Raw genomic sequence first — 130,744 nt, 5'->3', positions numbered from 1 at the left:
TTGGTCTTTGGAAAAGCTTGTCACTTGCCGGTAGAACTGGAGCATAAAGCTTATTGGGCTTTGCAAAAGCTCAACTTAGATTATGATGCTGCAGCCGAGAAGAGAATGTTTGACATGAACGAAATGGACGAGTTTAGGCTTCATGCTTATGAGAGCGTTGATCTCTACAAGGAGCGTGCGAAGAAGATTCAAGATGCAGCCATCAAGCCTCGTCATTTCCATGAAGGACAACTGGTCCTTTTATATAATTCTCGGCTCAAATTGTTTCCGGGCAAGCTTAAGTCAAGGTGGTGGGGTCCTTATGTGGTGCACAAGGTGTACCCCTATGGTGCTGTGGACATTCGAGATTAGAAGAGTGATTCTATTTGGAAGGTGAATGGCCAACGCTTGAAGGCCTATGTTGGAGTTGAGAGTGGCATGGAGGCAAGAGAACTGGCTACACTAGTGGATCCCAAAGTGTAGAGCAAGGAAGAGGAAGGTCGATCCAACGACTATAAACAAAGGCGCTGGTTGGGAGGCAACCCAAGTTTTTTTTTTCTTCTTTTATTTTTGTTTTCTTATGTTGGAGGTTTTGTTTGCTCAATTCTTTCCTTTAACATTTATTTTGAATTGAGTGTTTCTTTTTGTAGGTTTTGTTTCTTTTTGTAGGAGCAACATGGAGATGTGACATATGTTGGAGCTTAGGAGGAACCACACCCACAAAGGAACTTACACCCGCCCTCCCACCCGAATGCACTAGGGACTTCATGCCAAGTTTGGGGGAGTTATCTTTCCATTTACTTTATAATTGTTCTTCTATGCATGCATTGAGGACAATGACGCATTCAAGTTTGGGGGGGTTGTCAATGATTTTTATGCTTGATGCATGTTTATTGGGTGTATTATTTGATAAAGGTGTTTTGAATCAATGTATTTGACGGGTGCATGCTTCATCTTCGGCTTTCTGGTTGGGAATTCGTGCTTGTTTTTACTTGATCTTTGAAGCTTAGGATGAATGGAATGGGTGCATGAATCTATTTGAAAAAGCATGTCGTGATTACATCCGATTTCTTGAGTTGAGGAGAGTGTGAAAATCGCATGACTTGTGGAAATTATGTTGGATTGATTTGCTTTATCGAGTGAAGTGCTTGCGTTCGTTTGTGTTTACGATTTGGGAGGATAAGGCACTAGGATGAACTCTATGGCCAAATGATCACATGCCTAGTCCATCAAATGATCCCCTAGAAGCCACCTTGAGCTTAATTCCCTATTCTTTGTGTAAACACTTAGCCAAACACTTAGCTACTTAAATAAGCCTAATTTTAGCCTCATCAATAGACCTTGCTACTATTTGAGTGCTAAATACAAGTTGAGCTTTGTGTTTTGAGTTGTGAGTGTGAGGTGGTGGATTGTAAAGAATAGACATTTTTAGACTTGATGTAATGCATAGATGAAAAGAATGAAGTTCTTAGAGAAAGAAAAAAAGAAAAGAAAAAGACGACCTCCAAATTTGCAAAAGTCGAGGTCTTATATTAAAAAAAAGAAAAAAAAAAGGTTCGAAGAAATAAAGTTAGAGCTCCATTTTTTTAAGATGTAATCTAGTCTAGAATGATCTCAAGTTGGGGGAGTGAAAGTTTGGTTGTAATTTGTAAATCTTGTTGTTTGATCCTTGGAAGGAAGTTGTAGGAGGAAAGAATTTGGCACTCAAATGTGTAGCCTTTGAGCTCACTATCCATATTTATCTTACCTCATCCCTAGCCCCATTACAACCTTGAATTAAGACCTTGGACCTTTTTGTTGATGCTTGTGGATGCTTTGTAAATAACTTGGTAGAGTTAATGAAGTTTGATTTGAAATCCGCGAGTCTATGTGGTAAGTAATGCTTGACGAGTCAATGACGATGGTTTGAGTTGTATGATCTTATGCTTGGACTTACTTTGAAATGCACCTTGACTTGAAGTTCTAGGGGGATGAGTGATCGTTCTTGAGAGTGGGAAATCTCGATTGGAAATGTTGGGGGTTTAGATTTTGTCATTCACGTCCCTACATGATTCTTTGTGTTGAAAACTCTTTGTGGGTTAGACTTGTGTTGAGTTATTGTGCTTAAAATAAACCTTGCTCGAGGGCGAGCAAGAGGTCAAGTTTGGGGGTATTTGATGCGTAGCATATTTCTTATACTTTTCTCCCTAAACTACACACTTTTATGTTAATTATAACTCATCAAGTGGTATTTGTATTGAAGTTTAGGAGGTTTGGAAGCTGGAAGTTCGCCGGGTGAACTTGGTAAAGCATGCAGAGATCAGAAATTTCGCCCGGTCGGGCGATTATGAGCTTCAAAACGCCCGGTCGGGCGATACGCGTAAAAGCATGAGGAGAGTCCAGAAAGTTCGCCCGGTCGGGCGATTCTTGTCTCTAATTTCGCCCGGTCGGCCGTTTGTTTCTTTTAACTGCAATATTGCAGTTTTGTGCGGCGGTTTTCTTTTCCCAAGGAGAAGGCTGCAAAAAGGGGGAGACTGATGGGACACTGGAGGTGATTGAAAAAAATTGAAAATTGGAGAGAGAAAGATTGAGAGAGAAGTTTGACTTGGGAAGAAATCAATTGGAAAAAAATAAGTGACGATTGATGCTTGGGAGATTATTCAAGCAATTCATCATCATATTCTATATGGTTTCAAATCTCTTATTCATACTTCCTAGCTTAATTATGCTTGGCTAAAAATCTTGTGTTACTCCAAACATGTAAACGGATAAATTGTTGGTGTGATTTATTCTATGTTCTTCTTTATCTTATGATCGTCGTTATCACAATTTTATTGTTTAAATCTATTATTTTTGGTGCATCATTTGTAGTAGGTACTTATTCTTATTCAAATGTCTCTTTAACTTTGAATAAAATGGATCATTGTGGTAATGAATTATCGATTAGATTTGTTCAAATGATAATTTGACAATGGATTTCTTGAGCTTATAGCAGTTGATCTTTGAGTCTCGCGCTTCCGTAGGATCCTTAGATTAATGAAAATTAGTTTATAGAATATGTGTTCAACTATTCTTAAACTATTGTTTGTCAAGCATGTTCAGTGCTAGCATCGAGAATTGATTTCATAGTCCCGTGATTCATAAGATAGAGTTTGATATTAGAATAAATCATCGTTTTATCCATGAGTGTTTGGAGTAACATGTTCTTCTCTTCATTCGTCTTACTTGTTTTAGTTTGTCTATTTGTTTTTGCATAATCTAGAAATCAAAATCTTCAAATTAAAATCCTCTTTAGTATGTGTTTTCTTTGTTTTAGAGTTAAGTAATCTTTCCTTCCCTGTGGATCGACACCTTAAATTACTACAAACGAAGCTGTAATCTTGCAGCGAAGTGGTAATATTTGGGTTAATTAATTGAACTTGAGTGCTATATTATCTTATTATAATGCATCGTCATCTTCATCTTCATCGAAATTTCGATCGACAACCTCGTGTTTGACGTGAGGATTTTGATTTTTCCTCTGATAATTCCTCAGCAGATCTCTCGCCACCTCCTCGACTCGGCGGTTTTGATCCATGACGGGCTCCATGAGCTCTTCTTTGATCACGCTTCTGATGCTGTTCATGTTGTTGTGATTCTTCGTGGAAACGTCGCGATTTGGTGATGATTTGTTGCTGATTTCTGATTGTAGTGATTTGTGGCGGCGATCGTCGTCGACAATCACGCTGACCGGAGATAATCTCACGGATCTCTTTGCGCCGGCGGAGTGGTTGCCTCTAGACGACGGCGTTTTGCTGAGGCAGGATCGGGAGAACGACGAAGCGGAGGAGCACGTCGATGCGTTTGTGGATTTCAGCGACGGCGACACGTCACCGCCGATTTTGCTCTTCTTCATGTTTCCGCCGGCGAAGAGCGAGTTCAGGAATTCGGCGAGTTTGCCGCCGGGGGAAATCGGCTGCTTCACCTTCTTCAATTAAACCCGGACGAATGGAGTAACAATTCAACGAAATCTGCATAAAATATTTTGCTAAACTGCTGGAATACTCTACCGCATGGAGCATTTCATAACTAACTCCAAATGCTAATGTCTATTAAGCCCTTTACACGTTAAATATTAAGAGAATTAACTAATTTCAGCCAAATATTTTAACCATCCGATCACTACAAATCCATGGATGAGATTAAGAAGGAGATTGGATTAATAAGGGGAAAAGGATTTGAATACAATCCTCTATATATATATATATATATATATATATAGCTTTATACACATTCAAATGTAATCAAATGCTATCTCCAAATATTATACAAACCACAATATGAGTTGGACCATAAAATTTTAAGGACAAAATAACACAACAAAAAATGTCAACGGTTGACATTTTTTGTTACTGTTATTTTATCATCTGTTAATAATTTTATAACAGTCAGAGATTATAGTTGGAGTTTATATAATATATAAAGTTTGCAAACTCGTGCCATCTCCAAATAGCTTAATTCTATTGGACGGAGAGAGTAACATTCAATGAATTTGAATGCTCATTGCGTTTAACCTTTATCTACATCACTACATGTGTATATAGTGACGGATTAAGGAAATGAACCCGTGCAAATGAAGCATTGCAAATCCCTCAAGCTTTGGACATTTTATGTGGATTTGGAGGAAAGCTTTGGGACCTTGGAGTCAACTCGTGCCATCTACGAGAGAATAATCGATCTAAGACTAGCTACTCCCCAAATCATCATAAACTATGGAATGCTTCTTCAAGTAAGTAGTAACCCTCTTTTTTGCCAATTTATTTGCTAACTACACCTAAACCTAACCAACTCTCTTGCTGAACACTACTACTTTGAAGAGTCATTTCAAATTTATGAGAGAGGTGTGAAAATATTCAACATGTGAAGGACATTTGGGTCACCTATCTCTCCAAATTTGCCGAGAGAAGCTCGAACGAGCCCGTGAGTTATTTGAGAAGGCGGTCGAAGAGTCTCCTGCAGAGTCAGTGAAGCCTCTGTATCTTCAATATTGAGAAATTGGGAGTGTATGAAATGTATATCATGAAGGCAGTTCATATGTTTGGTTTGGCGAAGGCTAGGGAGATTTACGAGCAAGCCATTGGCGGACGAGGATGCGAAGGTCATGTGTTTGAGATATGCGGAGCTCGAGGTGAGGCTCGGGGAGATTGATCATGCACGTGCATTGTACGAGCATGCGTAGCAGTTTGGTGATTCGAGATTTGATGGTGAGGTGTGGGAAAAGTGGGGTGAGTTTGAAGTGCGGCATGGGAATGAGGATATGGGCCGGGTCAAGAGAAGTGTTTCCTGTTGCTATAGCCGGGGAAGTGATATTGAAAGCAATGGTGCTTTGGAGAGAATCAAGAGAATGAGAAGCAATTGATATAGGAAACAATGTTTTTGATTGGACATTGGTTGCTTGTGTTGAAGTTTGTTCATGTATGTATAACATTGGTTGCTTGTGTTGAAGTTTGTTCATGTATGTATATTTCTACTGGCTTGTTGATTATGTTAGTGTTACCTACTGTTGATTCTCCTTTGTATAAATGAAAAATGGAAGTTTTAACCCATGTTTGTGGATTGGATAACACAACTAGAGTTGCTATTTATAGCAGGGGATTTGATTGAGGGCTTCGAGTTATTTGATACTCTTAAAGATGGTAATCGAGAGAAATATTGAAAGATTGGTAAAGCATTTTAGTAGTAGGAGGTAGAAAGATAAGTTTATTGTATGTTTTTCTTGTATATTTGAAATGCTCATCTCCCTAGTATTTATAGGAAGATTTGAGTCCCTTGGAGTACATCAATAAATGGATATTGGAACTCTACCACAACTAGGAACTCTACACACATAAATATATTCTAGGAACTCCACTGTAATGAATGATGGGCGGCTAATGAATGATGGGCGGCTAATTTATGATTTCTTTTTCCAACACTCCCCCTCAAGTTGAGCAACGGTATCTCCGATACTCAACTTGCCCAGAAATTCTTTGAAGACTTTCGGACTCAATGCCTTGGTTAGTATGTCTGCAAGTTGTTCCTCAGATCGGACGAAGGGAAATTCGATGATGCCGTTTTCAAGTTTCTCTTTGATAAAGTGACGATCGACCTCAACGTGTTTGGTCCTGTCATGCTGTACGGGATTTTCTGAAATGCTAATTGCAGCTTTATTGTCACAAAAAAGCTGACTCTTCCGAGTGGGTGGAAAGCCAATTTCTGTTAACAATCTCCTAAGCCAAAGTATCTCCATTAGGCCACTTCTGATTCCTCGAAATTCGGCTTCTGCACTTGATAAAGCTACAACTTTTTGCTTCTTGCTTCTCCAAGTGACAAGGTTGCCCCCAACAAAGGTAAAATATCCTCCGGTAGATTTTCTATCCACCGGATTGCTTGCCCAATCGGCATCAGTGTATCCATCAATTTCCAAATCTTTCATCTTCTCTAAGAATACCCCATAGCTGGTTGTTCCCTTTAAGTATCTCACAATTCTCATGACAGCATCCATATGATCTTCCTGGGGCTGGTGCATGAATTGACTGACAACTCCGACTGCATATGTGATGTCGGGTCTAGTATGAGAAAGATAGATAAGTTTACCTACTAATCGTTGATATCTTCCCTGGTCTGTAGGTTTAGCTCCATCCACAATCTTCAATCCATGGTTGGGTACCATTGGCGTTTCGGCAGGCTTGCAGTCCAGTAGGCCCGTTTCTGCTAACATGTCAAGAACATACTTCTTCTGTCTTAGGAATATTCCGTGCTTGGATCTCAACACTTCAATTCCTAGGAAGTACTTTAAGGCTCCCAAGTCCTTCATTTCAAACTCCTTGAAAAGATTCTCTTTTAGATTTTGGATCTCCTCGGCATCATCTCCTGTTATGATCATGTCGTCAACATAGATTATTAGACATGTCATTTTACCGTTCCTCTTCTTTAGGAATAGCGTGTGATCTGAATGGCTCTGTTTGAAGCCATGCTTGAACATTGCCTGGCAGAATCTTCCAAACCACACTCTGGGGGATTGCTTTAACCCATAGAGGGTCTTCCTCAGTCTGCACACCTGTCCTTTTCCAAATTCTTCACAAAAACCTGGGGGGACCTCCATGTAGACTTCTTTGTCTTTCTCAAGTTCTCCATGAAGGAAGGCATTTGTAACATCAAACTGGTATAATGGCCATTCTTTACATGCAGCTACAGATAGAAGTGCTCTTACTGTATTTAGTTTGGCCACAGGGGAGAAAGTTTCTTCGTAGTCTACTCCATACACCTGAGTATATCCCTTAGCAACCAATCTTGCCTTGTATCTCTCGATTGAACCATCTGCACGCCTTTTTATGGTGAAGATCCACCGACATCCTACTGGTTTCTTTCTCGGAGGTAGAGTACACTTTTCCCACGTTTCATTTTTTATCAAGGCATCAATCTCCTTCTTCATGGCTTCCCTCCAGTGCTTGTGTTTCCTTGCCTCTTCGAAGGACTGCGGAATCTCTTCTTCTTCATAAAGTGCAACTTCGAACGCCCTAGCCATTTCGGTAAGGTGTCCCTGGGTGAGATTGGCAATACTGTATCTGGATTTGTGCCCTTTCCAGTCTGGCGAATATCTCCGAGGGGGGATGCCCCTTGTACTTCTTTGGGGCAATCTGCCGTGCCCTGTTCCTTGTTCCGTTGGTGGCTCATTTATATCACTTCTGTTTTCCCTGCCACTGTCAGTGGTTTCAAGTAGGGTACCAATATTGGGATCAGAAGCGTTTACCTCAGGATTCAAGGACTGGTCAGATAGCTTGGCAGCGTCCTGAAGCGGCATGTTATGTTCCTGTGGATTTGATTGCCCGGCGGTACTGCTAACTTCCTCTGTTGGACCGATATCTATGACAGGATTTTGGCCTGATATGGTAGTTTGGCTGTTTTCCCCATGAATATCCTCCCCCTGAATGGTTTCTCCCCACAGAGGTAGCCAATTTAGGGCGTCACTGCTTGGATTTTCTGTCTCACTCTCCCCCTGACCACTAGATTGGCTATAGAAGTACTCACTCTCAACAAAGTCGCAGTTCATAGTTACGTACATGCGATCTGTTGACGGGTCATAACATCTATACCCTTTCTGATTTTTTCCATAACCCAAGAAGACACATTTTACTGCACATGGCGAGAATTTGTCACGATCATGTTTGGGTATGTGAACAAATACGGAGCAGCCGAAAATTTTGGGTTCGAGGTTGAGAGATGAAGGTGTCGAGTGTAGGGAAGAGAAGACCTCTAGGGGGGTTTTGAAGTTTAGGATTCCTGTTGGAAGACGATTGAGGAGGTAAACGGCTGTTGCAATAGCTTCTGGCCAAAAGGATTTAGGAATGTGGGATTCGATTAGGAGTGCACGGGTGATCTCCAGAATGTATCGGTTTTTTCGCTCGGCTACCCCATTTTGTTCTGGTGTATATGCACACGATGTTTGGTGGACAAGGCCTTTTTCGATGAAGAAGGTTTTCATTCTAGAGTTCACATATTCCCTCCCATTATCGGACCTAAGGATTTGGATTTTGGAGTTGTACTGGGTTTGAACAAGACTATAGAACTCTGTGAACTTCTCAAAAACTTCTGATTTTGTTTTCAAAAAATAAATCCAGGACATACGAGAAAAATCATCAATAAATAGCAAAAAATATCGAAAACCTTGTCCCCCAGTAACCGGGGCTGGACCCCACACATCAGAGTGGACCAAGGCAAACGGTGATTTTTCTCTAGTATTGTTCAATCTGAAGGAATGTCTATGACTTTTTGCCAAAACACAAGTTTCACAATTCAAAACATGTGAAGAAGAAACTAACTCGGGAAAGAGTAGATGGAGATATCCTATAGATGGGTGCCCTAACCGGCGATGCAAGAGCCAAATCTGTCTGTCTTTCAGTCCGTGAGTTAGCATCGCAGTACTCTGTTGGGCTATCTCATCCACGTAGTACAGTCCATGTCGCTCAGTGCCACGCCCAACTATCATCCCCGTCTTGATATCCTGTAACACACAAAAACGAGGCTGCATCAGTAATTTGCAGTTAAGATCTTTTGTGACATGACTTACAGACAAAAGTTTGTGGGACAAAGACGGAACATAAAGACAGTTTGAGAGGCGAAGGGTTGGTGAGATAGTGATAGTTCCCGCCCCCTCAACTTGTGCTAATTCCCCACTAGCGGTTTGAACAAAATTCTTTGTGGATTGGGAAATATCTAGGAAATCGGACGCATCAAAAGACATTGTGTCGGTTGCCCCACAATCAAAAATCCAGTGGTAGTCTTTAGGTCCTATGTTTGAGGATGATGAGCACGCTAGAGCTTGGTATGAGTTTGAACATGGGATGGAAGGCTGAAATTCGAAATTCAGGGGTGTATTTCTGGAATTTTGAACAGTTTGGGGTATCTTTTGAAATTTCTTGGTCAAATGGGGCATATTTCGAAATCTCGGGTTTGACTGGGGTGGGTTTTGGTAGGCATTTTTAGGATGGGGTTGTATTTGGGATAAGAACAGACTGGAGGGTTTTTTTTGCAAAATGGGTAAATAATTAAAACAACCCCTCCCCCATTCAACCCTAGCCGTCCCCATTTTGATTTCCGCCTCCCTTCCAACCCTAGCCACCTCCTGTGAGGCGGCTCCTTCGGCCGGAGCTCTACTCCCTCCCCGGTCACCTGCGTCGCCTACCTTTGGAGCCCTCATTTTACCTTCTGTCCAATTCTTGGTGGTAGCAATCGAGGCCTTGGCTGTATTGTTTGGGAACGGGTTCCCGGTGGGATTTTTATTGGTTCCGCCGCCGCCGCTGTTGAGGTGTAGGTGGTTCTGTTGGAACGGTGGTGGAGGGGTTGGCGTGGAGGTGTAGGTGGCTCTGTCGCAGATGTTGCCCGTCGATCCGTCGGTGTAGGTGGCTCTGTCATCACCGCCTACTGCCGTCGCTGCCCTTCCTCCGCTATTGCCGCCGCCGCGCTTCCCACCTTGCTTTGTCCGCTTGATCTCTTGCCACCAATCGGGGTAACCGTGGATGTGGAAGCATGTCTCCAATGTATGTCGTTTTCCTCCACAGTGTGTGCAGGTTAACTTGCTCTTATCCTCCTCTGATTTCCGATTTGCACTAAATTTGGTTGTTGGCTGGTGTGTTCGGCTTCGGTCGAAGGCGCCAAGTCCAGTGGCGATTCCGGATTGGTCAGCTTCTCGTTTGAGAACTTTGTCATTGACCGCTTCTCTTCTCACCATTCCGTAAGCTTTTCGGACTGTGGGTAAGGGTTCTTGATTTAGAATTTCTCGTCTGATTTTGTCATACCTTTCATCCAGTGCCCAAACGAATTGATAGAGTCTGTGCCTTTGAATGTGCTTGTTGTATTTGTCGATGCTTTTAGGGCTGTCCATGGGGTTGGGATCTCTTGCATCAATTGAAATCCATAAATCTTGAAATTTATTCCAAAGGGCTTCCAGGGTCATATCTCCTTGCTTCATTGACATGGCTTGTCTGTGTAGGTCATGGACTTGGAATGGATCTGCTCCACTCCCATATGTGACAGCCAGACCTTCCCACAGGTCTTTGGCTGTCTTGTATTGGGATACTTCATTTACAAGGCTGGTTTCCAGATTGCTGATAATCCAATTGAAGCAGCAGTGATCCCGTTGCTGCCATTTTGAGTAGCCGGGGTCGTCGGGTGGGGGAGGATCTGAACCTCCAGAGATGTGAGATGTCAGTCCCTTCCCCCTTATTGCTCTCTCCATCAGATTGGCCCAAAGGGGATAATTATCCCCATTAAGTTTGGTCTTCAGGTTGATCTCTCCTAAGGACTCCAGCTGCAGTTGTGGTTGTTTTGTGGAGTTTTCGGACTTGTTTCCAGATTTATTCATGAATTTCATGAATTCAGCAAATTGTGCTGCAAAATCTGCCATGGTTTCTGTTGGGATTGGTTTTGAGGTTTCTGTGTCAGAATCTGACATTTTGAATTTGTGTTGGTTTTGCAGGTTTTTAGAAAGGGCCGAGAAGGGTATGATCGGGACTATGATGACATTGTTCTGAGTCCCAAACTGATATATCCCGCTCTGATACCATCTTAAAGATGGTAATCGAGAGAAATATTGAAAGATTGGTAAAGCATTTTAGTAGTAGGAGGTAGAAAGATAAGTTTATTGTATGTTTTTCTTGTATATTTGAAATGATCATCTCCCTAGTATTTATAGGGAGATTTGAGTCCCTTGGAGTACATCAATAAATGGATATTGGAACTCTACCACAACTAGGAACTCTACACACATAAATATATTCTAGGAACTCCACTGTAATGAATGATGGGCGGCTAATGAATGATGGGCGGCTAATTTATGATTTCTTTTTCCAACAGATACTAGTACTAGTATTTTGTTTGTTGGTTTTTCACCCTTTGTTTTTGCAGTAAGCAACAAGATTGAAACATAGACCACTCTTTCTTGTTTGTAAAACTCTAGATATGATAATATGTAAATGATGTAAATAAATTTTAACTACAAATCAAGGCTTCAATGAAAACGTGGGAAATTTGTGTCTGTTTTTTTTTGTTTATGACCTTTTGTCTTTACTATCAGCAACAATTGATCTTTGGAAAGTAAAAAAAAAAGAACAAAAATAATTTTTAAAAATGGAGATGCGGGGGATCGAACCCCGTGCCTCTCGCATGCAAAGCGAGCGCTCTACCATTTGAGCTACATCCCCAATTGTTAATGTACCACTGATTTATGTAAATATATCATAATTTTTCATAACTATATTACATCCATAGTTCCATTCCCGCATAAAAAAGCTTTGGTGGGTATATGTTTTTTTAAAAGAATTAGGTGAGACATGAGTAGTAATATTGTGAATAAGATGATAAACTAAGATACTAATTTTTAAGTTGGTGGTGGAATAATATCTAAAATAAGAAATGAAGATTGTTGTGAGATATACAAAAATATTGAAAAATTAGGCCATCCGCATCCTTGTCTCAATACCGTATCTTAACCGTCTCATCCCTTCACTATTCATGGGTCTCATTGCACTTTTTACCCCATCTGTAAGAGATAACACCTGTATCTATCAATCTCTTAACCATCTCATCCCTTAACTAAGAGACAACACATGTATCCATCAATCTTTTAACCATCTCATCTCTTAACTATTCATTCAATTTTATTTTTTATTTTTATTTCCAACAAATTCAATTAATAAAAACACACTTTATTAAATAAAAGAAAATTACAATTTAAAATCCTAAAAAACCAAAAAAAAAACATAATTAAAATCTAAAAAAATAAAAAAGACATAATTTAAAATATTAGAAATTAAAAATTGCACACTTAAATTCAAAATCTCAAAACTCAAATCATAAAAAAATGGAGGCAAAGAAGCAGAAGAAGGAGTTCTCTAGTGACGATCATGTACGTCTACTGAAAATTACAACATCCGAAAATACGAAAAATACATAATTGAAATCCTAATATTACAATTTATTGAAATCCGCATAATCACGAAAAATACATAATTGAAATCCTAATATTTCTGGGGTCACTTTTGATGCGCCGTGGCTTCCTTCTCCCTACGTCGATCTTCTTCTAGCGATTCTTCCATTATTCGACGCATTTGCTCAAATGGATCCATGAATGGATTAAATTTAGGAGAAGAATTGGAGAGGAAAGAGAGATGATATTATAGTGATGAGAAGAAAAAAAGATGAGAGATGGTGTGTTTGTGTTTAAAATGAAAGAGGTTAATAGGAATATTTATAGAATTAAAAAAAATTACCGTTGAAACAGTAATATTACCGTTAAAATTTTTGTATTTTTTTAGAAAATAGATTTTTTTAAAAAAAATTATTTATTGCGTCAACATGACGACGCCCACTCGCGGGCCAGCGAGTGGGCGTCACGCCGCACGCCAGAGCTCGCCAAGTGGCGCTGGCGCGTGGCGGGCTGTCTCGCTACCCCCCTTCCCCCGAGCTAAGCGACGAGAAGGAGCATCCGCAGTGGCGTCTCGCTGCGGACTCGTCTCACCGGGACGAGACCGAGCCCGCAGCGAGACGCCGCTGCTGATGCTCTTATGTTTTTTCTAGCACGAAGTGAGTATTGTTTTCGAAAACTTAGAATGATTTGTGCAAATTGAAAATGTTTTCTTCATGGTTTCATTATTAATTACTAAATTACCAGTTTTGAGTTGCTTGCATTTGCAAATTAGAAATAAATATTTCTATGGAAAATAAAATCTATTAAAATGTAATTACTGTATTTGATATATCAAAAAAAAAGTTTTATAAAAAAATTTAAGTAGATCAATGATAACAATATTTAAGAGTCGAATGAGAATATTATACTATGAGGGTTTGCTAGTTTTCAGCAGAACAATAATAACAATATACTACTAATGTTCAACTAATGAGAATATTATAATACGAGGGGTCACCTGGTAGCATTGCTCGATTAAAACAAAGATTAATTGTAGATATTAAAATGAAGATTGAATTACAATTAGTTTGAGAGCATTCATATCCATGCTCTTTGACAAGCATAGAGTGGGTCCAGACTCACTTTTATTAATTTTTTACTCCTTATTCTTTGGCAAAAGCACAACATCTACATTCATGCTCTTCTACAAGAGCATGCTCAAAGGTTCCACCATTCTATTATTCAATTTAAATACTTCAATTATTGAAACATTTCCACAATATTAAAATATATTAAAAATACCCAAAATACGATTACAAATTACTAAAAAAATAAAAAGTACATAATTAAAATCCTAAAAATTAAAAATTACATAATTAAATTCATAAAATTAAAAAAACCACTAATCGTGGCTAAATTTCTTCCAAATGTGTTGGATTAGGTCTTCTTGTAGCTCAATGTGTGTTTTGGTATCGCGCATTGTATGTCTTCTTTCGATCCTCTCGCGCACCGTCGTATGCACACCTCGGCGTGTGGGAAAGCTTGCGGTTGAGCTTCCGGCTTCATCCTCGTCGGAAAAGTTAGCCGTCCTTGGTCCTTCGTCAGCTATAATCATATTGTGCAAGATAATACACGTGCACATGATGTCGGAAATATTTTTAACGTACCATAGCCGAGTCGGGGTCTTCATAATGTTGAATCGGGCTTGAAGGACCCCAAAAGCTCTTTCGACGTCTTTCTGAGCGGCATTTTGACGTTGCGCATAAAGAACCCTTTTCGGGTCTTGCGGTATGTTGAGCGTCTTCACGAAAGTCGGTCACTTTGGGTAAATACCATCAGCGAGATAGTATCCCGTGCGATATGGATTTCCGTTGACAGTAAAGTCTATCACCGGTGCTACTCCATTCAAAATATCATTGAAGAGGGGTGAAAAATAGAGCACGTTGAAGTCGTTGTTGGATCCGGCCACACCGAAATATGCATGCCAAATCCATAGACGGTAGTCGGCGCCGTTCAAGGATAAGCGTTGGGCCGCCGCCTTTGTGGCCGCTTAAGTGTTGCCCCCTACAAGCATTCGGGCAACTCTTCCACCTCCAATGCATGCAGTCAATGTTGTCAAGCATACTGGGGATCCGTGGACTGTTTCGTGAAGATGAAGCAACCGTTGACAGTCTTCGGTGGTGGGTGCCCAAAGGAATTCCTCACCGAAAGCAGAACAAACGCCAGTGCAAAAAATTTTGAGGCATTGGATTCCAGTTGACTCACCCACATGCAAATATTCGTCGAAGAGGTCAGCCGTTTGCTCGGTAGCAAGTTGTCGGAGGGCATAAGTACACTTCTGCAATGCCGAGAGACTTTGCTGACCGGTTGCATCTCTACGTGATTGGAAGTATTCAACATGGGAGGACAATGTGTTGACAATACGCATAAACAAGCATTTTGACATGCGGAAACAGCGCCGGAAGTAATCTGCCGGAAACCGCGGCTCGTCGAAAAAATAGTCGGCCACTAGCCTTTCGTGTGCTCCCTCCCGGTCACGAGGGATGTAGCGGCGATTTGATCTCGGTGGTCGAGGAGGAGGAGCGGGGGCAGCAACGGCAACATAGGCTTCATAGCCGGCACGATATTGTTGATAGTATTCTTGTTCTTTGCGCTCCGCTTCCGCAATGATATCGTTCATATCCATTTTTGAATTTAGAGAGTGTTTGAGTGAGAGAGGAAGATGTAGGTGAGTTGTATGAAAAAAATATGAGTGAAATATGAGTGAGAGATAATTTTATGTGAAAAATGGATGATGAATGTGTGTATTTATAGATGATTTTGGGATTAAATTTTTTTTTAATAAAAAATTTCAAAAAAACGGTAATAAAACGGCTATATTTTTGGGAATCCGAAAATAATTTTTTTATTTTTTGTATTATTTTTTATTTTCTTGAAAAAAATTCCAACGAAAATGTTGTTGGCCAATCAGAAGCCGCTAAGTCAGCGTGCTCTTCGGCACGGCGGTGCTCGATGCATCGAGCAGGGCCGTGCTGTCGGCAAGGGCACATCGACGAGCAGCTCTTTGCCGCGCCGTCGGCACGGCGGCCCGCCGATGCAACGAGCACCGTTGCCGCTTATACATTATTGTTTGGTATACAGTATAATATTATTACAACCTAGATAAAATTGTTGCAAGTTATACTAGTAGATTAAGTTGTCAAATTATTTTCTTGTCTTTATAAATATATTTATCTCATTTATATGCACAAATAAATTTCATTTTAATTAACTAAATATTGATTAAAACACACTCACACTGTCACACACTCATTGTCTCATCCTTAGCCGCGGACCGCCATGGCCCATGACCACCGAACACACACAAATATCGAAGTCACCCACTGTCCATTCCCACGCAGTTGTTGTGAGAGCACCATCATCATCGCCACATTCCCCTATCGGTTTGCTTAACAACACAAATGGAACACATACACAAAAGTTATTGAACACCAAACTTATTGAAAACTCAATCGAATAAAAGTTTATTGTAACAATACCTTTTACAATAGTAAAAATATAGTATTTATTGCCACAATAAATTTAAATAGAAAGTTATTTTGTGTAGCATCATACTATATGGGATTGAAGAAAAAAAGAACTTAAAAGTTGAGTAATTTATCAAACGGTAATTCTAAGTGCTCTGTCACAACGGCTAGTAAATTTAGTGCGGATGAAAACCGTACGATCATAAGAGATCCAACGGATCCTATTCGAAGCTGAACAATATATGACCGTTGTTGCGAAGTCTCATTTCTCCATTGACACTCTTCCATCACCAGATTTCTACAGAGAGAATCTCGATTGTGGTTTGTGCATTGTGGCGACGACAGATAAACCCGAAGGAGGAGAGACGCGCAGCGGCCGTCTCGGAGTGCTTCTGTCATCATTTTGGGCCAGTCTTGGAGAGGTTTTCGGTGGCCGTGAAGAAGAAATCGAAAGCGAAGAAGAAGAGGAAGAATTAGATTTGGAGATGGCTTCAAGAGTTGTCGTTGCTCCTGAGCAACCCATCGGTATGTCATATACAACTGGCGCTGATCGTTCTTTTTTTTTTATTCTTTTGAGTCAATTTGTTTCCACTTATTTGACGTGTGTTTCTTCTCAAAGCCCTTCTGAAATTAGGTTTTAGAATTATTTATTCATCCATCAATTTACTTTTCAATCTGATTGGAGATTTGATGATAGGTTATTGCACCCCGTTTTCAGTCTTCTACGGAGGAAATTCGTACTTATCTATACCTGGCCTAAAATTTATGATTGTTGAGTTAGATAGGATCTCCTACACTAGAACTGAGTGTTTGTTTAATGTTGGACAAGTATAACAATTTACTATACTTACTAGTACATTTTAAGAATGCCTTTTCTTTAATATGACGAGTAATCTCACAAGCAATACTCTTGATTTGGTTATCAGTTGGAGGAGGGAAGCAGAAGAATCCTCAGCCAGAAGTGAGGAATCGGAGGGTTTTGAGAGACATCGGAAACTTGGTTCCGGCACCAGTAGCTGAAGGCAAGCCGCAGAATCAGATCAGTCGTCCTATAACAAGGAGATTTGGTGCTCAGCTATTGGCAAATGGTCAAGTTCAAGACAAGAACAACTGCAAGGCAAGACCTTAAAAAAAAATTCTGCTCAATTCACTTCTTTGGTGTTTTGATTGTTTTGTTTTCTCTGTTTTTCCCACAGCTGATTCTTGTTATCATCTGCAGAAACAGCAGCCTGAAAACCCCAACATTCTAGTGGCAAAAAATGGTGCAGTGATAGCCAAGAAATCTGCTAAAAGTCTCACTGCAATCCTCACTGCTCGAAGCAAAGTGAGACTTAGTTAGCTACTTCTACTTGAGATTATTTTCAACATCATATTGAGAACTTGTTCTGACGGTATCGGTTTGTTCTCTTAGGCTGCTTCTGGTGTGACTAAGAAGCTGAAGAATCTGATAGACATCGATGCAGTTGATGCCGATAACGAATTGGCAGCAGTGGAGTATGTTGAGGATATGTACAATTTCTATAAGCAAACAGAGGTGTGCAGTAATGTTTAATTGCATCCTCATCCTCATCATCATCATCATCTATTTCCTTGTTTGTTTGTGTAACATGTTTCAATCCTTTGACTCAATCAGCAAGATGGCAGAGTTCATGATTACATTGACTCACAGCCAGAGGTGAACTCTAAAATGAGAGGCATTCTGGTCGATTGGTTGATTGAAGTTCACAAAAAGTTTGAACTGGTGCCTGAGAGCCTCTACCTAACCATCAACATAGTGGACCGGTTTCTTGCAGTGAAGACTGTCCCGAGAAGGGAGCTTCAGTTGGTGGGCATGAGCTCGATGCTGATTGCTTGCAAGTACGAGGAGATATGGGCACCGGAGGTGAGCGACTTCATAGCCATATCGGATAATGCTTATGTGAGGGAGCAAGTGCTTTTCATGGAGAAGGCTATTCTTGGGAAGCTGGAGTGGTACCTGACTGTTCCAACAGCTTACGTGTTTCTGGTTCGATACATCAAAGCATCTGTCCCATCTGATAAGGAGGTAGATTGAGATTTATTCATCCAAACAAATTTCCACATATTTTTGCATTTGAAGAATGTGAAAATTAATGCTTGCTTATTTGTTGTTGTAGATGGAGAACATGGTGTTCTTCTATGCTGAACTTGGCTTGATGAGCTACGCGACGATCATAGAGCACAGTCCTTCGAAGATTGCAGCTTCTGCTGTATATGCTGCACGCTGTGCACTTAACAGAAGCCCCTTGTGGACTGAGACACTCCAGCATCACACTGGCTACTCTGAGGGTCACTTGATGTATGCAAAACTATACTCTCCTTTTTTCCATTTCCGACTTTAGATAATACGTGTGTATTAATTGATTCTCGGTGTATCTGATTGATATATATCAGGGAGTGCGCGAAGATGCTGGTCAGTTTCCACTTCGGAGCAGCAGGGAACAAGCTCAAGGCTGTGTATCGAAAATACACAAATCCAGAGAGAGGAGCTGTTGCACTCATTCCTCCTGCCTGTGCTCTCATTCCAGTTCCATTTTGAATTTGCTGCTACTGTTAGTAAATACTACAACCGTTTACTATATTAGTAATTTCAAGTCAAATTAGAGATCATTTGACTATACTGATGAATGAATTAATTCAATTTATGTGTAAATTGTGTTTATTAATCTTGCTTTCAATGTTTCCAAAGATACTACAAGTTTACACAAGTAAAATGTTAAAAACAATCCTTGTATTACAACAACAAAAGGCCTCTCTTTTCATCACTGCACATCATCATGCCTCTGGCGGCATCTTCACCTTTCCTCCGCAGCAACCCTTTCTCTCTGGTCCATCCCCTCTACAACATTTTTCCGGCAACTTGAATTCCCGAGCTCGTCCCGCCTCTCGAGGAACTCAGAGTTCTCTTTCCAAACCTCGCCATTGGTACAAACTTCCTTCTTCCATATTGGAACCGATGCCTTAACCTCATCGATGATGAACTTGCAAGCATTCAAGGCATCACCACGATGAACGGCTGAGGTTGCTATGAAAACACTTGTTTCACCAACAGGAACGGGGCCTAAGCGATGGGCCACTGCAATTGAATTCAGGTTCCATGATGATCTTGCAGAAGTGCATATCGTCTTGATGCATCGTACAGCCATGGGGACGTACGCTTCGTACCTCAGCTCCAAGACAGTCTTGCCCTCGAAGGTGTCGCGAGTGGTGCCACCAAATGTTGCTATGGCGCCACAGCTGGGAGACTGGACATAGCTCATGTATTTGCTCATGTCAATAGCCACATTTTCCTCCAATATCTCTATTAGATTCATGCCTTCTTCCTCTGCGGCCATTATTACTCAGATATGGAGAAAAAATCCACAAGAATAGCTAGCTCAATGCTTTAGAACATTCTGCAGAAAAGCAAAGGAATTCTCAACCAATTTAGCATTTGCTTTGTCCTAACCACAAAGATACTAGTAAAACAAACTTCAAACTTGTAGCAAGTTTTGGCTCCATTCATCCTAACTCAGCAATTTGTAACCCTAAAATGCATAAAATTGTAAGTGCTAAAAGTTAGTAGTACTATTACAATTTTTTCAACCCCTCCCTTCCAAATTTTGTCCAACAAAACACATTATCCACATAGAATAGAATTTCTATCAACAACCATAAAAATTTAATTAAGATTAGCAATTTTATAGGGGATAAAAACACGACGGAAAGTTGCAATTTTAGAAATTAAATTAAACAAATAAAAGATGGATTGCAGCCACTAATAGGATACTCTGCTAAAATCTCAAAACTCAGCAAAATCCAGAGACGAAGCATCAGAAGAACCAGCTATTCAATTTTAATCACAATTCATCAATCAAATGATTAATTCCAAAAGAATTTACTAATCCTTCAACTGGAAACGCCTAAGGCAAAAGCAAATAAGAAAACACGTTCACGATATGGACAACAACCCAAAGCAGGGACAAAATAAAGTGAAGTGAAAAAAAATGAAAGAAGAAGAAAGAAGCAAGCTCATAGAATCAATTCGGAGTTCTGACCTCAACTTCAACGTGAACGGGATGAGAGAGCAGCCAATTGAAACTTCTCTCGTGAGATTAGATATCTGTGTATCTGTGTCTGTATCTGTAGTAATTAAATCGATAATCCCCAATACTTAAAAAATTCTTGAATGGAGGTAAAGTGTGTTGGGCCTTCTAAAATGGCCTTTTTTCGATTTAGAGTTTAATTTTCAACATTTTAGTCGAAAAAGTTTCTACTTTCTACAGAAGCTTCGTATAAATTGATTGATTTCTTATTAATAATAGGGATATTGGTCCTAAAACTACAAACTTTGGCGTATTTCCTACACAATATTAAAATTGATTTAAATCATCAATAATTTTATGTTTCGTGTGTTATGTCCCACGACGGCTCAATAACTATTTCCGACCACATATGTGGCTTTTTTATTTTACTTCACACAATTAAATCGATGGAACTTTTTATCCTATTTGCTACGAATTTTAAAAGTGAATAAGAATATAATCAACGTTTCACAATCGCCTACATAAAATAAGTTTTCGTCAAAAATATCTTATTTCAATAAGTTTGTAAAACGGTAACATACAAAATGTAAAGTTTGTGCAAAATTAGACTAATATTAAAGTTAATAAAAATACAAGAAATAAGCTAAAGTTTTTAGTTTTACTAATATTATTATTACTAATACTTGTCTAATTTTTAAAAGGATATTAAAATTTGAGACCAAAAACATTAGATCAATCTCACAAAAATATCCAAATATTTAAATAATAAATCTATCTGTCACCCTTTATATAAGTTCGTTTAAGCTTTGATGTATCTAAGAATTGAAAATCGTTATACTTTAAACAATGTCAAAAGGAGTGTAGAAGCACAAAACAGTATAGTACTATATAGTAATGTGCTTTGGATAAAAATGGATGAGCAATATAGCATTATTACAAAAAACATCTTTACAACATAAGCTTACACATGAAGCATAAAGTGTGTGGTGATTATCTATATCGACTCTGATTATTTTGCTACAACAACAAAAACAACTTCACGTTTCTACTGACACTTGCGCTCCATTCATTATTGGTTGCTAATCTCAATCCAGAAGAGGGAGAAGAAGCCCTCACAAGTGAGTGTGTTAATGGGAACAAGAGCAGCCAGTTTCTTGAGCAGCAGCAGCAGACTTGTGGCTACGTTCCCAGGTATCGACTGGGGCAGCTTCTGCGTGGGGCACATGGCGAGGGTGTTTCTCTCTTTTGTCGCCCCTCACTTGTCTCAGCGCGTGCTTAAGAACGGGCAGTATAGTGCCCATACATTCCGCCACAGCATTGGGATTTCCCGGCATGTTTATGATCTGATGATACACACGAATTTCAGAGAAAACGGCTGAGTAACTGCAGCTTCGTACAGCAGTGAAAATGCATATTTTTACTCTTGTACAATGACTAGATGGGATGTAAAGGGAACTTTTAAGTATATCATATTTTCAACTAACCAGTACAGCAGTGAAAATGCATATTTTTACTCTTGTGCAATGACTAGATGGGATGTAAAGGGAACTTTTAAGTATATCATATTTTCAACTAACCAGTGTTGATCCTCGTATTCCAGCTGCGGAGCGTGATAGAACTGCAAATGGCGTCACCTGCGCACACAAAAATCAATAACAAGAATTTCATCTTTTCTTTTATTACAATGATGAATTTTTTTAAAAGAGTTTCATTGTTTTGTGTTATGAATTGACTTCATATTTATAGGACATCAACATTGGCTCACCACCAGTAACTAGATGCAGGAAAGGAAATAACAACGTGTACAGGATGAAGCCAGAAAAAACTCGGAAAGTAGAGAGACATTTTAAAATTGAAAGTAGCCAAAGATGAAGAAAATTAGAAATTTAGGTACCTTTAGGCTCTCTTGCATCATGACATAAAGTAGACCGGGTGCCTCCTTGTGTATCACTTCTTTGGTCGCTTCGGGAGTTACATCTCTCGGGGTGAATCCAGTACCACCTATTTCATTTTACAATTTACGTTACTGCAGAAGAGTGGAAAGTAAACTAGATGCAATGGAAGAATAGAGGAACCAATTAAGAATAAGATGTTTTTTCATACACATATATACTATCTCATCGAAGATGGTATCGACATACTCACCAAGAGTAAGAATGAGATCCATTTTATCGATATCACTCCACCTCTCCAGTGATTCTTTGATTTTTGGGATTTCATCTGGAACAACTGCTGTAGCAACAACACTTACCCCACCCAATTGTTCCGACACTGAATTCACAAAGGATACTGCCCTTGGGCCACTGCAAAGTTATATACATCTTATAAGCCAGAAAATAGGTATTCAAAGCTCGATGTTTATCAGCAACACCAAGAGATTGTGGAACAAGAGTCCAGCAGAACACGTTAATACATTGCAATCATACTTGACTGCTCTACTTGTGACCAAGCTTTACTTTTTGATCGAAATGAAGCCCTCACACCTAATTACTTATGTTCTAGGATAAAAAAATTCCATAGTATGTGATTGTTAAGATTGAATGCGAATGAAGAAGGAAAATAAAAATAAAAACAATGCCTTTATGAGGCTTGTTGATATTATAGCTACAGTTAAGATCAACTGGGAAGAAAGCTCTAAGTCTCCAAAGCAGTCCCATTACCGTGAACACAACCACATAAATGCGATAAAATTCAAATGGGATTATGTTGCATAGTCTTCAGAAAGTCCATGTTGATCTCTCACATGGATTAATATCAGTGCTGCGCTTGTTTTAGCATCACTATAGTGACCTTTCAGGAATTATGATCCTGAAAGATGTATCAAGATGCAATGTATTCGATTTCAGATTTTCACCGCCAAATGCAACAAAGGATCCACTAATCTACACCGACATGACCAACATCTTATATGTTCTAAGATCTCATTTTATGCTAAGATTTAAACAACTTATATTGAATCAAGTAAGCACTAGAAACATCTTATAATATCTGTTATCCCACTCCCCTCCCCTCGAAGGGAAAGCAGATTCCATGTCTCAGATAGCAACCATAATCCACATAAGATCAATGCAGTAAGAGAGCGTAACGCATTCGCGAGGCCGGTTACATTACAAATGCATAAGCAGATAATAAACAAATAAACAAATTGAATAAAGTGAAAGATTCTAACCTTCTGTCTGGCCCCTCCCCTGATGCAACAGTGTCGCTCACAGTGAGAATAGCCACTTTATACTCAGAAGCTTCAGACTTGACAATATTTACGTGGCTAGGGTTACTTTGAGGTGATATAGATTCTGGAGTTAATGATGGCAAACTAGTAGCATCAGAAAAACCGATTATATCGGATATAATAATTGCAACCACGGAAGTCCCAGCAGGAATCGGGTTTCCCGTAGGTGGTAGCACCAACAAGGCATTTGCTGACTTCAAACTCAAAAGCTGGCTGCTGATCTGGTGGCCTGTGCTCTCAGTGACGAATCTGGAAATCATTTCCATCCCATCAAGGACAACCAGAATTGATAACTGGAATCTTTTACGAAGCTGTACTAACTTGTGACGCTAAAAACGCATCTTTTTACAACGAGAAGACAGGTGCAAATATGAGATAGAGATTGAGAGGGGGAAAATGAGGGAGTGAAAGAAACCCAATATGATGATGCAGACCAAAATCTTACCCAGATTTTTTTGTTCCATTATCAAACTCCCACCTAATAGTTGCACAATGGAATTCCCGACGAATGTGATCTGCCTTTATTGAATGCTTTAGACGAGCAAGTACTCTGCAAAGCATATGCATGAATAGTAAAAGGTGACGACTTGGAACGAATATTGGGAGGCAAAATATCAAAATCAAAAGATGGTGGAGATATAGAAACACAGATATATAGAGCTTTCATAAACCTAGGAAGGTGAGGTTGGGTCCATCCAGAAAGTTGTCGAATCGCAGGAACCAAAAAGAGATGGAAACCAACCATGCAGCTCACTGGATTTCCAGGTAAACCGAAAGCAAGAATCTTAGTTTGCGACTTCTTATCAGTTGATCCACGAAGGATCTCAGCAAATGTAACAGGCTTTCCTGGTTTCATGTTAACCTGAATGAAAGATCATGCCAAAAGAAAAACAAACTTCATTTTGAAAGGTAATAATACATGAAAAAAATAAGATGTTTGTGAATTGAACAGCAGGCAATGACAAGATCAAGATCAGATTCAGCCATCTAAACTGTGATTTCAAACATGTGTTTCGTTTACAGATAATTCAAACTATGAAGCAGAAAAACGAAACAATTACCTTGTGAAAATGTAACTTTCCACTCTTTGCAAGTAGGGGTTTTACAAAATCCCGGTCTCCCATTGAAACTCCTCCAGAGGTTATTAGTATATCAATTCCACTTGAGAAAGCTTTATCAAACACCCTCTTGATCTCTTCTTCGTCATCATGAACTATACCAAGATCAAGAACTTCACATTGCTGCTGCACAGCAGCAGCAATAATCATGGCACGGTTGGAGTCCCTAATCTGCAGAAGAGCAGGCATCCAAATAAATCAAGATGCACTATATTGCAAGTAGAAAGTCCTGTCCTGATGTCGTACATCTCCAAATTTCTTATCCAGTAGATTTATAGCCAAGGAAATGAAAGTAAGGAAACAAACCAAAAAAAACAAAGAGGTACATTATAAAAATAAGCCAAACCATGACATTATTAATGACTGAATTTTTTTCAAATGTCAGAAATAGGAGGTGGAAGGTGGTAGAAGAGAGGGAAAAGTAAACTATATTTATGAATTACGATGCATGTATTTTTTTTTTAAAGCATTTCTAGCATGAGATTATCATCCACATGCAACAAACTTTTGTTCAGAGCATAGCTCATGCAAAATGATTTTGATACCATTTACTGTATGAGGAAGAAACACACACTATGCTACTAAAATTAAAAGATAGAAACCAACAAAATTAATGCTGTAGATCTATACCAAAACATGGAGTTCGCAAATAATCCAAAAATCACAAGAGTTCTCCTAAGTTTTAACATGGGAAATTTTCCCATGGACAACCTAGATAACAATTAATTGTTCTGGTCACCACAATCCTTCCTGTTTAGACAATGTGTATCTGAGATCAACTCAACAGGACATACTCAAACTTAAAAACGACTTAGAATTCTAGATATTAGACTTGTAAGGACTAATAGTGTAACTGAAAATTTTCTACTACCTGGCCACGTTTTAGAGATTCAGTCTCAGGCTCAACAAGTTCATCCCCTGTGGAAAGAACAGCAACATTTGGCATAGGATGTACCTGTACATAATTTTATCGTTAAGCTTTTAGCTTGTCATTGTGGGACCAGAACCAGCGAGGCATTGAGGAAGAGAGAACTAGACAAAAAACGAGAAATAAAAAATAATAATACCTTCACTGAAGTCATGCCCACTGTCACGAGTAGACCAATTTCTGCAGGTCCCAAACGTTCTCCAGATTTCAATACTATATCACCTTTAGCAATATCACAACCCTAGCAAAATTTACACAGAACTTAACTGCGGACAAACATGGAGGGGAGGACAGTACAATAGCAGCAATTATTTGCAAATAAAATAGATGCCCTCGATGAAGGATCATGGTGTAGAAACTGAACATGTGAAAACTTAAATAGAGCCTACAGTAATAAGAAATTACTTTTAGATCTTCTTAACCTAATTACCTAAATGGAAAAAATTGGACATTCAGCAAGATTGTATCACTGTGGAATGGAAGAACAATTCTCAGCAGTAATATACAAGTATTTGTGCAATTATAAAGATTGCCAAGCTTTTAACTAGAACTTAGGAAACATGTGAAAGAATTGATCCAAGCATTCAATTACAGATCAGCATATGTTTGCAGGGATTATGACATAACTCGATTGAGAATATTTTAAATGCAATTACTAGTAGGATTTCAAAATAAGACAACGTCTGGATACCATGAAGCTCCTTCCTTTCAGTTCTAATCTAATCAACAAATGAACATAACAATATGGAAAGCCTTCATACCACTGGCCTAATATCAAGTCCCTGAGAGACTTGTTTCAACACGCAGATTCGCTTCTGACCTGATGCTGCACTCTCTACTTCTACAGTGTCCTCTACTTGAATAACAGCATCAGCACCATTAGGTATAGGTCCTGAACTCAGAAAAAACAAAAAGCATAAAAATTCAGTTTCTAATAATTCAGGAAGCACTTCACATTATCAGCAGGCTGAAATTGAACTTTTGGCCTTCTATATTCAGTTTAAGAAATCTAAAAATGAGAATATGGGTTTGTGGTGTTCTTGTGCGTGATTTAACAATATCTGGACCCGCTCAGTTTTACAGTTGTCAAACAACCTAAATCAAGTTTGATTATCTGAATAAATGAAACCAGAATTTGGACAAACAGATAGGCAGTTGAAGTTCCTCAATTATTGACTAGAAATAGCCAGGTTTATCAACCTAAGGAATATAACTTCTATCTTGTTGAATTTCAATCCTGGCTCTGGTCTAACTATTTTAAGTTAGTTAAAACAATCACTCTTCTAAAATCTGTCAGGTCTTAGCTCATGACATTCAAAACCTAAAAACTCCCTGAACCTCAGAGAATTGCTACACTGTCTAAAAAATGGTGCACTGTCCATTAACACAAGATAAGGTTAAAGAAGAGAAGGAGTAAAATCTGGACCACCAGGTGACTAACCTCCAGTTGTCACGTAAGCAACTGTTCCAGAAGTCACTGTGACATCAATACCATCATCACCCGCTCGTGACTCAGTGATTACCGGATACTCACCAGGACCATCTGAGGCAACCACTGCATACCCATCCTAGAAAACCAAATAATAGAACTAATGATTTTTAAAATCTAAAGAAAAGAGCTTTGCAAGCTAAAGTGAACCAAGAAATGCTAGCAAAGCTTGACAATAAAATAGCACAACCAACTCTTAGCATTAAAATCTAAAAGCACAACAAAAATGTTCATTCTCAAATGCATGAATGAACCCACAAAAAGCAGTACATGTAAGTAACATTTCTCATAGATGCAATCAGATAGTCCCTCCAATAAAAACCTTATAATTTAAAGAAACAATTTTGACGCACTAATTCTTATATTTCAAAGTAATTAAACACTACAACTCAGTAAAGCAGCAAAAGAATCGATTTTTATAATCCGGGATACGAGAGAGGGAGGGAGAGACCTTGATGGAGGCGGGGTAAGGGGGATGTGGGTCGGGAGCAGTGGCGTCCTGGGCCAAGATTTTGCCGAGTGCGTAGTGGATAGGCACCGTGATCGGCGGCAGCCGCTCCGCGACCCTCAGCACTATCTCCGACGCCTCTTCAACGGACAAGATATTTCTGGCTTCCCCCATTTCTTTGGTTTTCCTTGGTTGGTCCTCGTTTAGCTCTATTTATTCACTTTCTTCACTCACAGTGAGTCTACAGTCGTCTGGACTAAGAGGGGGAATCAAAAGGCCCACTAAATTGCTCATTTGATTTGGACTTTGCATTGCCCCACTACTACCATAGGCCGTATTAAGCTAGTTCTATCAAATTATTTCTAATATGAATGTTCATTTTGAAATATTAGTAGTATTAGGAGTATTTTTTGGTATAATTCTTATTTTTTTAATATATTATACATAAAATATATTCCCTCCGTCCTCAATAGGAGTCTCACTTCTTGGCCGCACGAGATTTAAGAAATGTTAAGAAAAGTTGGTGGAAAAAATTTATGGTATATGAGTCTCACTTGTATATATTAGTTTTAAATGAAATATGAGGGGAATGAGTTAGTGGAATGTGAGATCCTATTATCATTTGTGATAAAAGTGAACTGGCGCTCCTATTAGTAGAGGACTAAAATGAAAACACGATACTCATATTCGCGGACGGAGGGATTATTAATTACTCCTATATCTTAATACTATTAAAAATATATGAGTGAACTACAAAAATAGTGCCCAGAAAATAGGGTTTGCACATTTTTAGTACCCAACATTTTACATTTTCAGTCAAAAAGTTTCATAAATCCCGAATTCAGTTCTGATTTTTACTATTATACCCTTTAGCCCTCGAGGGGTATATTTGTCATTTTAGTTTGATTTGAGGACCAAACTTGTAATTTTTTAATGTTTATGTACTTCTTTTTGTGATTTGTTAAGGATCAAAAATCTTTGTGGTATTATTTAAATTATTGCATTACAATCGGAAAATTAATATGCATTTGTAGTATTATTCAAAAATATATTGAAAGGTTATTTTTAAGCCTTCATTTTTAATGCTTGATTGCAACAATAATTTATAATTTGTTGGGTACCGATTTTTCTACATGAATCAAGTTGTAATTTATTTTGACTTAAATTGAATTGAGTTCTAGTTTATTTTATTTAAATGACTTTGTTTAAATTATTGTTGCAAATCATGCATTAAACTAAAAATGAATCCTTTAAAAATAAACCATTCTCTATATTTTATATAAACTACAAATACATATTAATTTTCTTATTGTAATGCAATAATTTAAATAATACCTAAAGATTTAAATAATTCAATTTTAGATAACACTACAAAAAGATTTAAGTAATTTGTTTTGAGATAATATACAAAGATTTGATAATACCACAAAGATATGGGTCTTTAAAAAATCACAAAAGAAGTACATAAACATTCAAAAATCACAAAAGAAGTACACAAACATTCAAAAATTATAAATTTGGTCATCAAATCAAACTGAAAGGACAAATATACCCTTAACGGCTAAATTATAAATTTTTAGTACTGAATTTGAGATTTATGAAACTTTTTAACTGAAAATATAATTTTATAAATATTGAGTACTAAAAATGTGTCAACTCTATTTTATGGATACTAATTTTGTAGTTCACTCGAAAAATAATTATGAATCATGACATATGAATAGTACTACAGTGGAGGTGGAAGGAGCGCATTATCAACAAAGTTTGTTTTATCATATCTATCGATTTTATCTCATTAGCTCCATTATTTGAATGGTGAAATCCTTAATTTTGAACATAATCCATGACTTGTACTATGATTGTTGTCTTATTTTATGTAGATTCAAAATCTTAATTGCAGCATCGTTACTGCATGAACGAATTACGTGAGTTATGTTACTGAATTCATTCATTGTGACAGTTTGACGGTATTTCTTTTCTTCTAAGGCTCTAACAGAGTCTTGATAAAATAATTATTGTACGAAAATATGTTTAATTGCCACTAAATGAGGTTTTAAACATTTCATTCTTGAGTTCCATTTTCAGAATTTGGATTCGCCACTAGGAGACTCATTATTGGTGGACACTAGACACATAATACCCCAAGGCTAAAAAATCATTTCCGTATTTGTATAATATGCTTGAATTTTTTATATTTTATAGTAGTATGAGTTTTTAGTGCAAAAACCTCTACCATTATAGTAAAATATAAATAAAATTAATATTGATTCAAAATTTCAACACAAAATTTAGAATATATTTTAACCTTGCGGTCCACCACTAACAACGACTACAAATATTTGTAACTAATAAAAAATCACATTAATCGCTTTACACATGCATACATATATAGGTTGGTTTAAACTCTCCAACCTCATGTCATCTCCTCTTGGAGTTGGGCACGTCAAGACTTCTTTCACATCACATATTTCCAATATTGTTAATTTAACTTCAATAAGTATAACAATTAACAACTCGATAATACATTATCTTAGAAAATTCAAAACAAATTTTAAACATATTAAAAATGTCGCAAAAATGTGGCTGTAAACATATTTTAATTAAATTAGAATATTCATAAAGTACTACTCCATATGATTATTTATGGGATTTGTCTTTCATTTTAATAATAATAATAATAATAATAATAATAATAATAATAATAATAATAATTTAATGGTATTAGATGGCGGAGTGGAATATAAAATGTTGGCGCAGTGCACCGCGGAACATGAAATTTCAGCTCTCGCTTTCTTTCTCCCTCCTATAGCAGAATTTTAGGCTTTCAGGTTACTGGCTTTGATTTCCTCTTTCTCTCTCACACACACTCACTATGAGAGAGAAAGTGGCAAGCATTGAAGAAAGGGTAGAGCTCAATCAATACAACAAACATTCAAATGTCTACAAATAAATGAAGTCCCCGAAAAGGAGTAGTGCGTTTATGAGTGTTTTTTGCCATTCCTACTCCAAATTGAGGTGTTTTTCACCCCTCAAACCTCTCCTCCATTTTACCACTTCTCCTGCCAGCTAATTCTCTCTTTCTCCTCTCTTTCAATTCTGCAATTTCATTTTATTTTAAAATTTTTTACTTTTTTTTTAATTTTTCATAGTTTCACATGCTATTAGCTTATTCTTCGATCTCTCTCTCTATATATATATATGATTTCACTCACGCACACTTTCTTTCTCTATCTTTATCTCCTTTTCATGAACAAGTGGATCTTGTGCCATTTCATCAATTCTTCACTAGGGTTTCCGGATTCTTAAATCTCTTTTTGAATCTATTTTCTTATTGTCATGATTCCGATTCTGTCTGACCTTCAAAGTTTTCAGCTCTTATTTTGTTCTTGTATTCGTCAAAATTAAGCGCAGATTTGAGTTTGCGGCATTGTTTTCCTTTATTTTCTTATTAAAGGAAAAGCCTTTCCCCAGGAAATATAAATGAAAAAAAATTGAGATTTGGATACTAAGAGACTAGATTTTCCATTTCGAAAGATTTAATTTGGAGAGATCGCTGGATCAAGGTAGATAATATTGCATTTAATATTATTTGCATAATCGCTAGTGTGATTAATAGATACTAGTGATATTATGTTAATGTTATTCGGATGTTAGATCTCTATAGTTCAATAGCTGTTCTTTTTTGTCGACAAGAACTTTGAAAACTATGCTTTGGAATTATGGAAAGTGTATTTGTTTATAGATTCTGCCATTTAATATTTTCCCTTTCTTGTGTTTGCTTGATTTTATTACCCTACTTTTTCACGTGGTCCTTTGTAATGCTTGTGTGTTGCAGAAAGTGAAGAGTTACTACTTTTTTTTTTGTAGAATATAGTTATAATCTGATTATAGTTACATTTTACGTTTTTGCCAAATCATATGAGGCTTCTTTTTGCATGCATGCCGTGTTTGGTAATTCTCTAGGGACTTGCAGAAGTAAGGAATAGTGTCTTTCTGTAGGCAACGTTTTGTCAAACTGTAACGCTCGTTGAATTACTCGCCTTGAACTTAGCTTTCATGGAAAATCATTGGTCAGCCAATTTTGTTTCCGAGGATTATAATGAAACCGGATTCTGATTTTCTTTCTATTTGGGAAAACCCTCATAACTGCTGTACTTTCACCAATTGTAATTGATAATTCATGCATTAGTTCTTTGGGTGTATGCATCATGCCAATATATAAATTGTGCAGTTTTCCTTTCTCAATTGTAGGGTGCAATGTCGCTTTAAGTGCTTTGAGTTTGACTTGTACAGTTATGTTGGACAGTTCACTCATAAAACTGTGAACTTTTGGCATGGTCCTTTGCCTGTTTCTGATGACGTGTTGCAAAATGTGTTACAAAATTTGATATTATATTTTGTAGGATCTCTTCGAACTTGATAGGCCTCTCAAAGACATCAATTTTTCCATTGGAATCGACCCTATTGACGTCACGTGACTTTTGCAATCACGGATTCTACGTGTGTTATGTCTGTTATCTTTCATAACGTGCAGAGACTTTATGGTTTATATAGGTAAAGATATTCTTGGCAATCCGTATTTCCTCTTTCTCCAAATTCATGATAACTAGTTTTTTTTGGAAGAGAATGAGATTGGATACTTTGGGTTGCACAAAGTTTAAAGTATCTCTTTAGAAAACCATGCATCAAGCCCCACTTTCTGCCTCACTCATTTGCTTCTTGTTCTTTCGAAATTTAGGAGATAGAATGTCGACTGAAAGTGATGAGAGGACGAAGCCCAACAGTGTAGATTCCCCATCTGTTGATGATGTTACTGAAGGAAATGTCGGAGGGAATGGCCCACTTAAAAAAGGTCCATGGACTTCTGCAGAAGATGCAATTTTAGTTGAATATGTTACCAAAAACGGAGAGGGTAACTGGAATGCAGTTCAGAAACACTCGGGTCTTGCCCGCTGTGGGAAAAGTTGTCGTTTGAGGTGGGCAAATCACCTCAGACCAGATCTTAAGAAAGGCGCATTTACGGCCGAGGAGGAGCATCGCATAATTGAACTCCATGCCCAGATGGGAAACAAATGGGCTCGAATGGCTGCTGAGGTGTGTTCCAGTGCTTCAGTTTATTCTCATGTCTTGTGAAAAATATCTTGGCATATGATAGAGTATCTGTTTCCTCATTTAGGCAGTTTCATTTCTCATGCAGCATTTCACTGCAAATACTCATACTTCTTCTCGGCTGCATCTGCATGTTATTTAATTATGATTCTAAAAATAGTCGTATCATAGTATGATAGTTAAGCTTCCCTGTAAAATTTACTATTAAATTTCCGCGGTTGGTTCCGATAGGTATTTAACCAAGATTGTAAGAATAGTCAAGATCATTGTGATACAGTTAAAAAGACCAATTCTTTCCCAGTAAAAATTGTACAGTTAATTTCCAAAGTTGGTTCCCATGGACACCACCTCAATTGATGCCAAAGTGCAATGAATTTAGATGGCTCCTACCATCCAATCCTATTTACCATATTCTGAAATCCTTTACTCTGTACTGCCTCACTGAGTTTAAATACACACCGGTCTTCTCGTTCGTATTCTCTCTCTTACTTTACTCTCTCTCCACCTTAACTATTTATTAAAATTTTTCAAAACGAGTGCAAAAAAGAAGGGACGCAAGTAACGTGGGACAGAGGGAGTATTTATTTGTGGTAACTGGCATGTCATCATTATAATCGTGAAACATATGACCACACCTGCTTTCAAATGTAAACGAAAGGATTAAAGGTACACATTGTATACGTGATAGAGATGGCATGCTATGTGCACATGTTTATAGTGTCTGGGGCCGTAAAGTGGCCATTCTAGGTTATATTTTGAGTTATAGCTTGTTAAGTACGAGTAACACAATATATTAGAGTTACATGGTTTTTTATCTGTTTGGTGTGATGGAAATATTTTGCTCCATTAACTACTAAGTATTTAATATTCAGAATAATTACATCTTCTTGCTCAGCTTCTCATCCTTTTTATCTACTGGCAGTTGCCTGGCCGCACAGATAATGAGATTAAGAATTACTGGAACACCAGAATCAAAAGAAGACAACGTGCTGGTTTACCAATTTATCCACCTGATATCTGCTCGCAGCCATTGAATGACAACCTGCAAAGTGACGACATGAGCAATTTATACTCTGGTAACGTGCACCATCCAGAACTCATGCCAAGTAACAATTTTGACATTCCAGCTGTGGAATTTAAGAATTTGGAACTTAATCGCCATATATTCATGCTGAACTTTCCTGCTGGTAACTTGCCTAACATTCCCGCAAGTAGCCTGCTTACGCAGAGTCTAAGCAATCCGTACCATAACAAGTCCTTGCTCCCAACAGTTCATCCATCCAAGCGTCTTTGCGGGTCAGAACCGATGTTCCCTGGCTTAAATGCTCCTATATGTAATGCTTTCCCAGGTGGGAATCAATACCATTTTGATAGTTCTATGCAAATTGGGAAATCGCCGGTGTTCTCTGCATATGATCATAATCCTGCAACTGACAATGCGAGAACTTCGAGTTTACCTAATGGCAGCCATGCCGTCTTAAATGGCAACTCTTCTTCAGAGCCTTCTTGGGCAACGAAGCTGGAGCTCCCTTCACTCCAAACACAGATGGGTACTTGGGGCTCACCCTCACCCTCTTCCCCGTTGCGTTACCTTGAGTCCGATGAAAATTTAATCCAGTCGCCCCCAAATGAGCCCATGAACTCTTGTAATCTTTCACCCCAAAATAGTGGTCTATTGGAAGCAGTTCTATCTGAATCAGAAACCATAAAAAACTCCAAGAGCAACAGTGTTAATACTCCACATGCACCCACTTTTATGGATGACTCATTACATACTCTCCACGAGATGGAATGGGGAGCATATGATAATCAACTCTCTCCTTTAGGTCATTCTTCCCCATCAATGTTCAGTGGGAACTCGTTGGATGAGACCTTCCATACGGGGACTTTTCCAGGTACGAGTTCCTTCTACACAACCTTCATCGCTCTATTTGTGCGCTCCATTTACTTCACTGGGGTTTTTTCCTGATTCTATCCTGCATTATTGTGATGTTTTAGTTAAGGAAGAAGCAATAAACGGGGGCCTATTGCCGTATGATGATAGCATTGAGGCAAGAAACCAGATGATCTTTTCCAGACCCGATTTTTTGCTTGCCTCAAACTGCTTCAGCCCAGTTAAGCACCAAACTAATGAACACACTGTAAAAGATGCAATCGAAGCTTTTTATGGTGATGATTTGAGCAAAGACTGCAAAATAGTTGATGCAGTGGCAACTCCATCAACTCCAAGCCACCATGATCATGATTCCAGTGCTTGGAATGCCATGCCTACCGTCTAGTCCACTTATTTGCATTCGAGAAAACGCAGATTATCAACTGCCTCTGGCCATGTTTTCTATTTTCCATTGCTACTTGTCGCGTGAATTTAAGTTCTGGCCTCAATATTGGGGCAGATTGCTTACTTTTTCAGGAACAATTCTGTGATGTTTTGTCTTGATGTCTAGCAGTTTCACATTGTAACAACTTGTGCGCATTTATATTTGTTTCAGTTATGAGGGCTTTTGACGAATATATTTTTGTTTCTTTACGTTCTAGTCACTTGGTTTAAGGCACTTGTTTCATGGAGTACTTTTTAATTCAATTTTTGGATCTAAGCTACAATAAGCAGAGTAAATGTAGCAACTTCAATCTGTCGCCATAATTTTCTGAACAAAATACAAAACGTTAATAGCTAATTACAATTGTTACAGAAAATATTGTTCACTCCTTAGCTATCATTCCTACATTCCAAAATCCAGTTCGTTGCCTAACTCTCCGGCTGCTGTTGTCACCGCCATCAGAGAGCTGAGCCCACACACTCCCGGACTTGACACCACCATTGCTGCAGTCTTCATCACAGCCAGCCACCGTCTTCAAAAGCTCAGACTGTAGAGATGGGCAATTTTCTTCAAGATATTCAAAACCATCCGAAGGCATGACAGCTGCAAAAAGAGTCATGGGAGATTGTATATCGCACTGAATCAATATACAAAACTAAAATACATAGTACATGGTAGTTGTAATCCTAATAGGCTACAATTTTTAGCTTGGCTGAGTCACCTTGAAGATGCAAACTCAAAGATCATGGAGAAGAAGATACTATAGTATATTGTCCACAATGTAGAGCCAAACACAAGTCAAGTAATTGTTGGTATCAAAGTGTGAGTTAAACTATATAATCATTTTATGATTTGTGGAGCACTGTCTTGATGATACAGAAATGTTGACACTAGGAGCCTGCTTTGCAAATACTACTTTGCACTTCCCTTTGATCAAGTTACTTACTGGTTTTTCTATTCCATAACTAAGACAGCTTATTCTCATCAACAAAACTCATTAACTATGATCTCACATTGCATGTTTCCAATGTACCTATTAATCATTCCAGAACGTGCAGAAAAGGCCACAACATATACTAACTTCCAGTTCTAAACCTTGGTCGACTGAGAAGTTCCAAAATGTTGTGAGCAACATTATACAAAAGCATCAATACTGAACTACGTAAGCCTGCTACATTTCATTTCAATACAACCTAATATACAGTTACAATTTGAACTACAACAAAAAGTGAATACATAGTAACACAGACTGAAATATACATTCTCATATATATATATATATATATATATATATATATATATATATATATATATATATAGGTGTGCATTATAATGATAACTCCAATTTGTATGATAACCCTATAACTAAATCTCCACTACACATTTTAAAAATATGTGGTCTGGATTTAATCTAACAAAACTATCATTTTATCAAATAAAACTACCATATTTCAGATATATTAAGGGAAAAATTGTCATTTCGTTATAAAATTGGGCGGGTAAGAAGAAAACGTGAATTAAACACCGCATTCAATTTCTCTCACACTCAAACCCTCCGAATCACATTTCAAACCCTTGTTTCTTCAGTTTCGAAGGAAAAATCATCCAAATTCTGGAATATGTCGAAGGAAAACGCTCAAGCATCATCGAAGGAAGGCTGGATGAAGTTTATTACTTATTTCACTTTTGTTTTTTCTCGATTTTATCATTTTGCCAGAGATTCTCGTTTCTTTAAATTCTATAGTTTTTAGTGTAGATTTAGAGTTACATATGACAACATGATGAATTTACTTTGAATTTACTTCATACTTGGTTTTGTATCATCAATTCATACCTTAATCAATCCATACCTTATACCATGATGAATTATTGTTTTAAATTATAAAATGATAGTTTCAGGAGATAAAATGATACCAGGGATAGAAATCAGCTGCTTCTACTAATGTATTGAATTTCATACCAATCATTGGCTTCAAAGCATCATCACAAACAGGAATGTACATACCTACAAATCAGTAAAACTATCATTTTATCAACTCAGAGTATCATTCTATCCAGCAAAACTATCATTTTATCAACTCGGATTATCATTCTATTCGGCAAAACTATCATTTTATCAACTCAGAGTATCATTCTATCCGGCAAAACTATCATTGCATGCAGTAAACCTAACATTTATAAGCCAAAAGTATCATGTTAACACATAATCGGCAATGCATAATATAATTACATAATATCATGAACTGATTTGTTGCCCAGTTTACGAATGCCAAAACCAACTGAACGAGCATAATGTTCATAGAAATCAGCTGCTTCTACTAATGTATTGAATTTCATACCAATCATTGGCTTCAAAGCATCATCACAAACAGGAATGTACATACCTATAAATCAATAAAACTATCATTTTATCAACTCAGAGTATCATTCTATCCGGCAAAACTATCATTTTATCAACTTAGAGTATCATTATATCCGGCAAAACTATCATTGTATACAGGAATGTACATACCTACAAATCAATAAAACTATCATTTTATCAACTAAGAGTGTCGTTCTATCCGGCAAAACTATCATTTTATCAACTCAGAGTATCATTCTATCCGGCAAAACAATCATTCTATGCAGTAAACCTAACATTTATAAGCCAAAAGTATCATGTTAACACATAATCGGCAATGCATAATATGTCATTTTGTCAGGTTAAAGTATCATTTTATCAACTTAAATGCAAAATTGAAAACATCTTCCCGGTCACAATTATGCGAGAAATATGGAAACAAAAGCTAGAGATTATGGAATAATGAGCCAAATCAGAAGAAAATCTGGAGCATATGTAAATAAAATAGGCGAGAAATATGGAAATAAAATCGCTGAGAAGAGAGAATCGAACTGAGAGAGAGTGAAAGAATGGAGCGAAATTCAGAAATTAAATGAGGGAAATGACATATTTACCCTCTGCGCCTTTTTTATGAAGTAAATCTAAGTTTGAATCTCAGCCACAAGATTAGAAAATATGTGTGGTTCAGATTTGGTTATAGAGTTATTACGTGATTTGAGGGTTATCATATGATCACAACTATATATATATATATATATATATATATAGGGGTGTGATAAAATACAAACTCTCTAAAATACAAACTATACAAACTTTAATCATACTCACTTAATACAATTAATCAACGGTTAATATAAGAGATTTTTCTAATGTCAACATTTTGACATCGAAAAATCAGAATTTGGACACCCCCGTCGACAGAATTTGTACACTCCGTACATCCCCCCGGTGATATAATTTGTACATTCCGTTGACATCGACCCCCGGTGACAGAATTTGTACAGTCCGTTGACATAATTTGTACACTCCGGTGACAGAATTTGTACACTCCAGTGACATAGTTTGTATTTTAGAGAGTTTGTATTTGATCACACCTCTATATATATATATATAGAGGTGTGATCAAATACAAACTCTCTATAATACAAACTATACAAACCGATGTCAACGGAGTGTACAAATTCTGTCAACGGGGGCTGATGTCTACAGGGGCTGATGTCAACGGAGTGTACAAATTCTGTCAAGGGGGGCTGATGTCAACAGGGTGTACAAATTATGTCAACGGGGGTGTACAAATTCTGATTGTTCGATGTCAACGGAGTGTACAGATTTGTAGGAAATGTTGACATTAGAAAAATCTCTTATATTAACCGTTGATTAATTGTATTAAGTGAGTAGGATTAAAGTTTGTATAGTTTGTATTATTATACAACTTATTTGTATGCATTATGAGGGTAATATACACAAATCATAATTACATTGAACCGCCATATTTTGGCAAGTCCGATTTTGAAGGGATTTAAAACCTTCCGTCTTTTCATTCACTCACATTCAATACTCTCTCATCACTCTCCACTCTCTCCACATTCTCCGCTCGCAGAAACCCTAGCTACAACCGCCGCTCGGAGATTCGGAAGCATTGCACAAATTTGACGGCAGTCACCCACCCTACATCGAACCAAATCCGGCTACACGATTTCTGTTCTATTCAAACAATCACCTAGGTATGTTTGAAAAGGGATTCCTGGAATTTTTGTACTGATTTTGTATAGACGAAAAATCATAGATTGGAACTTCAATTATGTCGCGTCTTTGGTAAATCAGAAATATGGAGTTGATTGTTCATGAGTTTCTCTGTATCTGACGGATAGACAATGTTTTGGGTGTAAACTCCTGGATTCGTGTATCTTATAGGTTTTCTTTCTGATATTGTGTATATGGGTTAATCAACTCAGTGAAGATTACATATGTGCATTATTTGGTTTAGACAGTGCATTATGTAGTATCTAATTGTCATTATGTGCAGTATATTATGCATTATTGTGTATATGGGTTAATCAACTAAGAGAAGATTACATATGTGCATTATGTAGCAGGTTATTGTCATTATTTGGAGTATATTAGGCATTATGAGATGTATTTTGTATATTGGTTAATCAACTCAGTGAAGATTACATATGTGCATTATTTGGTTTAGGCAGTGCATTATGTAGCAGGTTATTGTCAATATTTGGAGTATATTAGGCATTATGAGATATATTGTGCATTTTGAGTGGTATCCTTTATATGTTTTAATAAACTGAGTGTGTAATACATGTGCATTTTTTGGTTTAGAGATTGCATTATGTATCATGATATTTACATTATGTGAAGTATATTGTGCATTATCAAAGGTAAGTTGTATCTGTAATTACATCAGAGATAATGTGTACTTGATTAAATTGATAATTATTTAATGTTGTGTGCATTATGTGCTTTGTCTTACGCATTATGGGTCAAGTTTATGTGCATTATTTGTTATGACTTAAGCATTATTTGTTTTGAAATATGGATTAATCCTTATGAAGCTCATATCATGTTGTCTTTTGATTTAGTGATAATTTTCTGATGTGTTATGTTGTTTGGCCCATATCAGAGAAGCAGCTTAGAGTCGGCATAGACGATGCCCTCGACGACGTTATTCCCGTTGCTCTGGCAAAAACAATCAGGGATAGGTTGGCCGTGATATGCCCTAGTACGTCTGGAAATCAGGGGGAGCCGAAACACCAACAAGGGATAACGGATCTGTTGTTTAATTAACTGCTTGAAGCTGTTGAATCCACGACAGAAAAAGGGATAACGGATCTGTTGTTTACTTTTTTTGGTAATTTCGTAATTTGGAGATTAGCCAACACTTTGCATATTTATGTTCTGTGATACATTGTTTGTCAAAAGTGGATTTAGCTAAGGGATATAGACATGTGCATTATTTCAATTAAACCTTTCATTTTTCACCGAGAAATTATCATTATTCAGCAATATATAATGTGCATTACGTTTTTTAAGTTGTGCATTATGTGTAATTAAATTGTCATTATTTGCAATATATTATGCATTTTTAGAATTATGGTGTATATGAGTGAATTGGTTTGATATAAATTATCATGCGTGTGTGTTATTGTTTCTTAAGTACATTTGTAATTAGGAGATTAAAGTAGTTAACTACCACTGTGATCATCAAATATGTGCATTTTTTATTAAAACGTTACATTATTTATCGAGAAATTGTCATTATTTTGAGTGTTGTAGGGAATACGAACTATCAACTGGCTGATGAGTACTTCAATGAGTTAACCTCACAGTTATATAGAGTAATTCAGTGTTATAGAATCCAATAACGAACAAAAAAGGTGATCTAGTGCAAGAAACAAGAAGTTGATACTTGGATAATTATGACAACCATTCGAATAACAATACGACTAAGACACAAAAAATAAATCATTGATGTTCTGTTTATCGAAGCTAGGTCAAGTTGGCCTTTTACCCTTCCGCGTATCTTTCTCCATCCCCATCTCATTAAGCAATGGACAGTTCCAAGGTTTGGAATTTCCGACCACCAAGAGGCTTCAACTCCGGAGAACATTCAGGTACAACCAACACTGTACAAAAAAAAAGGAATCAGCAAATGCATACACGGCATGTCATGTTCTGACACTTAAATGCACCTAAGAATAACTTTACTATTTATAATATGTACATTACGTAATACGTTAATTATGTATAACTCAAACACGCGCTATTTTTAAATGTTGTTATTAATATGTACGTACTATACCCTAGCCCCTAGGCTTATTAAACCCTTAGGACTTGTTCACTCTCCTTTATAAGAAAATGAACAGAATTATAACCTGGCTGATTTGGTCTGGTATGGCCCACATAATTGTAGGTTGTTACTAGTGTTCGGTGATCAAGAATTGTGGACAATTATGATTTTGTGCATTATTAAAAAATACAAAACTGCCTGTGAAGACCAAAATAAACCCCCCTCAAATTATACCCCCAACTGGCAATGTTTTCAGACTCATCTCACCCAGATCTCTCTCTCTCTATATATACCAATATCCGGTCGAATATTTGTATCTATACATAGGCATTGTAATAATTAATGTGGAAGTCCTCGAAAATTTGATGTGCAGTGCAAAACGGAAAAAAAATCAGTGATGGTAAGGCTGAAAGAGGGGAAATCCAAATTGGCAGGGGCATATACGTCATTTCATAAGATATTATGGCTCAAACAGTGGGATCTCATAATTGAATATCACCAATTTTGGATGTTTTGAATCTGGCGTATATCTTGTGAACAGTGCGGGCCCAACTACATAGCTATAAGATATTATGGCTCAAACATGTTTTTAAACATGGAAAGTGAACATAAGAAATTCTCCAGTTTTAGGCCCTTATCTGGGTATATCAGAGAGAGTGAACGGGTCCTTAGGGGAGACAACGTGTGCCAAACATCGAAACACGGCTCATCTTATTCGTATATATTGCAATTCACTTATTGTGCATTATATAGTCAATGATATGCATTAATAGTTCCCATTCGGTGCATTATACATCTCGGTTTATACATTGTTATTAATGTGTACGTACTATACCCTAGCCCCTAGACTTATTAATCCCTTGGGGGAAACAACAAATGTGTGCCAAACATCGAAACACGGCACATCTTAATGTGTACGTACTATACCATAACCCCTAGACTTATTAAACCCTTAGGGGAAACAACAAACGTGTGCCAAACATCGAAACACGGCACATCTTATTCGTATACATTGCAATTCACTTATTGTGCATTATATAGTCAATGATATGCATTAATAGTTCTCATTCGGTGAATTATACATCTCGATTTATATGTTGTTATTAATGTGTACGTACTATACCCTAGCCCCTAGACTTATTAATCCCTTAGGAAAAACAACAAATGTGTGCCAAACATCGAAACACGGCACATCTTAATGTGTACGTACTATACCCTAGCCCCTAGACTTATTAAACCCTTAGGGGAAACAACAAACGTGTGCCAAACATCGAAACACGGCACATCTTATTCGTATACATTGCAATTCACTTATTGTGCATTATATAGTCAATGATATGCATTAATAGTTCTCATTCGGTGAATTATACATCTCGGTTTATATGTTGTTATTAATGTGTACGTACTATACCCTAGCCCTTAGACTTATTAATCCCTTAGGAAAAACAACAAATGTGTGTCAAACATCGAAACACGACACATCTTAATGTGTACGTACTATACCCTAGCCCCTAGACTTATTAAACCCTTAGGAGAAACAACAAACGTGTGCCAAACATCGAAACACGACACATCTTATTCGTATACATTGCAGTTCACATATTGTCCATTATATAGTCAATAACAAGCATTAGTCGTTACCATTCGGTGCATTATTCGTATCGGTTTATACGTTTTTATTAATGTGTATGTACTATACCCTAGCCCCTAGACTTATTAATCCCTTGGGGGAAACAACAAATGTGTGCCAAACATCGAAACACGATACATCTTAATGTGGGTACTATACCATAACCCCTATACTTATTAAACCCTTAGGGGAAACAACAAACGTGTGCCAAACATCGAAACACGACACATCTTATTCGTATATATTGCAGTTCACATATTGTCCATTATATAGTCAATAACAAGCATTAGTCGTTACCATTCGGTGCATTATTCGTATCAGTTTATACGTTTTTATTAATGTGTATGTACTATACCCAAGCCCCTACACTTATTAAACCCTTAGGGGAAACAAGAAACGTGTGCCAAACATCGAAACACGACACATCTTAATGTGTACGTACTATACCCTAGCCCCTAGACTTATTAAACCATTAGGGGAAACAACAAACGTGTGCCAAACATCGAAACACGACACATCTTATTCGTATACATTGCAGTTCACATATTGTCCATTATATAGTCAATAACAAGCATTAGTCGTTACCATTCGATGCATTATTCGTATCGGTTTATACGTTTTTATTAATGTGTATGTACTATACCCAAGCCCCTACACTTATTAAACCCTTAGGGGAAACAAGAAACGTGTGCCAAACATCGAAACACGGCACATCTTAATGTGTACGTACTATACCCTAGCCCCTAGACTTATTAAACCCTTAGGGGAAACAACAAACGTGTGCCAAACATCGAAACACGACACATCTTATTCGTATACATTGCAGTTCACATATTGTGCATTATATAGTCAATAACAAGCATTAGTCGTTACCATTCGGTGCATTATTCGTATCGGTTTATATGTTTTTATTAATGTGTATGTACTATACCCAAGCCCCTACACTTATTAAACCCTTAGGGGAAACAAGAAACGTGTGCCAAACATCGAAACATGACACATCTTAATGTGTACGTACTATACCCTAGCCCCTAGACTTATTAAACCCTTAAGGGAAACAACAAACGTGTGCCAAACATCGAAACACGTCACATCTTATTCGTATACATTGCAGTTCACATATTGTGCATTATATAGTCAATAACAAGCATTAGTCGTTACCATTCGGTGCATTATTCGTATCGGTTTATACGTTTTTATTAATGTGTACGTACTATACCCTAGCCCCTAGACTTATTAATCCCTTGGGGGAAACAACAAATGTGTGCCAAACATCGAAACACGACACATCTTAATGTGTACGTACTATACCCTATCCCCTAGACTTATTAAACCGTTAGGTGAAACAACAAACGTGTGCCAAACATCGAAACATGACACATCTTATTCGTATACATTGCAGTTCACATATTGTGCATTATATAGTCAATAACAAGCATTTGTCGTTTCCATTCGGTGCATTATTCGTATCGGTTTAAACTACTACCTTAGCCACTCAGATATCTAAACCCTAATGGAATGTCTGGAGCGTGAGAACAGAAGCAATAACGGTGCAGATCTTCTCCGGAGGAAATTAAGGGAGTTTCCATAACCTAGTCTATAACGAACGAATACTGTAACTGATGTGGATTGAATTCATCAGTATCCACTTTAGTACCATAGAGAAAATTCCAATTCCTCCAAATTTAAACCCATCAACAACACTAGAATATATACACATATTTAAATTAAAGTGGTACTACCTCACCTCCATAAAGTACTACCCTCAACTGAAACCTCATTTTCCTCGTTTCCTTGCTTCTAGTTTACTATTCAATATTGTGTATATATATATATATATACAAATTCGATTTTGTACAAGGAGAAAAAACCAAAGGAATTTTTGAAATAATTTGTAGAACACCTGTAGTCTTCAATGGAGAATGTTAGGAGAATAAATGATGAAAGAGAAGAAAGATTTGTGGAATCCTAGAAAATAACAGCTGCAATCTTTTGATGGAGAGAATTAAGCAACTTACCATAAGCAACTCAAATGTGAATACCATTTAGGCCATTTTCGATTTTTGTAATGATTGAAATTGAAGTAATCAGGCTCTATTTTCGGCCATAGGATGGAGAAAATCAACGGCTGAGATCAAGAAGAAAATAGGAGAAAATATGGGAAAATGAAATGAATACATCCACATATAGGGGAGCATTATTATCCTTTTCATCTATAAGATCCATTTCTCTTCTTAATATTACGCGTTAGATCGTATGCATCAACGGATCAGATTGATTCTACAAATCTAGTTCCGTGTTGCAATTTTAGAGTTTGTCTATATGCATTACAGGGGTAATGTTGACATTCAACGGGAAACGAAGCGCCATATTTTGGTAAATGCGAATTCCACGGGATTTGAAACACTCCGTCTCTTCTTCTATCCTCATTCATTACTTACACAACCGAAGCCACTCCCTCCACTCTCTCCACTACCGAAAACCCTAGATCTCACTCCCTTTCGCCGTTTTTGAATAATTAGCAGCAGTCCACCAAAATTTCGGCGACAACTAGCAACCGGCGCTAACATCTGCTCCAAAAAACCAACTCCTTTCGACTAGGTATGTTGGAAAAGGGATTTCGACACTTTTTTCCGAGATTTTGCAGACGCGAATTGTTAAAATTGAAACTTGGAATATGCCTAGGCTCAGAAATTTCAGGAATAACTTGTTGTTTGTTTATGGTTTACTCTGAATCTGTCGTGTATACATTGGGTTCGGCTAAATAGACATGAATTCTGGTATCTTATGTTTTTTGGGTTTCTGCCAGATCCAAAATGCCTAAGAGAGGTCGACTGCTCTCTCAAGCATCAGAGGTTGCAGGTAAAATTTTCGTCGGACCTTATGCAAATCAATATCGTATTTGTCGATTATGTGATAGGGTGTTAGTAACTCTGTTGAATCCGCATTATCCAAGTTGTGTGGTGTGGTGACTAAACACACGAAAGGGTTCAGAAGTGCATATTTATTCAATGCATTGTGTAACTGTAATCGTGCATTTTTTTGTAGTAAAGTCTGCATTATATGAGTGGTATTATGTATATAGTTTAATACACTATGTGTGTAACAAATGTGCATTTTCATGTTGAAACAATGCATTATCAGTAATATTTAATGCATTATGAGGCTGTGTTATGCATTAATTCATATGATATGATAGATTACTTTGTTTGCATTAATATGTAAACATCTTTAAACATAATCTAGTCTACTTTATTGAAAATGTTATGATAGATTTTTTTTTCAATTTCAGAGAAGCGACTAAGATCAGAAATCGACAACGCAGTAGATGATGTTATTCCGGTTGCGTTTGCTAAGAAGTTGAGGGATAGGTTGGCGGAGGGTGTCCCTAGTACGTCCGCAGGTGATGTTGAACAGAAACAGATTAAGGGACGAAAGACTGATCGTCTTTACTGTAGAAGAACACCGTCGGAATTTCTGAACTACTTGAAGCAGTTAAATCCAAGACAGAAAAGGGCAGTTACAGAAATTGGTTTTGGTGCAGTACTCTCTTTTGACATAAAAGAAATCCCTAGCTTTCTTGCTTTTTGGGTGTTGAACGCCCTTAACCTCGCCCGCTGCCAAATATAGCTTTCTGGTGGCCAAGCACTGACTTTGGACGAGGAGGACATCCACTTGACTTTGGGATTTCCAATGAGGCCCAGACCCATATCAAGACCGGTCGACAAACAGTCAAACTTTGCTTACAACGACTTGGTAGCAGAAAAGTGTCAAAAGGGTCGGTTTAAGATGACCCCGAAGGACATCTCGGAGCTAATGATGGCTGAGACTGAGGGGGGTGAAGAGTTCAAGAAACTCTTCATGTTCCTCCTGGAGAATGCTTTAATAGAGACTCCTAGTGATGGGCATTGCAAGCCCAAAATTTTACACTTCATCGAGGATGTCAAAGATATTAAAAATTTGAATTGGTGTGGGTATGTGCTTTCCGTCCTAGAGGCAACTTATCCAAGCTACGCAAATGGACAAAGTGCTTTGTTTAATAGACCAATACATTTCTTGGTGGTATGTGAATATGAAACTCCAATACATAATCAATATCTTCACTGGGTTATTTCAACCAAAATATTATCCTAATACTGCCACTAATTGCTTTCACTTTCAATATTTAATCTTCTACATTATAAATATTTACATGCTGCATTATGAACACTTTAATTTGCATTATTGACCCCTAACCTTGTTTGTTCAATAATAACAGTGCGCCTATGTCGACCGCGTTGTACATATCCGGAGGCGGGTCATCCGCGCATGGCCGACGATGAAGGGTTGGACCTTGGAGACCCTTAAATAATGCGAGGATGTGGAACGGAACCAATTCAGGACTGGGCGCTAAGAGTCGAAAATAGACAAAGAGAGATGACTGGCCGAGGAGGAGCTTAAAAGGCGAACAGGAGTGGCAGGAGGAGAGGCCTCCACTACAAGCATGCATACAGCGAAGAGGCTACGAGACAATTCATTGCTTCTAGCTCTTTGTTGGGCCATGTAGTCTCAATGTGGGTTGATGATTTCAAAAGCATACCTATGGAGCTACTGGAAGACGACTGCTTCCGTGTGGGGAGCCAAATTGGACGAAAACTTTTGGGAATTACAGAACAGGAGCTTGTAGGGGATGACGAGATCACACCAAGACTGACCCAGGCCAAGCTTGATGAAGAGGAGTATAGTCAGGAATGGATAGATGAAATGGAAAAGATGATGGCAGCTTATGACAAGAAAAAGACTATCACAACTGGATTCACAAGGCCATCATTTGTGTTAGACGGTTTTGATTGCCCTGACCCCTTCGCCACACAGCCTTCCCAAGAGGCAGGCCTGAGCGGCGGAGGTGTTGAACCTCTCCACACTGATGCCAGAGTAGATTTTGCGCCGGTTGTGGATCAGCCCCAAGTAGAAGAGCATCATGCAGGCTCGGCAAAGCCTGATCCAGTCACCGATGTTGCCGGACGTGATGTCCCATCTGAAGTGCATACTTCGGATCCAGCATCAGGCGTGGTGGTGGTTGTTGACTTACGTGGCAAGGCTACGGTATCAATAACAAGACTAACCACTATTACAGGCACAATTTTTTACTATTTAGGTTTGCTTAAATTCATGATTTTATTATGCAGGTTTCATGTTCAGTTGGTGCGTCGGTTCAGAAAGCTAGAGGAGTTAAAGAATGTGGTAATGAGGTGGTGACAAGAACAAAAGCAAAGAGTGTTAAGGTAAACAAAGATATGCCAGGTTCAGATGGGGGAGTCAAGGTTTGGATTAATTTTAAATCAAGTGCATTATAACATGTTTATGTCCACTTGTAAAGTCACATTTCTGACTGACTTAAAAACATAGGGAAAGGCAGAGAGCAGAGCACTCCTCACAACGGAAATGGCTGTTAAGCGTGGACAGGGGAAACAACCTGCCATGTCAAAGGTTGGTACTAAACTATAGTTCGCATATTCAGATGTAATGGATCAGATATGCGTGTATATGCAATGTAGTATAAATTATTTTGTTTAACTTTTGCATATTAGATATATTTAAAATGTCGATATATATATTAAATAATGAAATACTTAGGGTGATTTGTGTTATAATCAGTAAACATTAGACAGATTAAAGCTGTGCATTATTTGGTTTAGTACCAACCTTTGATCTGTCTAATGTTTACTGATTATAACACAAATCACCCTAAGTATTTCATTATTTAATATATATATATATCAACATTTTAAATATATCTAACACGCAAAAGTTAAACAAAATAATTTATATATTTACTATTGACTACATTGCATATACACGCATATCTGATCCATTACATCTGAATATGCGAACTATAGTTTAGTACCAACCTTTGACATGGCAGGCTGTTTCCCCTGTCCACGCTTAACAGCCATTTCCGTTGTGAGGAGTGCTCTGCTCTCTGCCTTTCCCTATGTTTTCAAGTCAGTCAGAAATGTGACTTTACAAGTGGACATAAACATGTTATAATGCACTTGATTTAAAATTAATCCAAACCTTGACTCCCCCATCTGAACCTGACATATCTTTGTTTACCTTAACATTCTTTGCTTTTGTTCTTGTCACCACCTCATTACCACCTTCTTTAACTCCTCTAGCTTCCTGAACCGACGCACCAACTGAACATGAAACCTGCATAATAAAATCATGAATTTAAGCAAACCCAAATAGTAAAAAAATTGTGCCTGTAATAGTGGTTAGTCTTGTTACTGATACCGTAGCCTTGCCACGTAAGTCAACAGCCACCACCACGCCTGATGCTGGATCCGAAGTATGCACTTCAGATGGGAGATCACGTCCGGCAACATCGGCGACTGGATCAGGCTTTGCCGAGCCTGCATGATGCTCTTCTACTTCGGGCTGATCCACAATCGGCGCAAAATCTACTCTGTCATCAGTGTGGAGAGGTTCAACACCTCCGCCGCTCAGGCCTGCCGCTTGGGAAGGCAGTGTGGCGAAGGGGTCAGGGCAATCAAAACCGTCTAACACAAATGATGGCCTTGTGAATCCAGTTGTGATAGTCTTTTTCTTGTCATAAGCTGCCATCATCTTTTCCATTTCATCTATCCATTCCTGACTATACTCCTCTTCATCAAGCTTGGCCTGGGTCAGTCTTGGTGTGATCTCGTCATCCCCTACAAGCTCCTGTTCTGTAATTCCCAAAAGTTTTCGTCCAATTTGGCTCCCCACACAGAAGCAGTCGTCTTCCAGTAGCTCCATAGGTATGCTTTTAAAATCATCAACCCACATTGAGACTGCATGGCCCAACAAAGAGCTAGAAGCATTGAATTGTCTCGTAGCCTCTTCGCTCTACGCATGCTTGTAGTGGAGGCCTCTCCTCCTGCCACTCCTATTCGCCTTTTAAGCTCCTCCTCGGCCAGCCATCTCTCTTTGTCTATTTTCGACTCTTAGCGCCAAGTCCCGAATTGGTTCCGTTCCACATCCTCGCATTGTTTAAGGGTCTCCAAGGTCCAACCCTTCATCGTCGGCCATGCGCGGTTGACCCGCCTCCGGATATGTACAACGCGGTCGACGTAGGCGCACTGTTATTATTGAACAAACAAGGTTAGGGGTCAATAATGCAAATTAAAGTGTTCATAATGCAGCATGTGAATATTTATAATGTAGAAGATTAAATATTGAAACATTGAAAGTGAAAGCAATTAGTAGCAGTATTAGGATAATATTTTGGATGAAATAACCTAGTGAAGATATTGATTATGTATTGGAGTTTCATATTCACATACCACCAAGAAATGTATTGGTCCATTGAACAAAGCATTTTGTCCGTTTACGTAGCTTGGATAAGTTGCCTCTAGGACGAAAAGCACATACCCACACCAATTCAAATTTTTAATCTCTTTGACATCCTCGATGAAGTGTAGAATTTTGGGCTTGCAATGCCCATCACTAGGAGTCTCTATTAAAGCATTCTCCAGGAGGAACATGAAGAGTTTCTTGAACTCTTCACCCCCCTCAGTCTCAGCCATCATTAGCTCCGAGATGTCCTTCGGGGTCATCTTAAACCAACCCTTTTGACATCTTTATGCTACCAAGTCGGTGTAAGCAAAGTTTGACTGTTTGTCGACCGGTCTTGATATGGGTTTGGGCCCCATTGGAAATCCCAAAGTCAAGTGGACGTCCTCCTCGTCCAAAGTCAGTGCTTCGCCACCAGAAAGCTATATTTGGCAGCAGGCGAGGTTAAGGGCGTTCAACACCCAAAAAGCAAGAAAGCTAGGGATTTCTTTTATGTCAAAAGAGAGTACTGCACGAAAACCAATTTCCGTAACTGCCCTTTTCTGTCTTGGATTTAACTGCTTCAAGCAGTTTAGAAATTCCGACGGTGTTCGTCTACAGTAAAGACGATCAGTCTTTCGTCTCTTAATCGTTTTCTGTTCAACATCACTTGCGGACGTACTAGGGACACCCTCCGCCAACCTATCCCTCAACTTCTTAGCAAACGCAACCGGAATAACATCATCTACTGCGTTGTCAATTTCTGATTTTAGTCGCTTCTCTGAAATTGAAAAAAAAATCTATCATAACATTTTCAATAAAGTAGACTACATTATGTTTAAAGATGTTTACATATTAATAGGGATGTCAATGTAGCCCGTAACCCGTGGGCTGGCCCGAATAGCCCGCCAAATTTATAGGGTTAAGGTTGGAAATTTCTAGCCCGATAAAATCAAAACCCGATTAGCCCGCACCCGATTAACCCGCAACCCATTAGGGCCAGACCCGAAAACCCGATGGGCTGGCCCGAAAACCCGATAAAGTTTCTATTATTCTTTTTTTTTACTCCTAATTCGACATTTTATTGATTAATTTTAACTAAAAAATAACTTTCAATTTTATATTATATATACAAATTATATATTGAATTTTTATTAATATAATAATTGATAAATAAATTAAAAACTTCAAATTCACAAGAAAAATATTTAAATTTCTAAAACATGCTTTAAAATTCTACGAAATATCTGAAATATTAGTATTTGATCATGTTTATGATTGAGTTTAAGCATATATCTCAAATATATCATAATTAAATGTTTTACATTGCATGAATATTAGTAATTTTAATAATTATTTATTGGGTTGATCGCATGTTAATATTATCGGTAGCAACCCGATTAACCCGCTGGGCTAGCCCGAAACCCGAGCTTTTAGGGTTAGGGCTGAGCTTTTATAACCCGAAAGAAATCACAACCCGATTAGCCCGCACCCGATTGACCCGCAACCCGAGTAGGGTTGGCCCGAAACCCGACGGGCCGGCCCGATTGACATCCCTACATATTAATGTTTACATATTAATGCAAACAAAGTAATCTATCATATCATATGAATTAATGCATAACACAGCCTCATAATGCATTAAATATTACTGATAATGCATTGTTTCAACATGAAAATGCACATTTGTTACACACATAGTGTATTAAACTATATACATAATACCACTCATATAATGCAGACTTTACTACAAAAAAATGCACCATTACAGTTTAACAATGCATTGCCCGCACAACATAATAACAAAACCTCATCCTGACTGACCATATATTACACATCCAATACCCTATCTAATGCATATTTTAGCAAACATAATGCATAAATTATGTTCCATAATGCATAGCCTTTACTAAAATATTCACATATGGCTTGATAATGCATTGTCTCAAAATGAAAATGTACATGTGTTACACACAAAATGTATTAAACTATATGAATAATTACACGCATATAATGCAGACAGTACTACAAAAAATGCACTATTACAGTTCCACAATGCATTGCCCACACAACATAATACAAAAAAACTCATCCTGCCAGCATATATTACAACACTCCAAATACCCTGTGTATTGCAAAATTTGGTAAATATAATGCATAAATTATGTTCCATAATGCATAGTCTATATAAATTATGTTCCATATTGAACACGTACATGTGTTACACACAAAATGTATTAGACTGTATAAATAATACCACGCCTATAATGCAGACACTACTACAAAAAAAATGCACGATTACAGTTACACAATGCATTATATAAATATGCACTTCTGAACCCTTTCGTGTGTTTAGTCACCACACCACACAACATGGATAATGCGGATTCAACAGAGTTACTAACACCCTATCACACAATCGACAAATACGATATTGAATTGCATAAGATGCAACGAAAATTTTACCTGCAGCCTCTGATGCTTGAGAGAGCGGTCGACCTCTCTTAGGCATAAGAGAGCATTTTGGATCTGGCAGAAACCCAAAAAACATAAGATACCGGAATTCATGTCTATTTAGCCGAACCCAATGTATACATGACAGATTCAAAGTAATCCATAAACAAACAACAAGTTATTCCTGAAATTTCTGAGCCTAGGCATATTCCAAGTTTCAATTTTAACAATTCGCGTCTGCAAAATCGCGGAAAAAAAGTGCCGAAATCCCTTTTCCAACATACCTAGTCGAAAGGAGTTGGTTTTTTGGAGCAGATGTTAGCGCCGGTTGCTAGTTGTCGCCGAAATTTTGGTGGACTGCTGCTAATTCTTCAAAAACAGCAAAGGGGAGTGAGATCTAGGGTTTTCGATAGTGGAGAGAGTGGAGGGAGTGGCTTCGGTTGTGTAAGTAATGAATGAGGAAAGAAGAAGGGAAGGATTGTTTCAAATCCCGTGGAATTCGCATTTACCAAAATATGGCACTTCGTTTCCCGTTGAATGTCAACATTACCCCTGTAATGCATATAGACAAACTCTATAATGCAACACAGAACTGGATTTGTAGAATCAATCTGATCCGTTGATGCATACGATCTAACGCGTAATATTAAGAAGAGAAAATGATCTTATAGATGAAAAGGAGAATAATGCTCCCCTATATATATATATAATAGTCGTACATTTTAATCGAAATAGTAACACAGAATAAAAATGGTATAGAGACAAGGGAAAATATGAAGCAGAATTAGCCGATTATATGAAACATAAGTGGCGTGATACCTTAGTATTTTATTTGAAAATTAAAAATGAACTTTTATTGTGTGATCATAATTGTACGTTTTTTTGTAAATAATCCACCTTATATCACCCCTAGATTTATTAGATTTACACATTTTTATGTTAATATACTACTCCATATGCATAATTTCAAAATTTCAATCTACCTTTTGCTACTAAATGCTTATGTTAGCACCCAGATTCACTTTTCTGTCTGTATCTCTAATAAACAAACAAATAATCGAATAACATGAATGATTGAGAACACTACATTGAAAAAGTGACAAAGGGATCTACAAATAGGCACATAGTTGTGGGTTTCAATTCATAAGAAAGTAGAAAAATCCTTCGATGTTGAAGCTCAAGAGAGTGGAAGGCGAAGGCCGGTGAAGAAAGAGGCGAACGTCCAAGAAGATAAAAAAAAGTAAAGTGCCTGTCAAAGAATTTGTGGAAGCACTTTCCTTCGACAATTTCATAATATATTTTACTTTACTCGCTAAATAAAAACAAACAACTAGCTTGGCCATTGGCAAAATTTACACAAATCTGAAATCTCTAAAGATCAACACCTAGAAGAATCATGTTTCCTCCAAGTTAGGATGCTACTGTAAGAAGACATACATACATACTCAAAAACAAGCAGGGAAAAGCAAATCAAAGGTCTATTGGCATAAATTCTATTGGCGCCATGAAATGGAACTTCAAAATATGTTGACGCTGCAGTGAGAGGAGATTTCCATCTCATTCTCAATCTTATGTGTTAGTAAAACAAAACTAATATAGGCCTATAAATGCCATACCATCTTATGGATAACCACAATGAAATGAATAGCAACTGTCGCAAGGAAAGGAGCCAGGTAATGAAATGAGGATCTCCTCTTATATCAAAAATAACAAGATTCCAAATAATCACAGGTTTAAGAAAGAAGTCCACAAGTTATATACCTGCCAGGTTCTCAGTGGCAAATTTAAGGCAGACATCTTTCAATTCTGCAGCATGATAACTATCTGCCAAAGAAAGTACTTGTGTAACTGAATCTACAGAAATATCTTTGCACAGATGAGATTCACATATCCTTTTGAGTCTTTCTAAGTCATAATGATCAGCTGCAGCCAGCAATTTTGCAGTCAAGGTGTAAGCTACCAAAGGTGTAGAACAAGAACTAGATGCTATCAGCTCATCTTCAGCCAAGGTATCTCGGTAGATAAAGTGCAGCAGCGCCTGTCGTGAATCAAAGAACATTAGCATGTCTCCACATTCCCCATTATGGAAATGAACAGGCTAGCCATTTCATCAACCTCACTAATTTAAGAGCAGAAATAGCAAATCACCAAAATGCAAAAGCTTACTGTTAGGTAAGATAATTACCCTAGTAGAACCAGAAAGAGCAGATCAAAACTATGACAATTACTCACCTTAAAAACTTTAGGTTCCATGTCCGGTACCATAACTTCTTCCACTTCAATATCCACTCCTTCAAGGAGCTCAGACCGAAACTTTGGGGAACGAGCAGATAATACCAACTTATGGGCATGGAATTTCTCCCCAGATACATTAAATATGATATCAGAACCTTCCATGTTTTCTAAAAGCATCCCAATGTTTGATTCAATATCAGAATCTGGAACCTGAATAGAGTGTAACATAGAACAATCAGTAGCAGAAACAACTACTCCAACTGTACAGTTGATCTTCAAGCAATCATCTCGAAGAAAATCTGATGTTTCAAGCATAGCTCTCCTGAAAAAACGCTTGTATCCCCTGCATTAAGGCACAGAAGAAGTTAAAAACGTAGGTATTAGAAAGGAAGACCACCAAATTTACCCAATTACAGAATATTGATATGATTCAGAAAATGCATTCGGCCCAAATCAACACAATCTGTAAATCTGTGATAAGAATTTTATTACATCTTTTGATATAGATTACTAGGTACTAAAACATGCTGGAGGAACTAATTAAAAATGTGTTACCAAATGTGGAGCTAATCTTATAAACCTGATAGTGCAACATAAACCACTTTTTATTTAACCCAACAAGGAAGTTTTTCCTTTATTCGTGTAATTCCAATATTAAATGGCACTGACCTATAGTCCAGGATTGATCATACAGGGAAATAGAGTTAAAAAATCACGATCTATAACCAAACAGTTTGTCTGTTTGTGTTGGCCAAAACGTGCGTGAGTAAGAAATTTAAGCTCTTTTCTATTATCAGGAGAATTTCCCCACAACTTGATAAAATATAGTATATCGAACCAGTTAGCACCAAGTCTAAACCCTCTTGGTAATGCAACTAAAGTCACTAAACTGGGACACATGCACTTCATGTAGGGTATAATCCAGCTTCATCCCAAGAAACAATAGAAGCTGGCTGATGTATGATGACACCAACCCGTTTACAAAGATTTATACCACAGAGAAATCTACTGATAAACAAAATTGCAGCCTATATCTCAACTCATAGAATTAGCATGCCCAAAATATAAAGAAGACCAAAAAGGAAGAGGCAAGATAAACATCAAAGAATCAATTCAGATAAAATCACATAATCTCAGCAACTCATCATCCATTTCACGCCAAGCAGGGCACCAGATAGGAACATCCTGATGCAAGAACGATAAGGAAACGATAAACTCACCACATGCTACCGCGGTATTTCAGCGTATATGGCCAGCTCTAGAGCGACCTATCGAAATGGCTATGCACCTTATGCTTCCCTTTCCCGCTCTGGTCCATGAGCGTGAGCTCGAAGAGCGCCCGCACATCAGTACCCTCGCTCGCCAGTGCAATGAACACCGAGACGTAGGTGGAGTTATCCTCGGGGTTCTTGCCGTCGGGGTAGAAATAAATGGCCCATTTGTACCCTCCCACCGTGAATTCTTCGCTCGCTATGTGTTTACCGACGCCCATGCCTTTCGCCAGAGAGTATCCCTGTATCACGAACCGGTGCGACCCGTTCACCGTCTCCGTCACCGACCTCGAACGCGTCGGCGATGTCTGGTTCGGCGTCCTATCCAGCGTTTCCGCCATGTTCTAGCAGAGAAATACCTAGAATTCCGGATGTGATAATTAGGCGGTAAGCATAGCGCGTGTGAATGGCGATGAATTGGGAATTTGGGAGGGTGGTGACGAGAGAGGGGAATTTGGGGATTTAGGGTTTTCTTATTCAAATTCTTTTGGGGATTTTTTATTTATTTGGCTAGTAGTAATATTTTCATTTTTTCTCCTGTAGTTGCTAAAAATTTGCTTCCATAAACTCTATTGCCATATTGATTGAAAATATATAATTATGAAAAAAAAATTTTTTTGAAAGTTTTCGTGATGTTAGGGCGTTAATATAAGACTTTAATTACATTTAATTAGAATAGACAAATGCAAAAATAAACAACAAATTATGAATAACCAGTAAAAAGAATAGTACTACTATACTCTATTAAATATGGATTTCAAACATTTTCATTATACCCCTTTATAAGTTTATAGAACTTGTTAAGACCTTAATACCTTGCAATCCCTCATTAACTTATATCAGTTTGTTGCTCCAATAAAACATCTACTCCATCATTCATTTGATTATTCAAATCATTCATGTGCCCAACAAGCACACTAATCAGGGCACAATAGATTATTCATCTATATTTTAGTTTATTTTTAATTCATCAATGTGAAATTTTAAAGAATTCCAATAACTGCATATCACACTCATTTTTTGGATATTTGTTGCAAAATTGTTTAAAGTTTGACCTGTTTCAAATAAACTTTACAGATTATTAAGTATTTGGTCAAAATTAAAACCAAATAGTGCTACTTCTAATTTAGAACGATGAAAATGATTATCATTATTTACGATGATGGGCGACGACGACCAAGATTTTTTTGTTATCCAGAGCATTAATTGTATATGCCACCTATCATTCTCCTATCCATTTTATATGATCACAAAACATCAGCACTTATATTCATTTCAAAAATCTAGATTCACAACAAAAGAAGAGAAAGTAGTAATACTCGCAGAAATGAGTGGCCAGCCCATTCTCTTTCTCTCTCATATGCCAAGCTCAATTCTCTCTCCCCACCAATTTTTCCAGCCAAAGCCACCTCTTCTGATCGTGCTGAAATAGGAAATAATTCTGTTGGGCTTGGTCCAATGTTACATTTATTCTATTATATATATGTTCTATTGTAGAGAATAGAAGATACAGAAAACCTAATTCTCTAAGGGAGAAAAGCGGCGCTACGTTCACGAGAGATTTCCTAGCTTTCTCTATAGAACGATTGTACCGAGGAATTGTTCCTAGCTTTCTCTATAGAACGATTGTACCGAGGAATTGTTCCGGCATCGGATCAGAATACACGTGGGATCATAATACACATGGACCTCGATAGTAGTGGATTCAACTTGCATGACACAATCGTAGAAGAAAACACAACAACAAGTAAGATTTAGTTTCGTTGTGTATTAGTGCTCAACTTGCAATATGATTATAAATCTAGATCTGTTATTCTTGTTTGCAATTTCCGCTGCTCTCATTAGATGAATACAATAATTCCTAACAGTGGTATCAGAGTCCAGGGCTCGATTCTTAATCAATTTTGTAATGTAATTAATCGTGGAATAATTTTAGAAATCAGAATTGTGTGATTGGTCTGCTTTGAATTTGATTTCAAAATTATAAGAACTGGTTCCGTAATTGTTTGGAAGTTGAAATTAGATTTCAATTCATTCAAAAGAATTTTTGTGAAAATTACCTAAAATTGCAAACTAATTTTGGAGTTTGACTTCAAAAATTTTCGAATCGTTTGGAAAATAAAAACTAAATAGATTTCAATGGTAAAATCCTTTTAAACCATGATTTGTCAATGTTTTTCAACAACGTAAATTTGTTGGGAGTTTTAGATTCAGAAATCTCCTCTTAGTGTTTTCGAAAATTTATGTTTAAAATCCAAAATTCAAACTTCATCTTCCTCTACACGTCTTATCGGCGCTCAATGACTGAGCGTTGAGTTATTCTCATTCGCTGAGCGATGCGCCGATACTGAGTTTTGCTTGGCATAACACCGTGACGGCGTGAGTAGCATCCCGGAGACGTTGCTGGGAGACATGGCAGGGTAAAACCCTCTGGCACGCTGCTACTAGGCAGCAACGGCGATGGTGAGGCAGTGTAGGGAGGCTCTGGACGTACTGGGTAACGTGTGGAAGAAGATAACTCAAAAGACGAAAGTGGCTTGGCCATGATTGGGTTTTTTCTTCTTTTGTACTAGACAAAAGATATCATTCCTCGTTTGTACTGCACTTTTTTTTGTTCCGGATTTAGGAGAGACGCATGACCCTCATGCGTCTCTTTTTAATGAGAGACATGACTCTCATGCGTCTTTCATAGAGACGCATGAGAGTCATGCGTTTCTCTTTTTTTTCCGTTTTATTTTAACGACGCATGATCATCATGCGTCTCTATAAAAGACGCATGACTTTCATGCGTTTTTTTTTTTAAATTCCACCGACGACGCATGAGCGTCATGCGTCTTATGGAGAGACGCATGAGGCTCATGCGTCTCTAACTTCGAATTAAAACACCAGCGAAGGCAGTAGCTCTCATTCACGACGCAGACGAAACTTGGTGGCGATTTTTTCTTTCTGATTCGGCGAAGAAGACGATTTCCACTCGTGTTCCGGTAAGTTTCGTTCAATCCTTCTACCTTCCTTCCTTATTTGTTGTTAATTTGAATAGATTGATTAGATTTCCCCTAATATTTGTAAATTAGGGTTTATAACAAATAGCTCCAATTTGGTTGATTTTTTTGTTGTTTAGTTAATTGTAATGGATTTTAGTGGCTAAATTCATGCTATTGTATAATATTGGTATGTTTTAGATGATTGATGTTGTGATTTTGGTTGTAAATTAGGGTTTATAACAAATAACCTAACTCATTACACTTGCAACCCTATCACTCGTTGTTCTCTTGTTATATTATGTTATTTGTACATGCCATTGTGAGTTTGTAATTGTTGTTTTGTGAATATGTACTTATACTAGATGGCGACTTCAAGTTCTACCGGACATTTATTGTATGGACCCGAAGACCCGTCCGTCTTAAATCTGCAAAAAAATCACATTTCAAATAAACTCATGAAAGAGGGAACAACCCAAGTATTTAAAGTCAGAAGGACTGAAAGTAAGACTTGGGACGTCGACATTCATGAGAATGTAAGATATTGGCTTGACGTCTTTGGTTTCAAAGGCATGATCGATTGTGGGAAGCCAATGAAGGTCGGCAATGAGCTGATCACGGCGTTGATTGAGCGTTGGAGGCCGGAGACACACACATTCCATCTACCGATCGGTGAGACGACGATCACCTTGGAAGATGTGCAAGCCATCTGGGGCTTGAGGGCGGATGGTCTCGTTTTCACAGGTCGTGACTATCATGACAACTTTCCAGATTGGACCAGCAAGTGCCGCGATCTGCTGGGATGGATACCAGATTCATCCACAGAGACAAAGCAAGGCGGTTTGCTGATGACCGCGCTCATCAACCAGACTAGGATGCCACTGGGTGATGACCTACCTACGTACGTTTACATCCAAAGGGCACGTATCCATGCCCTAGTTTTATTAGGAGGTCTCATTCTACCGGACACCACGGGCTGTAAGGTGCCATTTATGTGGTTGAATGGGCTTGGGGATCCGGAAGAGGTGAAGAATATTAGTTGGGGAAGTGCGGCATTGGCCTACCTTTATCATTATCTGTGCGAGGCTTCCATGGATAAGAGAAAAGAGTTGGGCGGGCCTATGATCCTTCTGCAGCTATGGGCGTGGGAAAGAATGCCCACATTGAGGCCTGCGTTCATAGGACCAGTTGTGCACGAGCCATATACACCATGTGGCGCCAGGTATATACCTAAGTATTTATTTATTAATGCATATTGGGTTATTTTCTTACATCAATTTTATGTATAGGTGGAAAGGAACAACACAGATAGGAAATGCTCCTAGATACTCGGTTGAGCATTACCGTGACCAAATATCTCTGATTAGACCTGGCCAGGTGAATATTCTTTCAGTTTAGACTTCATTTATGAACTTATTATGAAATTAATTTGGCATTTGCATTGTTGTTTTGTAGTTTATCTGGACGTCATACGCACCTTGCATACTGCCTGACTACTGCAATGATGTGAATGGATGCTCTTTGTGCGAAACCTACTTGGTATGTTGGGCCTATGTCGAGGCCCATGAGCCTGGAAGAGTGCGCCGACAGTTCAATCGGTATCAGGATATACCGCATTACGTAGATAGGATGCTAAGGAACGCCGATCATTTGGGCAAAAATGATCGGCGTGGCAAGAAGGGCAACAACTGGGCAAACACGCATCAGTTCTACATTGGGGAGTGGGACATGAGGTACGAGAGGTTCCAAGCTGCCGAAAACGCCGTACCGATGTCCATGAATATTCCCATGAACCCGGGGTATATGGCGTGGTATAACAGGATTACCGTGACGTACATGACTTAGCCTGGGACACGGGCCACGGGTGGGATGAACGAGTCGGCTGCTTCGATGAGACTATTTGTAAGTTTGTTATATTAAACTATATGCTTTCATGTGATATAGATTGTTTAGTATTGATACGTGTATCATTTTTTTGTCTAGGTTGAGGGTTTTCAGCAGGTTTTCCATTTAACTACGCAAGACGAAATGGACCCACGAGTGCGCCAGATTCGAGAAATTGTGAAGAATGTCCTCGAATCTACGAACAACGCTGATGTCATGGAGTACCCCGCTTCGCAACATCAGGATGTGGTCATGCCTTATGAACCAGAAGTAGTGCCACGGCGTCGTGGAGTGCCTGGTGTTCGGACTGGGGGACACGGCTACACAAAGCAGTTTAGGATGTCCCAGCCGTTGCCCGATTATGCCGCACCAGAGCCGCAGTATCAAGAGCCTGACCCACCCCAGTGGTATGCATACCCGGAGCATGAGTCCCAGTCACAGTGGGAGCGTCCCCAGTATTCTCCTAGCCAGCCGGAGCCCGATTGGACTCGTCGCCCATATTCACAAAGTCAAGACATGCAGCAATGGAGTGGAGCCCGAGCGTCGGTCGATTCATTCTTCCAGAATTACCAGATCGTGCCTCCCGTACAACCTGCCGAAGAGGATGATGCATGAGAAGAAGAAACTGGCAACATAGAGGAGGAAAACGAGGAGGAACAGGTATTATTTTCAACTTATTGCTCGATCACTCTTATTTTCATTGGATCGATGTGCTTAATCTTGTTTATTTTTCAAATGGTTCAGAGCATCCATCTCGACCCTCGACCTTCTATGGAGGGTTCATCCCGCGGCGGGGTTGGGAAGCTCATGAGTAAAGTGTACAAGAGACTGTCAACGAGGAAGAATAAGGGGACTGGACCGTCTAAATACACTCCGTCGTCGTATAAGTAGAAACTGTAATCCGGAATAATTTATTTTGATTAGATGATTTGTTGGAGATTGCAATATTTTGGGTGATTTTGATTGCAAACTCAATCACTAGATTGTTGTGTTTTATCCGGAATAATTTATTTTGATTGCAAACTCAATCACTACATTGTTGTGTTTTTTATAATTTATTTGGATTGCAAACTCAATTCAATTGGTTGTTGTGATAGGAGTATTGTGTGAATTGATTGTTGGATCAGTAGATGGGTGTATTTCTGCCTGTTCTGCGATTTAAGCAAGTTAGAGACGCATGAGGGAGATGCGTCTCTACCTAAGACACATGACCCTCATGCGTCGTTCATAGAGACAATCGATGCTCATAGGTTCAAACCTCGTAGATGATCCAACACCATGATCAACAATTGGTAGGATTAAGGCATTTCCAACAGACGAATACTCAACAAATAATTCAATATGCCGAGTAGAATTTAGAGCCGCATTGAACATATAAAACACACTTTGATCACTGTCAACCGCAGTACATACATAACTCGTACCGGTACCCAAGAAACAATGCCTCCAAGATATTTCGATGAAGTGTTGGTTGGAATCTATTCTTATCTTAGCACATATCATTGCAACTAATTCAGATAATGAAACACATGAATCTATTACGATGGAAGATCTCGCACGAGGAGGATCATAACAAATGCCCACATGAGGAAGTTGATATATTCTTCCACCCCAATATAAACTCACGAATACTTGCATGATTTCTGCAAAAATATACATACAACAATTAAAGACAATTTTTTTCAATAAACCCTAATATAGTAAGTTTACAATAAATTTATCAAAAACCCTAATAATATGCATATAAACTACAAATAAGGGAGCAATGTTGAAAGATTGAAGGAAACTTACCGAAATACGACGGGAATCGCCAAGAAATCGCCAAGGAAATCGCCAATTTTTGTCTTCCTCCCTTTCTCTCGTGTAGTCTGCCTATTCTGGCTGGATTTGCAGATTTAAGCAAGTTAGAGACGCATGAGCCTCATGCGTCTCTCCATAAGACGCATGATGCTCATGCGTCGTCGGTGGAATTTAAAAAAAATAAAAGACGCATGAAAGTCATGCGTCTTTTATAGAGACGCGTGACGATCATGCGTCGTTAAAATAAAACGGAAAAAAAAGAGAGACGCATGACTCTCATGCGTCTCTATGAAAGACGCATTAGAGTCATGCGTCTCATTAAAAAGAGACGCATGAGGGTCATGCGTCTCTCCTAAATCCGGAACAAAAAAAAAGTGCAGTACAAACGAGGAATGATATCTTTTGTCTAGTACAAAAGAAGAAAAAACCCGCCATGATTTCAGTTTTCTAATAACCTAAATTTTAAATGATGTGCCTATTTCGTTGGGCTGTAAGTTTTAATATTTTATTAGTTTAGAACTAATAGTAATAAAATTCCAATTACATAAATGAGCTTATTAATTTGATTAGTAAGTCGTACTACGTTTATCACTTTGGTAATGATAACAGTACATGAGCATTTAATATTAATTTTGAATTATTGTTAAATATATATTATATTAATTTAGAATTAGTATAATTATTAAATCCACATTTAATTAGAAAATAAAATTTAATTTTATTTGTTGAGCATTATTTGATATCATATGTGATAAACATGCTATTTGATTTATATTTAACTATAGTAGTTAGAGACCGTGTTATATTATGTCTGGGTAGGTGGTGCCCAGTATGTGTAGTCCGTGTTATACTATGTTTGGGTAGGCGGCGCCCAGTATTTTTAGTCGTGTTATACTATGTCTGGGTAGGCGGCGCCCAGTAATTATTTGAAATTTAATATCAGATATTATATTCACAGAACTAGTATCACACTTTTCCCCATAAAATATAAGTCTTGTTTTGAAACAAACGCATCGTCCATCATAATTGTTTGATGTTCCTAGCCTTTTCGACCACGAGTTTTAAGCCAAAATGTTTACTCTAAATCTACAAGGCCTAGGCTCATTCATAGATGCATGGTTGACATCGTGTGATGGGGTTGACTTGCTTAAATTGTTTAGTGACGCCAAAGCGACCTAATTAGTTTATGGATGCATGTTAATTGGATTAATAAACCAAGAATTGCAAAATAGTTGTTACAATTGGCTTGGAGGCCTACCTTGTGATATTATTGTAATGATCAGCCAAAGCAGGGGCTGCAATAATATAGACTTGGATCTTGGACCACTAAAATTTATATTTGATATAAATTCGTATTTTATGTTTGGGGGGCATAATATATGTTAAAATTAGTGGGAGCTAATCAATACAATAAACCTTTGTTTGATTAGTGATACAAATGTGATCTTTATATGCTTTTCTAATTTGCTTTTCGTTTTATTTTCTGTTCAGATAATATGTCAAACTTATCTTATGAGTGTATGATGGAAACAAACAAATTGACTAGGTCAAATTTCACGGAGTGGCAGAGAGACTGCCCAAAACTCAAGGCACAAGGTGCAACGAGTGGGAGTTCAGCTATGTTTGTCATTGAGATAAATATGTCTATGAATAACTCATAATCCTGGGTATTGGATACTTGGATACCGCTTGTGGTTCACACATTTGTAATAATGTCCAAGGTTTAATTGACAGCAGGAAAGTGAGGCCTGGGGAAGTAGACCTACGTGTTGGAAATGGAGCAAAAGTTGCTGCCGAACGTGTGGGAACTTATAGATTAGATCTTCCCTCAGGACATAGACTAGATTTACATAATTGTTATTTTGTTCCAGTTATTTCAAAGAGTATTATTTCCATTCCGATGTTGGACATCGAAGGTTTTTCCTTCCATTTTGCAAACAGCAGATGCTCGTTTTATAATAATGGATTGTTTTATGGAAATGCCTCTTTAGAGAATGGATTATATATGCTTGAATACAAACGGAACATTCTCAATGTGCAAAATAAAAGACTTAAGCTATGTAATACGGATAATGCTACTTATCTTTGGCATTGTAGACTTGGTCATATCAATGAGAAAAGGATAGCGAGATTGCGAAAGTTAGACTATCTAAATTCATTTGATTTTGAATCATATGGTGCTTGTGAAATTTGTCTCAAATGAAAGATGACTAATAAGCCACTTTCTGGGAAAGGGTGCGTGCTAATGATGTGCTAGAGTTGATCCACACAGATGTGTGCGGACCGTTTCCAACTCAAGCAAAAAGTGGTTATTCGTACTTCATTACTTTCACTGATGATTTGACAAGGTATGGATATGTGTATCTTATGAAACACAAATCTGAGGCCTTTGAGAAATTTAAAGAGTTTAAGTATAAAGTTGCTTGGGAAAAGTATCAAAACTCTTCGATCAGATCGAGGAGGGGAATACTTGAGCCGAGAATTTCTTGATTACTTGAAATCGCATGGAATTCAGTCAGACTGGACACCTCCTGGTACACCACAAATGAATGGAGTATCTGAAAGGAGAAACCGAACATTATTAGATATGGTTCGATCCATGATGAGTTTAGCTAGTCTCCCTTTATTTCTATGTGGTCATGCTTTGCTAACGGCTATTTACATTCTAAATAGGGTTCCTTCTAAATCAGTAGAGAAAATACCATATGAGTTATGGTGTGGCAAGAAAGCAAGTCTTAACCATATCCGGACCTGGGGTTGTCCAGCTTTTGTTAAGAAAATGATGACTGATAAATTGGAAACTAAAAGTGAGAAATGTTATTTTGTGGGATATCCTAAAGAAACTAAAGGGTACGATTTCTACTGTCCTGAAAATCACAAGGTGATAACATCAAGGAATGTGACGTTCCTTGAAGACAGTTATGTCTGCAAGGAACAAGGTCAAAATACAGTAGATCTTGAAGAAATTCAAGAACCACAAGTTAACAATGAGGATGAGTTATTATCCACTGGATTGGACAATAACTCAGTGGGAGTTTTTGATGATCTATTGGGAGGGGAAATTACTCTTAGAGAGGACCTTAGAAAGACTCTCGAAGGACCACCTCAAGACAATGAGATGCATCAAAGACAAGATGATACAATAGTTGCATCACCTCTACCTCAAGAAGATCATAGTGACATTCCTGAACCTTCTCACATACAGAATGAACAGCCTGAACCAGAGTAAAACCAACTCAATAGGCCTAGAAGGATTCGTCGTGCACCTGAGAGACTGAATCTAATGGTTGAGAACCAAGATGATGAAGTTGATTTAGATGATGAGCCTAAGACTTATACCGAGGCGTGTTAGACATCGATCGAGAGAAGTGGCTTGAAGCCTTGATATCTGAAATGGACTCGATGTACTTCAACTTAGTCTTGGAACTAGTTGACTTGCCAGATGGGGTTTACCCCATAGGTTGCAAATGGATCTTCAAAAAGAAGAGAGATGCATATGACAAAATACCAACCTACAAGGCTAGGTTATGGCAAATGGTTATAGTCAGCGCGAAGGCATTGACTATGATGAAACCTTTTCGCCAGTTGCTAAGATCAAGTCCATTAGGATATTACTTGCAATAGCTGCATACTACAACTTTGATATTTGGCAAATGGATGTCAAAACCGCATTTCTCAATGGAGAATTAGAAGGCGATGTCTATATGACACAACCAATGTTTTGTATCGAAAGAAAGGCCGAATGCAGTGTGCAAGCTAAAAAAGTCCATCTATGGACTTAAGCAAGCTTCGAGGAGTTGGAATATTTGTTTTGACAGAACAATCAAATCGTTTGGTTTTGTCAGAAGCAAAGAGGACCCATGTGTTTATAGTAAACGTGAGAATGGTAACGTTGTCTTCCTTATCATATATGTTGATGACATCTTTATTATGGGAAGCGATATTTCCATGATGCAATCCGTGAAAGAATGGTTGTCTAGTTCCTTTATGATGAAGGATCTGGGTGATGCTTCCTACATCCTTGGAATTAAGATCTATCGAGATAGACCAAATAGGATGTTAGGAATCCACTTACATAGACAAGTTGCTAAGACGCTTCTCAATGGAGAATTCTAAGAAAGGTTTTCTTCCTATGGGACATGGCATTATATTGTCAAAGAAGGATTGTCCTTCTAATGACAAAGAAAGAGACATCATGAAAAGGATCTCGTATGCTTCGGCTATAGGATCTATTATGTATGCCATGATTTCTACTAGGCCAGATGTGGCCTATGCGCTTAGCTAAAATACTAAAAAAAGTCTATATAATTGAGAAATGAGAACAATTTCAAGGCGTGAATATCGCTTATGAATTCAAAATACAGCCAAAATAGATACAAACGTGCGAACTAACGAGTTTGTAAATAGTAGTGCGTCAAAATATTGTCTCAATTTACCCGCATCACATCCACCGAACGTCGGTATGCCCAATTGTATTGACTATGAAAACTTCAAAGCTTTAAGCTATCGATCCAATTACTTTTGAAAATTAAGTTGTTTTTACATACATGCATGTACACTTCTCTAGGAGGAGTATTGTTATAGATATTGATTTGAGTTTGTACGACAGACCAATCTGAGAAATGAAAACTTTTCATTCTTCTATAATTAACAACTCTTTCAATTGTGCATATCCTTTAAGAGCATTATTTGTCTGATTCTTAGAATTTCATCTAATTTTGTCGATGCTAGCGAGTTTAGGGTGTTTCTTTATTCTAAAAGAAAGTTTTTTTTTTCTTTGGGACATTCTAATAACTAGTACTGCTACTACTAGTATTTGTCTTATTCTCGAAAAATAATTTTATATTTCGTATTTCTCTAATTCTCAATAGATTATCATTGCCATGTTTAAAGAAAATAAAAGTTCAATACCCGTTTAAAGAAAACAAAATTTCAATTTCCATTCTGATAATTCAAAACAGTATAAATGCTTAAGTATAACCTAATCCTATGAAATTACACACTAATTTCAAATTAATAGAGAAAAACCGAAAGAAAATAAATCCCCTCAATCGAACTCCAAGAACAGTTCAATCATCGGAGTCGAGCTGCCTCAAATTGCTCAATAAAATTACAAAACCTGAATAGTCAAACAATTCAGATAAACAGTAGAGATAAAGCAAACCAGAGTGATTGGAAAATGGCCAGCATTCCGTTGCTGCTGATGGGCTGCGGCGGCGTCGGCCGCCAGCTCCTCCGCCACGTCATCTCTTGTCGCCCTCTCCACTCCCAACAGGTTTCTCCTTTTCAATCACGCATTTGTTGTTATGTATGCGACTCTGAAGGGAAAACACTGAGGAGTATAAAAATGTAATTGAATTTTGCAGGGGGTGAGGTTAAGGGTGGTGGGAGTGTGTGATAGTAAATCTATGGTGGCTATATCGGATGTTTTGACCTCCGAATTCCGTGATGATTTTTTGCTGCAACTTTGCGAGATTAAGTCCAACGGCTCTTCTCTCCTCGATCTTACCAAAACTGGTTAGCTGAGTTCGTTTCACTTATTTGTTACCTGTTTTGACAAGAGTTGTTGATCATTTTTGTGAAAATGAAGGCGAATGTCAAGTGTATTCCGGTGAAGAAATTGGGAGGAAAGTGATTGATGTTGCTACTGCTCTACGTAGTTCAAGTGGTAGGATATGGCTCAACCTTTTTGTTTACGAGCTTGATTTGATCAAAGCTCTTCGTGTAGTTATTCTTTTAAACCTATTTTCTTCTTGATTTAGTTGGATCATGGAGTAATATATATGCATTGCGTGGTATACAATACGTTATCACAGCTAGCACTGACATGAATTTTGTGCAGTATCATAGATAGGAGAAAGGGGGTAACAAGGCATAGAATGTAGGAGAGTAAATTTTGCTAGTTATTTTGTGTTTGTAAGTCATATTTCTAGCATATAATTTATCTCCTCGTTGTTACATAACTATAATTTGACTACATCAATTCAAACTTTATGCACCACATGCCTGTTTTGATAGGTCTTGCACTAATTGACTGCTCAGCGAGCTCTGAAACTATTGGGCTGCTGAGTCAAGTGATTAACTTGGACGGCTGTGTGGTCTTGGCGAACAAGAAACCACTTACTTCTCCATTGGTATTGTAACTTTTTTTACTCTCCATTTGTTCCCACATCTTTTATTTTGCACTATATTTGGTACTTGTTCGGTAACATTGTTGTCATCTTCTACAACAATATTGAATCATTGATATTTCTTCAGGTAGTAACCAAGATTTCTGCATAGCTAATCAATCGCTTTCCCAATAATATGCAGGAATATTATGACAAGTTGGTCTCGCAACCTCGACGCCTTAGACACGAGTCAACTGTAAGTGTTTCTAAACATCAACTTTGGACATTGGACTGGAGCCGTAAAGTTTTGCAAACACAATTTTATGTTGAGATGTAGCAAATCAATAAATCCAGACTCTTACAAGTCTTAGCTAGGTTCTACCTCACAGTCAAACTCAAGATCTTTATCTTGCAAATGTTTTGCATTAACTGCTTTTCTTCATTATATTTTTCTTTTATCTCTAAAAGACTTTTGCAATGGAGATAAATAACAAATTCCAGTATTTGTGATAAGGAACCAATTAGATTTTTTATTCTGTGATTGAGGTGCTCGAAGGGTTGCACATTCCTGAATGCTCATGTTGCTTTGCTTTCTAAAGTTTCAATTTTTTTTATATATCAGCTCTTCAGGGAGTTGTGAAGCATAACTCCTGTCTAAATCATGTTTCATGTTAGGTTGGTGCAGGTCTTCCTGTCATAGCAACTATTAATCGTATGCTTTCATCAGGAGATCCTATCAATCGTATCATTGGAAGTTTGAGTGGTATGCTCTTGTTTCCTTGTTTGACACTATCTTTTCTTTGTGTTTAGGCCCTGTTCTGTTCTTCTAAGTAATTAATTATTAACTTATGGTTGCCTGGTTGGGAAACATTTCATTCTTCTGATTACAAGGTACCCTGGGCTATGTGATGAGTGAGGTTGAAGGCGGAAGACCCTTTAGCGAAGTTGTCACTTCCGCAAAAAAGCTTGGATTCACTGAACCTGGTAAATTGGATTATTGTATTTCTAAATTATTTACAAATCTCTGCTTTTTCGTTCGAGGTTGTTACAGGTAATTTTGTGACGTATATTTGGAAATTCTTGCTAGATTATGATCAAGATAGGAAATCTAAGGCCTGCATGGATTCTTCACTATGTGATTTATAAATTATTCTTTGGTATGGGGAATGCCTTGCATGCTGCATTGGAATTTGGAAAAGAAAGACACCTTTAAACTTAATATCTGGATATATTGTTATAAATACATATATTTTCTAGAAGGGATTTACATAATGTCAAATAACGTAGAATCCTTAGATTACACATTTTAAATCGTCTGTAATATGTACTTGTATTCAACATGGGCCAAGTAGGATATTGCATATTTCATTCAGATCTCAGAAATGTAATTCAGACAGGCTCTTTGTTTTGCATATTCATATGCAAGATTGGTGACCCTTTCCTATTATGTTATGTTTTCTTGGTCTATTCTGACTTCAAGGTTAATATTTTCTCTCAGATCCTCGGGATGATCTCAGCGGGATGGATGTAGCTAGAAAGGTCTGTAAGCTTTGTCTTCTCAGTTTAGCTGACATTGGCATAAAACGTTTTTGTTGATTCGAAAGTTGATGATAGATATTCATTTTGGGTTGTAGGCGTGACACTCATTATAAGTGTTGCATCTGCAATGACTTTTCTAGAAATTATCAGAATAATTAGTTTCATATCTGCATCTTCATCATAGCTCAATGCTGTCAAGTCTCTGAAATAGGATGCTGGCAAAGTTAATTATTTCATCAACATTCAACAAGAACCATGCAAGTCTGCTTATATACTATCCTTATAAGATGCCATAGTTATTATTTGATTGCAACCCAGACAGGGGAAGGAAGAAGATAGTGTATCAGTGTTAGAAGAGCACAGCTGATGCATAATGCATAATCTCCACTCTAAAGCTTTTGCATAACCTATTCAATTTAGAAGAAAACATCCCATATTTGCTTTCAAAAGGTACTTAACCAATCGTATTTCTGTATAAATAGGCACTAATCCTTGCACGACTTCTTGGACATCGTATTGAGTTGGACAGTATCAAGGTTGGTTCCTGCTATCAGCCCGATTGCAACCTTTTCTAGATTTCTTCAGAACAAGATATTTAAAACAAGTGTATTTCCTCAGGTTGAGAGTTTGTATCCAGAAAAAATGGGACCTGCTAATATGCCCCTAGATGAATTTTTGGCAAAAGGCCTCCCCTTGCTTGATGAAGCTATCCAAAAACGCATAGAAAGTGCTGTTTCAAATGGAAATGTTCTGCGCTATGTTTGTCTGATCGAAGAGTCTAGGTATCTTCTTATTACATAGTACTTGGTACTATTGCCACATAAGGAAGAGAGACAAACTTATAAATGCTCTTATAATAAGCTATTGTCTACTCCTGGTTAGTTCTTGGTTCTATCCTTGTCACCATAACAATTTATTATTTGACATCCATTTTACACCTCTGGCAGGTGTGGAGTTGGTTTACAAGAAGTTTCAAAAGATTCAGCCCTGGGTCGATTACAGGGTAGTGATAATGTGGTAAGTATTTCTTTCATCAATATCCACATTCAGTTATTTCACACTTATGATTCACATCCCATTCTCCTTCCATGCCCTCGATACAATTTCTATCCTAACTAGTTATACAACATGCTTCCACAATATATGTAAACATTTAAATGTAGATCAAAACTTTGGTAATTTTCATTTATAACATATAGTTATTGAAAACTGTATTCTCTCTTCATGCAATAGGGAAGTTGATATGCGAAGCAGTTTTTTGGCTTGAATTTATACTACTTTAGATTTTTTTATGTTTGTTTATATGACAGCGATTTTTTTCTGTCCACTTACTGCTTTGAACTTAGTTCTCTTGTGTAATTGAACGATCTCTTTTGCCCCCCCCCCCCCCCCAAAACCCCCCAAACCCCAACCCCCTTCAATCCTTAGTATGAAGTTATTCCATTATTTCAACTGGAGGCGGACATAGTTTAGATATACACAGAAAATAGAGGAATTTGTGTTGCTCGATCCATCTGTTAGGAGTAAAGGCTGTCACTCGTTTAAATCAAGCACGAGAGGTGCTCGATCTTATAAACTCACTCACACAATCTGCTTGAATAAAATGCACCAAAGGATTATCCAACAAATTTGGAATGAAACTCTCGAATAATTATGAAGAAGGATTACAGAACCGGAATGGAAAGAAAAGAAAATAAAAATATAAATCCTCCGCTGAGGCCTACGGCTACTGCCGTCCTAAACTGATCTTACTTCCAAGATGATTCTATCTCCTAAGAATCTCAATATTTATAGACGATTAATGCAGCTAAACAAATCAAATAACAAGCTTAACAAGATTGCCTATTTCTTCTCCCATATCTTCTCCATCAGTTAGCTTGAACAAACTAACCAATCAGCTAGATTTGTGGAACTATCCTGCTGCACTCACTTGGCTAGACTATCCGTATCAACTGCCTCACCCTCAAAACAGCCTTGCCCTCAAGGCTGAGGTCTAAATTGAAACCAAGTACTTCGTCTGGTGGAGGTTCAAACTCATACTTTTGGGTAGTAGCCAGAGCATTGAACCATAGAAGATTGCCAACTATATGAAGGAATAACAACATGGCCAGATGGGAGAATGGAGCGCCAACTGCTGCATGTGGGGGGTCCGGAAAGGAGACCATCGACTGCATAGACTGGTGGACAGAAGCAAAAACTAAACCACGCTCGATATTGGGGCTGGAGGACAACCGTGGTGCTGAAACCATGGCTGTTGTAGGCGGACCAGAGGAAACCATGAGTTTGGCATGGTCAGCAGCAGCCGCAGGATCGAAATGTTGCAACAGAGGCAAGAAGGAAGGTTGAAACTGCAGAATATCAGGGCTGGAGGAGGACAACAGCGGTGCTGTCACTGGTGCTAGTGTAGGTAGAGTTGCTGGTGTAAGTGGACTGGGAGGAGATGGTAGAGGCACCAACACTGGAGGTGGAATGGGTTGTTGTACTGTCAAGGGGGTGCACATTTGTTGTATAGGTAGGGGCTGTTGGATGGCGTGTAGAGTATTCTCCTTGGCTGTTGTAGGCGGACTAGAGGACAACATCGGTGTTGTCACCTTTGCTAGTGTAGGTGGACAGGGAGGAGATGGTAGAGGCACCAAAACTGGAGGTGGAATGGGCTGTTGTACCGCCAAGGGCAGGGACACTCTATTGCTCGCTTTAGTGTTGATATCAGTGTGGATTGCTGACGTGGTAATAGTTGGTATCTCTTGGCGAACAGCAACACTCTTGGGTTTCCATGCTATTGAATCACCAAAACGTTTCATCATTTCCTGCGTAAAACGGTCCCAAGATAGAGTGGGAATTCGTCGCATAAGGAGTTGGATCCATGGTAAGGCCGGGCCTGCCAAGGCTTCCATGGCAACACTCACGCTATTTTCCAGTGGAATTTTTGAGACCAGGAAGTACTGTTCAGTCCGTGCGAGCCACGCGATCGCATTGGATCCGTCGAATGTGGGGATTGTGATTGGTGGTGTGCCACCTGGAATTTTCGTGTTTGAGCCGTGCTCGTTAGACGAATCTTTAGGGAACAAACCAGTAGTGCTGTTCGGATTCCCGTAAAAGAAAGCAGCCCGCATTTCCACCCTGAACTTCTTGAGTTGAGACCCCAGCACCGATACACCTTCGTCCATTTTCAGGCATTGAATTTTCAATTCATTGACCATAGTGGCCAACGTCTCCGTCTTCTTCTCCAGATCACCGACAACCTTCTCCAAACCATCCAAACGGGTGTCTGTGTTATGCAGAGACACCATCGTTCACCGCACCAATTGTTAGGAGTAAAGGCTGTCACTCGTTTAAATCAAGCACGAGAGGTGCTCGATCTTATAAACTCACTCACACAATCTGCTTGAATAAAATGCACCAAAGGATTACCCAACAAATTTGGAATGAAACTCTCGAATAATTATGAAGAAGGATTACAGAACAGGAATGGAAAGAAAAGAAAATAAAAATATAAATCCTCCGCAGAGGCCTACGGCTACCGCCGTCCTAAACTGATCTTACTTCCAAGATTATTTCTATCTCCTAAGAATCTCAATATTTATAGACGATTAATGCAGCTAAACAAATCAAATAACAAGCTTAACAAGATTGCCTATTTCTTCTCCCATATCTTCTCCATCAGTTAGCTTGAACAAACTAACCAATCAGCTAGATTTGTGGAACTATCCTGCTGCACTCACTTGGCTAGACTATCCGTATCACCATCAAATGCGCAATCATACGCATTGTCAATCTAGTCTATGACGTAGAGTAACCGCCCCTTAAATTTTGATAGTATGAAGGGATTTTATTCGTTCTCTATTTTCAAGTGCAGGTCGAGATATATAGCCGCTGCTATAGCAAACAACCACTGGTTATTCAAGGTGCTGGAGCAGGCAATGACACTACTGCGGTGGGTGTCCTTGCTGATATCCTTGACATACAGGACATATTTCGACACTCACCTTCTGCGGCTTGATCACTGCCAAAACACAGGAGCACAGGGTCGATTTTCTTGGGGAATCTGGTGGAAATTCAAATTTTATGATGCGGTTAATAAAGGGTTTATCGTTTTGCCTCATCTGGCATAGTATTATAGTAATGGACGTTTTGATGTATTTGATTATTTAAGCTGCAGGGTGATTAGAGAGCTTACAAGGATGGCTTGCTGGAAACTTTTTGTACTACTACGTATTTATTCAACTTCAAATTTAATGAACCTAAAAAATTCGACTTTCAAAAATCAGATACTCTTTTGAATTTTAGATGATTAAGTTTGACAAGATTCAGATAAGATGATGGCTATCTATCTATTTTTAACAATGTTACAGAAGCAACTTTTTGTATGTACAATTATCAGAATTCGACATATTGATCCTCTAAAATTTCCAAATTCACGTTTTACAACATTTTAAATGGAAATGTTGTAAAATTTCCATTTAAAATACCGTAACAAATTTTTTTATTTTACTTTTACTATTTGCAAAAAATTAGAATCTAGTATATAGCTTGAAGGGGAAAATGCCCCCCTGGTTTCTACACCTAACTTTTCATTAAACCCTTCTTAATTTCTTAATTTTTGCTCATGTATTTTTTTGCTCCCCTGAAATAAAACTCGCATTTCACCAACTAATTTTAATCACATTTTGTTATAAAAATAATATATTGAATTGAAATTCATATTTCATTAATTTTTTTTCTACTTTTCCTAGTCGAAGATATTTATTCTTGAACGTAAGAAGTGGGATTTTTATTTCTTACTTTAAAATGTACACCGTATTTGTTAATGAAATAGAAATTTATATTAAAATTATTTTATATACTATACTAATAAAAAGTGAATCAAATTAAAATTTTAAAATATTAATAATATGAAACATACTAAAGTGAGTTCTAAGAGCATCCACAACGGAGAGCACACCGCTGTCCGTCCGTCCGTTCCAGCGGCACGGCACCGCTGTCCGCCGCTGCGCTCTTGCCGCGGGCACGGCGCTGCTCTTAGCTAAGAACACGTCCGTGCCAGCGAGCTGGGCAACGTGGCGCGTTTCTATTGGCGGTTGGCATTTTTTTTCTTTTTAAAAAAAAAAATCGAAAATAATACCAAAAATTTTAAAAATTATATTTTTTGATTCCCAAAAAATATACAGATTTTATTACCATTTTTTTGAATTTTTTTGAATTTTTTTAAAAAAACTTAATCCTAAAATCATCTATAAATACACACATTCATCATCCATTTGGGCGAAATTCGGCCACGAGTAGTGGGTTTTTTTAATTTTATGAATTTAATTATGTAATTTTTAATTTTTAGGATTTAAATTATGTAATTTTTAATTTTTAAGACTTTAATGAAGAAAATTTTAATTTTTAGGATTTTAATTATGTAATTTTTTTTATTTTTTTGTAATTTGTAATATTATTCCGGTTATTTTTAATGCATTTTAATATTGTGAAAATGTTTTTATTTAAATTGAATAATAGAATGGTGGGACCCTTGAGCATGTCCTTGCGGAAGCACGAATGTGGTGTTGTGCTCTTGCCTAAGAGCAGAGAGTAAAAGTAGGTCCGGGCCTACATCCGTGCTTGTTGGCAAGAGCACTGATGTGGATGCTCTAATCCTCTGGGGTGTTCGGTTTGCAAGATTGTATCCGGGATTAAATTTGTAGTGGGTTTGATTCATGAGATTTAACCACACAACTCAATCCTAGATGGATAATTATGAGATAATTAGTCATAGCTCCTCCCCTATGACTAAAATAATCTCACAACTCAATTCTAGATTGTATCTTGGTATTATTTTATCTTGAGAACCGAACACCATCTAATAAGACGGGGGAGACAAGTGATTGACACACTTTTGCAACCCCACGCCACGTACGCAAGTCAGGCAAATTGTGTGTTTTCATAACGCAATCTCAGCCGCTGATCAAAATCAACGGCTAGAAAGGCCGCGCCCACGAAAATCAATCGGTATACACGCGACACCCACTCACTCTCTCCTCCTCTTCGCCGCTCCCTTCAATCAACGTCGCCGGTGCTCCGTCCAACGCCGTCGTATCACCTTGAGACACAAAATTTCAATTGCGCCTAATTTATGACGGATCGTGAGAGATATTCTTGCTTATCTGCGTATTTGGCTAGGATCATAGGTAATTTTATTGTAATATCTCATTTCATATATTCAGCATCTTTTACGTTGTGATGAAAAGCATTTCCCCCCATATGATTGGTTAATTACTGCGCTCGTTAGTTGGTTAGTGTGTATATCATAATTTTCAAGTGCTTGTGAACGCTTACTATTATCCTTGTAAATAATTTATTTGTATAGGATTCAGTGATAAAGTTATAGGAAAGGTCCTAGCCATATGAGTATGTACACACATCTAGTTCTTATATGTGTATGTGATGCAGAAGTTGATATGCTGTTTGAAGTTTCAATATACCACTATGGTGGGATGGAAGGATCAATGAAGACTTTGAGGGATTAAAAGTTGAATGCACATTTAGCTGGATACGGTTTGTGTGCTTTCCGAATATCTGTGGTTCGTTATATTGTGTTTGTGAAGTGTAATTAGGGCTTTACCTTTTTTTACTCTGCATGTAGTGGACTGCTGAAATTCATGCAAATTTTTGGCACATGACGCTGAGAAGAAGTTGTGAAGAAATGCTGGTACTTTTGGTTTTCTGTGGGAGTTGACTAACGTGCAAGTAGGATAACGTGTATGGATGCTGAATTGGTAGGTACCGAAGAGGTGAATATGGGCCATCATGGGGAGCTGTCAGATGATGGGGATGCTGATTCTAATATAAGTGGTGACGTGGATGCTTCTGGGCACTTGCTGGTTGAGGATGGTATTTTTGCTGAGCCGAATGTTGGGATGGAATTCGATTCTGAAAATGCAGCAAAGATGTTTTACGAAGACTATGCAAGAACTCTGGGGTTTAATGCTCGAGTTTCCTCTGACCGTTCAACCTCCAGGGAGTTTCTGTGTTCCAGGAATGGATTAAAGAAAAGTGCTGGTGAGAGCTGTGGGGCAATGCTTAGAGTTGAACAAAGGGGTGAAAACATATGGATTGTGTCAAAATTTGTGAAAGATCATAGCCATGCAATTGTTAGTCGTAGTAAGTTGCGGTGCCTTAGACCTAAAAGACATTTTGCTGCTACCACAAACAGTGCGGCCAAAACTTTCCAAGGTGTAGACATAGTTCCTAGTGGCGTCATGTATGTTTCCGTGGATGGAAATGGCATTTCTTCAGAAATTAACCATGTAGCGAAGAATATACCTGCTTCCGGATTAAATCATCCAGTGAAGAGTATTGGAACACTGGGCCTTACATTTGAGCATTGCAACCAAAGAAGAACATTGGGTAGGGATGCTCAAAATCTCCTTGATTATTTTAAGAAGATGCAGGCAGAGAATCATGGATTTTACTATGCTATACAACTTGATGAAGAGAACCGCATGGCTAATGCATTCTGGGCAGACTCTAGGTCAAGGAGAGCTTACAGTCATTTTGGAGATGCAGTTGTTCTGGATACAACGTACAGGATGAATCAATTTAGAGTACCATTTGCTCCATTTACAGGGGTGAACCATCATGGTCAAACTATTTTATTTGGTTGTACGCTACTTTTTGATGAATCTGAAGCTACATATGTGTGGCTATTTAAAACGTTTCTGGCTGCCATGAATGATCATGCGCCTGTCTCCCTGACCACAGATATGGACAGAGCCGTGCAGGCTGCAGTTACACAGGTTTTTCCTGAAACTCGCCATTGTATAAACAAATGGGACGTGCTAAGAGAAGGCCATGATAGAATGGCTCATGTATGTCGTGATCATCCTAACTTTGAGGTGGAGCTCTATAACTGCATCAACATGACAGAGACCATTGAGGAATTTGAGTCTTTTTGGCTATCAATGCTTGACAAGTATGATCTGAAGAGAAATGACTGGCTTCAGTCCATATATAATTCCCGCAAGCAATGGGTGCCTGTTTATTGTCGAGACTCCTTCTTTGCTGCCATTTCCCCCAGTCCTGGATTTCTGAGCTCCTTTTTTGATGGCTATGTGAATCAGCAAACTACTTTGCCAATGTTCTTTAGACAATATGAAAGAGTTGTAGAGAACTCATTTGAGAGGGAAGTAGAAGCTGATTTTGATACAGTATGCACCACTCCAGTGCTGAAGACACCTTCCCCTATGGAAAATCAGGCTGCTAGCATGTATACAAAGAGAATATTCTTGAAATTTCAAGAGGAATTAGTAGAGACATTTGTGTATACTGCAAATAGAATTGATGGAGATGGGAATAGTAGTACATTCAGGGTTGCTAAATTTGAGGATGTCACAAAAGTATATTTCGTCAAACTGAATATAGTGGAAATGAAAGCTAATTGTAGCTGTAAGATGTTTGAGTATTCCGGCATACTGTGCAGACATGTGTTAACAGTATTTACTGTAACAAATGTACTTACCTTACCATCTCACTACATCTTAAAGCGGTGGACCAGAAATGCTAAAAGCATCATTGTAGCCGATGAACAATGTGATCTGCAGGGATCTCTGATGACAAGATATAACAATTTATGCAAGGAAGCAATTAGATTCGCTGAAGAAGGGGCTATATCGCTGGAGACATACAGAGCATCACTTCTTAGTCTTAGAGAAGGAGGGATAAAGGTTGCTGGTGTTAAAAAAAATGTAGCAAAAGCTGCACCTTCTAGCTCACAGGTTGGTGGAGTTACTAATGATGATTGTAGAACATCAATAACAAACCTTGAAATGACCCCTCTACTTTGGCCACACCAAGATGATATTTTTCGACGCTGTAGTCTTAATGATACTGCTGTTCCTAGCCATTCAGATCTGAGTGTCCCACGCATGGCACCAGCTTTTCTTAACCGCGATGGTGGTCACTCCGAAAACATGGTATTTCCCCTTTGTTTGATTTTTTCTTGGAGAGGGTTACAAGGGAACTATAGAAAGAGATTATATCTTGGAAAGTTGTTAATCTCTTTTTTTACGTTGGGATATAGATGATTCTTCCTTGTCTTAAGTCAATGACTTGGGTAATGGAGAACAAGAACTCAACTCCAGCTAATAAGGTAGCTGTAATTAACCTGAAGGTATGTGCTCCAATATGATGACTTTATTCCAGAATTATTGGTGTACCTGTAGCTTCTTTTTCCTTCTATTAATTACTTTTCCAATTCCAGTCTTTCTGAACCCCAATTTGTTGCTCCGGAGGAGAGTTACAGAAATATCTTACCTTGAATCTCAAACAGTCATATAAAAGCTAATCTTAAACTAGAGGAATGTAAAAAGACAAAAAGAGAATGTGTGCATCCGCCACAAGCAAGTTACTCCCTTTTTATTTGTTACTATTATGTGGTGATAGATTTCTTTTGAAAAATAAATGTGACCCCATATTAATGTCATTTCCCTGAGGGCTGAGTCTCCTTTGTTCAGGAAGGACCGGAACTAATCTACAGCTCAAAAAGCTCGTATGATGCTGATATTTCTGTTACAAGTGTCAGGCGATTTTAGTTTTCTGCATGGCTTTGAATAATTGTTTTAAATTTTTGTCTAGATGGCTTTCAATACTTGCCACTTCCATCCTTTCAACTTTGATGAAGAAGTTGAATTTATGACTGCTATTTCTAATTTACATGCTTTTTTTTCTGCTTCTGCAGTTACAAGACTACGCCAAGACTCCAACAGGAGAATCAGAGGTAAAGTTCACACTATCAAGGGTGACTTTGGAGCCCACGTTAAGGTCCATGGCCTACATCAGCGAACAGCTTTCAACTGCCAATAAGGTTGCTGTCATCAATTTAAAGGTTTGTGGCTCTCAATTTTGGTACTGAATTGGATGAAATAATTGTATGGACACCCTTATCTTTTGCATGATTCCAGTTATACATGTCAAAGATCATCCTCCAAAAACTGCAGAGATTGATGCTGAATGGACAAAGGGGAATTGTGTGTCTAGGCCATAAATGTATTTTGAGATACTTAAGTTATTGCACATTAATCAATGCAATAACTTTGATAGTGATTATATGTGTCGCCTACTAATCTGGATTCACCGGATGGGTAAAGTATACTGCAAAAGTTTCATCTTTTCAAAATTGGTGCAATAAAAGAAGGGGAAGTAGTATCTGAGACTGAGAGGCAATCACCTGCTTAGTAACATGTACTTGTAGTTATCCCACCTTAAGGAGAAACTTTGCTAATTGATCATTTGCATAGCCATATGTTCTTTCTGGACTGGACGTACCCTTGATTAGCATTTCATTAGAGTTGGATCTCACGTATTTGTCTTTCTGGCAATAATGTTAAGCCCTTTTTAACTTATTCGTATTGCCATGTGCGACTGACTGGGTTCTTGTAAACTTCATGTGAACATCGCATTTCTTCTATTTCTACCAAGAACCTCTCGGTCTCTTGTAGGTTTAGGTAATCATCGATGATGAAGTGTTAATATTCATCTAAACTATTTTCTTCCATCAAACATCAGGTGGCTATGACACATAATGACTTCTGATGTGCTCTAAGCCATAATCATTCTCTTCATATGATCTGCTCTTATGTTCAGCTTCAAGACACAGAGACAACCTCGGGAGAATCAGAAGTGAAGTTTCAGGTTTCTAAGGATACTTTAGGTGCCATGTTGAGATCAATGGCCTATATTCGAGAACAGCTTTCAAGCGCAGTAAGGATTATTGACATATGCTGGAAAAACATTCTTTTTTCTTGTAAAATCTTATGATTACCTTATCAAAGAAGTTATCTGTTTTATTTGACATTAGTTCCTCTTATGTCACTTGGTAGAAGTTAGTCTAACAAGAATCTGTTGGTAAAGATGGCAAATTCGCCCTATAACCTTTAGATGGGGAATAACTTAGCATCTGAGCTTTTAATATCATAAGTTGCAAAATACCACGGTTTGGCACAAAATTACTTATTGTACTTGCAATGTGCAACATTTTCAGACTACCTATATTTCCCTTGTTAAATTCTCAAACTGCTACAAATGTCGTATTGCTTTCATCCAGTGATTCTCATATTTCCTTTGCAACAGATTGTATATTTTTTTTATCATCATCAGTCCCGCCTTTTAACAGCAACCTTTATCTGGCTGATGTGTTAATGTCATTGCAGATCGAGCCCAAGCAAGATAATCTAACAAAAAGACCACGGAAGTAGGTGTCTTCTGGTGCCACACATTCACACAAGAAATTTTAGGTGCGACTCATCTTAGGTTCTTCTCTGAACATTCCTTTCTCTGACTTCACCCCGGATGCTCTCATCTTGTGGGTAGTTTAGTTCCAATATAATCTTGTTTGGTATCTCCTACTTGTGAATGTGATTTTTCTTTCAGTAGAGCAGAATGTTTATTTTCTCTCTCATTTTTGTTTGATAGTTATGTCCCATATTGGATGACACACAGATGAGATGATGACCCTTTGTACATTTATTTAGATGGTTTTGTAGAGCTAGCAAGCTATTGATGTAAAATGGGATTTTCTAGTGCAACTTTGTACCCATATTATGTTTGTGGAATAAGAAAATTTTTGCATACCGAAGCTCGAGTTTAGCCTAAAAAACCTTGTTTGACATTCGATTTTATAGTATACAACAAAAATATTCAAAATATAATTTCCAACGAAATAGTAAAATACAAAAGATTTTGATTCGCTCAACCCCTGATTACCAAATACTCCTATATTGTTGCATACTTGCATCAGCAAGTTTAGTATAACCACATAAATGGTGCAAGTAGTAATTACTAAGATTGCGTTTATTTTAGTATTTATTAAAATACAGATCTTGCAACCAGAAAACAATATTCGATTGTGGTGCTATGACAAAGGCAGCATCAAATTTACCCTACTTAAAAATCTTCCACACAACTGACCAAAAAGGAACAAAAGCTGATAGCAACTTAAGAACATAGCATTCAGCTTTCATCAGTGCTTTGCATTTGGTGGGCTTTTCTCTTGGCTTCAAATATCATATGATCGATCACTCCTCTTACCACACTGTTGCATAGCAAACAGCATAAAATGGCAAAAGCAACATGCATTAGCAGATCTTATCAGTCAGTCTCAAGCAAGTTAATGTAGTGAGTCTTGCAAGGTAAGTTGATATTAATTTGAATGTAGTCCAAAGAGAGCGAGAGAAGAAAAGAAAATGGAACTCACTCGTCCTTATACTTTTGAATCTTATCTGGGTTGGTCTCATCCTTATGATGCCTGAACTGCGATTGCACCAAAATAATTAAAAGTTCTCTGTTCTGCAATCGAATAGTTAAATGAAATGGATTAGTTGAAAGAAACACTGCTCAGGGAGCTCAATCATCGCCAAAATAGTAATGAAATTTGAAGTAATAGCGTCAGTCAGCTTCAAATTAACCAAATGGTTCAGTTTGTAACCATGATACAGATATCTTTACATTTTCTCAGTACAACTACACCCACCATATTTCAACCCAATTCAGGCAGATTTTCACCACGGTCAAGACTGAATACCAAGGACTACAAGTGGCAATCCACTAGAGCTGTTGGAGTAATCAAAATCAACCAAATAGATACTTGGGAACCTTTCTTTCTTCTTAACGTACAGTAGTTTCACAGTAAACACAATTCATGGTTTCATCCTTTGTTGTTCCATTATGAGCTTTGGACTAGCTGCTTTGCTGCAGGAATAAGGGACGAGTCCCCTATTTTTGAACGCTCAGAAATAAACCAAGCACTACGGAATCAGTCGAACTTTTGATCCTAAAGGCACAGCAGCTCACTCTAGAAAAACTAAGATTAGAGAGGCTCTAGGCTATACTATGTTATACTTATAACCTAATCCAAGCTGATTTGCAAACCCTTCATGAAGTGTGCCCAGTCATAAGGCAAATGTAATCCATCCGCCTCTTGGTCAAAATTGTGGCGCATACGTCTTGGTAAATCTGTAGCCTAATATACTGAAATGGATGTGGCAAGAAGTTGGGCATTAATTATCAGCTGTTCTGGCTCGAGAGCTACAAGTTAATTTAATAATTTGTAAAAAAAGTTACGCTCCGGCCAAAGAATAAAAGGGAAGACTTGCTCTCCCAATGAAGGAAAACCTTGGATTCAACACATGAAACAATCATGTATACTCTTCAATGCATGCAAAATACAATTCCATTGTCACCCTAAGCACAGAGTACAAAATACCTGATGCTCAAAAGAATGAGCTCGCCGTAGGCATTTGCGATAAAGCTGCATATACAAGGTCCATAAATAAACTAAAACATTTCGTTAATCAATTAGACAACACTTAAATCGAAAATAGCCGGCCAAATAATCTAGAAAATGGAATTACCTTATCAGTGGAAGCACAGAGAAGGATGATGAAAATAGGGATTATGATTATAGGAGTGGAATTCGGTGGCGGCGGATCAATATAGTACTCCCTCCGTCCCGGACTACTCACACATTTCCTTTCCGGCACGGAGATTAATGAATGAGTGTATAGCAAAGTCAACAATTGCGGCTGTAGGTGATAATTTTTACTAAAAATGGAAATAGTGCAAATAACTTGGGACGCCCAGAAAGGAAATAAGTGCAAGTAGTCCGGGGACGGAGGGAGTATAATTTTTTAAATATACTAGTACTATTATTTAATTACTTGAATTGAGAATTATGAATTTATTTCTTATATACACGTACTATACTTATTTAATCAAAGTTGGTGTATTAATAAATTCTACAGTATGATTTTATGTATAGTTGAATTGGAAAATAAAAAAGAAATGTCAAAGAATTGAGTTGAGGAGATTAAGCAATCCATCGCATCCGTTTACTCGTAATAGCGTTAACTTGCCGATTCAAGGTTTTCAGGAACCTCCGAGAAGCCCTAATTCATCAGGTAATTTACCAATCCTTTTCATTTCGTTTGCTCTCCCCTCTTAACCTGCGCAAGTCTCCAATCTTGTTAATCGCCGGCGGCGGCGGATTTAGTGTGTGAAAAAGTCGATTCTTGAAGACCGCGTTTGATGGTGTTCAGTAATCATGCTGGCCATGGTGGATTATGTTAAAAACCTATGGCCTTTCACCACTCTATTTTTCCACAACGACTTGAGGGAATCGGATAGGATTGTCGGTAAATTATCGATTCCCGAAAGCACAAAGCATTTCGTCTACGCGATTCGCGAATCGCAGTCCGTGATATACGTGCTAGCCGTCCAGAATCTGTCGGAGAGGTCGGCTGCTGATACCGAGTGTTTGATCAGAGAGATTAAGCCCGATGCAGTTGTTGTGCAATTGAGTGAATCGGATATGGATGGATTGAAGGAAACTAGGGTTGGATTGATTAGAGATGGTGGAGGTGGTGGATTTGTTGGTGGTGATACTGTTCCCACCTCTGTGTTTGAGGTTTTGATGAATTGCTTTATGCACAAGGCTAATAAGGAGAAGTATGAGGATGTTGCAGGGAGTTTGGTGTTGAGGGAGATTTTCGGGGTGAGTTTCAATGGACACCTTGTTGCAGCCAAGAAGGCTGCTGAAGAAGTAGGCTCTTCCTTCTTGATGCTTGACTCGCCTTTCGTGAAATTCAACTTTGATGGCAGCGTTCAGGGTGAATCGGAAGGGGAAGATTCAGGAAACGGTGGCTTATATGGTTTGTTCGGTTTGCAGATGAGTAGTTTGGTTTCCAAGAGTGTAGGGAGTTCGATTGTGTCTCTGAACTCAAGGGCCTTCCGCGCCTTAGATGAAGTTCAGTGTCGGATGGTGAAGTCTTTGTCATCCATCTTACTTCCTGCGAGCCCACCTATGAAGTTGGTGGGTGTTGGGGAGGTTCGTGCGCTGGCTGATTATGAGGTGCCGCAGTTTGCAAGATGTGTGTACACTCTGCTTGTTGATTTGCATGACATCTTTGTGGATATCCCGTCTATGGGGACGGCTTTGGCCTGCGCACAGAAGATGCTGTGTAATGTCAACAAAGGGGAAACTGTTGACAATAGGGTCCTTTCGGAGGTTTATGCATTCCCCATCGCGGTTGAGGGGCTGCGGATTGCTCTGAACAATGCAGGTCGGGTGATTAGGAAGCCTGCCACGGCTAAGTGTGAGTTTTCTGACCTCCCCGTGGATGATCAAGCTCACTCCATTGTTGCACAGGCTCTTCGAAGCCAGGCAAACAAGTACAAATCGATAGTTGCAGTTGTTGATGCTAGTGGATTAGCCGGGCTTAGGAGGAACTGGAAGAATGAGGTCCCTTTAGAGGTTAAACATATGGTTGATCAGCTTGTCATCAATCTTGACGATGATTCCACGCAAGGCAACAGAAAATGGAAGCTAGTGGATAAGCCCATGGTGGCGGTAGGAGCTGGTGCAACAGCGGTTCTTGGAGCCTCCTCCCTCTCCAAGGTTGTTCCAGTATCGACTTTGATGAAAGTTGCAACTCTTAACGTCCCGGCCTCTCTGCAAATTTTGTTGGCACAAACACAGAAGGCTGTTCTTTTGGCTCTTGGGAAGGGTCTTGGTCCGACAAAGCTGGTGGCTCCTGGGATGGCAAGTTCCACGCTGAAAGGCACGACTTTCAAGGCTGTGGTGTCGGCTGAGAAGATACGTGCTGTAACTCACGGTGTGATAGCTTCTGCTGAGAAAACAAGCCTCTCCGCAATGAGATCAGCGTTCTACGAAATAATGAGGAAGCGCCAAGTCCGGAGAGTTGGAGTGGCGCCATGGGCGACCTTCGGGTGTAGCATTGCAACCTGCGCAGGGTTGCTCGCGTGTGGAGATGGGATCGAGTGTGCTGCTGAATCGATCCCTTCTGCTCCTTCAATTGCGAGCTTGGGCCGCGGAATCCAAAACTTGCACCAGGCGTCTGAAGTTGTGAGGCTTGCTGAGAGTTCAAGAGTAGAGAGATCAATAGAATCACTGCTGCATAAGTTTAAGAATTTGAAAATAAAGATTCAGTAGATAGCAATTGATATACCCATTTAGATGGCCCCCATTCTATAACAAGTCCAATTACTTTGTAAATTACTACATCAAGGATTGCCTTGCACTCAAATCATTAATATCAACCGACACTTGCGGCCAAATTTCTTGTGTGTACAATTGATAGTTTCTCTTTATTTTGGATGGTGGGTAATTTAGAAAAGGGTAAAGCGTGGAACAATTTATTTTCATTTAAAAGTCTCGTACGGATGAACAAAAATCGACCATATACCCTTTTTAGAAACTGAGGTCGAATGTTCTTTTATATAACCCCAAAACAGGAACGCTGTTCGTTTGGATGTACTTATTTTTTATTTGCAAGTGTTCTAATTTGAATTATTACGTTCTAACTTTTTTTTTATGGATAAATGAATTTAAATTTAAAGATCAACCTTTAGCCTCATTCCTTATTAGTCACCTTCAACCTCCCGTCCTTTTTGGTCAAAAAAATTACTGTGCAGAAATCCGTATGTTGATCTCATTTCAATCTGACCTTACAAATAAAAAGAAAGACAATGTCGAAAATACATTAAAAAGTGAGATTTCTGTTTTCAAATTGAGCTCGACTCTTTCATCAGATTCTAGACCTTACAACACAAACGCTATTCAACATATCCCCAAACTTCACAAAGAATCTTGTGCAGAAGCTCGTCCAACATATAGATAAATTCGAGATTAGCCCAAGCCTGACTCAGCAGCATTCATATAAGGTGCCTCCTTACAAGCTCCTGTAGTCAATAACTGTCACCTCATCATCTGGAGCATCCAGATCATTGTAGCTGCAAAATTGTTGTACTCGGGTAAGTGACATTCATGATAACAATAGCACCTAGCATTGGCAAAAAAATCACTTCTAGCAGAATGGCGCAATATTAAGTTCTCAGAGCACTCATTTGCACATTCTATTTCCCGTGCACTGTGCATTAAAACTAACAAACTAACAGACAAAGAAGCTTTAGCTAGGTTTTCACATAAACAAGACAACAACCTTCGCAAGTTACGAGGATCCTGCCGAAGTGCAGGTGGCATGGCAATTATTGGGGAAGGTCCACCTAACTGATGTCCAGACCTCCCATTTCTGCCTCCTTCAAATGGGGCAGGGCCCCCTTGGTCTCGTAACATCCGCATAGCAACCTCAGGTGGGGCAGGAACAAAAGGACCGAGTGGGCTGCATTCAACGAACTTTATCCAATTAACAATATACTATAATTCACATACAAAGCATTTGAAGACACATAAGAACCATGCCCAGTATGAGTACTGAGAGAAAAGTATGGACAAAACAACGATCCGAACTTACCCAGCACCAGGAACAGGCATCAGAACAGGAGGAGGTATGTCCGAAGGGAAAGCGGCAACAGGAATGCCTTGCCCGCCATAAGAATCAAACATTGGTTCGTCTGGGTTGTTCCCAGCAGCACCATCACTATTGTTGAAATCCCCAGACTGAGGATTCTCAGACCTATCAAAGTGTTCACTGCCATTTGCACGATTATCACGTTCTCTGCGGTTCCCCCTATCATCTTTCATTCTGTTATCTGGACCAGGCCTTCGTCTTTGTGGCTTTTCCCTCTGGACATGGATACGTGTCAATAATGCAGACCCAAATACTGCCAGCCTATTATTTTAACAAGTAGCTACGGTATAAGACATACCAATGATGGCTGCATGACAGGCGCCGCTCCGGGTGCATTTTCATCACTACAAGACGAACCTTTTAGGATTTTGTAGCAAATAAGCATCAGAGATATTATAATGGAAGTACTTACTTCATATAGTTCTGGAAGTACAACTCTTCACGCACTTTTGATGTCACTTCCATCACAACTTCTGGGTGTTTCAACTTCAAATGTTTGTGAACAAACTCTGCAGCATGGAAGAGCTTTGTACAACCTTTAGCTCCACATCCATACTTCCAGCCATATTTTTCATCCCTAATTTTGCGGACATGTGGATCCAAAGCATCAACAGCTGCAGCATCTATCTTTTCCTTTGCAGTCATTACTTCCAAAGGATCTAAATTCTTTAGTCTCTCTTCCCAATGAGAATCTAATTTCTTCTCCCACTCGTTCCCATTACCAATTCCATCGGGGTCCTTCCCCTCAACTCTAATATGCCGGAGACCTTTGGGTTCATTTGTTTCAAACAACCCATAATAATCAACTCCATGAATACGCCAGAGATAAGTCAAAAGAGTGTCCAGAAGCTCAACCCCCTCCAGACCTTTAATTGTATTTAAACCCCTTACGATGACGACCGGACCACTTGAACTTCCATGAGATTTATCTCTGCTCATTCTATCATTATCAGATCGAGATAAAATGTTTTCCTCAATTCCTTTTTCCTTATCAAGTTTCCGTAGAAGAGCCTGAGCTTGTTCAATGTCAATCTGAATTCGTCTAGTCTCAGAACTGACAGGGTGAGCCTTTGGGGCAGACGAAAGTTCGGATTCCTTGGCTCCACCCCGACTGGGCCGCCTTCTTTTGCTATCTGTTTCATCTTCAGAATTGGGCTCACTGGATTGGTCCGCCTTGTTTGGTGAGGAAGGACTAAAAGCAGGACCACTTTTAACATAAAGAATTTGGCCAGATTAGTCTAACTCTATAAAAAATGGTCAGAGTGCATAAGTAAAGTAGACATGCAGGAAATAGTCTTACATATCCAAAGTCCCTCCCTGCAGATCATGTTGAAAATCCTTTGCCAACTTCTTTGCAAGTTCGTTCCTCCTGCAAAGTGGTCACCGTGTTAACAAGTTTGCATATAAACCAAACTGGAAGTTGGATATGATTGGTAGCCATTTCCCATTGAAGTGGAAAAGAGGCCCAAATGGAAACTTGTGTTGGTAAGCTTACCGTTCTATGACAGCGAGCAAGTTTGTTGGATGATATTTGTCTTTCAACCTGAATGAATATACACACTTGTTAACGGAACACTTAGCACAATTTTTAAGGAGGAGAAAAAGAAGTACCATTCTTCATCTTTATGTGAATTGAAGTAAGTTCGTTTCTGGGTTGATATGTATTCTGTCCGGTACTCTTGATATCTGATCATACTCAGCCATTTAGTAAAGATATAGTTTACTTGAAAAGCGAGCCCATCTAAAAATGTCAAATTGTCAAACTTTAGAGCATTTAGACCCAGACCTGCGCTCTGCTTCAGAAGGCAAAATATCATCTTCAAGCTCCTGAATGAACTGCTTGTAAGACATCATTCCCTCCCTGGAGAATAATTCAAACACATCAATGGATTTAGCTTCATAGCACTGAAACAGCACTTATTCATATAAAAGAATACTAAAAACTGAACAGCATGCTTTATATGGAAACATCAACTTTTAGATGTCACAGGTTAATGTGTCTGTGTGTATATATGTATATTCCAAGAACTATTTCTGTTACCTCTAATCTTACATTTATATAGAATAAGGTGATAAGAGTTAAGGGTGACTCGAAAGAGGAACCAACAAAACCAAACTGCAATATATAAGAATTGAATGTACTGGACGAAGAAAATTATTAAACCTCGGATGTCTTAAAAATTAAAATTCACTGCAATAATCAGAATACAGTATAATTGCACAGTTTTTACCTTTGGGCTCCACCAGCACCAAATGTGTCAGCGAAAGCACCACGACCAGAATCCCAATCTGCATAATTAGAACATCAAATGAAAATATAGGACAAGTAACAACAATATAGAAATTTAAAGCAATGAAGACAAAAAAAAGACTCAAATCCATTGTGTTTATTGTAGTTAATTTTGAACAAGTTTCCTCATTCCCCACTTTCACAGACAAACCATTACACTAACACACCACATACTATATATTATGCACTACAAATACGTCACACTAATATAGCAGACACATTTCTGAATCTACAGTCACCGTATATAGTATATAACATATAAATTTGCATTAAATTTTTCTTAATATACGTACTAAATAACAATAACAATTGAAGAAACTTAAACAGTTTCTCAAATTCTACAAACAAATGAATTGCTGGGTGTGAAATTATTGACAGTAATCCACTCCAAACCAAACAAGAAATTTTATTTGAAATCACTTGGAATATCACATTCCTGAATTTCAATCAAAATTCTAAATGTCTAAATATTTTCTCATCTTCAAGAGTTAATATGGAGAGAAAAACACCAATTATTTGGCATCAAACAGGAAAATAAAGTAGTGAGGTAAGAGAAGTATTGCATCAATACAGGGAAATTGTAAGTCATAAAAATTAGAACAAAAAACAAACATTAAAACAAGTTGCATGGTCAATATAGAGTGAAAAACACCAACTACTTTGCAAAGAGTACATCAGAGGAATCTTTCTAATTTCTGCTTTTACTATTTAAATGTGAAGTATTGCGATGTCTTATTGATCCAGGGCTTACTTGCGACAAAGTTATTGTAGTTTAAAATTTTCAATCAAGATTAACTCAATGTCATACCAAACCCACCAACAAAAGTGAAAATGGGAAAACTCGTGTTCTCCAAATGGCAAGATAGGTTAACGGTGAAACTATTAATTATAATATTTGGAGTCCATTATTTTCCTGCCCCATGGAAGCCAAAAAATGAATCTCGACTGAAAATTGTATTTTTACAGCAGTGAAATCAAAGTCTAGATCTGCCTAAAATGAATATTAGAATGCATAATTTGATCCTAGTGCAAGTTGCACTATGTCCCTTCTGTTAAATTTTGCAGCAGGAAGCATCTTATTCTACAAACTGAGGTCCTCCATCGTATGACTAAGAAAGCTTCTCTTTCTCAACATATCGACATATTCTGTCAGTATCGAAAATATTTATACTGGTATACAAAGAATCATGCAAATAAGCTACTCAACCAGTATATATTAAAGTAGAAAGATCAGAGATACAAAAGATAACTCTAACTAGTTCAAAGTATGTAAGAATTAAAAAAAAGTCATAGGATTAAACTCAATGGGCTACTTAATAATTATTATCACATCCTGAACATGAAGCTAATCAACTTACAACTGCAACTTGGAAGTGACAGTTCAGGAGATACGGTGGGTCTCCCTTATGGATGACTACATAGTAGTCAAGTAAAAAATCTCATGCTCCAATGGTTGATGGGGCAGATTATCATCTCTAACATAACCAAACATCATCGCATTTCTCCAAGTGGCAGCTAAAGAGACTTTACACCGACGACCCCCTCCCAAAACATGGAGGCAACATGCCCCTAATTACGTATTTCATTTAAATTATATAGCAACTATTGCATTTTCAAATTACTTTTCATACTCTTAAACAATGTAGGAGTATATCATAAGGATAACAAATAAATATTGTCCTGAATAAAACATTCCTGATAAATCTACAATATTGTTATATGTAATTCTTATTGTTTTCAAGTTCCTGGGTCTTATCACTCCAAAGTCATTCTTCATACCGTTGTTCTCAGTTCATCTATTTCAGTTTCTATTGTAGCTCATGAGATGCACCAGAGGCTTATGATAAGGGTTTGAACAACATACATTTAAATTACACTATCTCCAGATTGTTCATTTCTTCCAGCCACTACTGAATAATGATACAAAAATCTACAATAAAATAAAAGGCATTTTCACTATAACATCTTTTTGTTTTTTTGGGGAAGGGGGTCGGCACAATCTAGCATGAGAAATTCAGTTAAGATTAGGCGCTGGGAGTAAACATGAAACACATCTTACTTGATTATCAAGGTAGGATAAGTGCTTAACATTGTGGATATCTTAGAGATGTGCAACGGTAACATGAAAATACCATTTTATCTATCATATAATTAATGAAGATATAGCAACCGCCCATATAATACACATCCCAATGCCATAAAAACAGAAAAAATACAGACATACCGCCTTGGAAGCCGCCACCTCCACGGCCCATATATCGACCATGAGGTTTTTCATCAGGATAGCCAGGTCTGCCCCCGTTTTCACGGTCATGTCCACCAGGATGATCATACCCAAACCTGAACCAAAAATTATGTCACTACAACTACAACCTAGTTGAGCAGCACGATGAAATCCTTGTGTGTAAAACGCATCTATTGTCATACAGAAATGGGAACACTATTATACTCCTATTAGCAGATAAAGAGAATGTAATGGGATGCAGAAATGAAAATTCAGATAGCCCATGCTGACAATTAGAAACGTAACTTAAACAAGGTGCACAAACTCGGGAACAGTTATATTTGCAATGGATAATCTGCAGAACTCAAAATGATGACCAGAAATCTGAACTAATGAGCAGTCTATAGAATCCTAAACTATCTACTAAAGAACCAGTGGGTAGAGATAAACAATAGTAAGCTGCCATAACAGCAATAGTAGCTAAATTAACCAAATTCGCAATGCACCTTCGATCCCCATGGCCATATCCTCCTCTCGGACTCCCTCTCCTACCATCATAAACATCGTCCCTCCTCCGCTTGTAAGGAGGAAACGGCGGAGACCTTCTAGGAGGCGGAGAATGTGGACCTCCTCCGCGCCGGTCTCGATATGGAGGCGGAGGGGGGCTCGGGCTCATCCTGCCGCGCTTATGATAATCTCTTTCCCGCGGTGGGGGCGGAGGCGATCGGTTGCGATCATAGTACTCGCGACGTGGAGGGCGGTCATAGTCCCGATCATCACGCCGATCTCGGGAGTCGCGTTCTCGGTCTCGGATGCCCCGGCGCGGCGGTTGAGGAGGAGGGGGCGGCGGTGACGCGTCCCCCGGGGGAGCATCGGAGGGGGCGGCTTCGGAAGGCTTTTCTTCGGTGTCCTTTTCGCGGCGGAGGTCGTTATCTTCGTCGGTGGCACTCAGAACTTCGGTCATCGGCGATGATTTATCGGAATGAGTGGCGAAACCCTAATTCGATTCAGTGAGTGCCAGTGCGAGTGCGGTCCCCAAATTTGAAGAATGGGTTTTTGTCACCAAATTTAATTAGTTGTAGACTTGTAGTACTACTATAAATTAGTACTAGTACAATTACATTGACGCCCTTGAACTTAACTTTGTAATCATTTGGTAAGTTGAAATAATAAAGGGGAAAAAAAGCTACAAATCCTAGAGCACCCGCAACGGTAGTCTACTGGTATGAGCCAGCGATCAGATCCCTATATAGATGTCCAGTCCCGTGGGGACTATCGGCCTGGGGGGATGTGTACTGAGCTTGCGGAACACGCATTGATGCCCACTCGCTCCCCTACGAGTGGCCATCGTATATGGCCGCGATAAATTTCTTTTTTTCTTTTTAAATTGAAAACAAAACTATTAAATATCAACAATTTTTTCACCTTGTTTGTTTTTTAAACTTTCTATCCTTCAATACACCCCAAAATCATCTATAATCAAACATATTTAATCGAGATTGGCAACGAGTAGTTGATCTCCCATGATGTTTTTTCTGGCATAACTCTTCATTAGTAGTAACTGCTTTTCCATGAAGCCTTCGATTTTAGGATTATGTATTTTATTATTTATAATAAATTGTAATTATAGTAATTTTGATTTTATCAATGAAATATCATTTTTATAATACTGATATATTTTTTAATTTAAAATAATTTGAATAAAATTAAGGACATATCAGTCTTTTACTTGGTTAGTTAAGATGCCTAATTTGTGATTTTTTATCGTTCAGGTACCCAAAACATAATTTTTTTTCCAAATTCAAATACTCCATAAAAAAGGTGCGAACCTCATTTCCTATTTACCAATTTTATAGTTTAAATAATACTACTTTTAACAATATTTTAATCATCTGCATAGTTAATTAGGTCAAATTTTAGATTGATACCTTTCAATCTCCAGACCTTTAGTACTATTAAAACATGGACTATTAAAAAATGTTTTTGAATAAAATATTGACATAATAAGATTTATAATGGAGAGACATATATGTCCTACTAATACTATAATGTTACTTGTGGAGTATTTTATTGTGAGATTATTTTAATGCACTTATGAATGTGTAAAGCGATTTACATTTTCTTATACACATATATTTGACTTCATCAAAGCAACAAAAGTTATTTATTACTCCATTTAGCATTTCTCAAGTTAAACGTATGCCTTAATTAGCTTGTAAAACTAATTGTGAAATTAACTGGCTTGATCTTGTTTACGCCTGGGTCTCAATATAAGAAAAATCATATTTAGGCACACGGATAATTACATTTTAATTGTCACTTTTTTACTATTTTGCTCATGGATCATTAAAAACATAGCTGTCTTTTATCTAGTCAATTCTAACATTTAATTTGTAATTTTACTTAAAGTATTATAATTCATTTTGACTTTTACTTAAAAAAATTATTATAACTCATTTTTTTGTTGTTTATTTTAAATACATTAACTTATTTCCAAGCTCAATAAAAGCACTATGGATCACCTATCAAACACGTTATTTAATTGTTTATGCTTAAATATTACTCCGTATACCACCGAAAGCAATTTTCTCTCTACCTGAATCCGATCTCTGCAAACGAACTCTGTCAATCGTACTTGTATTTTATCGAGTGGCAATCCAGGGTAAAGGTTGAAGACGATAGGAAATGGAGGGTGGAATTACGGCGGAGGACTTGTCGACGATCGGCGGCATAGCCACCGTCTCGCTGCTGCACTCCTTCATCCCTACACATTGGCTCCCGTTTTCCATTGTCGGCCGCGCTCAGAATTGGACTCTCTCCCGCACTCTTCTTGTCAGTGAGTGATGCTCCTGATTTAGTAGGGTTTTGCGAGATCTAGATTCCATTGTTCGGGATTGATTTTGCTTGCGTCAGAACGTTTTGTTTAATTCATCTCGTAATTGCTGTATCTGAACCCCTATTTAGCTTAAAATTGGGCTAATTAGGGATTTCGAACTTTACATGGCTAAGAAATGACATAGTGGAAGTGTGTGAAGCATTTTGGTGCTGTATGCTAGCAAATCTAAGCAGTGTGTTGTTTGTGGTTATTGTTGTTGGACTTGTTTGTAAAATGTAGCGACTGATCTGTTATTATTGAGTGTTTGGAAGAAAAGAATCGCATGTGCTTCTTGAAAAACACTGCAAGAATTTGAGTCTTTGCACCTGAAACACAGGTGTGTGTCTCTAATCCATTATATAGGACTTGTGCCAGTCTCTTGGACCTAGTCATACTGCCACTGAATTTCATAGAGTATTTAATAATTTGCCTGAAAAATATCAGCACCTGATCAATGTACCTAAGCTTATATTTAAGGGGCACCTTTGGTACAGCTGGATATATGGTGCATCCACTCTAGTTAAGGATTGATGAACCCTTATTGAGTTTAATTAGGGTGGAAGCGCACAAGTTTTTGAGAAATTTAGTAATGCCACATTTCTTGAGAAATGAGATGGTTGTGTGTAAACTTAAGAGATATCTAATGTTATTATACCATCATTTCTTACTTATTTTGGAAGTGGTAGAATTAGTCTTACATGCTGACTTTAATACCTTAAGATTTGCCATTTGTTAGTATTTTTCTGGCTTTTGTTTTATCCTTGTGCTTTGGGTCCTTGCAAAGTCATAACATTTCAGATCTTTTCTAGCATCGTTTTACTATCACTGTGCCACTTTCTTGTTGCTGCAATGGTGCTGAGCGCTAATTGTTTCTGTTTGCAGCTGCTTTTGGAGCAGTATTGCATGTTCTATCCACTTCGCTACTCGGCATAACAGCAATCACCATAACAAACACTATAGCTGGAGAGGAAACTGTGCATAAACTTGCATCTTTGTTGCTGATTTTTCTTGGTGGTGGTTACATCGTGTTATTTCTGACTGGAAAGGGTGGTCATAGCCATTCTCACAATCAACCTATGGAAAAAATGGCTGTTGCCGGTCTTGTTCTCGTCCCTGCATTGTCTCCTTGTGCAACCACTCTTCCAGTGTTTCTTGCTGTTGGAAACTCATCCTCGATGATGGTGCTTGCTATCATAGTCCTGTTATTCAGGTAATGAATATCTTGTGTATATTTCTTGCTTTTATCATCTTTTGATGTCAAACTTTATTATAACCACAAGTTTTACATCTAGCAGCAAGTATGGTTAATTCAACTGATAGTTTCAAAATAAACTATTAACTCAACATATTCAGTTGTGGTTATAATACTATGTTCAAATATTTGGCATTTCGGTTAATGCTAATGGATCTTCCCATCTCGTGATTGTTGTCCTTTCCTTTTATGTGCAATTCTTATAGTTCCTTAAAAGTTAGTAAAAGAGATCAAATCATTTAGTTATTCAATTTATCTGACCAATATCTAGTTTACAACACAACCTTGTAGTTTAAAGCTTCAACCCTTCTTGGTCATAGGAACTTCACACTGATAAAAATCATATCATCTTGTTAATACTTTAGCCAAAAGCCTGCAATCTAAGTATTTAAGATTGCACGTTGAGAACTTTCTGGCTTGGAGTAAGAATGGAAAAAAGAGAAGGCTCCATTACTTTTCTTGAATGGCAAAAACTTGTGCACATCCACCCAAATAAATTCCAAATAAGGTTCATCAATCTCTTATTAAAGTATATTAATCCCCAAAAAGGATTTAATTAGGGCGAATGAACCTTGCATCTTGATGTAACAGAGAGTGCCTCTTTTTGGATTATATGTTGTAGATACAAGAATGATATTGTGCAATCTATGAACCTTTTACTAGTACCTTTGTAAATCTTGGAATTCATGCTATTTTATCTTAGTTAGAATATGCCCCTTAAAATGTTATGTTATTGCCTTGCAGCACGATAACTGTAATGACATCACTAGTGGCTCTCTCATTTTACGGTGCAAGTCAGCTCAAGTTTCACTGGGTGGAACGCTACGACAAGCTTCTTGTAGGATCAGTTCTATGTTTAGTCGGAGTTCTGACCCTCATTTTCCACGATCATGATGGAGAAGCTGGTTCAAAAGGAGAGCATTTGCATCGGAAAATAATCTCTTTGTAAGGATATTATGTATTCCTTGTTTCTAAGTTTTGAGGTATGATGATTCCATGTGATGATACAAAATACGTAAGAACTGTAAAACATATTTGTCTTGTTCAATCGGATCAACAAGCTAAGATGGAAGTTCTTGCTTTCTCGATCTTCATTGGTTGGAGCCTCGGGATTGCTGCATTCACCAATGCATGTGTTGTTATATATAGTGATGCTCAATCCTCAGATAGAGTATTACATTTCTCTTGTGATTGAAATTGCTTATTTATTGTCGGGGCCTCAGGGGTTGTTTCTCTCTCTTTGGAAATAGGTTATCTATTACTGACGACTATTACTACTATAAATCGTTGTAAAAATTGTTGAAAAAAACAAATACAGTAAAAGTTATTCTGTACATGGAGGGAATTTTTCGTGATGGCCAAATTTATATTTTAGCAATATTACAAAACAAATAAAACGAAAATATACCAACTGCTTCTCTTTGAAAATATCTGGAGCGACGAATATTAGGCTATCTGCAACGCCGTCTTTTAACCGTCCCTTAAATTACTATTCATGAGCACCATTGTCCTTTTTTACTCCATCTCTTAATTAAGGGACGGAATCTGCCACCCTCTGTCCCTTAACCGTCCCTTAAATTACTATTCATTCAATTTCATTTTTTATTTTTATTTCCAACCAAATTCAATTAAAAAAACACACTTCATTAAAAATAAAATAAAATTACAACATAAAATAAAAATACAACTTAAAATTCAAAAAAATACATAATTAAAATCCTAAAAAAATAAAAATGACATAATTTAAAATATAATTTTATAGAAAATAAAAAAAACTACTCCGCCGGCGAATCATCCCCCGAAGGCGGTGGAGGTGCACTGAAGCCGTGAGGAGGCGGAATGCCAAGTTGTGCTGCCATAAACCCAATTCCGTTAAGATAGACTTGGTATTGGGGAGGTGTCATGTGGGAAGTGTCCGCCATTGTGGCGGTCATGTACATGTACATAAGGGGGTTCGAGGGTCCCCCCGAGCCCGAGCCCGCCTGGCTTGATTCGGCTCGGCCCCTCCTCCCTCTAGCCGCCTTCGCCGCATTTCTCCCTTGCGGCCGACGGCGCCCACGGGAGGACCCTCCGGCATCGTCTGTCGTGCCCTCAACCTCCTGCCAGGAAAACTCGCATGCGGAGCTGCCTGAACCGCCCTCACTAGACGAGTATTGGCCACCCGTCGTGTGCTTCGTGCGCTTTGAGGTCGAGCCCGAGCTGGACCTCACACCGCCGGCCCACATTTCCTCGTCTTTGACGACCTCCCAAACATCGACATATTTGAATTGTTTATCGGTGCCGTTGAAGTAGACTCGCAAAGCCGACCTCAGAATGTCGGTTCCCGTGGTTGCGCTTTGGTAATGAGCCGCTTCATTCTTGTAGATAGCGCATAATTTTTTGACCTCTCTGTCGAATCGGTCAAAGTGAGCGCGGAGCATCTTATATGTGCGGCGGCGGGAGCCCTTCGGCTTAATCTCGTGGTAGGCATCAGTGACCTTTTCCCAGAAGCACTTACGGGGTTGTTGATTCCCGACGATGAGATCGTACGAGACGCTGATCTAGGCGTTGTACACCGCCAACGTTTCTTTGGGACCGTACGGATGCTAGCCTAGATCCTCCTCCTCCTTCCCCTCGTCCGCCTCCGCCCCGGAGCTTCCACCGCCTCGGCTTCCTCCCCCGCCTCGGCCTTCTTCCGGAGTGGGTTCAACGGAATAATCTTCCCGAATTTGGGATAATCCCTGCGAATACCTCGGGGCGGAGGGACGGGCGTATGCATCCACATCAAAATGGGGTGGTTGGTACCCCCTCCCGACGTCGACGAACCCTGGGTGCCCGGCGTCGACGAACCGGAACCACCACCGAGGACATTGTACATGCCCCCCAGTCACCGAACGCGTTGATGTCGAACCCGCCGGAGCCGCCACCGCCAGAGTTCCCGTCGCCGGACATTTTGTGATAAGAGGTTAGATGAAATTGGAGAGGGAATGGAGATGATTTGGGAAGAATAGATGTGTAGTTGTATGTGAAATGAAGATGAATTAGGAGTATTTATAAAGTAAAAAAAATAAAAAAAAAAGAAAAAAACGGTAATATAACGGTAATATTACCGTTTTTTATTTTTTGATTTTTTTTATTTAACTCGATTTTTTTAAAAAAATAATTTATTGCGTCAGCGTGACGATGCCCACTCGCGGGCCGGCGAGTGGGCGTCACGCATGGCTCCGAAGCGCGCCACGTCGCCTCAGTGCGTGGCGAGACGTCTCGCCATTCGTCACGGCGGGACGGAACGCGGAACGGGCTGGGGACGAGATGGGGCGCTGCAACGCGTCACGCCGCCATCCCGTCCCTTAGTGACGGAATACGGGCCACCCGTGTGACGTGTTGCGGGTGGCCTTACGGTGGTGGTCGTGCCTTCATTTTCTTTTTCTATTATGAGCTAGTTTTAATTTATTTATTTTAATTTGCTTAATTAAAATAATTAAGAAATTAGGTCAATCTTTTTAATGTTAATGCACAAAGATTCAGATTTAATTTGCACGTGTTTCTTTTTTGTTTTTTAATTATCAAGGATATCCATCGTTCAGTAGTTAATCCATGTGTTGATTTGTAAGTAGTGAGACAACAATTTAAGGATTTACAATAGTAGTATCATCCTATACTCATGGGCTCATGGCCACTCTTGGTGATATTTCATTGATAAAATGTTAATGCAATACTTTATTTAGGTAATTCTACTTTATCCGCTGGAATCAATCTTCTAGCCTTTAAGGTCATCCACAACGTTGTTCCTATACCGTTCCTAAACCGTTCCTTAAACTACTATTTACGGGCCCCACTGTACTTTTTTACTCCATTCCTTAACTAAGGAACGGAACCTGCAACCCTCCGTTTCTTATCCGTTCCTTAACCGTTTCTTAAATTACTATTCATTCAATTTCATTTCTTATTTTTATTTCCAACCCAATTTAATTAAAACAAATACACTTTATTAAAAAACACACAACATTAAAAAAAATTACAACTTAAACTTAAAAAAAATAAAAAACACACAATTAAAATCCTAAAAAAATACTCCCTCCGTCCCGCACTACTCGCACGTATTTCCTTTTTGGGCGTCCCAAGTTACTTGCACTCTTTCCATTTTTAGTAAAAATTTTCACCTATAGCCGTCATTTTTAACTTTCCTATACACTCATTCCTTAATCTCCGTGCCGAAAAGGAAATGAGCGAGTAGCTCGGGACGGAGGGAGTAAAAAACACACAATAAAAAACACACAATTAAACGTGGGAAAATAAAAAAACTACTCCGCCGGCGAATCACCCCCCGAAGGCGGTCGAGGTGGAGGGGGAGTCGGAAGGCCAAGTTGTGCCGCCATATGCACAATTCCGTTCCACCAGGCCACGTATTGGGAGTGCGAGAAGCGGGAAGTGTCCGCCATTGTGGCGGTAATGTACGCCACCATAAGTGTGTTCGAGCCTCCCCGCGAGCCCGATCCCGAGGCCGGCTGGCTTGATTCGCCTCTGCCCTTCCTCGCTCTAGCCGCCTTCGCCGCCTTCGTCCCTTGCGGCCGACGGCGCCCACGGCTGGATCCCCCGTATTCGCCGGCCGTACCCCCAAACACCTGCGGTTCACCCTCGCTGGCCTCACCGGTGTCACCAGACGAGTAGTTGCCGCTCGCCGTGTGCTTCGTGCGCTTTGAGGTTGAGCCCGAGCTGGAGCGGACACCGCCGGCCCAACTTTCCTCGTCTTTGACGATCTGCCAAATATCAACAAATTTGAACTGTAGACCGGTGTCCTGGTGGAAGGCGCGCAAAGCCGCCCTCAGAATGTCGGCGCCCGAAGTTCCGCTTTGGTAGTGCGCCGCTTCGGCCGAGTAGATGCCGCAGAATTTTTTGACCTGTACGTCGACTCGGCCAAAGTGAGAACGGAGCATTGTATATTTGAGCTTCCGGGCCCCTTTCGGCTTAGTCTGGTGGTAGACATCACGGACCTTTTCCCAGAAGCACTTGGCGGCTTGTTGATTCCCGACGATGGGATCGTACGAGACGGTGAGCCAGGCGTTGTACACCGCATTTGTTTCTTCGTTGCTGTACGGATGCCGGCCCAGATCCTCCGGCTCCTCCTCCTCCTCCTCCTCCTCGGCCGCCTCAGACGCAGCCTTGGAGCTTCCACCGCCTCGGCCTCCTCCCTGGGTGGGTTCAACGGGGATATCCTCCCGAATCTGGGACAATCCCTGAGAAGGCCGCGAGGCGGAGGGTCGAGCGTATGCATCCACATCGAAAGTGGGTGGTTGGTACCCACCCGGCGTTGCCAACCCCTGGGTGCCCGGCGTCGACGAACCGGAACCACCAAGTGTGTTGTACATGGTCTCCCAATCGCCGAACTCGTTGAGATCCCACCCACCGGAGCCGCCACCGCCGTAGTTGCCGTCGCCGGACATTTTGTGAAGAGATTGAATATGAAAATTGGAGAGGAAATGAAGTTGATTTAGGAAGAATAGATGTGTAGTTGTGTGTGAAATGAGGATGAATCAGGAGTATTTATAGAATAAGAAAATAAAATAAAAATTTTAAAAAATTAAAAAACGGTAATATTACCGTTAAATTTTTTTTATATATATAATCGAATTTTTTTTTAAAAAAATAATTATTGCGTCAGCACGTGACGTCGCCCACTCGCGGGCCGGCGAGTGAGCGTCACGCACGACGCGGGGAGAACCACGTCGCCGAAGCGCGTGGTGGCACAGACCGTGCCGCGAGTCGTGCCGCCGGCAACCGGCACGGCATGGGAACGGCACCGCGACGAAACCATGCGCCGCAATGCGTTCCGCTGCGCTTTAGTTCCGGAGGAACGGCACGCAGAACGCCGGCGACCCGGGTTGCTGGTGCTCTAATTAAATTTATTAAATAGTCTGATTTATTTTCCATTTAGTAGGAAATTTGAAGCTCATGTTAATATTCTTTGTGCTGCAGTTAAGTGTTGCAGCTTGTTTCTTCAATTCGGTCTTTAGCTTTAATTAGAGATTATTAATGATCAATTATAAAGTTTGTATTGTAGTAGATTGTTATCTTTTTTATTTTCCAATATAGAGAAATTTGGGATGTGAGTGATATTACCCTACAAACCAACAAACATTAACACTGTTTTTGACTCATTTAAGCAGTAGTAGGGGGGGAGGGAGGGAGGGAGGGAGGGAGGGAGAGAGAGAGAGAGAGAGAGAGAGAGAGACAGAGAGAGAGAGAGAGAGAGAGAGGGAGAGGGAGAGGGAGAGGGAGAGGGAGAGGGAGAGGGGAGAGGGAGAGGGAGAGGGAGAGGGAGAGGGAGAGGGAGAGAGAGAGAGAGAGAGAGGTCCACCGGCCGGTCGCGTAGGTGTAACGCTCATATTATTGGGGAGATGAGGGAGAAGAGAAGCCTAGGAATGAATATTCAGTTTTCGTCAAATTGAATTGAATAAAAAAAACCTAAAGTTTAAATCGAAATAATTTTAAATTTTGACTTCATTTGAATTGGATATTCAGTTTTCGGCTATTTTGCTGTGACGCTCTTATCTTGGCAATAACTTCTGTGTAAATTTGACACCCTAAAAAGTGAATAACAGTAGTAGTATAATTGTCATCTCTTCTGCTGCAATGTCAGATTACCCTCTCTCACTTTTTGGAGAATGGGGATTTTCATTTGCATGCAACCTTTGTTGATCTTACCGGTTTGCCTTTTTCCTACGTGACGGTGACAGGCTTACACGCACTCACACACACAATCGCATCAAAACTTACCTCTCTCTCTCTCTCTCTCTCTCTCTCTCTCTCTCTCTCTCTCTCTCTCCTCCTTGTTGTGTGTATGCGTGTGGCGAAGATTCCCTCTATCTTAATCTGCAGTGAACTCCTTCACCACCACTATCATCGCCACTTTGAATTCCGTTGCGCATAAACCTATAATTCCCATGTATAAAGGGGAAGAGGTGGCCAAATATTCCTTTTCATCCCTTTTCTCTCTGTGTATGCTTTTTCGCTTGTAATTTTCTGCTGCTTCAGCTCCTGCATTGTCATGCTTTAATTGCACTACTTATTCTGAGATTCTGTTGTATGAATGTGCATTTACCTGATTTGGTATTTGGTATTGTCAATTCAATTTCAACGACTTCCTAATTTCCTTTCCAACATATTGCAGGCGAACTATCCTCACTTTGTGTTGAATAGTTTAAATGGATTCCAAATTTCCTATTTTTCATTATGGAGTAGTACAATTTTCAGTCAAAAGTAAAATTAAACCAGTTATTTTTGCTGAAGATGGCTGAGGGTGTAACTAAGAACACATTATTCATGCATTCAAACCATCATTCTGTTATACAGTTACATTATTCAAGTGATCATGCACTCATTAGAAAAAAAATCTCTAGATTAGATTTGGCTGATCTGATGTGTCATGCTAATCTTGTGGTATAGGACATTTGAAGGTTGAAGAAGGCTGTATATTGAATAGTTGCAGGTGATGGGGGCTTCGAATTCCCGGTTGGAGGAAGACAAGAGCCTGCAGCTCTGCCGCGCTAGGAAGAAATTCATCAAACAAGCACTTAATGGCAGGTGTTCTCTTGCAGCAGCTCACACTGCTTATATCGGGGAATTGAAAATCATAGGAGCTGCTTTGAGGAGATTTGTGGAACCTGACCATCTTCAAATTGAATCTTTAGTCTATCCTTCAATAACTGCTACTCCTCAGCTCCTTGCTTTGACTGACAAGTCTTTCAATCGGTTATCTTCCTTGTCTCCGTCACAATCACAGGATGTAGATGCAACAGATAATCTGTTGCCATCCCCTTCACCTCGAGTCTCGAGCCAGTACCAGGCTCATCCTATGAAATTTACAGGGACAGTTTCCAGCAAAATTGAAGAAAAGCCTCCTGTTCCTGTTGTGGTATCAGTTGATTCAACTACTCCTCCTGGCACCACTCCCCATTCAACGGAAGGACTTGAGTCTCCTTGGGATTATTTTGGCCTGTTCCACCATGTGGACAATGACTATTCTGTTGAAGGAAAGAGAATGTTTGATCAGGGTTCGGAGGACTCTGATGAGATTAGGCATCTTAGGAAAGAGGAAGGAATTCCTGATTTGGAGGATGTACGTGTGAGTGTGTCCTCAGAAGAAACGCATGGATCAGAAGAAGAATTTGATGAACCTCCTATAGCTTCACTTGTTAGAAGTTTTAAGAATGTCAACACCGGGACAGAGGGTGTCAGCAATGGTCAGTCAGCCATTAGTACAGAATCAGAAACCACGCATCATATGAACGAAAGGAAAGCTGATGTTGTAAATGGTAGTTCAGCCAACAGGCATCCTGAAGCTGTAGTATCGGAAACCAATTCTGTAAATGGGAGAAAAAATAATTCTCCTGGTCTATCGCTTGGTAGCAATGATAAGGAAACTAGAGCTGATCTCAGGGGTGCACTTGAAGACAAAGTTGTGCCTAAGGACTTCTATTCTAGCATCCGTGACATTGAACAGCTCTTTGTTAAAGCATCTGAATCTGGAAAAGAAGTTCCGCGGATGCTTTAAGCAAATAAACTCCATTTCCGTCCAGTTTTGACTGGGAGAGAACGTAACTCCCTGTCACTCTCTTACTCTCTCACTCATTTGATGCATCATCAAGACACTGTTTTATCCTTCGGTTCAGCTATTAGGGAAAATGCATCCTAAGGTGTATTTTACAAGGAAAAATCTTTGTCAAGTGATAAACCGGCTCTAGTGCATATTACATATATTTTCTTTTAGCCTTCTCCTTATGTATATTAGCTGTCTCACTTGGAAATAGATGTTTCTTTGTTTGACAGGTAGGTTAGCAGCTACATCACTGCTAAAGTCTTGTTTCTCTTGTGGGAAAGATCCAAGCGAGGTTCAACAAGGTAGGCGAATTATGCTGAGGATTTTCAATATGCCGAAACTAATTGTAATGTGTAGGAAGGGAAGATACTTGATCCTTGGACTGGCAAGAAATACCTAAGATTGAGTTGATGTTTATATTAGACATAATTTAATTTTGCCTTCCAAACAATTCTTACATTCAATCTATAGTTGTTATGCGAAAAGTGGTTATAGGAGAAATATGCATTCTGAGGGAAAGATAAAAGAGAACGGACATGGAAAGGTTACCCACAATGAGTGTGTAGATTCATTATAGAACATAAAATTATCTAGCATGTGATGTACAGTATTTTCTTTAATTATATTTTGGGTCAGTATCATTGTGTAGAGGATAGAACAGGAACAGAACTTAATTTCAAGCATGTATATGATCAATCACACTTCTTATCATGTATCTTTGTGGCATAATATGAAAGGTATATTAAACTTGAGGGGGGTTTTAGATTTATTTGATTTAATCAAGAGACTTTTGTGTACAAAGAAGCAAGGTGCACAATAGAATTAGCAATAAGCTACTCTGGGATTGCAAAATTACAACTTCTTAGTTGTACCCTGTAACAAGCTTCTGTTGAAGTGCTTTACTAGAATAAGTTTCAGTTTGTTGCTCTACTAGGCACTATCTGATTAATTTAATTTGATTTTGTATTTCCATCATCAGAGCCTTCTCAAAATTCAGTCAAGTACTTAACATGGCCCCGGTCAGCATCATTCCGTTCTCTATCATCTCGAAATCTTGTGGCTACAAACTCCAATGGTGATATTGCTGATCCTAATAACACTCTATTCGACAACTTCTGCATGGTCTCTGGAAGCCATGCCTCGACCTTAGATAGGCTTTACGCATGGGAGAAGAAACTCTATGACGAAGTGAAGGTCAGCTCAATTTCTCTCCTGCTTACTTGGATATTAGGAATCTTGTTTCTGCTATTTTACTTACTTGGCAATACGAAAACAGCAGAATGTTAATAGTAATAATAATCGTTGTCGTTAAAATCTCGAGAAATGAGAACCACAGTTGTCAATAGAAAAGCCAAAATAATTTGGTTCGTTATGTGGATGAGAAGGCAACGGCTATGGTTTCGTTCTCATCATACATGAAAGGAGATAAAGAGGAAGTATCTTGAATTTACTTTATTAGAACTGATGCTAATATTTCAGGCATCACTTTGATTTATCGCGTGAGTCGCTTTACGATTGTAACTCTGCCTGCAGGCTAGTGAAGCACTTCAAAGTAGTTTTGAACAGAAGTGCAAGCTTCTTCGACATACTGAAAAAACTCGTGCAGCAGTCAAAGATCTACACTCAAGAATTACGGTGGCTATTCACAGAATCAATGCAATCTCACAGAAAATAGAAGTTATTAGAGATACCGAGCTTCAGCCACAGCTCGAGGAGTTAACTGAGGAGTAAGTTCGATCCAAAGCTTACAATCAATGCTAAGCAGATATCTTCCATTTGTGTAGATGCCAAATTTGTTATAACAAACAATTATCATAGCCTAATCTCGCTGTTGTTTCCTTTTGATGGTTCCTGTTAGCCCGTCAGCTCATATACTTTTTTCGTGTCATTGATGACAGGTTAAGGAAGATGTGGGAAACAATGATGGATTGCCACAAGCTACAGGAGCTCATCATATCGAAATCTCATGCCCCCAGAAGCACAAAACTAAAATGCAATCAGATTCACAAAGACAGATCATCATCCAGCTAGGGTATAGACTCAGCTCTTTATCATCCAGCTTCTCGAAATGGATCAGCGCCCAGAAAATCTACGTAGAAGCAATTGACAAGTGGCTCTTCAAGTGCGTCTCAGTGCCACAGAAGAAACCTTCCAAGAGGAACAGAAGGATGAGGCCACCATCCATGAGACACTGCGGTCCGCCTATATACATGCTATGCGGTGTCTGGTTGGAAATGATAGACATCCTGCCTTCAAAAGGTGTTAGTGATTCTATCAAGGAACTAGCTGCAGAAGTTGCTCAGTTTCTGCCTCGTCAAGACAAGAAGCAGGCCAAAGCCAACAGAAACGGGGCTGCAATGGATACGTTGAGAGATCTCAACTATGCTGTGCCTCGTCTGGACCGTGTTAGGACGAGCTTGGAAGGTTTTCTTGTGAAACTAAACAGCTTTGCAGAATGCTCGCTGAGGATGTTTACTGAATTGCAGAAGGCCACCCAAGATGCCAAGATGAGCTATGAACAGTTTTTGTTGCTACGATCACAGTCACAGGTTATGGTATGAATTCGGCAACTATATATATGCATATACGGATGCATATTGTATTATTATTATTATTATTATTATTATTATTATTATTATTATTATTATATAAATGAATAATATCCATTTAAATCATAAATAAATGAATAATAGCCATTTAAATCATAAAGTTTGGTCAAATTATGGTATGTCTCACCAATTCCGAAATTAAAAAAATTAAATCCCGAAGATTCAATTTTTCTCAATTATTGGCGTTTTAAAATGGTATTCAAAATGATGTTTTTCATTAAAATAAGCAGTATTTTTTCTTTTATAGGAGTATTTCTTTATTTTCGTACTATTTTCTACTTATTTTGTTGAAATATTGTTGTTTTAATTAACAAAAAATAGTTAATTTGTGCATGGATGGGACATTAAAAAAAATTGAAATTTAGTGATTTAAGTAATACTCTAGTTTTAAAACCCAAAGGACAGATCGGAATTTAATCAAATTTTAGATTTAAATGAATATTATCTCAAAAATACACAGCATATGAAATTTATTTAAGGTAAGCAAAAATGAATGAATTGATCCGATCTATCCTAAAAGTTTAACGCTATAATCACAATGCTTAGAAACAATTTGTGCTTTGTCACTCAACTTGTCCAAAACGACGTCGCACTTCACCTTGGCGGTGATTGCCCACGTCTTAACGGCTCCTACTTTAAACTTAACGGGCGCCTCTACCGTCAACACTAACGGCACTTTCCCGCGGCTCTGCGCATTCCTTAACTTCGTTTTCACGGCACTGCCGAGAACGATGCCGGAACCCGCGACCGTCACCTGCACCACCGTCACGTTCTTCCTCGGCTGGTAGAAATCGGGCAAAACGCCGTAACCGAGCATCACTCCGTCGTAGTAAACATTTACGGAGCTTTCCTTCAAATAGTAGATGCCGACCTTGCGATTAGGGTTCTCGGCTCTGACGATGACGTCGAATCCCGGTGAGATCGGCGAGGTGGAAGTTAGATTCATTCCGTGTACAGAGACTTTGGTCACTGTGTAACTCGGCGATTGGAATCCGAAGACGAGGTACATCGCTACGGCGGAGACGGCGGCGGCGATGATCAGGAGGAAGAGGAGGCATAAGGTGAAGCAGCAGCATCTGCAGCAGAAGCTCCGGCGTTCTCTATCGCGGCTGAGCTTCTCGTATTTTGCGGCGTTTCCCGGCGGAGGATAGCGGAAGATCTGCTCTCTCGGTAGCTGGAAGACGTAGGTTGCGGGTGGAGGAGCCAGATTCGTCGGCGGCGGCTTCTTAATCTGGTCGGACTTAGCCTGTGGTGGTGCGGCAGTTGAGGGCGGAGGCGGAGAGTCTGCGGCGGCAGCCATTCTTCATAAATCAGCGGCGGAAGAGATGGAAGAAACGGAATGGGAAATCGGAAATTGGGAATGAGGAAGGCAGTAAAGATATCTGTATATAGTTGTATACACACACGCAGCGTGGAGATTTTTTGAATTTTTAAGTCTGTGTGTGTGTTTGATGAGTTGGCATCCACGTAAAAACAGTTGTTAATTTAGGTATTTTGTTGCACTAATTAAAATTTTATTTATTTCATTCTGAATATCTCAAACCAAGATTTTGTTATGAATGATATCTTTTGGGTGTATATAACAAGAAATTTTCAGAATTTTTAGTGATGAATTCGATTTTGGTGATATTTTGGATTTTGGAGAAATGAAGATCTCCAATCTTCTTAACAAAGAAAATACACAACGAATACTAAAAATGGTATTAGATGTAATTTTTGCATCTAATTATAACAAGTAGGAATGAGCTCAGTGATATTATATTCCATTCTTCCCATTCAAATTAAAACATTCTGTTTCGGCAACAAATTTTATGCATTTTAGGAATACTGAACGGTGGATAAAATAAAATGAGAATATAATAGAAGAGAATAAACAGGGATTTGGATGATCTTTCCATTTTCAAAAAATATCAACATGAAATGAATGAAACCTTTCAAAACGAAAAATGTATTGTTTGGATAAGAAGGTTTTTTTATCAAGGGACATATTTGTAAAAGTTCATGACCATATTTTATTTATAGAAACTGAATATAAAATTTAAAGGTTGCATGGACTAGTATGCTGTATTATATACATACATAAGTAGTAATTTGTTATACTATGTAGAATATTATTTGACTATATAAATTTATTTTCATTTGCATATATATTTGGTAGTCTAGGCAGTATTTAACAATCTCAACTGTCAGACCAAGTTCCTTTTGTCTCCTAAATTTTATTGGACTAATAACAGATCTAACTTAACCTTTTTTAACAAAACAAATAAATTGCTTAATATAGAGAAAATATAAAAGCATTTTAAACTTAATTTTTATGCTGAGAGCATCCACATCGGCGAGCATGCAGTCGTCCGTCCGTTCGTGCCAGCGGCACGGAGACGCTGTCCGCCGCTGCGCTCGCGCCGCTGGCACGGCGCTGCTCGATGCATCGAGCACGTCCGTGCCAGCGAGCAGGCGACGTGGCGCGTTCTGATTGGCCAACGGCATATCCGTTGAAATCATTTTTTTAAAAATCGAAAATAATACCCCCAAAAAAGAATCACAATCCCAAAAAAAGACCGTTTTTGCCCTTTTTCTATATTTTTTTGAATTTTTTTCCCCAAAATCATCTATAAATACACACATTCATCATCAAATTTTCACATCAAATAATCTCTCATTCATCTCTCATTCATATTTATCATACAACTTATATACACCTTCATCTCTCACTCAAAACCTCAAATGGATTTCACCAATCTCATTGCGGAAGCGGAGCGCGAAGAACAAGAATACTACGAACAACATCGTGCCGCTTATGAAGCATATGTCGCAGCGAATACCCCCACCCCTCCTCCTCAACCAACTAGATCAACTAGCCGCTACATCCATCGTGACCGGGAGGGAGCCCACGAAAGGCTCGTTGCCCACTATTTTTCCGACCAGCCGCGGTTTTCGGAAGATTACTTTAGGCATCGTTTTCGCATGTCAAAGCGTTTCTTCATGCGTATTGTCAACACATTGTCCGCCCGTGTTGAATACTTCCAAACAGGTCCAAATGCAGTCGGTCGGCAAAGTCTCTCGGCGTTGCAGAAGTGTATGCGTGCCATTCGACAACTCGCTACTGGGCAAACGGCCGACCTCTTCGACGAGTATTTGCATGTCGGTGAGTCCACTGGAATCATTTGTCTTAAAAAATTTTGCGAGGACGTTCGTTCAGCTTTCGGTGATAAATTCTTTCGGGCACCCACCACCGATGATTGCCAACGGTTGCTTCGTCTTCACGAAACAGTCCATGGCTTTTCCGGTACGCTTGGCAGCATTGACTGCATGCATTGGAGGTGGAAGAATTGTCCGACTGCTTGGAGGGGGCAACACTTAAGCGGCCACAAAGGCGGCAGCCCAACACTTATCCTTGAAGCGGTCGCCGACTACCGCCTATGGATTTGACATGCATATTTCGGTGTTGCCGGATCCAACAACGACTTGAACGTGCTCTATTCTTCATCCCTCTTCAATGATGTGTTGAATGGTGTAGCACCGGCGATCGACTTCACCGTCAACGGAAATGTATACCACATGAGTTACTATCTCGCCGATGGTATCTACCCAAGGTGGTCAACTTTCATGAAGACGCTCAGCAACCCGCAAGACCCGAGACGAGTTCTTTTTGCGCAGCGTCAAGAGTCCGCGCGGAAAGTCGTCGAAAGAGCCTTTGGGGTCCTTCAAGCCCGATTCAACATTGTGAAGGCCCCGTCTCGACTGTGGTACGTGAAAAATATCGCCGACATCATGTACACGTGTATTATCTTACACAACATGATTATAGCCGACGAAGGACCGAGGGCGGCTAGCTTTTACGACGAGGATGAAGCCGGAAGCTCAAGCGCGAGGTCTCCCCCACGCCGAGGTGTGCATACGACGGTGGGTGAGAGGATCGAAACAAGGCACACAATGCGCGATACTCGAACTCACGTTGAGCTACAAGAAGACCTAATCAAACACATGTGGGCGAAATTCGGCCACGAGTAGTGGGTTTTTTAATTTTATGAATTTAATTATGTAATTTTTAATTTTTAGGAGTTTAATTATGTAATTTTTAATTTTTAGGATTTTAATTATGTAATTTTTATTTTTTAGGATTTTATTTATGTAATTTTTAATTTTTAATGTATTTTTTAATATTATTTCGGGTATTTTTAGTGCATTTTAATTTTGTGGAAATGTTTTTATTTAAATTGAATAATGGAATTGTGGAACCCTTGTGCTCGTCCTTGCGAAAAAGTATGAATGTGGGTGTTGTGCTCTTGCCTAAGAGAATGCAGAAAAAGTGGGGTCGGGTCCACATCCGTCCTCGTTGGCAAGAGTACAGATGTGGATGTTGTAAACGTATGAGACTAATCCTCCAAGTCTATCTCAAATTGTGTTATATTCTTACGTTTGTCGTAACTTGTGTATTGTGAGTTAAATATTAGTACTCCTACTACTACTAAACAATACCAATCAATAAATCAATTAACGTGCTGATGTAATCATGGACATGTCGTTTATACTTGGACAAAATTAAACTTATAACAAAAAAATATAATTAAATCAAACAAACACATAAGACTTAATCTAGATTGCTAAATTACTTTATGTTGTTGTGACCGTGTCTTCGTTGTCCCGGCCATCCATTTTATTTTCACCATTATATTGTTACTTATAATAATCTTAATTTTATTGTACATGAAAATTACTAATCTGCCACATGTAATTTGCACGCCATGCCGGCTAAACCAGTATCTTTCTATTGAGATTTGAGGCATACATGAAATTATGGTTATTAGTGTAGAGAAAAAAATAAAATTAGCAAGAGACACGTAACGATTTTGTATTTGTAAAGTTAGCAAGAGACACGTAACGATTTTGTATTTGTACTTGTAAAACCAAAAACAAGATAAGTTTTTTGTTCGACGTCTGAAAAATAGATTATTTCGAAATGATCAGTTTTTGTTCTCTATATTTGTTGTGATTCCCTCTCATAATAAGTGACTTGCTTGCTCTACCTGTTTATCAACACTACTAAAATCATCCGCACCGATAGACTTCATAATAAAGTTAAGTATATAATTCTCATTAAACACCACATTCTGACTGTAAATTACTTTATTCTCTGAAGATGGCCAGATTCTAACGATACATCAAGAGCTAATGAAATCCCTTTTTAGTTTATCACTAAATTAATTCAATACTCTAATTTTTGTATTATTAATTAATTAATTAATAATTTTTGGTACTAGTATTTGGCAGTGTACCCTTAGAGCATCCATAATGAGGCGCCCTATGGGACGCCCTATCATGTGCCACATCAGCATTTTATCCTCCTACCCTTCCACCTGCAGTGAGATGTCCTATAGTCCGCCCTATAGCACCACAATTTAATTTTGTATTTAATTTTTATGTTTACAAATATATCAAGCAAAATAAATTTAAAAAGCACCACAATTAAGGCAAATCCTAAATTTACTTCATTAATAAAAAAAAGTTACAAGAGTGGAGATAAAAAACAAGTGCACTACAGATAAAAAGCGCATACTCTAAATCATTCCCAACTTGCGGCGCAGATCATCGATCATCCACTTGAGGTATTCGGCTTCACCCGGGTCCTCGCACTGCCTAAGGGCATTGTGCGTGTCCAACAACATCCTCTGGTTGGCGGCCGCCACCAACTCCCCGTAGGCATGAGCCGCAGCCAAAGTCGGGGTCAGGGTCGCGGTCGGGGCCGGGTTCATTGAGGATGTCGCCTTCGCCTTGCCCTTGTTCTTAGCAGCCTTGTTGTCAATGGAACGTCGGGAGGACATCGGTGTGCCCGAACTCTCATCCTCGTACATCGGCTGATTGAGGTCCATCTGAGGGGCGCCGTTGTCGCTGCCCGTATAATCACCGGCGGCGGTGTTCTTCGTCCTCTTCGACGCAGCCGATATGGGCAGAACCCCTCCTTGGAACTTCTGCTTGTCCTTCACGATCAGCCAGGAGGAGTAGTGCTTGAATTCGTCATACAATGAAATGTACGACGCAAACACTCTATCGCGCACATCAGTCAAACTCTCGCCGCTGCCCTGCTCCCTCAAGCACTTCTCGTACTCCGCCGAGAACAAATTGAGCTGCTTCTTCATCTGATCCCAGTGCTTGCGGAGCTGCTCCCTATGGCGCTTGTAGGCGGCGGCCGGCTTGGTCTCGTTGTAGCGCTCAGTGATGCGCTCCCAGTACCCGATTTGCTTTTGGTTGTTGGCAAACACCGGGTCCTCTGAAATATCAACCCAACACTTCGTCAGGAGAATGCTTTCTTCCTGGCTGTAGTTCGTCCTCCCTGGGGCGAATTCTTCATTCTTCTCAGGAGGCGGCAACTTTTGGGCTCTTTGCATGTTCCTCTTCTTCTTAGGGCGGAGCCCGAGGCGGCCGCGGGGGGGGGAGAGGGCGGGTGGGAGACGGCTCCATGTCTGACAGCCCGTACGAATCCGTGCTGAAATCCGGATCGTACTAGGTGTTGGAGTTGAAGGGCCGGTATTCGTCAGGGTCTGTACCCGGCCACCGTGCACCACCATCGAACATCGGAAATCCGTCGGGACTATTCGGATTTGGGAAATTACCGGGATTCATTATAAATTGAAATAGAGAGAATGAGATGAAAGAGTGAATGGAAGAGTGAAAGGAAGAAATAGAAGTGTGGTGTGTATATATAAATTTTGAAGAATAAAAAAAAGGAAAACGCGTTGCATCGGGCGTGTTATCGTCCGCGTGGCCCGCAATGGGGCGGACGATAGCACGCTCGATACGTGTTCCATGGCCTATCGTCCGAGGACGATCCATAGGGCACGGACGATGCATCGGGCATCGTCTGCATAGCTACAGTGGTGGACGATAGCACGCCCGATACATCGGGTGGACTAGCGTCCGCCTCACCGTGGATGCTCTTACGAAAGCTAGTCGTGGTTCCAACTGAAGGTTCAAAAGACCAAAACTAGCACAAAAAATTTGCAATATACTTGCCTCTGTCTCCCGCAACAAACAAAAGGCTCTTTTTTTGTTATTTTAGTTTAGCCACCAATAAGAATTGGATTCAATTTTACTATAAATAATACTCCATGTAAACCTTATTCCACTATAATTATTCTTTTTAACTCATATTTCTTATAATCCATATCATACTCAATTGTGACTCCCAATCGCAAACAAAGAGAGCACTAGTATTTTAAATAATTAAATGACTATCCAGAAATGTAAGAATTGCAAATAAAATTATTAAGAATCTACTCTATGCAATTAAACATTACCATTGAAAATGTCTATTAACAAAAATTACAACAATAATTTGTAGACCATTCTTCTTGCACCAAGACAAACTGTGTGAGTAAATAATTCAATTTTATTTCTTTTGAAATAAATCACTCCATTTATACGTTACAATCAACCAGCGCAGAGCAAAAAAAATGAAAAAGTGCCAGTAAAAAAATATAAGTGTCTGTCTGCAGGAGCGATTCTTCTCTCTGTTGATACGAGCCTTCAGAGTACCCAACCAAGTTTCTCAAAACCGAATGTAACGATAATCGGTCCTCCTAAATCCCCGAGCAAACACCCTGCAAACAATTAAATCAAAAAATACTTAGTACTATAAATTACTAGTAATTACGATTGATCAACTATGGTTATCATCACAAATTGTTATGGCGTCATACCAACCCACTGCCCCGTTGAGGGACGAATCAACGTAGCTCCAATGCCAGCTCCGATAGATGCAAAAACGAGTGAGGAAACACATCGGACACTGGTACCATAAACCTTCTTTCCGAGTGTCTTAATTTCCTCGGCTGTATCAATTGTTGCATCACTGTCATTCTTGGATTTAGTTATAGTGTAAAGAAATCCATATATATTGACGCCAACTTGAACAGCCCACGAAGCTACAACTCCGAGGAGATGTCCTGGTAATATGAAGATAGGTATTAGCAAAATCGAGAAAGAATGATACTACAAGGTTTCATCAATGAAAGCCTAATCAAGAGCCTAAGGTTTAGATGTGTGACCTCTGAGGGTGGTTCTGCTGACACAGAAACAGAATGTACAAGTTGGCATTTTCCTTGCTGCCTTCCGAATTGCGGATTTGGGAACATCTGTGATGGTTAATATGTAAAGTGAGGCGTTTAGAGAACATGTGAATAATTGGTATTAAAAAAATTAATGAGTAAAGATTATAAACATTACCCTTGAGAAGTTTCCATGCTATGCGTTGTGAAGCAAAATGAACAGCAAGTCTTTCGAGGATACGCCTTGTGGTAACCACACTCGTCTGAACATGGAGCCAAAAAGTATCGGTTACGGTGAAGACTTCATGTATGGTTCTCATCAATATTGAGTTATGGCACAATAGAGTGGAAAAATAAACTATACAATTGCTTTCATAAAAAGATCACCAACACAGTAGGATAATGAGATAAGACACCATAACCTATAATTTTTAGGCTGATATCAACTTATCAAGTGAAGAATATTACCTCACGCGCTATTTGTATCACTGATTTCTTAAATGGCTCAACCAAATCTACATGATGTTCTTCTGGATTCTCAACTAGAAAATCTTCCTCGTCATCTTCTCTGGGTGGACGGGGTTCCAAAAGAGGCAAATAGAATAACATAAAAGACCTCAATGATGTCAGGCCAAAATTTTTCCAATGAAATGCTGAGAAGAGTGGTTTCAGCTGGATGTCATACTGCTTGAAACTGTCTCTTACTTCATTCCCGAAAGTATTCCAAGTCGAAAAACTTTTACTGTTCTTCACACCAACAGATGCATCAACATAGCCAACTTGCCCGCTCTGCATAACAGAACTGAAATCTTCATCTAGGACTGCACCAGCATCACAATAGGCAATGTGCATAGGGCCATCCCTGAGATAAATCGTGGATATATTAATACTAACCAACCATCAGATCAACCACAAGCAATACAAAGTAGTATTATGATACAAATAAATTATTGGACACAAGACTTTTCATAAGCCTCGGATACTATATCGACCTCGCATAGCATGAGAACCCTCACACAAAAGTCACCCTTGAAAACAGTACATTCTAGAAAGAAGTTAGAAAAATGACTGGCAAATATACAGCAATAACAAAAAACTGCCTTTTTTTATTCCAATACTAATATAAACATAACAATGAAAATCTCCATTGCTTATGATAATCTCAACAGTTATACTTTCTTCAGATCATAAAGTGGCTTTTACTGCTTAGGATTACAAAATACATGAATGATCATTTTCATACTTGATCACGATAATTATGCAATCCTAGTCTTAAAGCCTGATACTAACCAAGCAAGTCATCTCATACTGTAAAAGTAATCAACAGTTTTACGATGCCCCATACGTTTTCAATCCGATATCAGTAAAGAATGGACTGGTCTATGCAGTGATGTTTTGATCTATCTATTCTAATTCATAACGTTAAACGCCTCGAAAAGATATACTTAAAAGAAAAGAAGCAGAAGCCAATGTTTTCCTACATCAATCAATAATTTAGTGGAGTACTATAACTAATCAATCTCCTATTATACATCACTATCATTCCATTAACATTTCAATTCCACCTAAGCTGAGATAGAAAAATGACAACTTTTCCCCCAAAACATTACTGGGTTGGAACAAATAAAAGAAAAACTAAAGTAATCCACCAAAACATCAATAGTCGAATCCTTCAACCAACTGCATTTGTCAAACAGAGATATACACATAATTAAACACAACTTACCCAAACAAAGCTCGATATGCAAAAGGAATTGCAATGGCGAAAGAAGTGGCGGCGGCGGATGAAGCACCCACAAAGCTTTCGGAGAATAGGCCTCTGGAGCTAAAGTTGGAATTTTTCGTAAGCGCTTCATGTATTGCCTTGGTCGCCATTGTTGGGAGTTCGTGATCGTTCAAAAACTCAAGTCCAATTTATCAATTTCCTAAATCATAGCAGGGTGCTGACGCTACTTAACCACCAATGATCATGCTTCTTTGCTTGCAAACCCTAAACCGGTGAAGATTTACAATACGATCGACAGTTTTTGGGCGATTATTGCCGTGAATAAGTAGAGATGAATATCTAAAATCGGCTGCTCACTCAAACCCTAGCTTGAGGAAGAAACTCATCAGTGCATTGGGCTTGGTCGGCGTGGAATTATTATAATATAATCAAAATGTAAATTTTGAAAAGCTAACCAAAATCTGATTACATTATTTGTAGTGTCAAGAATAGAAATATAGTACTCCAATTGTAATTTGTAACTCTTTCGAAAAGTTTTTACAAAAAAATATACTAGTAGTAATACACATTTTTTCATAATGATGTAATTTTACTTTAAATATATCTGATTAGTAGTACAGTAGTATTAGTTTGATAACATATGACAAAAGTTAATTTTATCATGTACTCCCTACTATTGTAGTACTATTAGGCCCCGTTCGGTTTCCGGGACAAACATAATGTAATCCTATCTTCTTAAATTATCAGATGTTCGGTTACCACTGTCCACCTAAACTTGGCCCGCAACTATTGATCTGGGCCCGTCTCAGCCCGTCTTGACATACTCCTTTTCTCCTTAATCTTGTGACTATCCATCAGAGCCCACCCCCTACGACTAAATTATCCGCCTCTCGTTCCTCTCTCAACCAATGCTTTGTTCGAAGGAGAGAGAAGATCTGGGTTGGAGAAGAAGACACCAATTTTCATTTATTTATTTATAATCTTGGTTGGACAAGAAGCCACCCCATTTTCATTTATTTATTTTTCCTAAATATGTTGTCACATATATATAACACTTGTCATTTTTTATGGAATCCACGTGTCTTAATTGAGTGTACAAGCAAAAAATATAATAAAAGAAGTGATGGAGTGTCGATTGTTGCATTGTAATTTTTTTTTCATGTAACTTTTAATTAGTTAATAATTTTATATTTAAAAAACAAATGAATTAATATTTATTAACTGTATCATATAATGAATAGATTTAAATTGTATTGTAAATTTTATAATAAATAAGCTTAATTAATGATAATTTTTATATTAGTTTGATTAATAGAACTTTTAACTAATATTGTATCTTGGACATAGTCTCTTCAACCAAACACCAATATAAAATTTAGTAATACTAATTTAGTCCAAGACAAGACCCATCTTATCTTATCCTATATTGAATCTCATTATTATTTTATCTTTTCAACCGAACGCCACCTTAGTTTCTTACTTAAAAAAGGAATTACATTATCAATTAATAATACAAGGAGATAAATACGTACTATGTTTTCTAACCTTACAAAATAAATATATAACCACTTTTGATAATCAATAAATCAAAGTACTCAATTTTACTATTATTTCGTAATAAAAATCAATTACTACTACTAGATTGAATGGCCAAGCTGGGTCTTTCTCATTTTCCTCTTTTTAGTAATAAGATAGGTAATAGGTTTAACAAAATTGGGCAATTCATGAGTAAGAGCATCCATAATGGGGCGCCCTATAGCGCGCCACGTCAGCAGTTTTGTCCTCCCACTTATAATGGGGCGCCCTAAGGCACGCCCTATATGTTTTAATATTGTTATGTTAATTAATTTAAATGTTTTCAAATATACAATGCAAACTAATTTAAAAACACAACGAGTAACCAAAAACCGGCGAAGATTGCATTAATAATTACACAAAAGTTAAACGGTTCTAGTTGGCCAATCTACCAAATTCCCAACTTCCGACGCAACTCATCGATCAACCCCCGGAGAATTTCGGCTTCGGCGGGGTCCATACACTTCTCGAGGGCCTTGTGCGTCTGCAACAACGTCTTCGCCATCGAGGCTGCTGCCAACGACTCATACGCGGCGGTCGTCGCGCTCGGGGCCGGAATCAGTCGAGGATGATGTCGCTGCCGCATTCCCCTTGGCCTTTGCAGCCTTGACGCCTATGGGACGCAGGGAGGACATCGGTGTGCCGGAACTCTCAATGTCCTCGTATGTCCGGTTGAGGTCCACCGGACGAGTTCCGCTTTCGCTGCTCGTGTAACCACCAGCTTCTTTTTGGCGGGGGCGGAAGCCGCGGCGGCGGATGGGGTGGCGTCTGCGGCGGCGCGGCGGGAGGGGGCGACGGGTCGGTTTGGAGACGGCTCCATGTCATCCAAACTATATGATTCCGTAATGAATTCGGGATCGTATTGTGTGTTGGCGTCGAACGGCCGATATTCGTCGGGTTCTGTACCCTGCCAACGCGCCTCCCCAAACATCGGACTGTTGGGACTTGCATCCATTTCATCGAAATAACAAAAATGTGAGTTTCGAGAGTGAAATCGTGAAAATTAAACACTACAAATGAAGGTGGGGTAGGGGTATTTATACAAAAATTAAAAAATGCGTGGCATCGTCGACGACCATCGTCCGTCGATCCCGCAATGGGGCGCCCGATGGCGCGGACGATAGCACATCGTCCGCGCCCATCGTTCGCCGAGCCCACAATGGCGCGGACGATGGCGGGCACCCACAATGGGGCGGACGATGGCACGCATCGGGCGTGTCATCTGGCGTCCCATTGTGGATGCTCTAATAAAAAAATCGATGGGTGCAGAATTGGAGCCCACTTCTTTAATAACATTGGGCGATTTTGATTATCAAACATGGGTATAGTTTGGTCTTTTCAATTTTTTCTTACATTACTTTTATATATATTTTATTCTTTTTACTATAAATACACTAATTTTGGTCTTTTCTGTTTTTTTTTCTAAATCAAAAACCAAACAAATGTGATAAATTAAAACTTATGTGGTAATCAAAACCGAACCATTGTGATTTTCTTAATTAAAATATACTCTAAAATTTAAATTTCATGTAATCACATCCATTTTTGCCATCTGATTCATCAAAGATGTCTCCGTCTTCAATGTTCGTCTCCATCTCTAAAACCTGTTGCCACTGCATCATTATCCAATTTTAAACAATTGCTTTGTTTTTTGATTCAAGAGGAAAATTAGAAAAGACAAAAGTTTGTGTACTTGTATTTAAAAAATAGTAAGATTTTAGAGAAAAAAAATATTGAAAGCCCATATAATTACGACAGAATAATCTCAAATAAAATCATTACTGTGATAAGAGAAACATATATCTTCATTGTTTCATTTCTATATTTGTTCATCCACAAAAAAATTGTCTAATATGCTACAAATAACACTATTAGATCAACGATTAAACTTTACTCAAATATTTGCCCAAATATCATCTCACATAGTACCATATAATAATATAGATCCTATCACTACGAAGTAACGCTCAACTAAAATCATTAAAATTTGCGTCACTATACATGAACAACGTTTTTTTATGGGCGGAGTCACGAAAGAATCATGTGATGTGCAAACAAAGTAACAAACATAAGTCAATTGAGGCACGAAATAAGCGTGATGTGCAAACAGACATACGTCAATGGATGTACATGAAGACTTGTGAGACCCAACAATTTATGGAAGTTTTTAAATAGAAGGAACATCTTTTTAGGTTCACAAACTTTGTCAAAGTATCATTTTAGGTCCGTAAACTTTGAAAATATCATTTTAGGTCCGTCAACTACAAGTTAATATCATTTACGATATTTTTAACTCTTTCTGGACGAAAATGCTCTTAAGGCCTTCAAAGGGCATTTTGGACAATTCTTAGAGTCCAACAATTTCTTTTACTACTCCCTCCGTCCCGGACTATTCGCACATTTCCTTTTCGACACGGGGATTAAGGAATGAGTGTATAGCAAAGTCAACAATTGCGGCTGTAGGTGATAATTTTTACTAAAAATGGAAAGAGTGCAAATAACTTGGGACGCCCAGAAAGGAAATAAGTGCAAGTAGTCCGGGACGGAGGGAGTACTATTTAATTTAAATGTAATTACAATTTGACGTAAAAAATATGTGTTAATTTTTCAATTATTAGATGACCAATTATTTAGGGATAGTGAATTGAAACTTGATACTTTATTTTATTTTTCAATCTAAACTGCATTTTAAGAACTTACTATAGGTGATTTATGAATTATATTTAGTTTATTTGTTTTGAAATTAGATAGCTATTAATATGGATTGTCATTCGGAGTATTATTTATATGAATTTCAGAATGGAGAACAATTAACATCCAAATTGAATTTAAATATAAAAATTTATCGTTAAAAATTGTTGGACTCTAGGTCTCTGATGCAAGATGAGTGGCGAAAGAATTGTCCAAATTGACCTCTGAATGTCTTAAGGGCATTTTCGTCCGGAAAAAAATTTAAAATACCTCAAATGATATTAACTTGTAGTTGATGGACCTAAAATGATATTTTCAAAGTTCACAGACCTAATATGATACTTTGGCAAAGTTCGTGGACCTCAAAAAATGTTCCATGTTTTAAATATCATTATTAAATTAAATAAATTTCAGAATTTGGAAAAAATTCCATTGTTGTATCTTGAACTCTGCGGGTAATTCCTCTCTCCTTTTTATATTCTTCTTTGCTCCAAGATTAATATCAAGAATTTGTAATAAAAACATGACAGTTTTTATGATTGATTACATTTATACTCAGTAGAGAAAGTTTTGACTTAATATATGCGACATAATGCTGAGAGAGAGGATACATACATGCATAGATAAACTCATAAAAGTGTGTGGATGCATGCACGCCTACATCTGCATGTGCATTAGCATGCCCAAAAACAGCAAACGAATTTGTGCCAATAAATAGTTGCTATAACAGGAACTATTGATCCAACTCTTTTGGTTAGGATTCAATGTATCCAACCTAATCTTATTTTAATTTTGATTAATTTATTTTGATAGAGGACTAATAACTTATAATTGGATCTGATCGTAATTACGAAAAAAACAAAAGTAGGATATTAAAACATAATTTTTCCCTTATTTGCATCGAAAATATTTGTTGCATTGAGACAAGTTTTATGGATGTGGATGAGTATCAACTGTGTGTGTGTTTGTGTGTTTGGGAGGGAGAGAGAGAGAGAGAGAGAGAGAGAGATCAGATATCGACATATCATAGATCTTGAGTCAACAAAATATATCCTGAAACATTAAAACACATGATATTTTAGGCTTTGTACATCAACAACCAAACATAATAGAAACAGAGCAAATAAAAACAAACCTACACAACAAAATTAAACTACTACTATTATAAACTACATATTCATATAATATCTACATAAACCTAATCTATTATTGCAGGATTCAAACATAAATCCTCATTTGCTTTATTACTCCATAACTCAAGCCATGTTCTGATTGAGGCCGCATCGTTAGCTCGTTAGTACCACATAGGCACATCCTGCTTCGCCATGTTGTCCCTCGGAAAGCCCTCGCCGAAGTCCGCCGACGCAGACATGTTGAACGGCGAGCTAAACATCGTCGGGAAACCATCAGCCGACCGGAACAGCCCACCATCATCGGCTACGTTCACAGTCTCCACCTCCTTTTTATTATTGCCTGCATTCAAATTGCTTTCGTAAAACGACATAAGCTCGTTGATCATCCTCTGCCCGTCTTCCGGAACCCCAGCTCCGGACAGATCGAAAGAGCCTGGATTCGGAGGAAACGCGGTTGGCAGCTTCATCCCGTTCATTTGATTGTTGTTGTTGAAGCTTGAAACTCCAAACTCAGGCTGGTGGTTGTGGTTGTCTCTCCAAGCTCGATCACGGCGAGCATCGCTGAAGAGTGTTGGCGGTTGATCCATCATCATCGTAGCGCCATTTGTGTCGTTGCTCGATTTTCGCTTCTTGGAGAAGTCCAAGTTGATGATGGATTCATCCTTGATGAGGGGATGAAACAGAGCGAGCGGGTTAGGCTTCTGCTCGTGCACGTCAAAGTTAGACGCCTCGACCCCTTCCACGTCGTACTCATTGATGGGGAATGGTCCGCTGCCCTCGGAGGAGGAGAGGGGCGGGCGGTGGTTGGGGTAGAGCACTCGAGCAATGGCTTCCTCTTGGTTAACAATGGCCAGCCACGTTGCGCTCTCCTTGGCCGTCATTTTGTCCTGCAAACCCTTGGACTGCCTCACGAGCTTCCGGATCTTAGCAATATCCGGAGACATGTGCTTGATGACAGCGGTCAGGACGCCAACCTTGAACGCCTTCTTCAAGTCGTGAGGCTTCTTGTAAGGCGGAGGGCCACCCTGGTCCCTCTGCAGGCCTAGCTGATGCCACCACTCCTCATTCCCAGTTGGCCACCACGGAGGAGAAACCCCCTTCTCCAACGGGAATCGCCTCTGGGGAGGGTCACAGTGCTGCATCAAAGCCGATAGCAGGGACCCGAGGGTGGTGTCCTGAAGCTCCTGCAACGTGTGAGGGGTCGGGCCAATAGCACTACACCCCTCCTTCTTGCCCGGGATCTTGTTATCCGATAGGTACTTAGCTATCGCAGCTGGCCCGTTGCGATCAAACCTCACCTTATCCTTCCACCACTCCCTCAGATTGTCAGAGGCCCCACTCACGGGCTTGCCATTCTCAGGGATGATCCCATACACGAACCCCTGAGCGTTGCACACTTCCATCATTTTCAACATGTACTTCAAGATCCCATCCTGCGCCCTCGACATCTTCTTCCTCCTAGCCTGCTCCTGCGAATGCGAATGCCATTGCTTCACACAATCAACACCTTCTCTCCCCTTGCTCATCTCCTTGAGCCGCTTCAGCCGCATCTTGTCCCTCCACATTCTCTTCTCGAGCTCATCCATGTCGATCTCCTCATCGGAGTAGTCATCATCCTCTGCCACGGCCTCGGCATCCGCCTCCGCAGGCTGCAGAGCACACGTATCTGCACCGTTTACAGGGAGAGATTGAAAGACATCAATGTCTCCAAACCCCATGTCTTCAAACATCATCATCGTTTCAGATTGTGAACTCTATTCAGCTTCAAGCTTTGAAATAGTTAAAAAGGAATCACCAAAAAAGGTGTTCCTACCTGCAAACATAGCAAATTATGAACATCAAGAAATTTGCAGCTAAGATTGCTGAAATTTATACAGAGACAAAATTAGAACACATGCAGAGATTACATTTCTGGTTTATTCGATTATACATTTATGCATAAATTTAGAATACTATTAAACCTAAGTAGTACTAAATTTAGCATATCACAGAAATCACATGAACTTTAACCAAAAAGTTGGAAAAGAAAAAGGTGAGCTTTCAGTTCAAAGTTTTTAAATTCTACTAAAATCTAAAAGCAAAACCGCAGATCTAACAGATTACAGAAAAAGGTAGCAATTGCAGAAGATGTATTAAAAAACATGAAAGCTGTGAAACAAATTGAAGCATCAAAAAGGTAAAAACTCATGCCACAGCCCAGAATCATCCGAAATTTGAATCAAAACGACTTGCATACAAATTGCGATATCAACTTCTCCAAAAAATCGGATCCACAAGCTGTTCACAAAGTCAGGGAAGAAAGAAGAAACCTAGTAATATTAATGAAACTGAAACCCCCCAATTTTCTAATTGAAAATATTACTAGTGGAGCAGTGAAGAAGAAAAACTCATCACGCAACCCACCTCTAATTCCGCACGTTGTCAAAATAAATTTAGTATTATAAACAACAAATCGATCAAAGACACCAACTTTTCAACCCAAAATGATGGAAGAAATAATTAGAAGCGTGCAAGAAATGAAGCAGTAAGGAAGGAAGGAAGGAAGGAAGGAAGAAGCAGTAGATAGTTACTGTTTTCTTTGTAGCTGAGAGAATTCCTGTGAAGGAGAAAAAGAGGTCGTCCAATCCCCTCTCCTTGGCGCAGAAAACTATTGACCCTGTGTAGAAAATGAGGAGAGAGGGATGGAGAGATTGATGGGGGGGGAGGGGAGTGTTATTTATAATGACATTTATTGGAGTGGTGCTTCGTAAATCGGATTGTCGTTTCGTGAAGCAGAGCCGTGTAAGAAAATTTAATACTCCTACAACCCGTGTGTGTGTGTGTGAGAGAGAGAGAGAGAGGAGTTTGGTTATTAATCAACGTTTTATTTCTCTAATTGGACCCTATATATTATTTAATATTCACCTAAAATTGACTTCTTTTTTTTCCTCAAAAAAAAATCAACATATTAATACAGGGCTCACTATTTAATGTTGTTTATTTCATTAAATTGACGTTTAATGTTGTTTATTTCATTAAAAAATAAATTATTTACTGTTCAGAGCGCTATTTCCTAACTGTATGAATTTCTATCTTTCTAATAATAATTTGAAATTTTAATTTATTTTATTAGTAAATGAGAGTTTGACTATTAATCGACCTTTTATTCCTCTAAATGGACCCTGGATATTGTTTATTACTAGTACTATTCACTAAAAATTGACATATAATGTTGTTTGTATCATTAAAAATAAGTCATTTGCTGATTTACTGATATTTTTGTAATACTATTTTTGTAGTCTTTGGAATATATTTTATTATCTTCTGTTGATGATTATATTTCAGTTATAAAATATATGGAAATATGTAAGTATGAAAAACTCCACCTTATAGAATTAGTATCAATTTCAGCAAATCGTGGCAAGAAACTTTTTCTGACGTGTGGCTTCGTGAAAAATACGCAAACTTGAACTTTATAACCAATTTTCACCAGCAGATTGATGTGACGATAAATGCGGAAAAATTAGGTGACTCTTGAGCTAAAGTTGAAGAAATTGCCGAGATAGTTAGAATATAAGCATAAAAGAAATGAGGCTTATTATTATTTCTAATAATTAATTCAAAATTTTAAGTTATTTGTTAGATTCACAACATGAGTTTAGCTTTTGATCAACGTTTATTTCCCTAAATGGAGCCTATATATTGTCTAATATTCACCTAAAATTGACATATAATGTTGTTTATTACATTAAAAACGAATCATTATCTGTACACACCAATATTTACTGAGTTAGTTAATTTATAGCTCTATAGTATAATGTATCACAAGGCATCATTCTACTATTACTCAATATACCATTTTCATTCGGTACCTAATTTATCTGAATCATTTGATTACCATCGTAAGATTTAAAAAATTATACGTACTGTATTTATTAAATTAAGTAGTGCAATTAAAGTAAAAGACAAAATAAAATTAATAAATATAAAAATTAAAATAGTGAATTTTGCTAAAAGATAAAATAACTCATTTAGATCTCGAAACATGTAAATTAGAAATGTAACTTAATTAACGAGGATGGAGAGAAAAGCTTTCTAATTAAACATGATAAACAACACAAAATTGAATTGCATGTTTTTGAGGGATGAGGAATGATCGATATTCTGTAATGTATATTTTTTATCTACGTCTATTTTTTTTTTGTACTACATTATCAAATAGAACATATATTATATCATCTTTTGTTGATGTTTATATTTTAATTTTAAAATATACGAAAAAACTCCACATTTATTGAATTAGTAGAATATATATATATATATATTAGATTACTGATTACGTGTAAATTTCAGTAAATAGTGGCCATACATTTTTTCTGACGTTCAAGTTCGTGAGAAATACGCAAACTCAAACTTTGTGACCAATTTTCACATGTAAAATGATGTGATGAATGACGATAGATGTAGAAAAATTAGGTGGATCTTGAGCGAAAGTTAAAGAAATAGCAAAAAATAGCAAAGATATATTTTATTCATGGAAGAAATGAGATCGAATCTTCTTATCCCTCTAATAATTAGAATCTTCTTATCCCTCTAATAATTAATTTGAAGTTTTAATTTGTTTTCTTTTTAAATGATAGTTTGGCCATTAATCGACGTTTTATTGCCGTAATTTGGCCCTATATATTGTTTAATATTCATTATAAATTGATATACATGTTGTTTGTTTCGATAAAAAACAAATCAATTACTGTTCACAATAATCTTTCACGAGTATGTTAATTTTTAGCTTTACATTAGTATAACTCTACTCCTAACCGTATTCTACTCGATCGTCATACTCTTTACTTCTAATTTAATTGATACATTGGCATTAAAAAATAGAATTGAAATACTACTGTAGTGTTTTAATAAATTCAGTTAAGAAAAAAAAGTAGAAGGAAAAATAAAATTTATAAATTAATAAATAAAAAAGAATGATTTTTTCCAAAAGAAAAAAATAATAAATGTGCTATCTTTTTTTATAATCATTTCTTAAAGCATACTATCTCATTAGTTAAACATGACAAACAACAATTAAGGAAGACAAAAACTTCTAAATTCACAGACTGAGCAAATAAAACAACTCAAAAAAGGATACACTCTTTGGTAGATGAAAATTGGTTGATATTCTAATGAGTATTTTCATTTACTTCTATTTTTTTTAATACCTTGTACTGATTTAGATAGAAAACATATTTCATTATCTTATGTTAATGTTTATATTTTAATTATAAAATATTTGGCAAGACATTTTCTGACGTTCGGTTTCATAAGAAATACGCAAACTCGAACTTTATGACCAATTTTCGCATGCATAATAATGTGACGAATTAGGTAAATATCAAGCGAAAATTAAAGAAAAAACAAATATAGTTAGAATCTAAACATGGACGAAATGAGGTCGAATCTTGTTTAACTTTATGATGATTAACTCAAAATTTCAATTATTTTCTTAGTAGATGAGAGTTTGCCTATTAATCGACGTTTTATTTCCCTAAATGGACCCCGGATATTGTTTAATATTAGTATTCACTAAAAAGCGACATATAATTTGCCTGTTTCAATAAAAAAAACAAGTTGATTACTGTTCACAGCAGTATTTCATGAGACTGATGAGAGTAGTGATTTATAGCTTTATTAATGTATAATTCTATTCCTAACCAGTAACCACCATTCCACGCGTTATACTCCTTCGATTCTTATTTAATTGACACATTTGTCTTAGACATAATAATTAGATTATAATGTTTAAATAAGTTCAGTTGAGAAACATAATCTAGGAGAAAAAATAAAATTAGTAAATAAAGAGATTCAAAAGAATTATTTTATCCCAGAGAAAAAATAACATGCATATTTTTCATTTATAATAATTTTTTAAAACATACTAGTATCTTTTTAGTTAAACATGACAAACAATAGATGGATGGCAAAAACATCTAAATTCATAGATTGGGCATATAAAACAACTTTTAAAAATTGAGCAGTCTTTGGTGAATGAAAATTGGCTGATATTCTCTAATGTGTCTATTATTCATTTACTTCATTTTTTTATTTTTTGTACTTATTTAGATAGAACATAGTATATTTTATTACCTTCTGTTGATGGTTATATTTCTATTTTAAAATACATGATTTGTCAATTTATGCAAATTGTGGCAAGACATTCTTCCTGGACGTTAGGCTTCGTGTGAAATACGCATACTCGAACTCAATGACCAATTTTCGCATGCAAAGTGATGTGACGATAGATGTGGAAGAATGAGCTAGGTGAATCTTGTTAGAAAATTAAAGAAATAGCAGAGGTGGTTAGAATATGAACATGGAAGAAATGTGGTTGAATCTTACTGTCTTTATGTAAATTAATTTGAAATATTAGTTCGTTTTCTTAGTAAATGAAAGTTTGGCTATTAATCGACGTTTTATTTCCCTAAATGGACCTTTGATACCGGTTAATACTGATATTCACTGAAAAATGACATATAATGTTGTCTGTCTCAATAAAAATCAAGTATTGACACATTAGTTTAAGACATGAAACTTAAAATATATTGTTTTTATAAATTCAGTTGAGAGAAAAAAAACTACGAGAAAAAAATTGATAAATAAATATATTCAAAAGAATGATTTTTTCCAAAAGGAAAAATGAAAAATATATATTTTTCTTTTATAATCATTTTTTTAAAAGCATACCGTGTTTCTAATTAAACATGACAAACACCATTTATGGTAGGGCTGGCAATTTTTGACACGACACGATAATCCGACACGAATCCGCACGAAATAATTGGGTTTGGATCAAGTCTTATTGGATACGGGTCATTATTGGGTTGACCCAATAAGAACTCGAAAAATTCGGGCCGGGTGCGGGTCGGGTGCGGGTAACCTGTTAAAAATTAATATTTTATTATTTTATTATTTTTATTTTTTATTAGATTTAATTTAGTAACTTTTACTTAGGAAAATAATAAAAAAATAGATTAGGGTTTAGAAATTAGAACTACCTCCCAAAGTGGTTCGTGTCGCTATCGTGTTGTTATCGTGTCGGGTCGCTATCGTGTTGCTATTGTGTCGCTATCGTGTTGCTATCGTGTTCAGGTCGATATCGTGTTGCTATCGTGTCGGGTCAACCCAAAGCGGTTCGTGTCGCTATCGTGTTTGGGTCGTGTCCGGGTCGTGTCCGGGTTTGGAGGTGGCGGGTCGGATTCGTGTTCGGGTTTGGGGTTTCCTTAACAGGTTGGGTTCGGGTTTGGCCTTATTGGGTTGGGTCGTTATCGGGTCAACCCGATAACGACCCAATCCGCACGATTTGCCACCCCTAATTTATGGATGGCAAAAACTTCTAAATTCATACCCAAGGAAAAAAACAACTCAAAAAACTGAATAGTCTTTGGTAGATGATAGTAGGTTGGTATTCTATAATGTTTATTATTCATTTGATGTTATTTATTTATTTATTTATTAATTTATTTATTTGTACAGATTTAGATAGAACACATATTTCATTATCTTCCGTTAATGTTTATATTTCAATTTTAAAATATATAGCAAGACATTGTTCCTGACGTTTGGTATGTGAGAAATACGCAAACTCGAACTTTATGACCAATTTTAGCATGCAGATTGATGCATGTGACCGACAATAGATGTATAAAAATTAGGTGAATCTTAAGAATTAGCAAAGGTAGTTAGAATCTAAAATGGAAGAAATGAGGTCGAATCTTCTTCTTATTATTTTTAATATTTAATTAAAATTTTAATTTGTTTTCATCATAAATGAGAGTTGTCTCCCCATCATTATGAGTTTATGACGGTAGATGTGGAAGAATGAGCTTGAGCAAAAAAAACATGGAAGAGTTGTCTCCACTGATGGAACATAGGAGTATATTTTATTATCTTCTATTGACGTTATATTTCAAATATGAAATATAAAATGTGTCAATTTTCAATAAATTGTGGCAAGACATTTTTTTCTGACATTTGGCTTTGTGATAAATACGCAAACTCGAACGTTACAACCAATTTTCACCGACATATTGATGTAGAAAAATTAGGTGAATCTTGAGCGAAAGTTAAAGAAATATTAGTTGAAGTAGCTAAAATCTAAACAATAGAATAATTGAAGTCGAATCTTATTATTATTTCAAATATTAATTCAAAATATTAAAGCTGAATTTTAAAAAAAATTATTTAACTTGAATATTGAACAAAAATGTGGCTCAATTAATTGGGATGGAAAGTATAGTATGTGGTCTCTTATTTTAAAAATACATTTTACTTTTAAAGTCTATTTTTAAAAGCATGAATTTTCAATTAATCTGGACGAATAACATAAATTTGTAGGCGCGTTTTTGAAGGATGGCAAAAATTTCAAAATTAATAGACCGGACAAACTCAAAAAACTGGAATAGTCTTTGGTGGATGAGAATGG

The 130,744-nt window shown here is 38.3% G+C and overlaps 14 protein-coding genes, 1 non-coding gene and 2 pseudogenes across 28 annotated transcripts; 8 read left to right on the top strand and 9 right to left on the bottom strand.

The window, feature by feature from the left end:
* Positions 1–11,605: 11,605 nt before the first annotated feature.
* On the bottom strand, positions 11,606–11,678 carry TRNAA-UGC. The gene has a single exon. It is a non-coding gene; the product is annotated as a tRNA-Ala (tRNA).
* Positions 11,679–16,172: 4,494 nt separating this feature from the next.
* Positions 16,173–18,593, top strand: LOC121743658 (G2/mitotic-specific cyclin S13-7-like). The gene is made up of 7 exons (XM_042136986.1): positions 16,173–16,434; positions 16,836–17,026; positions 17,129–17,233; positions 17,321–17,443; positions 17,543–17,953; positions 18,045–18,226; positions 18,322–18,593. The coding sequence occupies exons 1-7, from the start codon at positions 16,395–16,397 to the stop codon at positions 18,464–18,466; spliced, it is 1,197 nt and encodes a 398-aa protein (XP_041992920.1). The 5' UTR covers positions 16,173–16,394; the 3' UTR covers positions 18,467–18,593.
* On the bottom strand, positions 18,569–20,122 carry LOC121743659 (annotated as a pseudogene).
* A 709-nt stretch (positions 20,123–20,831) lies between these two features.
* Positions 20,832–27,384, bottom strand: LOC121743248 (molybdopterin biosynthesis protein CNX1-like). The gene is made up of 13 exons (XM_042136495.1): positions 27,168–27,384; positions 26,669–26,795; positions 25,989–26,119; positions 25,367–25,468; positions 25,171–25,254; positions 24,243–24,470; positions 23,853–24,043; positions 23,627–23,731; positions 23,122–23,430; positions 22,098–22,255; positions 21,847–21,953; positions 21,530–21,586; positions 20,832–21,295 (listed from the first exon to the last, which is right to left on the bottom strand). Exons 1-13 carry the CDS (start codon positions 27,336–27,338, stop codon positions 21,080–21,082), a joined length of 1,986 nt encoding a protein of 661 aa, XP_041992429.1. The 5' UTR covers positions 27,339–27,384; the 3' UTR covers positions 20,832–21,079.
* Positions 27,385–29,966: 2,582 nt separating this feature from the next.
* Positions 29,967–34,782, top strand: LOC121743250 (transcription factor GAMYB-like). Of its 3 annotated transcripts, XM_042136497.1 has the most exons (6): positions 29,967–30,179; positions 30,636–30,727; positions 31,568–31,718; positions 31,903–32,258; positions 33,196–34,168; positions 34,272–34,782. In XM_042136497.1, exons 3-6 carry the CDS (start codon positions 31,706–31,708, stop codon positions 34,550–34,552), a joined length of 1,623 nt encoding a protein of 540 aa, XP_041992431.1. In that variant the 5' UTR covers positions 29,967–30,179; positions 30,636–30,727; positions 31,568–31,705; the 3' UTR covers positions 34,553–34,782. The 3 variants fall into 3 exon arrangements, with proteins under 3 accessions (XP_041992431.1, XP_041992432.1, XP_041992430.1); XM_042136498.1 differs by lacking the exon at positions 30,636–30,727; XM_042136496.1 differs by having other exon boundaries at positions 29,967–30,727.
* Positions 34,783–50,103: 15,321 nt separating this feature from the next.
* Positions 50,104–55,707, bottom strand: LOC121745653 (BTB/POZ and MATH domain-containing protein 4-like). The gene is made up of 5 exons (XM_042139636.1): positions 55,570–55,707; positions 54,347–54,692; positions 53,876–54,152; positions 52,127–52,189; positions 50,104–50,441 (listed from the first exon to the last, which is right to left on the bottom strand). The coding sequence occupies exons 1-5, from the start codon at positions 55,572–55,574 to the stop codon at positions 50,104–50,106; spliced, it is 1,029 nt and encodes a 342-aa protein (XP_041995570.1). The 5' UTR covers positions 55,575–55,707.
* Positions 55,608–55,961, bottom strand: LOC121746190 (BTB/POZ and MATH domain-containing protein 5-like). The gene has a single exon (XM_042140113.1). It carries the CDS (start codon positions 55,959–55,961, stop codon positions 55,608–55,610), a length of 354 nt encoding a protein of 117 aa, XP_041996047.1.
* A 1,356-nt stretch (positions 55,962–57,317) lies between these two features.
* On the top strand, positions 57,318–61,560 carry LOC121743504 (serine/threonine-protein phosphatase 7 long form homolog). Its single transcript, XM_042136812.1, has 7 exons — positions 57,318–57,367; positions 58,510–58,604; positions 58,967–59,823; positions 59,891–59,978; positions 60,057–60,503; positions 60,585–61,145; positions 61,230–61,560. The coding sequence occupies exons 3-5, from the start codon at positions 58,967–58,969 to the stop codon at positions 60,444–60,446; spliced, it is 1,335 nt and encodes a 444-aa protein (XP_041992746.1). The 5' UTR covers positions 57,318–57,367; positions 58,510–58,604; the 3' UTR covers positions 60,447–60,503; positions 60,585–61,145; positions 61,230–61,560.
* Positions 61,561–67,288: 5,728 nt separating this feature from the next.
* On the top strand, positions 67,289–74,198 carry LOC121743481 (homoserine dehydrogenase-like). The gene is made up of 12 exons (XM_042136783.1): positions 67,289–67,560; positions 67,652–67,802; positions 67,876–67,953; positions 68,304–68,419; positions 68,598–68,651; positions 69,071–69,158; positions 69,287–69,379; positions 69,894–69,934; positions 70,417–70,470; positions 70,553–70,716; positions 70,882–70,951; positions 73,791–74,198. The coding sequence occupies exons 1-12, from the start codon at positions 67,465–67,467 to the stop codon at positions 73,932–73,934; spliced, it is 1,149 nt and encodes a 382-aa protein (XP_041992717.1). The 5' UTR covers positions 67,289–67,464; the 3' UTR covers positions 73,935–74,198.
* A 1,701-nt stretch (positions 74,199–75,899) lies between these two features.
* On the top strand, positions 75,900–81,548 carry LOC121746176 (protein FAR1-RELATED SEQUENCE 3-like). 10 transcript variants are annotated; one of them, XM_042140093.1, is made up of 8 exons: positions 75,903–76,104; positions 76,367–76,471; positions 76,560–78,888; positions 78,996–79,085; positions 79,653–79,799; positions 80,558–80,674; positions 81,124–81,207; positions 81,386–81,548. In XM_042140093.1, the coding sequence occupies exons 3-7, from the start codon at positions 76,678–76,680 to the stop codon at positions 81,166–81,168; spliced, it is 2,610 nt and encodes an 869-aa protein (XP_041996027.1). In that variant the 5' UTR covers positions 75,903–76,104; positions 76,367–76,471; positions 76,560–76,677; the 3' UTR covers positions 81,169–81,207; positions 81,386–81,548. The 10 variants fall into 10 exon arrangements, 8 of the variants coding, with proteins under 8 accessions (XP_041996028.1, XP_041996032.1, XP_041996030.1 ...); XR_006038918.1 differs by lacking the exon at positions 81,386–81,548 and having other exon boundaries at positions 75,900–76,104; positions 79,876–80,674; positions 81,124–81,155; XM_042140098.1 differs by lacking the exon at positions 80,558–80,674 and having other exon boundaries at positions 75,901–76,104.
* A 2,187-nt stretch (positions 81,549–83,735) lies between these two features.
* Positions 83,736–86,044, top strand: LOC121744778. Its single transcript, XM_042138416.1, has one exon. It carries the CDS (start codon positions 84,012–84,014, stop codon positions 85,917–85,919), a length of 1,908 nt encoding a protein of 635 aa, XP_041994350.1. The 5' UTR covers positions 83,736–84,011; the 3' UTR covers positions 85,920–86,044.
* A 368-nt stretch (positions 86,045–86,412) lies between these two features.
* LOC121744994 (serrate RNA effector molecule-like) lies at positions 86,413–92,883 on the bottom strand. Its single transcript, XM_042138723.1, has 12 exons — positions 92,318–92,883; positions 91,812–91,927; positions 89,529–89,586; positions 89,084–89,158; positions 88,909–88,983; positions 88,793–88,840; positions 88,598–88,666; positions 87,710–88,504; positions 87,596–87,641; positions 87,241–87,512; positions 86,929–87,108; positions 86,413–86,719 (listed from the first exon to the last, which is right to left on the bottom strand). Exons 1-12 carry the CDS (start codon positions 92,773–92,775, stop codon positions 86,659–86,661), a joined length of 2,253 nt encoding a protein of 750 aa, XP_041994657.1. The 5' UTR covers positions 92,776–92,883; the 3' UTR covers positions 86,413–86,658.
* Positions 92,884–94,342: 1,459 nt separating this feature from the next.
* LOC121742991 lies at positions 94,343–97,032 on the top strand. Its single transcript, XM_042136156.1, has 3 exons — positions 94,343–94,647; positions 95,569–95,896; positions 96,683–97,032. The coding sequence occupies exons 1-3, from the start codon at positions 94,497–94,499 to the stop codon at positions 96,885–96,887; spliced, it is 684 nt and encodes a 227-aa protein (XP_041992090.1). The 5' UTR covers positions 94,343–94,496; the 3' UTR covers positions 96,888–97,032.
* A 5,245-nt stretch (positions 97,033–102,277) lies between these two features.
* Positions 102,278–107,160, top strand: LOC121743468 (annotated as a pseudogene).
* A 377-nt stretch (positions 107,161–107,537) lies between these two features.
* On the bottom strand, positions 107,538–108,497 carry LOC121743891 (NDR1/HIN1-like protein 13). The gene has a single exon (XM_042137280.1). The coding sequence runs from the start codon at positions 108,423–108,425 to the stop codon at positions 107,634–107,636; it is 792 nt and encodes a 263-aa protein (XP_041993214.1). The 5' UTR covers positions 108,426–108,497; the 3' UTR covers positions 107,538–107,633.
* A 5,997-nt stretch (positions 108,498–114,494) lies between these two features.
* On the bottom strand, positions 114,495–117,544 carry LOC121742973. Its single transcript, XM_042136127.1, has 6 exons — positions 116,897–117,544; positions 115,639–116,032; positions 115,349–115,433; positions 115,171–115,257; positions 114,823–115,068; positions 114,495–114,723 (listed from the first exon to the last, which is right to left on the bottom strand). The coding sequence occupies exons 1-6, from the start codon at positions 117,043–117,045 to the stop codon at positions 114,650–114,652; spliced, it is 1,035 nt and encodes a 344-aa protein (XP_041992061.1). The 5' UTR covers positions 117,046–117,544; the 3' UTR covers positions 114,495–114,649.
* Positions 117,545–122,195: 4,651 nt separating this feature from the next.
* On the bottom strand, positions 122,196–125,068 carry LOC121745169 (ETHYLENE INSENSITIVE 3-like 1 protein). 3 transcript variants are annotated; one of them, XM_042138970.1, is made up of 2 exons: positions 124,866–125,068; positions 122,196–124,108 (listed from the first exon to the last, which is right to left on the bottom strand). In XM_042138970.1, the coding sequence occupies exon 2, from the start codon at positions 124,029–124,031 to the stop codon at positions 122,457–122,459; it is 1,575 nt and encodes a 524-aa protein (XP_041994904.1). In that variant the 5' UTR covers positions 124,032–124,108; positions 124,866–125,068; the 3' UTR covers positions 122,196–122,456. The 3 variants fall into 3 exon arrangements, with proteins under 3 accessions (XP_041994904.1, XP_041994905.1, XP_041994906.1); XM_042138971.1 differs by lacking the exon at positions 124,866–125,068 and adding an exon at positions 124,532–124,855; XM_042138972.1 differs by lacking the exon at positions 124,866–125,068 and adding an exon at positions 124,699–124,851.
* Positions 125,069–130,744: the final 5,676 nt, after the last annotated feature.

This window comes from Salvia splendens, chromosome 8, assembly GCF_004379255.2.
Source record: "Salvia splendens isolate huo1 chromosome 8, SspV2, whole genome shotgun sequence".
NCBI lineage: Eukaryota > Viridiplantae > Streptophyta > Magnoliopsida > Lamiales > Lamiaceae > Salvia > Salvia splendens.
Note: the sequence above shows the minus strand (reverse complement) of the source record. Positions and strands in the feature narration are given on the sequence as shown.

Coding starts and splice junctions, on each gene's coding strand:
- LOC121744994 (XM_042138723.1), bottom strand. CDS start 92,775: ATGACCGAAGTTCTGAGTGCCACCGACGAAGATAACGACCTCCGCCGC. Junction 91,928..92,317: donor TATGGCCATGGGGATCGAAG/GTGCATTGCGAA, acceptor TTTTTGGTTCAG/GTTTGGGTATGATCATCCTG. Junction 87,642..87,709: donor TACTTCCAGAACTATATGAA/GTAAGTACTTCC, acceptor TTCGTCTTGTAG/TGATGAAAATGCACCCGGAG.
- LOC121745653 (XM_042139636.1), bottom strand. Junction 52,190..53,875: donor TGCCACTGAGAACCTGGCAG/GTATATAACTTG, acceptor GGTTTCTGCCAG/ATCCAAAATGCTCTCTTATG. Junction 50,442..52,126: donor TCAAGCATCAGAGGCTGCAG/GTAAAATTTTCG, acceptor TTTCAATTTCAG/AGAAGCGACTAAAATCAGAA.
- LOC121743250 (XM_042136498.1), top strand. Junction 32,259..33,195: donor GGGCTCGAATGGCTGCTGAG/GTGTGTTCCAGT, acceptor ATCTACTGGCAG/TTGCCTGGCCGCACAGATAA. Junction 34,169..34,271: donor CCATACGGGGACTTTTCCAG/GTACGAGTTCCT, acceptor GTGATGTTTTAG/TTAAGGAAGAAGCAATAAAC.
- LOC121742991 (XM_042136156.1), top strand. CDS start 94,497: ATGGAGGGTGGAATTACGGCGGAGGACTTGTCGACGATCGGCGGCATA. Junction 94,648..95,568: donor CTCCCGCACTCTTCTTGTCA/GTGAGTGATGCT, acceptor TTCTGTTTGCAG/CTGCTTTTGGAGCAGTATTG. Junction 95,897..96,682: donor ATCATAGTCCTGTTATTCAG/GTAATGAATATC, acceptor ATTGCCTTGCAG/CACGATAACTGTAATGACAT.
- LOC121746190 (XM_042140113.1), bottom strand. CDS start 55,961: ATGGCGGAAACGCTGGATAGGACGCCGAACCAGACATCGCCGACGCGT.
- LOC121743658 (XM_042136986.1), top strand. CDS start 16,395: ATGGCTTCAAGAGTTGTCGTTGCTCCTGAGCAACCCATCG. Junction 16,435..16,835: donor TGCTCCTGAGCAACCCATCG/GTATGTCATATA, acceptor TTTGGTTATCAG/TTGGAGGAGGGAAGCAGAAG. Junction 17,234..17,320: donor TCCTCACTGCTCGAAGCAAA/GTGAGACTTAGT, acceptor TTGTTCTCTTAG/GCTGCTTCTGGTGTGACTAA.
- LOC121743481 (XM_042136783.1), top strand. CDS start 67,465: ATGGCCAGCATTCCGTTGCTGCTGATGGGCTGCGGCGGCGTCGGCCGC. Junction 69,159..69,286: donor TATCATTGGAAGTTTGAGTG/GTATGCTCTTGT, acceptor TCTGATTACAAG/GTACCCTGGGCTATGTGATG. Junction 69,935..70,416: donor GGATGGATGTAGCTAGAAAG/GTCTGTAAGCTT, acceptor CTGTATAAATAG/GCACTAATCCTTGCACGACT.
- LOC121742973 (XM_042136127.1), bottom strand. CDS start 117,045: ATGGCGACCAAGGCAATACATGAAGCGCTTACGAAAAATTCCAACTTT. Junction 116,033..116,896: donor GCATATCGAGCTTTGTTTGG/GTAAGTTGTGTT, acceptor GATTTATCTCAG/GGATGGCCCTATGCACATTG. Junction 115,069..115,170: donor CAGCAGAACCACCCTCAGAG/GTCACACATCTA, acceptor TCATATTACCAG/GACATCTCCTCGGAGTTGTA.
- LOC121743891 (XM_042137280.1), bottom strand. CDS start 108,425: ATGGCTGCCGCCGCAGACTCTCCGCCTCCGCCCTCAACTGCCGCACCA.
- LOC121743248 (XM_042136495.1), bottom strand. CDS start 27,338: ATGGGGGAAGCCAGAAATATCTTGTCCGTTGAAGAGGCGTCGGAGATA. Junction 26,120..26,668: donor TGCTTACGTGACAACTGGAG/GTTAGTCACCTG, acceptor TTCTGAGTTCAG/GACCTATACCTAATGGTGCT. Junction 23,732..23,852: donor ACCCAACCTCACCTTCCTAG/GTTTATGAAAGC, acceptor TATGCTTTGCAG/AGTACTTGCTCGTCTAAAGC.
- LOC121744778 (XM_042138416.1), top strand. CDS start 84,012: ATGCTGGCCATGGTGGATTATGTTAAAAACCTATGGCCTTTCACCACT.
- LOC121743504 (XM_042136812.1), top strand. CDS start 58,967: ATGGCGACTTCAAGTTCTACCGGACATTTATTGTATGGACCCGAAGAC. Junction 59,824..59,890: donor TATACACCATGTGGCGCCAG/GTATATACCTAA, acceptor TTTTATGTATAG/GTGGAAAGGAACAACACAGA. Junction 59,979..60,056: donor CTCTGATTAGACCTGGCCAG/GTGAATATTCTT, acceptor GTTGTTTTGTAG/TTTATCTGGACGTCATACGC.
- LOC121746176 (XM_042140091.1), top strand. CDS start 76,678: ATGGATGCTGAATTGGTAGGTACCGAAGAGGTGAATATGGGCCATCAT. Junction 79,086..79,652: donor TAGCTGTAATTAACCTGAAG/GTATGTGCTCCA, acceptor CTGCTTCTGCAG/TTACAAGACTACGCCAAGAC. Junction 79,800..80,557: donor TTGCTGTCATCAATTTAAAG/GTTTGTGGCTCT, acceptor TCTTATGTTCAG/CTTCAAGACACAGAGACAAC.
- LOC121745169 (XM_042138970.1), bottom strand. CDS start 124,031: ATGATGATGTTTGAAGACATGGGGTTTGGAGACATTGATGTCTTTCAA.